The following is a 129,249-nucleotide window of genomic DNA, read 5'->3' as shown; positions in this document are numbered from 1 at the left end:
ACGGGAAAATGGGTAAAACTTATGAACAGGCAATTTGCAGAAGCGGAATCTAAAAGCTGACATGCATAAGAGGAGATGTTCAAACTCATTTATTATCAGAGAAATGTAAATTTCAACAGCAGTGAGCTACAATTTTACACCAATTAGGCTAGAGAAAATTAGAAGGATGGGCAGTGTTCAGTGTTGTCAGGGATGTACAGGCATCCTGGGATGTTCAAGTGCTACCAGGGTAAGTGTGGGGCCTTCAGCTCTGAGGAAGGATCTGGCACTATTTCATTTAATTAAGTATATACATACCCCATGACTCAGCAATTTCTTTCCTGGCTATACATCCCAAAGAAATTCTTCCACACCCACAAGGGGTCACGTACAAGGATGTGCCTTGCAGTGTTCTTTGTGGTGGCTGGGAGTTGGCAGCCACTGCGTGTCCATCCCTAGCGGGATTGTTGAGTAAATGTGTGGATGCCCATCATGGAGTTCGATGCAATGGGGCAGATGTGTGAACACAGCAACATGGTTGGGTCTTTAAAACAAAATGCTGTTTGAGGGGCACCTGGGTGGTTCGGTTGGTTAAGCGTCCAACTTCAGCTCAGGTCATGATCTCATGGTCCATGAATTCGAGCCTGGTGTTGGGCTCTGTGCTGACAGCTCAGAGCCTGGAGCCTGCTTCAGATTCTGTGTCTCCCTCTCTCTCTGCCCCTCCCCTGTTCATGCTCTGTCTCTCTCTGTCTCAAAAATAAATAAATATTTAAAAATTTTTTTTAAATGCTATTTGAAAGTGAATAAGAATAGAATGATATATATATAATCTAATGCCAATAACATAAGTTAAAATTACAGGCCCATAAGAACCACACTACACATTTTGTAAGACCGAGGGAGGGTGGGAAGAGAGAAGAGAAGGGAGGGATGGAAGGGGGGGGGGGGCAAGAGAAGGATTCTGTACAAACCAGTGATGATAATGATGCATTTGACATTGAACCTCTGCCCCTAAGGTCTAAAGGGAGTAAAAAATTAGCTTTTAAATTGTCAAGCCACACCTTGCATAGATAGTGTCCTGAGGCTGAGCCCCTCTATGGGGCTGGGAAAGTTGTGTGCATTTTGTGTGTCCCCGTTCACTGTGGCCATCTTTTGATAGTATTCGGTATCCTTGAATTGTTAAATCAGACACTAACCCAACTGTGGCTGATTCTTGCTTGATTCTGCACTCCCCCGAAATGCACAGACTTGGCTCAGGACCTCCTCGGAGAGGCTGTGACTGAGGCCCCAAACTGTCATCGGGTGTGGCTTGGAAAGTTGGTGCGTCCTCCACCCGGTGCCCTCGCTCTTGGGATGGTTGACCCTGGCTAAAAACCGAGGTCAGGGAGTGGCCCCAATTTTGTTGGTGGGAGGATCTTCCCCATGCATTCCACACACCAGATAAGCATCTAATTGTTAGCTACAGAGAGGCTGGCTGTGGGTTACCTTTTATTAGTAATCATAATGATGATGATGACAACAGCAACCATGTATCGAGAGCCTGACACCTCGCTGCATTCATTGCATGCCTCGTCTCTCCCAGTTATGACAGCAGCCTCAGGAGGGAGGCCCTCAAAAAGTCAGTGAGGGGCAGTCAGGTTGGGAGGATTTGGCTCAGTTTCTGCAGCTGGTACGTGGCAGAGGCGGGATATGAATCAAGGGAGTGGGAGGCCTGAGCCTTTGCCCAAAACCACACCGTGCTCTGGCCAACAGAAGCAAATGCAGGGGCACCCTGCCAAAGCCGAAGCTGGGGGGTCTCGACTAAGGCAGTAGGGAGAGAGGGAGGGGGTGAGAGAAGGAAGAAAAAGGGGGGGGGCGAGGAAGCGGAGACACTGAGCTTTACAGAAACAGAGCAAAGAAGATTTAAAGACAAATTCAGATGTAAAGAGATTCAAAAAGAGAGGGAGCTTTGGGGAGCTTTAGAAAGAGGGAAAGTGAAATAGAACCATAGAAAAAGGTTCTGAAGAAGGACCTAGGGAGATAGAGGGAGGGACTCAGTTAGACAGATAGGAAGATAGGGACAGACAGAGAGAAAGGAAGGAAGGATACCTGCCTTGAGAGTTTTATAGAGGCAGTCGGGGGTCCCAGATTCCCTTTGCTGACCCTTAACCTCACTCTCCTTCAATTTCCAGATGCCTAAGTGCCCCGCCCCACCCCTTGGCTTTGCAGCTAGACCCCTAGCACCCAGGGCTCCATTCTCTCAGATCCTGGCCTGGGTCGCCCATGGAAAATATCCCTTCTATGCTAAAGAACAGGCAGGCCTGGGTGCCTCAGTCCGGTAAGCATCTGGCTCTTGATTTTGGTTCAGGTCCCGACATCGTGGTTCATAGGATCCAGCCCTGCATCGGACTCTGTGCTGACAGTGTGGAACCTGCTTGGGATTCTCTCTCCTTCTCTCTCTGCCTCTCCTTTACTCGTGCTCTGTCTCTCTCAAAATAAGTAAATAAACATGAAAATAATTTTTAAAAAAAATAAAGAACAAACAGGCTGGATTCAAACCTGTGTCTATTTCCTATGCTGAGCATTAAGGGAGAGAATGCACGTCAAGGCAAGGGTACAGAGCCTGGCGCAGAATAGGCATGTAAAACTAGTTGCTTCTGTGATTATTATGACCATTATTACTCTTGTCCTGGAGTTCCTTGGCCAGCCAGCACAGGTGCCAAGAGAGTCATTGTGCCGTATCAGCATCTCCAGGGAGCTTGTTAGAAAGTGTGAATTCTTGGCCCCTCCTCAGACCAACTGAATCAGGAGTTGCATCTTAACGAGATCCGCTGGTGCTTTGTGTGCACTTTGGGGTTTGAGATGCGCCCCTAAGCACCCAGGAAGAAGGAATTTTAAACGCGAGGTATGAGAATCCACAACTTGCTCCCGGGCGCCACCTTGAGGTCTGTGGAAGACCTGACCCTGGAAAGCCATGGATGTGAAGTCCCACAACCCTGGGTCCTGGTTTCCCAGCTCCCCTGGGTTCTTAACTTTGGAATTTTGGGCAAGTTAATTGATCTCTCTGAGCCATGGATAGGTCACACTTCTTAACTGTAACACCAAGCTCACAACTGCATCTCATGCACAATGCCTGCTGCAGAGTTGGTGCTGAAAAAATGTTATCCCGTTTTCAGAATGTGCCACTGTTTCAAAGATGGAGCCTGGACATAACTTGGAGGGCAGACTATTCAATCCACTGTATTATGTGTTACACTGTGTCCTCCAAAAATATATGTTTTAAGGTGCTAATCCTGGAGACCTCAGAGTGCAATCTTATTTGGATATTGGGTCATTGCAGGTGCAATTAGTTAACATGAGGTCATACTGGAGTAGGTTGGACCTTTAATCCCATATGACTGGTGCTTTTATAAAAAGAGGGAAGACAACGTGAAAACATACACCCAGGGGAGAAGGTCATGTGAAACAGAGGCAGAGATTGGGGTGATGAAGCTACAAGCCAAGGAACTCCAAGGATTGACAGCCATTGTCAGGAGCTAGAAGAGGCAAGAAAAGATTCTACCCAGAGTCCCAGAGAGAGCACAGCCTTGTCAATAGCTTGATCTTGAACTTCTGGCCTCCAGGAGTTCTGGCCTCCTGCTATGGACACTGTTACAGCAGCCCTAGGGAACCACTACACATAGGAAGGTTGATCGTCTCTGTGGGTCAGATAGAGATATTAGAATATCTCCAGAATCCTTCCCTTGAGAGGAAGAAGTCAAACACAGGTCTACTTTACAACAGAAGATGTATGAATGGCCAATAAGCACATGAGAAGATGCTCAACATCTTTAGTCACAAGAGAAATAAAAAACTGCAATCAGACACTACTACATGCCCATCAGGTTGGCTAAAACAATTTTTTAAATCCCCCAAACTCATAAATGTAGCAGAGATGCACAGTGACCAGAACTTCCACACATTGTTGCTGTACAATGCGGGGATTGTACAATGTCATAACCACTTTGGAGAAAGGTTGGGCAGTTTCTTGCAATACTGAACATGATCTACTCTATGCCTAGCAGTCCCATTGGTAGGTATTTCTCCATGAGAAGTGAAAGCACACGTCCACACAAAGACTTTTACACAAATGTTCACAGCAGCTTTCTTTGTAATAGCCCCAAACTGGAAGCAACCCAGGTGTCCATCAACAGGAGAAGGGATAAATGAACTGTGGCGTATTCAAACAATGGGCTATGCCTCAGCAATTACAAGGAACAAAATGCTCAAGGGGACTCAAGATGAAAGGAGTCTTATACAAACAGTACACACTTGCGTCTCCATTTACAGGAATTTCTAGAATAGGCAAAGCTACTCTATGGTGGAGAGACATCAGAACCCTGCTTGCCTCTTGGGGTGGAGGCTGTGACAGACAGAATTGATGTGAAGAAACTTGTTGGGTGATAGTGTATGTTCTGTGTCTTGATGGGGGTTGGTGTGCATGTTGGTCAAAACTCACAGAAAAGTACAGCTTTTGTGCATTTCATTGTATATGAATTTTACCTTAGAAAAGAAACATGAAGTTTGAGTTGTAGTACGTGATAGATGTGTTTGAGAATTTAAGATGAAGTGTACTGATGTCTGTGACTTACTATGGAATGCATCAAAAATAAGATGGATAGATGCTTAGATGGATGGATGGATGGGTGGGTGGATGGATGGATGGATGGATGGATGGATAGAAGGATGGATGGGTGGATGGGTAGATGCATGGACGGAAGAGTGGATGGAAAGTCAACAGACATGTGACAAAGCAAAGATAGCAAATTATAAACAATGGAATCTAGGTAGTGGGTATATGGATGTTTGCTGTAAATCTCTTTTATTTTTGCTATGTGTTTGAAAATGTTCATGATAAACATATGGGGGGAAATCAGACATGTGTCTAATTAAGTTGCAGTGACTCAGTTCTTCTCCATTTTCATTGCCACTACCTTAGCTGGAGCTGCTCTCCTTTCTTTCCTGGACATTCATTCATTCATTCAGCAAACAGTTACTGAGCACCTACTGTGTTCCAAGCACTGTTCTAGGTTCCCAGATCATAGCACTGAACAAGTTGGAGAAAGTCTGTTTTTGTGTAGCTTTTTTTTCCCTAGAGGAGGAGAAAGACAACCATGTATAAGCACAAAATACTTCAATGGGGACATTAAATGTTATGAAGATGAGTAAAGCAATCAGGGTAAGAGGACAGAGAGAGCTGGCAGTGGGGGTGTTATTTCCCATTGGCTCGTCAAGAGAGGCCCCTGTGGGAGGTAACTCAGACCACAGACCAGAAGCAGCAAGGGAGGGAATTGTGGGGGTGACAGGGGAGGCTCCAGGATGTGCGGCCAACTCCGACACAGACATACTGGGCTGCTGCAAACACCCTCTTCACTTCTCTACACTGGTCTCTGCTTTTGCGCTTGCTCTGCTCTGTCCCTCAACTGTTCTCCCCCAGAAAACTGAGGGGGGTGTTGGCATTGTTTATAGGGAAGGAGGAAACTTCTCTTCTGCAGCTGTCAGCAGCATGGATTGTCAGGCTGAGTAGGGCTTTCAGGGGAGTTTGGTGGTGGGGATGGAAGAAGCTGGACCACTCTGCACACTAGTGAGAAGATCTGAGGGTCCTTGCTTGGGTGGGTCTCCAGGAGGTAGGGGTGGAAGAGAAGAGGTAACAGGGAAGAGGAGAGAGGAGCAAGCAGTGTGGTCAAAAGCAGGGCAGGAGACCTGGAGGGTCTTTCAGAAGCCAGCATGCTGAATGGTCAAGGCTGAAGTCTTTACCTGGAAGTTGATCCTTTTTGAAAAAGCCTCCTGCACTTGGGACTGCCTGGGCTAGCATTTTGGGTGGAAATCAAAAAGTGTGTCTCTTCAGGTGACAGTAGGATTCTGAGGTGGTCTAGATGGTGGGACTAGAACTTCTACTAATGGGACCAAGGGAAGACTTGGCTGAAGTCCCTTTTCTGCTTAAACACCGTTGATGGCTTCCCACTACTTTTGGAATAAACCCCAAACTTGTCACCAGAGCCTTCAGAGGCTGACATGATCTGGACTCTGTTAGTGTCTTACTTTCCCACCCAATCTGCCAGCACAGTTCTGCCCAATACCTCAGATGAAGCCTGAGTTGGAGGAGCCCCTTGGGGAACTTGAAAAATAGAAAGTTTCCTTTTTTTTTAATAAATGATCTATAATCAATTTTTGTTTCACAAGAAGAAGGATAAGAAAAAGAAGAAGAAGAAAAAAAAAGAGGAAGGAGGAGGAGGAGGGGAAGAAAGAAAAGTTTGCAAAGATGAAAAAACCTAATAATGCTTCCTAGACACACATATTGGTGAATAAATCAGGTGGGTTCACAAATCTGTGGGTCAAATTCTCTTAGACTGTTGAGCAAACTCAGTATTCTCTATCAAGCATGATTTATTTTTTGCTTTTAATTTAGACCAAGGGTGGAAAAGGCTGTGTTCATCATATGGCATATTTTCTGGCACATTATTATCAAGGCTTCTGTCTTGTTTTTTTATATAATTGTATTCAACCCATTTTTCCCCCATTGTCTGTTCCTATTCCCTTCCTCCTCTGGGCCAAAACTAGAGACAAATGAGGTATTTTGCCTCAGGAACAAAATTTAAGGAGTAGTGCAAAACCTCAGAAATCAAGACAAACAATATTTTAAAAAGTCAAAATGAATGCAGACAAGTCCACACAGGGATCTGACTCTGCACAGCATGATTCATATGCCTCAACCTAATCCCAGTCCTGCTGCATACTGTCTTTATTTTAAATCTTGGTATCTTGTTCATCCTAGATTGTTGCATTAATTTGGAGTTTTTAAAACATCGCATTAAAGTGTTTATTCTCGATTACTGAGGTTTTTGGTCATGCTTATGCTTGTGCCCAAGACCCTCTTCCCCCTCCTCCTGGTCTTCTGAGCTTTGCCCTCAGGTAACCATCCTATCATGTCTCATTCACATCTTTGTGTTTTTGCGTGTTTTTATTGCCATAAGTGTGCCAAACTACCAAATCTGAGGACACGGTTCTTCACAAGATTGCCCTTGTTTCAGACACCTGCTGCAATTTTGGGGCTCCGCGGGGTCACCTCCCCGCCTTGAGACCAGCTAGCTACAAATCTGGAGTCCCCCACAGACTCCCTCAGGCTTAATAAATCACAACCATGGGATTCAGGAAAGTGCCAAACTTACAACTGCGGTTTTATTATAACAAAAGGACAGAAATTAGAAGACAAGCATAGGGGCGTCTGAGTGGCTCAGCTGGTTAAGCATCCGACTTCGGCTCAGGTCATGATCTCACGGTTGGTGGGTCTAAGCCCCGCGTTGGGCTCTGTGCTGACAGCTCAGCCTGCAGCCTGCTTCAGATTCTGTGTCTCCTTCTCTCTCTGCTTCTCCCCCACTCACACTGTGTCTCTCTCTCCCTCAAAAATAAATAAACATTAAAAAAGAAAAAAGAAACTGAAAGATATGCATAGAGTGAAGTGGGAGGTGGTTCCAAACGTGAAGCTTTCATCATCCTCAGGGATGTGTTATTTGTCACACATCAAAGTGTGACAATTCCCAAAGAGTATTGCCAACAAGGGATGCTCACTCAAACTATGACACACAGAGTTTTTAATGGGCTACATTACGTAGGTGTGATTGATGGGTCAGCTGGCTACAGATTTGGGGGTTCTCACTACCCCTTAAGATTCAATATTTTGTTAGACCAACTCTCAGAACTCAGGAACATGCTATACTCATGATTACAGTTTTATTATAAAGAGTATAAATCAGGCCAGATGAAAAGATGAATAGAATGAAGTCCAGGAAGGTCCCAAACATGTTCTGTGCATTCTGTCCTCAGGAGCTGTCACACCCTGTGTGTTGCCAAACAGGAAGCTCATAAGAGCTCCAGAGTCCAGAGTTTTTATTGGGGTTCCATTATAGACACATGGTTGATCAAATCACTGGCCATATGATTGAACTCAGTCCAGCCTTCTTTCCTCCATAGGCTGATATCAAGTGGCCCAAAACTCCAACCTTCTGAATCACATGGTTTGTGTTTCAAGTATTTTGAGCGTGGCCCTAGGGGCCTACCATATATAACAAAGGTATTTCTATCACTCCAAAGGTTTAGGGCTTACTTCCCAAGAACAGGGGACAGAGACCAGCCAAATTCTGTTGATTACACATTTATAAAATATGCAGGGATTTTTGGTTCTGTGCCTATATTTTTAATGCATGTAAATAATATTGGTTATATGCCCCAAATTTTACCTTTTTTTTTTTGTCACTCAGAACTATGATCCTAAGATCCATCCATGTGGATATATATATACACCTAATCTGTTGTTTTTAACAACACACAACTCCAAGCCAGTGGGCACTCACCACACCCTACCATCCACTACCCCAGAGATGGACACAGAGCTTGCCTCCAGCTCCTCATTTCCACCAACAGTGCTTTGTATGTGTCTCCTTAGAATCCAAAATCCAGGGGCGCCTGGGTGGCGCAGTCGGTTAAGCGTCCGACTTCAGCTCAGGTCACGATCTCGCGGTCCGGGAGTTGGAGCCCCTCGCCGGGCTCTGGGCTGACGGCTCAGAGCCTGGAGCCTGTTTCCGGTTCTGTGTCTCCCTCTCTCTCTGCCCCTCCCCCGTTCATGCTCTGTCTCTCTCTGTCCCAAAAATAAATAAAAAACGTTGAAAAAAAAATTAAAAAAAAAAAAAAGAATCCAAAATCCAATTTATTTGGAACCTGTGGAGGTTCAAATTACAGCCACAAATTTTCGGCACTCTTCTCTCCCAACAGTTGGAGTTGAATTTCCTTCTCTGTGAGTGTAGGTTGAACTTACTGACTCACTTCTCATGAACAGAATGTGGCAGAAGTGATAGTGTATGTTACTAGGTTGTAAAAAGTATCGCCTCCCTCTCTCTTCCCTCCCTCTATCCCTCCCTCACAGATCACTGGCTCTGGGGGAAGCTCACTGCTGTGTGAACAGCCCACATGGTGAAGTTCACATGGTAAAGAACTGAGGTCTCCCGTCGACGGCCACTGGAGTCACCCAGCCCGGAAATAGTCCAGCATAAGTGGAACCTTCAGGTGACTGCAGCCCTGATTAACATCTTGCCTATAATCTAGTGACAGACCCTGAGCTAGAACTACCCAGGTAGCCACTCCTAGATTCCTGATCCTCAGAAACTGTGTGAGGGTTTTTTTTTTCAAGTTTGTTGTGTTAAGATGATGAATTAGGGGTGAATAGCCACCTAGCAATAGGCAACTAATATAGCATCTAAACCTAGGAGTGGGACAAGTTCCTGGTTGAGCTGAATACATATGCAATGTCCTCACAGAATTAACACAGAATTATCACACGCTGGGTGATAGTGTGGGCATATGGTTAATTTGACCAAGTAGAGCCAGGTCACTCTCGTGCACGGCTTTGTCCTCCACACTCCAAGGGCACAATTTGAGGATCCCTAAAGTTCAGGTTCCTGCTGCTGCTTGACATGACTCAGCTTTCTACCGCAATTTAATCGGTATAAAACGATAGCCTGCCACATTAAGCTCGCATTTCTTAAATTGTTGATGGTTTTGAGCCTCTCTTCACCTGCTTGCTAGTTAAAAACGTAGCTCTTAACTTTCAGAAAACAGGAAATATTCTAAAACGGTCACTCTAACAGCTGTAGCTTGTCTAGAACAAGCCTGTCAACAAAGTTTGCATCACATCATCTATATTAATGGCTCACATTTCATAGATGATCTTAATAAACCTCTGGTCGCCAGGGAGGTTCAGGCAAATGAGCCATCCAGGAGTTAATTCTGTGAGGACATTGTATATGTATCCAGCTCAACCAGGAACGTGTCCCACCTGGCAAAATTGGGGTTGCTGTGTTAAGGCGGCTGTTTCTCTAAACCTTCACAGTTGGTTGGAATACATATATACATTTTAAATTTTTTAATTAAGTGAACTTTGCCCCCAACATGGGACTCAAACTCACGACCCAAGATCAAGAGTCTCGCGCTCCACTGACTGAGCTGGCCAGGCATCCTGGAATATATTTTTTAACTGTCTACTTTATCTTTTCCACAAAGGAGGGACAAACGAGGAAGCCCATACTAGTGCTCTGTGTGCTCAAAAGCACTTTTGAGCTTTTTTTCCCTCCTACATGTTCTCATTATGTGCTACCATGCACACAGGCATGTGGATTTAGGTTTTACTTTCCTTGCTGCTTAGGCTTGGAGCTTATGGTGCTCTGTTTCTTTGGGAGCAAAAGGAAACAATATGTGGTGCAGATGTCAACCCAGAGACCTCTGGAAATGGTACAGAAGGAAGAGGTGGGTTCATTCTGACCTTGGTCCTGAAAGCTGTGTGTCATCATGTGCGTGGGTTATGTGAGTGCAAGAGACTGACCAGTGGCTCTGAGGAACACTGAGGTGTATGAAGGAGGGAAACAAAACCGCCCAGTGATCTCACCAGCCAGAGAAAACCAAACAATGTTGCCATCTTTGTGCATGTGCTATAGGGACACAGGATAGCTCTAGAGTAACACACAGCCTGCAAAAACCGAAGTGCCCAGTCCTAACCCTAGCCTTGCTATGTACTGGATGTGTGTGAAATGGCAAGAAAAAATGGTGCATTTTTCAACCCCATGGGGTTGATTCAAGGATATTGGAACATAAAATACCCAACAAAGCTTTGTGTTTGGACCTGGGTTTCCAGAAAAATGGTCGAGCAATCGCTCTGGCAAAACACTTCTCTGAGGCAGCAGACAGATGAGTGAAACTGTTCGTCTCCACAATTAGGAGTCTGTGGCGAGCTTTAACAGCTTTTTAAAACAATGTACCTTAAGAAATAAGCCAGCCGAGCTTCACGACTGTATCATTTACCTCCAGTGATAACAATTAAGAGAGTCATTAGTAATGTTCACACTTAGTCATTGTTTTGTAACTTATGCAACTGACTGAATGGTTTGTCAATAACTTTGTAAGCAACTCAGCATTAAGGGAGTCTTTTCATTTTTTTCAACATTTATTTATTTTGGAGAGAGAAACAGAGAGACAGAATGAGCGGGGGAGGCTCAGAGAGAGAGACACACACACACACAGAATCTGAAGCAGGTTCCAGGCTCTGAGCTGTCAGCACAGAGCCTGACGTGGGGCTCGAATTCATGAACCAGGAGATCATGACCTGAGCCGAAGTCAGATACTCAACTGGCTGAGCCACCCAGGCACCCATAAGGGAGTCTTTTTCAACATTTTACTTTTAATTGTAAAAAAAAAAAAAAAAAAAAAAAAAAAAAAAAAAAAAAAAAAAAAAAACATGAAATTTACCATTGTATCCATTTTTAAATGTACAGCTCAGTAGTGTTGAGTATATTCACCTTGTTGTACAACAGGTCCCCAGAACTTTTCATCTTGCAAAACTGAAACTTTGTAACCCATTACATATTTAACTCCCCATTCCCCCTCCCCGGGCGCCTTCCCCAGGAAACCACCGTTCTATTTAGTCTGTTTGAATTCGACTATTTTAGATACTTCCTACAAGAAGTATCATACAAGTACTTGTATTTTCGTGACTGGCTTCTCTCCCTTCACATAATGTTCTCAAGATTCATCCCTGTTGTAGCATGTGACAGCAGATTCTTCCTTTTTAAGGCTGAATGATAATCCATTTTATGGAGACATCACATTTTGTTTATCCAATTCATTTGTCAGTGGACACTTGGGTTATTTTCATGTTCTGTCTGTTATCCATAAATGCTGCTATGAACACGAGTGTGCAAATATCTCTTCCAGACCCTGCCATCAATTATTTTGATTATATATCTATAAGTGTGATGGGGGGTCTTTGATTATATAAAAAGGAAAAGAAGGTATCAAGCTCATTAATACTAAGTTGGGTGGGTTGTTTTATTTTGTTTCTATGAATGTCCCTGGAGTCAGGCTGCCTGGGTTCAAATCTCAGCTTTAACACTTAACTGCTGTGTGTCCTGGGACAGCTCACTTCACTTCTCTGCTCTCAGTTTTCCCATCTGCAAATAAGAATACTAACAGAACCTACAAACTTCAGGCTTTTGTGCATGTAAGTGACTACATCCTCGAGGACATTATGATGAGTGGGGAAAACCCAACTTCACAGCATTTCATACTGTATGATCCCGTTTATATCCCATTCTCAAAGTCACAGAATTAGAGTGACAGAGAACAGACCAGTGGTTGTCAGGGCTTGAGGGTGAGGGGTGGGTGTGGTTCTTTAAGGGATAACACAAGACACTTTCTTCCTGATGATGCAACAGTTGTGAATCCTGATGGTGGTGATGGGAAAGACAGAGAAAGAGATATAAAAATGATGAAATTCAACTAAGATCTGTAGCAGACTACTATTGTAGCAAACCCAGTTTTCTGGTTTTGACAAAGTTTTGTGGTCATGAAAGATGTGACTGAGGGAAACTGGGTGAGAATTCTCTGTACCACTTGGCAACTCTTTGTGAGTCTTGAACTATTTCAGAATAAAACATTAGAATAAAAAAACGTTTCTGGCACATTGAAAGCGCTCAACGAACATTAATCATCGCGGCCATAGATCTCCCTATGTGCATCTTTCATCTGGTCTTGTTTTCTTTTCAATTTTTTTTTTTCCTGGCCAGCTGTAAGCCCCACAAAATTAATAACAAGATCCCTTGAGGAGGGGAAAAAAATGCCTCCCACTAAATTCCCCCAGACTGAAAGACTTCCCAGCAGAAGGCTTTATAGGCATAGATATAATTATGATTCATCTGTAATTTTCACACCAGCCATTGTCTTACAACTTAGGTAATTATCTAAACAGTGTTTCACAAACCTTGAAACTCACCAGGCATTGCAAAGTTTCCATGCTTATAACAGGAAAAAATAATTAACCAAGTGTTCTGAACACCAGGAGACGCCTTACTTTGTTAGGAGCCCAGCCCGGTGGCGAAAGGCAAGAGAAAAATAAAAACACATCTTTGCATTTGCCTGTTTATGTGCAACGAAACCTTTGAAGATGACCCAAGTAACATATTCTACTTGTTATGTTTTGAGTAAGAGGTGAGGACAGGATAGAAGGCGGATATGGTCATGATTTGTCACTGTGTACCTTTTTTTATAAACATACTTTATTTTTGAACCATGTGGAAATAGTACAATTACCACGTGGAATAGTACAAATACTATTCAAATACTTGGGTAGGATGATATTACACACACACACACACACACACACACACACAGATTCTCATGCAAGTCTCTCTGAGTTCAAACCTAGCTATTTCTTACTGTGTGGACTTGGGAAACGATTCTAATGTCCTCTGGCCTCAGTTTCCCCTGTTTATCGTGAAGACAGCAACAGCAGCAAGGTTTACGGGAAGATAAACAAGTTAATCCACGTAGAGCCCTTCAAGCAGTTCTACAGAGGATGCGTTCAGCATACATTGGCCAATAATCTTAACATTGCCCCTTTGAGTAAGTAAAAACAAAAAGGTACTTTCTTTTCACCTCTGTTGCAATCCTAACAAACCTAGTCAGAGAGGATTTTACTGAAAAAAAAATTATTTCTTCTTTTAATGGGAAAGTCATATTTCTTTATCTGTTGTTGTTTTCTTTTTTTTTTAATTTTTAAGTTTTATTTCTTATTTTGAGAGAGAGAGAGAGAGAGATAGTGAGAGTGTGGGAGGGGCCGAGAGAGATGGGGAGAGAGAATCCCAAGCAGACTCTGTGCTCTCAGGGCACAGCCCTACATGGGGATCGAACCCACGAAACCATGAGATCATAACCTAAATGGAGATCAAGAGTTGAACACTTAACTGACTGAGCCACCCAGGTGTCCCTGTAGTTTTGTTAAAAAGACAGGTTCATGATTTTATCCCACTAGATTAATTACAACGACACAAGTAAAACAGTGACTATAATTGCTCAAGGCATGTGAGCTATTTATTATATTATTACTATTGTTATTATCATGATCTTAGGTGGGTGTCTGGGTGCACAGAGGAGATAGTTCTGGAAGACAACCAGGGTCACCACGACTCACGAATAAACAGACATGATGGTAATTTCTCCAACTTATTAAATCATTACATTGGTAGCAATACTTGGAAATAACAGTGGCTGAGCTCTGAGGTAGAAATACTTAGTCTTGGGGCGCCTGGGTGGCTCAGTCGGTTAAGCGTCGACTTCAGCTCAGGTCACGATCTCACGGTCTGTGAGTTCGAGCCCTGCGTCGGGCTCTGGGCTGATGGCTCAGAGCCTGGAGCCTGCTTCTGATTCTGTGTCTCCCTCTCTCTCTCTGCCCCTCCCCTGTTCATGCTCTGTCTCTCTCTGTCTCAAAAATAAATAAACGTTAAAAAAAAATTTAAAAAAAAAAAAAAAGAAATACTTAGTCTCTTGCCCAGGGTCTCACCGGAGCGGGTCTGACCCCACAGGCCACACTCCCTGCCTTTCCCTGTAGAACCTGAGAGACCCAAGATCAATCAAGATCAGGACTTGAGCTCGCCAAGGGCAAGGTTCAGGTGGCTCCCTCCCCCTGTCTGCAAGGAGTTTGCTTGCACCTCTGTCCCCATCTAGCACCAGAACTGGGTGCTGAGACCCACAGTCCCCCACCCAGGAGAACTTGGGAATCTTTCCTTTGTGCCTCACCCCTTCAACCTCTTATTCTTTCCGTGTGTGCCTCCAAATCCACAAGGGGGCAGTGTTGCCTAGTGGTTAGGCTCACACAGGGTGGGTGATGTAGGGATGAGGGTTCAGATCTCAGTTCTACCACGTAATCAACTTGGTCGACAGGTGAACAGCTATTAGCTTCTCCGTGCCTCATTTTTCATCTGTACGGTGGGGGGAGGGGGGGATAATAGATCCGATTTCATAGGATATTGAGGAGATTGAGCCAGTTAACGTTTGTGAAGAACCTGGAGCAGTGCCCGGAACAAAATAAATACTGTTTGTATAGCCTATAAGTAAGTTTATATGTAGGTGCTCTATGACAGTGTATGACGATTATTGTTGTTTTTTTTCTGGTTTACTTTATCTCTTGTCTCTTTGTGCCTGAGTCTTTCTGTATTTGTGTCCACTTTTTTCCTCCATTGGGGTCACGAACTCTGCTGCTTCCTGGGGCCAGGCAGGTAACGAAAATGAAGGAAACCGCCGGGTGTGGGCCAGAAAACGGGCAAGCTGTCCCCAGGACAGTGGCCACTCAGAACCTGCTGCTGGTGGATCATGACCGTGGGCATGCAGACACGATATTGACTTTCCAAGAGAAGCCTGAAATTTCCTGATCTGTCAATGTTGGTGGCCAACTGAAAAAAAAAAAAATGCCCAGAATAGAGAGCCCGGAATAAACCCACACATATGTGGTCAACTGATCTTAGACAAGGGTGCCAAGAATACAGAATGGGAAAAGGACAGCCTCTCCCACAAATGGCGTGGGGAAAACTGGATATCCACATGCAAAAAAATGAAACTGGATCCCTGTCTTACACCCTACACAAAAATCAACTCAAAATGGATTAAAGAGGGCGCCTGGGAGGCTCAGTCACTTAAGTGTCCAACTTCGGCTCAGGTCATGATCTCGCTGCTTGTGAGTTCGAGCCCCACGTTGGGCTCTGTGCTTACTGCTCGGAGCCTGGAGCCTGCTTTGGTTTCTGTGTCTCCCTCTCTCTCTCTCTGTCCTTCTCCCCCACCTCCCAAAAGTAAATAAACATTTTTTTTAATTTTTTGAAAATGGATTAGAGATATAAACAGAAGGCCCAACACTGTCCAACTCCTGGAAGAAAATAGGGGGGCTTGTCTTGGCAATGATTTCTTGAATATGACACCAAAATCACAAGCAACATAAGCCAAAAATAGACAAATTGAATCACATCAACTAAAAAGTGTCTGTTCAGCAAAAGGAACCACCATCAGTGACAGGTGGCCTATGGAGTTTGAGAAAATACTTGCAGACCATATAACCAACAAGGGGTTAATATCCAAACTATATAAGGAACTCCTTCAATTCAATAGCAAAACAAACAAACAAACAAAAAAAACCCTATAAAACCAGATAACCGGATTTAAAAATGAGTGAAGGACTCGAACAGACATTTCTCCAAAGACGACACAGAAATGACCACCAGGTGTATGAAACAATGATGCCACTCATCACCAGGGAAACGGAGATCGAAACCACAAGGAAGTATCACCTTGCACCTGTTAGGATGGCAATTAAAAAAAAAAATCCAAGGGGTGCCTGAATGGCTCAGTCAGTTAAGTGTCCAAGTTTGGCTCAGGTCATGATCTCCCGATTTGTGAGTTCGAGCCCCGTGTCGGGCTCTGTGCTGACAGCTCAGAGCCTGGAGCCTGTTTTGGATTCTATGTCTCCTTCTCTCTCTGCCCCTCCCCTGTTCATGCTCTGTCTCTGTCTCTCAAAAAATAAATAAATGTTAAAAAAAATTAATAAAAATTTAAAAAAAATTTTAAACCCACAACAGCAAAAAAACCCAACAACGACAACAGAGATAAGTAAGGAGCATTGGTGAGACTATGGAGATATTGGAATCCTTGTTCACTGTTGGTGGGTATACAAAATGGTGCTACCACTGTGGAAAACAGTGTGGGGGTTTCTCAAAAAATTAAAAGTAGCGGGGCGCCTGGGTGGCGCAGTCGGTTAAGCGTCCGACTTCAGCCAGGTCACGATCTCGCGGTCCCGTGAGTTCGAGCCCCACGTCAGGCTCTGGGCTGATGGCTCGGAGCCTGGAGCCTGTTTCCGATTCTGTGTCTCCCTCTCTCTCTGCCCCTCCCCCGTTCATGCTCTGTCTCTCTCTGTCTCAAAAATAAATAAACGTTTAAAAAAATTTTTAAAAAATTAAAAGTAGAATTACTATATGATCAGGAATCCCACTTCTGGCTATTGAGTCAAAAGAATTGAAATCTGAGTCTCACGTTAGGTTAGCATCACATCTCGTGAAACACTGTTTCAGGTGTTTGCAAAGTAATATTAATATTAATAACAAAAGTGAATTCTTACAAAGTACTTCCCACGTGCACCAGACTCCGCACCAACTGCTTTACAGGTATTAACTAAGTGAATGTTCTCAATATTCCATGAGACAAGTAATACATTTATTCCCATTTCACAGATGAGAAACAGAGGCACAGAGAGACTTGGTAACTTGCCCACGGTCACTGACCTAGTGAATGGCAGACCTGAGATTTGAACCTTGAGAAGCTGTCTCTTCATCAGTGTGCAATCAGCTGGGAAATTGTTTCTGTGACTGTAAATCAATTTGTTGGTAAGGACGTTAATTCTTCCCTCCTCGAGGGCATTTGTTCACTCAGCGAATCTTTACTAACAACCTACCACACGCCAGGCATTGTTCTTGGCCCTGGGGATACAATGGTGACCTTGGCAGGGATGTTTTATCCTCATGGAGGAGCTTGTGTTCCAGTGGAGGAGACAGACACCATGAACAGGTGAAACATTAATGCATCATGTGATTTTGCGGCAGATAAAATAATCCCCATCACAAGGGTGTCCTGTGAATATGCGATCTTACTTGGGGACTTTGCAGGTCTGATTAAAGATCTCGAGATGGGGCAGTTACCCCGGGTTATGCTGCTGGGCACAATGAAACCACAAAGGTTCTTACAAGAGAGAGGCAAGAGGCAAGAAGGGCTAAGGAATGCAGGTGCCTCCAGAAGCTGAAAAGACAAGGAAATGGAGTCACCCTTAGAGCCTCCAGAAGGAACCAGTCCAGTGAGACTGCCTTTGGACTTCTGGCCTTCTGAACTGTAAGAGAATAAGTCAGTGTTGTTTTAAGCCAGTAAATTTGGGATGTTTCGTTACAGCAGCAATAAGAAATTGACATAGATTTATATATAGATAAGTTTTATACTGATAATCAGGGCATATATACTGTTAATAAGGATAAAGAAATGGGGCCACTCGAGACACGGGGCCGTCAGGGAAGGATCCTCTGGGGAGGGGATATTTAAGAAGAAACTTGAATAAGGGCAGAGACAGGTAGATAGGTGGACAAAGAGCATTCTGGGTAGAAGCAGCAGCCAGCAGCGAGTGCAAAGGTCCTGAGGTGGGGACATGATTTACATATCTAAAAAGCAGCAAGGAGGCAGGTGTGGCTGGAATGGGCAAGGGGGAGAGGGAGGAAGATGAAGTCAAAGCAAGAACAAAGGGGGACAGAACATGTGTGGGCCTTTGCATCATGGTGAAAAGTCTAGCTTCTACTCTGAGTGTGATCACAAGTCTTTTAGACCAAGTTTGCACGTTAAATAGTTTTCTTTTACAGCTGAGCGCCATTGTAGATCAGCCCAGTCAAGGATCTGCTGTTTATAGAACTTTTTATTAGAGATCAGTGACTCTTCTGGGGACCAAGAGAAACCGGGGGGGGGGGGAGGGCAATGTCACTGTGTCCCCTCCCCTACCTCCACAACCAGTTTACAAAGTGCTTCTGGCAGTTTCCACTTAAGATCATTTAATACCAGGGTGCCTAGGTGGTTGAGTCGGTGGAGCGTCCAATTTCAGCTCTGGTCATGATCTGATCTCACAACTCATGAGTTCGAGCCCCACATTGGGCTCTGTACTGACAGCTCAGAGCCTGGAGCCTGCTTTGGATTCTGTCTCCACCTTTCTCTGCCTCTCTGCCTTTCTCTCTTTCAAATATAAACAAACATTAAAAAGTAATAAAAAATTTAAAAAATCACTTAATACCACTTAAGCTTTGATCTATTTGATTTGGTTCCTATGTTCTCCAAATCAGCCCTGTCCAATCAAAATAGAACATGAACCAAATATGTAATTTAAAATTTTCTAGTGGTCACATTCTAAAAGGGGGGAAAAAAGCAAGCAAAAGTTTAATTTTAGTAATATATATTTTTTTGAATTTAGAGAGAGAGAGTGCGAGCAGGGGAGAGGGGTGGGGGGGGAAACGGAGAGAATCTTAAGCAGACTCTATGCTCAGTGCAAAGCCTGATGCGAGGCTTGATTGCATGACCCTGGGATCATGACCTGAGCAGAAATCAAGAGTCAGATGCTCAACTGAATGAGCCACTCAGGCGTCCCAGTAATATTTTTATCTTAACCCAACGTATCCAAATTATGATCATTCCAACATGTAATCAATACAAAATTAATAAGATAGTTTACAATCTTTTATACCAACTCTTCAAAATCCACTGAATACATTACACCTGCAACAGCATCCCCATCCAAATACTAAGTTTTCATCAGAAATAATTGATGTCGGGGCGCCTGGGTGGCTCAGTCGGTTAAGCGTCCGACTTCAGCTCAGGTCATGGTCTCACGGTTTGAGTTCGAGCCCCGCATCGGGCTCTGTGCTGACAGCTCAGAGCCTGGAGCCTGTTTCGGATTCTGTGTCTCCCTCTCTCTCTGCCCCTCCCCGCTCATGCTCTGTCTCTCTCTGTCTCAAAAATACATTTAAAAAAAATTTAGAAATAATTGATGTCTACGCAGAGCCTATAAAACTTAGATTTGAAACAGTAGATTCTTGTAGCCAGATGGTTCCAGATGTGCTTAAGACCTTTTCAAAAACTGAATCAGGATTCAAGGCTTACACTTAAATTAGTTAAAATTTGGGGGCGTCTGGGTGGCTCAGTTGGCTAAGCGTCTGCCTTTGGCTCAGGTCGTGATCTCACCGTTTGTGGGTCTGAGCCCCGCGTCAGGCTCTGTGCTGACAGCTCAGAGCCCGGACCCTGCTTCAGATTCTGGGTCTCCCTCTCACTCTGCCCCTCCCCCACTCACACTCTGTCTCTGTCTCTCTCTCAAAAAGAGATAAACATTAACAAAAACAAATACACTAGTTAAAATTGAATAACAGTTCAAAGTTCGTTGCCCTACCGCACTTGTCACGTTTCAAGTGCTCAATAGCCACCTGTGGCTGGTGGCTGCTGTGTTGAGTGAAGCGGATCTAAAACCCAGGCAGATCGAAATCCACCTGGCAGGAAATGTCTCGGTCACTTCTGGGGTCTCCTGTCCTCCCCTGCAAGGTAGCGACAGAAAACTCAACTTGGTTGGTGCTAGAAAAATGGGGGGGGGGGAGTGTCCAGGCCTTTGGTGCGTGGGGTTCCATCTTAACTTCTGCTCCTTTGGTATGTGCGGAGGTCCCTCTCAAACCCTGTTGCTGCAGAGGGGCTGGGACATGCCCCCCGTGGTGGTCCCTACAGCCCACAGCCATCCTGCCGTTGTGCATGCGGTCAGGATACGTTTCCTGTGGCTCTCCAGGGTGGAGCAGGCTCCAGTTCTGTCTGTGCCCAGTAAGACTGTGTGCCACCAGGAGACTGAACACAAGCAGATAACCGGAGACAGAGCTAGAGGACCAGACAGGCACCAAGAAAAAGCAAGCGACAGGGTCAGAGAGACAGAGAGAAGCGCAGACATTCATGCTTCATCACCACCACCATCTGTTGCCCAACCCCTCATCAGTGCTGTCCGCACCTGCTCCTTAGGTGATCTCACACAACCCCATGGCTCTAAACACCACTTCTCCGCTATGACTCCCCACTGCTTCTCGCCAGCGCTGACCTCTGCCTGCCCATGCATCCAACCGCTTGGCTCCCGACAGGCACCCCCGGCTCAGCCCTTGCCTCCACACCTCCTTGCCCGCTTCCACAAACGGCACCACAAGTGGTCAGACCAAGCCTCGGAGACACCGTTGGCGCCTCCGTCCCCTCCCTGCCCATTTCCCACCTGTCGGTCAGCATGTTGACTCTACCTCCGGGATGAGCCCTGCGCCCATTCATTCCTCTTCTCCCTGGACCACAGCATCGCCCACCTGGGCTGCTGTCACCTTCCGCCTTCGTGTCGGTGTCTGCTCCCTTCTCACCCTACGGTCATTCTTCTCCACGCAGGATGTGTCTTAAAAGTAAATAAGAGGGGCGCCTGGGTGGCGCAGTCGGTTAAGCGTCTGACTTCAGCCAGGTCACGATCTCGCGGTCCGGGAGTTCGAGCCCCGCGTCAGGCTCTGGGCTGATGGCTCAGAGCCTGGAGCCTGTTTCCGATTCTGTGTCTCCCTCTCTCTCTGCCCCTCCCCCGTTCATGCTCTGTCTCTCTCTGTCCCAAAAATAAATAAACGTTGAAAAAAAAATTAAAAAAAAAAAGTAAATAAGATCGTGTCACTCCCTTCTACCCCTGTGCTTAAAACCTATTGCCCTTAAAATAAACCCAAATTTCTTCCCCAGCATTTACACCCCTGCATCATCTGCCCCGTTCCTTCTCCTTGCTCTGCCTCGCATACCCCGAGTTCTCTCTTTTTCCTGCAAGGCCCACATGGCATGGCGGCTGTCAACCTAAATGTCCCTTCTTCTGTCTCCCCAACCATCATCTTGTCCGCAGAAGGTCCCCCGCCCCCGCCCCCGTCACTCTACGGTCACCTGTGTTCTCTGCACACACACGACTGCCAGATATTGCCTTGCACTTTTTCTGCTTGTCTGTCTCCCCCACTAGGATGTGAGCCCCGTGAGCACCAGAATTTGCTTGCTCCGTCCTGCGTCTCACGTTGGGACAGCAGGAGCTCAGAGCATGGCAGGTGTGCAATTGCTCTTTACCGAGCGAGGGCTTCGTCTTACTCCCACTTACTAGGCACCTACGATATGCCTGACACGATGCCAAGGCACTTTCCCTGCGCTATGTCTTCGGAGGTATCTGGGGAGCGAGGAATAACAGTGCCCCTGTTTTACAGATGGGAAAATGGAGGCTTAGAGGGATTCAGTCACCCCAGGGTTTCAAAGGTAAACCATGATGCAGTCTGGATTTGAACCCAGAAAGGTTTGCTGGGGAAGCACAGCAGGGGACAGAGAGAGAGAGAGAGAGAGAGAGAGAGAGAGAGAGATTTAGTAAGAGGGAAAATAAGAGAACATGAGACAGAGCAAATGAAAGAGAACAGGAGAGAATACGAATACGAGGGAATGAGAGACAGAACCAAGAAAGAAGTGAGGCTCTGAGTCCCCTCTGGGTCGCTGCTCCCAGCCCCTCGAGCCCCCTGACCTTAGCCTGACACCAGGGCAGCCCCGAGAGCTCTGAGATGGAAACTTGCAGCACCTGACCCCAGGAATGTGTCCCCAGGGGGCAGGCCAGCCCAGCCGGGGATGCTTATAAGTCTCATGGGGGCCCCTTCAGGAGGCAGCAGGCGGGAGCACAGCCTAGCGCAGGATCCCGGAGCCCAGAGGCAGCGAGGTGAGCGTCCCCGCGGTGCCCGCCCCGCCCACCGCCCCTAAGGGCGCAGGCTGCCTACAGTGCCGCGTCACTGTGAACCTCAGCCCCCAGACCCTGGGTCTCTAGGTCTCTCCAAAAAGGTCTCTCGCGCTCTCTAGTTAGGAATGTCTCTTCATCACTCTCTCTGACTCTGCTCTCTCTGTGTCTCTGAATTATCTCTGTCCGTGACTCTGGCTCTCAGTCTGTCTCTGATTATCTCTCGCAAGTGCTCTGTCTCGGTCCCAAGTCCGACCCGCGCGCCACGTCTCCATGCTCCTACTCTTCCAGTTTAGAGACACAGGGACACTTCCTCCGTCCCTTCCTCTCCACCTAATTCTCTCCCTTTCCACTTTTCTCTCCCTGTTTCTCTCTCCCTCTCTAAATCTCTCTGGGTTCTGGGGCTCTGGGCTGGGATCTCCAAACCACGATGCGGGTGTTGGAGGGCAGGGGTGGCATACATAGGTCCTTGTCTGACCAATAATATCCTTAAGGGGACAGTAAGAGAGGGAGACAGAGAAAGATGGAGAGATTTGGGCTGTGAGTCCCCCAGACTCACCAGAGACTGACCCTCGTGCCCAGGTGCTGACATGATGACCACAGCAGGAAACCCCTGGGGCTGGTTCCTGGGGTACCTCGTCCTTGGTGTCACAGGTATCTGAGTGTGTGTTGTGGGTGTGGCTGTCTGTGCCTGAGGGCACAGTGTTTGTCACTGTGCAGGCATGACTCAGTGTCCTCCTGGGTATGACTAAAGCTGCCTGTGTGACAGAACGGGGACCGTCGCTCTCTGGTTACACACATGGGATTCCTTGTATCATAGGGAGTTTCTGTGTGTGCCACTGGTGTACTCTGTGTGTGTGTGTGTGTGTGTGTGTGTGTGTGTGTGTGGTTTGCACACCTCTGTGTGTGACACGGTGTGATGGGCTGTGTGGTCAAACCCGTGAGAGTCACTGTGTTACTGGGTGAAGGTCAGACGGTCTGGGCCTCTGAATATGCTGCGGAATGACAACGGTGGATGATGCTGTGAGGACACGGGAAGCCCAGGGTGCCGCTGACAGGGAGGTCGTGCTTCTGGGAGAGTCGCCCATTGCCGGAAACCTGTGCCTACTTCCTGGGTCTCTGATCCACGGACTCCCAGGGGCCCACGTCGCCCCGGGGTTTCTGTGTGAGCCGGCTTGTCGCTGGTGCGACTGTGGAGGAGGCTGAGCCGGGGAGGGAGTGACTCTGCTTCCTTGAGCGTCTGGCTGCGTCATCCTTGTCTCTACACCCTATATGAGGGGCTCTGCTTACGCCAGGGGACTGTGGCCCCGGGTACTGCACGAGGCTGGTGTGGCACTTGTTGGGGGAGCGGGGGGGGGGGCGGGGGGAGGGAGAGACAGAGGAGATGGCAGGTGGGTCTTGGAGATGGGTGTGACTGGCTCAAAGCTGAAACTCCCCTGGAACACAGACCCTTCTCCTTTACTCTGATCTCCGCTTCCGGAGTCGTATCCCACCCCAGGAAGCCTGATCTGGCCCAGAAAATCCCTGCACCAGGACCCCGCCCCCGGGAGGTCTAGTCCCACCTCCTGAGCCGGCCTCCGCACTCCTCACACCGCCCCTGGGATCCCTGACTCCACCCATGAAGTCCTGGCCCCGCCCTCAGCCCCGCCCCGCGGCACTGGCCACGCCCCCCTGCACTGAGACCCCCGCCCCCAAGAGCTCTAGTTCTGCCTTTTGAGCCTGCCCGCCAGCCGGGCCCACGCCCCCGCATCGATCCCTGCGCTTAGGAGCCCTGTTTCCACCCTGAGACCATCCCCGGTCCTGACCGGACCCTTGAAGCCATGACCACGCCCCTAGCCCGTGGCCACGTGCCCAGGAGCCCGGTTTCCACCCGGAGCCCGCCCCCATCCCTGATCCGCCCTCAGGATCCCAGGCCTCGGGTGGCGGCAACCACATCATAAACGGCGAGGACTGCATCCCGCACTCGCAGCCCTGGCAGGCGGCGCTGTTCACGGAAGACGAATTTTTCTGCGGGGGCGTCCTGGTGCATCCGCAATGGGTGCTGTCAGCCGCACACTGTTTCCAGAAGTGAGTGCCAGCCTGGGTGGGGGCGGAGGCAAGGGCCCGGGGCAGGGTGGATGGAGTGGCGGGGGTGGGGAGGAGGGGTGCCTGGAAGTAACTTTAGCTCAGCCTCGGTGCTGAGAGCGGAAATCTCTGTAAAGCAAGACTCTGCAAGGGAAGTGGGGGCTGTTGGCTTTGGAAAGACTCAGGCAGCCCAAGAGCGAAATCCCAGCTCAGCTGCTGAGTCACCAGTGAGTTAAGACAAATTCTTGTCGCTGGATAAATTGGGTGTGTGGGCGAGGATTTGAGATCACAGATGGGTAGCTCCAGGCGCCGCGCTTAGCGAGGAGGATGGGGTTGGGATAAAGGTGGGGGGGTGGGGAGATGGGGTTGTGGAGATAACGGTGTTGCCACAAAACTAATCCGTCCCCCATGGCCCTCAGGTCCTACACCATCGGTCTGGGACTGCACAGTCTTGAGGCCAGCCAAGAACCAGGCAGCCTGATGATGGAGGCCAACTTCTCCATACAGCACCCAGAATACAACAAACCTTTTATCGCCAACGACCTCATGCTTATCAAGTTGAAAGAGTCGGTGCCCGGGTCGGATGCCATCCAGAACATCAGCATCGCCTCCCAGTGCCCGACCGCTGGGGATTCTTGCCTCGTTTCTGGCTGGGGTCAGCTGATGAATGGTGAGCTCACGAGTGTGCGTGTGTCCGCCCTCTCTGAGGGGTTCTCCTCCCGGCCAGAGGGGCTGACCCCGGGCTCTGCGTCGCAGGCAGGCAGCCCCAAGTGCTCCAGTGCGTAAACATCTCGGTGGTGCCCGAGGAGATCTGCAGCGAGTTCTATGCCTCCGTGTTTCACCCCAGCATGTTCTGTGCCGGTGGAGGACAGGACCGGAAGGACTCCTGCAGGGTGAGAGATGGGAGACAGGGGAAGGAGGCGAGGGGATGGGTGGGGGGATGGAGCAGGGAAGGAGACAGAGACACACAGGGGTACAGGGGAGAAACAGACACGGGGAGATGAATGGAGAAACAGAAATGAACATGAGAGTAAAGAGAAACAAAGAGAGAATGAGAAATAGAGACAGAGATAGTGGAGGGAAACACACACACACACACACACACACACACACACACACAGAAATACCTCAGGGAGAAACAGAGAGATAGACTCATAGAGATGACATGCAAAGAGAAATAGGGGATTAAAGAAAAACAGAATATGCAAAGAGATGCAGAGAGGCATAGAGACTCTGGGAGTCAGAGACAGAAAAACAAGCCATAAGGGGAGATTTAAAAAAAAAAAAAAAACAGAATAACAACAAACCCAGGAGAATCGAGCGGCTGTTGGGACCTAGGGGAGCAGAATTCCCTACGGTCAGGGCTCTGGAAGGGACCTCTGAGGTGTGTGCGGTTATCTTTTATTTCCCTATCTTAGTCTCTTGATGTCACTAGTTCCCTTCTGACTTCAATCTGTCTCCACCTCTCCGTGTTTTGGATTCTCCCTCTCTCTCCAACAACAGGGTGACTCTGGGGGCCCCCTGGTCTGCAATGGGTCCCTTCAGGGCCTCGTGTCTTTTGGACAAGTCCAGTGTGGCCAACCCTATGTGCCAAGCGTCTACACCAACCTCTGCAAGTTCACTGACTGGATACAGAAAACCATTCAGGACAATTAACTTCTAGAACTTGGACCCAAGAAACTCACCCCCTAAATATAGGCTGCAGAAGGGATTCAGGAATTTGGATTCCCAGTGCCTTCCTCCCTCAGGCCCAGGAGTCTAGGTTCCCAACCCCCTTCTCCCTTAGCCCCAGGGATCCAATCCCACCAAGAATCTTTTCCTGTACTCAGTGCCCCCTAGTGGCACAATGTTGACCCAGCCTTACCAGCGGCAGAGAAAGTTGGTGTTTCACTTTTGTTCCTTCTCTTAAGCCCAAAAATAAAGTCTAAGAGAAACACAGGCTCTGTTTGGACTGTCCTCCTCGCTTCCATTCCAATTAAAAGGATTCTAGCAAATAGCTTTCCCTCCTTGGGCTATTGGAGGGCCATTGGATTCCCAAAGAAGGAGATAATGTTTGAGAGGTTAAGAGAATCTGATTCTGTGGATGTTACCCAATTTCAAAAAAGTCAGGTCAGCAAATGGCAAATTAACGAGGTTTTTTCCTTGCTTAGTTTATTTACCTATGGTTGACTTATTTTTGGTTTTATCTTCCTAAGTGCATTTTAAGAAGTTTTCATTTGTATCTGCCTCAGAACCCTGCTGCTGTAACTAGGGGATGGTGAGAAGAATCATGGAGAGATATGGAGACTGAGGGCAGAGATGGGAGGGGGGAGACTGAGGGCCCAAGGAATTGTTATCATACTCTTTCCTGATAAATTATATTAATAAGAACATACTACTAAGAATTTCTATTCAAGAATATATTCATAAGTATATTATTTGGGAATCTTCATCTGGAGATATTCCTCAAAATATATAAAGAGTAAAATAACTAAAAGTGAAAAAAAACCATCCCCACTCATCAAAAAGGACTTAAAGATGTTTCTCAGGGGTGCCTGAGTGGCTCAATCAATTGAGCATCCGACTCTTGGTTTCAGCTTGGGTCAGGATCCCAAGGCTTGCATCAAGCCCCATGCTGGGGTCTACACTAAGTGTGAAGCCTGCTTAAGATTCTCTCTCTCTCTCTCTCTCTCTCTCCCTCCCTCCCTCCCTCCCCCTCTGCCCCTCTCCCCTGCTCATATACTCGCTCTCTCTCTTGCTCTCTCTCTAAAAAAAGTAAAAATAAAAAAATAAAGATGGCTCTTAGAAAATAATAGAATGGGGGCTGGCTGGCTCAGTTGGTAGAGCATGTGACTCTTGATCTCGGGGTTGTGAGTTCAAGCCCTACATTGGACATGGAGCCTTAGAAAGAAAGAAGGAAAGAAAGAAAGAGAGAGGGGGGAGGGAGGGAAGAAGGAAAGAAGGAAGGAAGGATGGAAGGAAGGAAGGAAGGAAGCAAATACAACAAACAAGATAAAAATGAATAAGGACACAGGTGATCTGAACAATAGGATTAACAAACTTTATTTAGGGGCACCTGAGTGGCTCAGTTAGTTAAGCATCAGACTTCAGCTCAAGTCATGATCTCATGGTTCGTGAGTTCAAGCCCTGAGTAGGGCTCTGTGCTGACAGCTCAGAGCCTGGAGCCTGCTTCGGATCCTGTGTCTCCCTTTCTCTCTGCCCCTCTCCCCCCTCTCAAAAATAAACATTTAAAAAAAAACTTTATTTAATTGTTACATATAGAACATTGCACCCAGTATCTGAAGAATACACAATCCGTCCAAAACACACATATCTACCAGAATGGCTAAAATTAAAAAGAATCGCAGTACCGAGTGTTGGTTAACGTGTAGAGTGGCTGTAACTCTCATACGTTGATGACGGGGTGTAAATGGTAAACTGCTTTGGAAAACAGTTTGACAATTTCTGAGAAAGATGAGCGTATGTCCACCGCATGACCAAGCAGGTCCACCCCTAGGTATTTATGTAAGAGCAATGAAAAAAAAAAAAAAAAAGACTTGCCAAGAATGCTCATAGAAGCTTTCCTCATAATAGCCAAAGTGGAAACAGCCCAAATGTCCATGAAAGGGTGAATAGACAAGCTATGACATCTTCGTTCAATAGAATGCTACTCACTAATAAAAGACAAATTAACCATTGATATACCCAACAACGTAGGTGCCTGTCACAATCATTATGCTGAGTGAAAGAAGCCAGATACAAAATACCACACACTGTATGATTCCTTTTATACATGAAATTCTCGCACAGATGAAACTAACCATGGAATGAGAAGGAGAAGTAGATGTGGAAACAGTGGGAAATGATGTGAGAGAACTTTCTGAGGTGATGGAAATTTTCTAGAACTTGACAGGAGTGAGGGCTACAGGGTTCATGCATTTGTCAAAACTCATTGAACTGTATACACTTGAAACCTGGATATTACACTCTATATACGTCAATAAAAAAATTATACCTTCATAAAAAACTTGACACAGCATTTACAAAAAGTGACCAGATACTGAGCTATGAAGCAAGTCTCAACTCTCAAGTTTCAAAGTTATAATATACAGAGTATGTTGTCTGACCCCGCAAGGTAATTACAGCAGAAATCGGGACAAAAATAATTATGCAGAAAATCCCCACATGTTTTGATTTTCGAAATACGCTTCTAAATAACCCACAGCTTGGGGCACCTGGGGGCTCAGTCAGTTGAGTGTCCAACTTCGACTCAGGTCATGGTCTCACGGTCCATGGGCTTGAGCCCTGCATCAGGCTCTGTGCCAATGGCTGGGAGCCTGGAGCCTGCTTCAGATTCTGTATCTCCCTTTCTCTCTGTTCCTCCCCTGCTTGGGCTCTCTCTCTCTCTCTCTCTCTCTCTCAAAAATAAATAAAAAAATTTTTAAAAAACAAATTTTAAAAGTTTTTCTGTGCTGTTTATTAGAGACGCACCAAAAGCTCATAGAAAAATTGAAAGCAAAAGATCAGGAAAGATTTTCCAAGAAATATTACCCCTAAGAATGATAGTATAGCTTTACTGATATCAGTCATATTAGGCATTAATACTAAAACCATCACTAATCAGAGCAGGTCACTACAGAGTAATAATTCTTCATAGAAATTTGTATAACAAATGCAACAATTAAAAATTTGAGTATTTCCAATAAAATAGCTTCATAACACTTACTATAAAAATTAGTAAGAGTATACAGGGAGAAATGGATGTATGAGATTTCAACATCACTATCATGCAAAGGATTTGGTATCACACAGAGCACATTCTCCAACCAAGACGAAAGAAAATTTCAATTCAATATACACATCAACATAATACCAATACAAACAGAAGTTAAAACTCAACCACTCATCTGAGTAATTCATGATAAAAATGAAATCATAATGGGCAAAAATGGATGAAAAAGTCATAGTGGAAAATTTTTACACCTTAAAACTGGATGATAAATTAAATATGACATATGAGGGGCATCTGGATGTCTCAGTCCAACTCTTGATCTCAGCTCAGGAAGTCATAATCTCTCCATGAGATCAAGTCCCACATCGGGCTCTGCACTGACAGCAAGGAACCTGCTTGGGATTCTCTCGTTCCCTCTCTCTCTGCCAACGAACCTGCTTGGGATTCTCTCGTTCCCTCTCTCTCTGCCCCTCTCCAGCTCTCTCTCATGCAAACATACACACACTCTCTCTCTCAAAATAAATAAACAAACTTTAAACAATAAAAAATATGACCTGAAAACTTGTGCGGAGCAGAAGATTTATAGCTTTAAATAATTAGATTAAGGGCACCTGGCTGGCTCAGTCAGTAGAGCAGGTGTTTTGATCTTGGAGTTGTGAGTTTGAGCCCCATGTTGGGTGTGTAGATTATTTAAAAATAAAATCTTTTAAGTGCCTGGGTGGCTCAGTCAATTGAGCCTCCAATTCTTTATTTTGGCTCAGGTCATGAGCTCCCAGTGGTGAGACTGAGCCCTCAGAGCTCTGTGCAGAGTATGGAGCTTGCTTAAGATTCTCTCTCTCTCTTTCTCTCTCTCTCTTCTCCTGTCTTTTCTCCCATTTGAACTCTATCTCTAAAATAAAATTTTTAATTAAAAATAAAATATAAGAAATAAAGAAAAAAAGAAAGGAAGGAAGAGAAGGAAAGGAACAGAAAGGAAAGGAAAGGAAAAAGAAAAAGGGAAAGGAAAAGGAAAATGAAAGAAAAAGAGGAATGGGTGAATATAAAGGACCCAAGGTGTTGACAAAGAATAGTGAATAACCCTAACTGAAAGGAAACTGAGGTAGAGAAACCTGCAGAAATGAAGAAGGGGGTGCTAGCTGGAGGTGAAAGCAGCTTGGGGCTCTGGATCAGAAGTCACTCTCAAAGTGATCATCCCTGGATCATGCTCTAAACACTCTGATTGGGGTCTGGGAGGTGGGTGGGCTGGGAGGGTGTGGACTGTAAGACAGCAGTATCTGACCCCAAGGCACGTGTTCCCCAGCCATAAGGGTAGGAGAGCCCTGCAAAGGGGAGCTTGTAAGCCTCAGTGTAGCTTCTGGAAACAGTGGCAGACTCGAGGCCAGTCCAGCCCAGATTAGCCGAGTGAGTGAGTGATGGGTGGTTTCTGCATCCTGCCTCTCTGGCCCCATGTCAACCTTTGGGTCTCTGATGTCTCTGTCTCTCCATCTGTGAGTCTCTGAGTCTGTATTTCTGGCTCAGTAACCTCTTTCCTCCTCTGTCCCTCTATCTCTGTATCCTCCAGATACAGCATTCATCAGCTCTCCTGTCCAGCTCTGTATCTCCATCACCTGATTCGGTCCAGCTCTGACACTCTTGCCTTCTCTCTCTCTCTCTCTCTGCCCCCCCCCACCCCCGCATCTCCATGTTTCTGAATCTCACGCTGTGTTTCTCTTTCTCCGATTTTTTTTGTCACTCTCATGCCATCTTCCCTCTGCTGCCACTGTTCAGAACTGTCGCTGACACTTTCTTTCTGTCTCCCTGCTGTCTCCCACTCCTGTCTCAATGTCTCTAGGCTCTGCGTCTCAGGGCTGAAGTCTGAGGGTCAGGAGGAAATGCCCTTTCTGCCGCCCTTCCCTGCCCAGACATCTCCTGGGAGACAGTGGAAGAACGGAGTGAGAGGGAGGGTGGACAGACCCGAGCTAATGGCTTCAGACCCACCCGAGGACTCGACGGACCCAGAGACTTCCCACAACTCTTGCATGGGCAAGAGAGGACCAGTCTTGGCCAGGGGGAGACTGCAAATGTGAGATGATGTGTGCACCCAGGTAGGTGTGCACCTGTTGTGTCTTGGGGAGAGGTGAAGTGTGGAGTCAGAAGGGTCCAGAAGAGGGGTTCCAATTTCTAGCTTTCTTTTTTTTTTTTTCATTTAAATCCAGGTTAGTTAACATACAGTGTAATAATGATTTCAGGCCAACCTCTAATGTTCCTCACAAGAGACCTTGTCCTGGCTTCACCCTCCAGAACCTTCCTTGGTCTTGACCCCGCCCCCTGAGCTCTGGCCCCACCCTGAGTCCTGACTCCTCTCCGCTGTGCTCTGACCCCGCCTCCAGGAGTCCAGGCCAACGGTGGCCAAAGCCCCATCTCTAATGGCACACTATGCAGACAGCCCTGGAAGGGAGCCATCTTGCAGGGAGAAGGACTCCACTGCATCCCGCGGTGGGTTGGGTCCTCTTGGCTGTGCGCCTTGGGCTGGGGGCGGGGCTTCATCTCTGGGGTGGGCCCTGAGAAGAAGAGGGAACACTTTTCCTCAGCTGGGGAAAGATGTCAGAGGGGGAGAGGGGTTGCGACTGGGGATGGGTTGCTGCGGAATTGCTTGTGGATGGAATTGAGATGGGCCATCTCTGGTGGGAGCGCAGATGAGGGGGAGGCTGCCAGGGCCCTGACGAGCCGGGTGGGGGTGTGGGGGAGGGGTGTGCCCATCCACAGCAGCCTACAGCATCAGGCTGGGTCCTCACGGCCTTGGTGCGCACCAAGAGCCCGCCAGCCAGACCTCAGGCTCACCAACCACAGACGGAACTCAGCCAACCACAGGCCAGGATTCGGTCAGCAGCAGCCACCTGATGTCTGGCTGGCACTTTCGTCCCAGAGTGGGCTTTTCAGTCACTGTCGCCGCCCATGTGCCCGTGGGGGGGCGGGGGGTCTCTCCCTAACAGCTCTGTCCCCAGTCCGTGTCTCTGAGCCTGGGTCCTGTCCCTAGGCGACAGCCCAAGCGTCCTGCAGCACATGAACCCCCCAGTGGTGTCTGAGGGGGTCTGCCTCCAGTGCTGTGCACTGGCACTCCTGCTACCTCAGTTCCCTCTTGATCCCCTCTCTTTGGGGGCCTCATGGGCAGCGGGGCTGAGGAAACTGTATTCCTTGCTTCACGGACCTTTGACTCAGCATCCGTGACCGGCCCCTCCACTGTGTCCATATTCGTTTCACCGACTCACACCCTCCACCGACCATTCCCTCTTGTCCCCATAATCCACTCCCACTCCCCACTCCTGAGAGGCACCCCTGCTAGTGTTTTCACTGGACATCGTGACTTGACTGTGCTCTGCAGAATGAGTATTTGTGAGCACACGTTGTAATTTATGTAAAGCTATTATGCTCCATAACTCATGGTGTGTTCACGCATTTTCACTCATGGCTGTGTTTTTAAACTCCATCCTTGGTGTCCGTGCGTCTGCTTTGTACTTCCTACTCTGCTCGGGGCCTCATGGGGATGGTCTAGCACATGTCCCACAAAGAACACGGCCACCCCTGCCTTAAGGGTGTCTCTGCCGAACCTGATGTCTCCAGACATTGCCTAATGTCCCCTGGAGGTGGTAGTGGGTGGGAATTGTCCCCATTGGAAAACCACCGGTCTTCCCCTTCTGTCAACCTCAAAGGGCCGTGGACCTGGGGCGGCGAAGGAACTGAGAAAAAGAGATGACGGTGTAGCGAGGCACAGGGGACCCCGAGCCAACAGCCCGAGGCACCAAGGTTTATTGTACATCTTCTTATATACGTTTTCAGGAAAAACAGGTCAGCAATGATTAACAGAAACTTAGCAAAGCATGTCCACAATGTACATCTGATTCAGCTATTGTACATATCTTGCGTAGGAGAGCAGTCTAGCAGATACGTATGTTCTGATAAGAATCTTTACGACAGAAGCAAAGACAAAGAAGGGAGTGAACGCACTGTGCTATATACAGCTGGCTTCCTTTGAGCAAAACATCCTTATGTGCGTACTAAAGAACAGACCACATTTCCCAAGGGCGATTCACTCAGGTCTTCTCAGGTCGTTTTTAACCTTACAATCTCTATCTCGAGTTCTCTCAGATCTTGGAGCCTGAATGAATATGCGCCTCTGGTCATTGTGGTGTTCTGTGTCCCACACCCTTCCACTTCGGGACACAGGCTGGGTGGGTCCTCCACATCTGGAAAAGCCAGAGAATGCCAGAATTTCATGTGTATTTGATTTGAGTAAGGGGAGGGGGAGGGCAGGAGCATTCAACTGCTGGCCAATATGGTCTCTTTATCCACTGCACGTAGGGCATCACTTTGGTGTAGACAGCAGGCGTAGTGGGGCAGCGACATGGGATGTGGCCCCAGGACGTGATTCCTTGAAGCATACCATCACAGATCAGTGGGGTCCATGAGTCCCCCTGCGGCACAAGGGGGAGAGAATGACAAAGGTCAGCGGTGGCGGCGGGGTTCTGCCTGTGGAGCCCCAGCTCTCACACCTGGGCTCACAGAGCTCGAGACAGCGACCCCCCAGCCCCAGGAGAGGACACAGTGCTCTCCAGAGTCCATTGCCAGAGGGCCAGCGGGATTCCAACAAAGGTGACAGTGGCCCAAGTCCTGGTCAATGGGGATGGGACTTCAGGGCCCAATTTCTGTGCAGGAGGCAGGGTCCAGGAGAATAATAGTCCCAGCTGACAGGTCAGTGGGGAGGAGGAGCAGAATCCATCTACAGGACCTTCTACATCCAGGACTCATCTCTGATGTCACTTCTCCGAAACAGCTTTTTTTGACAGGATACACCTCCACAGGGCACTGGAGAGCCGTGGGAGGAGCATGGTCAGTTCTGAGATGAGAATGACCCACTGGGGCAGGACAGGGATGGAACAGAGGGGGAGAATGAGGGACAGAGGCGGGTGAAGAAGGCTGGGGTGAGGGTCCAGTCAGAACAAGGGCAAACATAGGTTGAACTAGGTAATGGACACGGAGGGACACTGGGTGAGACAGGTAGCAGGAGGGGCCAGGCTTGGGGAGGGATGGGTTGGGGGAGGGGAAGTTAGGGGTGTGCCCCAGAGACTGGGGGACTCACAGACCCAGGGGGTGGAAGAGGAAGAGCAGGGCTCTTGGTGGAAAATGCTGGGCTCAAGTGGGGCCTGAGGAGGTGAGAGGCTGGGCTCCCACCTGCGTGTCGTGAGTGTAGATGTCTCCTTGGAGCTGCTCAGCTGAGAGACTGGGGCCAGAGCTCAGATCATCCTGAGTCCCGTCTGGCCCCTTTCCTCACTCGCACTCGCTCAGCAAACCCTGAGGGCTCCCTTTAGAGGTATCAGGAGTGGACCCCTTCTCCCTCCCTGCCTGCACCCCGGCTAGCCCAGTCCTCACTCCGCCTCTCCTCAGCCCTGTGGTCTCACCCCCACACAGATGCCCGAGGGACCCGTGAGGTGAGGCCTTGTCCTGCTTCTGCTCAACATCGCCCACGGCCCCTGGGTCCCTCAGAGGAACGGCTGCGTCCTCCCCGTGGTGCCAGGTGAGGCTCCTTTCTTCCCTCTGGCGTCACCTTCCCCCCTCCCCTTGCTCCCTGGGCTCCATCCACACTGGCCCCGCGGACACCCTCACACACACCAGGCCCGCCTCCCCGGCCTCCTCTTCCCCCACGTTCCGCACGGCTCACCCTCACCTGCTGCAGGTGTTTCCTCCCTGTCTCCCCTTCTGCACGCCTTCTCCTCCCCCATCACACCTGCTGTCTCCCCCAGCTCCACTGGGTCACCTCCTGACATGCACTATGCCTTCTGGGTCAGGTTCACTGTTTCTGCCTGTGCCCCCTGCCACAGTGGGGCTCTAGGAGGGGCGCTGTTCTCTGTCTGGTCCCTGCGGGCTTTTCAGGGGCTAGGTTGGTGTTGGGCACGTGATGGATGCTGAGCTGATATGTGCTGCACGGAGAAGGGGGTGGACTGTGGTGTGGACAGAGGTGCGGGTAGTGCCGGATGGGGTGTGGAATAGGGTAGGGCAGGCGAGGAGGCCCTGGGAGGGGGGCTACAGCTGGGCCTCGCAGTGGGACAGATGCCAGGTGAACCCTCCCACCCCAGTTCTGAATCTGGTACCCCCCCCCCCCCCCGCCAAGCCATGGATGGCCCCAAGGGTACAGGCTGGCTCGCTCACCAGACAATTGTCGCTGTTGCCCTCCCAGGGTCTGGCGCATAACATGTGATCTGTCACCTTCTGGGAGTGGGCCTTGGCACATTCATCACTGGGCAGGAGTCTGAGGTCCACACACTGGACATCGCCTATGTATGTGACTAGGACCCGGAGGGAAAAGGGCTGTGGCCAGACTCCTGGTGGCTCCTCAGCCCCTCCTACCTCAGACCGTGGAGTCCGGGTCCCCAGCCCTCTCTTCCTTACACCCAAGTGTCTGGGCTCCAGGCTGCACAGTCTGGCCCTGGAGTATGCTTACCAGGTTGGATGCCGCCCCAGCCAAAACTGTAGCAGATGCTCTGCAATTTGGGTTCCTGGATGGGCAGGTTCAGGATCCTCACAGTTTCTCTTTTCTGGACGGGCTCTGCCAGGCGGAGCAGCGTGAGGTCACGGCTGTAGTGCTCTCCCGGAAGGTGGGTGTGGTTCTCCAGGAGACTCAGGTTGAATCCAGGGTGGGGGAAGCTTGTAACTCGGTTGAATAATTGGGCTGTGCCTTCCCTCTCAAACAGGTTGCGGCGACCCACCCAGAGCTGGTAATAGCTGGGGGAGAGAGAGGGTCCCAGGGAATGAGGAGAGAGGAGAGGGAGGAGATGGGGCCAGGGAGCATGGGGGAGGGTCCCGGAGAGAGAGAAGTGAGGAGTAAACACGGAGAGAGGCCGTGCAGGAAGGATTTAGAGTCATGGAGAAATAGAGACCTTGAGAAAACAGACGATTGTAACAGCATGAAGGGCAGATCCAGAGACAAAGAGAAGCAGTGAAAAAGAGAGAGCTTGAAACAGAAGCAGGAATGAGGCAGAGGGGAGAACAGTGAGCCAGAAGGAGCACAAAGGAGACAGGAGAGGAAGAGAAAAGGTGGGGGGGGGGGGGGTTGGGGAGGAGAGGCAGCAAGAGAGAGAACAGGGAGGGAGGACGGGAGGGATGGGGGAGGGGCCTGGGACCTGCTCAGGTGTAGCTGGGGCTGTGGGGTGGAGTCCCCAGCAGAGGGTGACCTGGTCCCAAGCCCAAGGATGGAGTTCCCCTCCCTCCCTCTCCCCTCCTCCCACTCCTTCCTCTTCCTCCTCTTTCTCCACCCCCCTCCTCCTACATCTCCCCCTCCTTTTCCTCTTCGTTTTCCTCCTCTGCTTCCTTCCTCTCCGCCCCCCCCCCCCATCCTTCCTCTAGGGTTCCCATTAGGCTCCAGCTGAAACCAGCCTTTCCCTGTATCCACCTGGAGTGGATCACTATCCTGGAAGGAGGGGCTGGGCACGTGAGAAGACCCCCCTCACACAGAGACATGGTAGGACAATCCCTTCCTTTCCTCTGGGGTCCCCCTCAGTCCCATCCTGGGGGGGGTGCTCAGCAGTGAAGGGGGAGAGGGAGTGAGGCAGAGACCAGGAGACACAGAGATGGAGGGTGAGACATACAGTGACAAGGATGCAGTAGAGGGACCCAGAGATGGACAGAGACAGGGAGAGACACAGTGGCCCAGAGACCAAAGACAGGGAGACAGAGAAGAATCTTAGTCACACAGATACACAACAAAGCCAGTTACAGAGAGACACAGAGAGACTGGAGGGGGAGACATAGGAGCACTGTGACAAGGAGAGACAGAGAGACACAGGTACCAATAGAGTGCCTTCCTGGGGTTGTCCCTGCCACTCTCCATGACATAGACCATTAATGTCTTTCTTTCCCTGAGCCCCCCAGCCTCCCCTGAGGTTAACCCGGGACAGTGCTTGGTTTTCATTCCTGCCCCCTCCCCAGACCCTCTGCCCCACTTACTCGTTTATGCAGTGGGCAGCTGTGAGCACCCACTGGGGGTGCACTAGGATGCCCCCACACCTGTTATCGGTGAAATTGTACACAAGCGTCTGCCAGGGTTGGAAATTCTTCTCACAGCCCCAGTATCCCATGGCCTGGGGATGAATCTGGGGCATAGTACCTGTGGAAGGGGTGCTAGGTCAGGGCAGGTAGGAAGGGACACTGGGTCTGGGAGGTCCTGGGCTAAAAGACGGAGCAGTGCTCTGAGGTCAAAGGGACCTTGGTCATAAAAGAGGAGACTGGGGGGCTGGGGACATGGCAAGGGGTGTGGGAAGGGTCTGGAATTCTCCATCAGTCCCTTAATTGTGTTGGTGGCCGGTCCCAGGTGGGGAGACTTTCTTCTGAGATAGACCCATCCCATGGATCAGATAGGAGACAAGGCAGCATCTGGAACAACTTGTGATGTGGAGGCCAGGTGTTTGGGAATGATTTGGAGGTCTTGGCCTGGGGGACAGGTGGCCTTGGTGGAGGTGTTGGCTCAGAGAGGAGGAAAGGGTTCTAGGAACCAGTGTTAAGGACCCCAAAAGAGAGGGTCACTGATTAGAAGGGAAGAATTTGGGGGGTCTTAAGGTGCCTCAGGCTTAGATACTTCTATGCCTAGGATGGGATTTTCAGATTCTGAGAAGGTTTCAGTATTTAAGGGATGGGGCAGAGAGCCAACAGCTGGATGGCAAAGGTCACCCAGGGGGTCAGGAACCACAGCACTGAACCCTAGAGAACTAGGAGGAGGGAGGGGATGATTAGGATCCCAGGGTCCGGTGAGGAGGGGGCACTCCTTGGAAGAATTGGGGAACCCCAAAGACAGAGACAGAGATGGCCCCAGGCTGTGTCTGTCTGGTAACTGTCTGAGGAAGCAGGAGGCCAGTGTGGCAGTAAGGACTGTGAGGAATGAGCAGTGTGGAGAGCTAAGGAAGGTTTTGGGGTGAGAATGGAGAGGTAGGAGGCACCTGGTACCCTGTCGGGGCTGGACTGAGGGCTGGAAAAATGGGCTGCACTGCCTGGTGAGAGGGGAAGGCCTTATGCAGGCAGGGGGTGGGTGAGGGTTTCATGAGAGTCAGGGCCCCTTTCCCTCTCCCAGATCCACTATACTCACCGGTCAGCCCCAGGGACATTGTCAGGCACAGGACCAAGAACCACATGGTGGCAGGGGTGTCCAAGAGGTGGCAGACAGTGAGCTAGTAGCTGGGGAGCAACCTCGGGGAGGCTTTAAATACCTACACCCCCAGGGCCCCGCCCCTACTTGGCTGCCACCCAGAAGCTGGCCAAGGCCTGCCCTTCTTTCTGGGTGTGGACAGCCCCAGCCCCCCACCCCCAGCACTATGGAAGGGATGACAGAGTAAGCACCTGTTGTTCTTAGGTCCTCAACCATGCTTATGGTTATCCATGCTTATGGTTAACCATGCTTATCCTTAACCATGCTGGATGTATTCCAGGGTCTGAGACCAAAGGGGCCAGGGCTTATGGCTCTGTCGCCTTGCTCGCAGTGAGGGGGAGGCCCAGAAAGACAGAATCCACAGCTTTGGAGAATCTTGATGCCCATTACAAAGCCTCAGATGCCTAAACCCCAAGTGAGATTTTGCACACCAAAGCCCATTGTACCTTCAAATACTTGCACTATGTCTCTGGAGCTCTCTGATCTCTGCACCTCCCTGAGCCAAGATGCCTGTTCCCCCAACTTCCCAGATCCCTGAACTATGAGCTTTGGCTTTCAGAACTCCCTGATTCCTATACTTCCAGATGCAGGAACTAGTTCCCCTATGACATTGTTCCCCTAAAAATCAATTCTTGGGATCTCAGAGCTCCACAATCCCAGGGCTTACCAAACTGAGATATGAAATCCCAAAGGTCTCCTGGGGCGAGTTTCCTAGCATCTCAAAATCCAGCGTTCTGCAAATGCTGGGGTCCCAACATCACAACCCGTCTCAACTCCCCAAACCTCTTCCTGGGCACCTGATGACCCAGGACACCCAGATGACCTGACCTTCCAGGTCAAGAGTATCCTCTAGGAAATCCAGTGGCCCCGTTCCAGTAAATTTTTAGATCTCGGGGGACACCGAGCTAGTGAACCTCAGGATTAAGTGGCATTGAAAATCACATTTGGGGGGGTGCCTGGGTGGCTTGGTTGGTTGAGTGTCCAACTTCAGCTCAGGTCATGATCTCACAGCTTGTGAGTTCAAGCCCTGCCTTGGGCTCTGTGCTGACAGCTCAGAGTGTGGAGCCTACTTCAGATTCTGTGTCCACCTCTCTCTCTGCCCCTCCCCCACTAACACTCTGTGTCTCTCTCTCAAAAATAAATAAACATTAAAAAAAAGAAAATCACATTTTGGAGTCTCAGAAAAGAAGGAAAAGGTAGAGCTTCATGACCTCCAATGTTGACCTGCAAGGTTTCCTCGGGGCTATAGAAAGAATATCTGTGTCCCCTCAAATTCATATACAGAACTTCTACTCCCCAGTGTGAGAGTTGGAGGAAATGGAGCTTTGGGGAAGTATTATGTCATAAAGGTGACCCCTTTGCCATGTTAAAACACAGCGAGAAGACAGCCATCTATGAGCCATGAAGCAGGCTCTCACCTGTGGGACACATGTAGGTCCAACCCCTGCCATGTGAAGCACTTGATCAAATCTTCCCCCTCTCTGAGCTGAGGAACATGAGAAGCTCCCAAGATAGGAAGTGAGAGAAGTGGTCTCAGACAGTCACAAGTTAAGACCATAAAGGCTGGGGTAAAAGAATATACTTAGTCAGTGATCTGATCTCCCCCCCACACAGATCAGTGTCACCCTACGGGAGAAGTATGCCTCAGACTGAGTGAGGAACCTCTGGATACAGGCCCCAATCCCCATCCTAATCCCCACACACAACCTCAACCCAATCCCAGTACAGCCCAACCCAACCAGCCCCAACCCCACACAGGTCCAACCCGAGGCAAACGAACCCACCCAATTTAGCCTAACCAAACACAGCCCCCACATCTTCTCCATTCAAAATCAAACCAAACCCACATCGTCCTCACATCCAGCACAACCCAATCTTAACCTCCAGATCTTCTACATCCCCAGTACATCTCCCACCATCCCCAATTCAACCCCCACATCTTTCCCATCCAAATCAAACCAAAACCATTCCAAATGCTAACAATGCCATCTAAAACCAACCCTCGGGCGCCTGGGTGGCTCAGTCGGTTGGGCATCCGACTTCGACTCAGGTCACGATCTCGCGGTCCATGAGTTCGAGCCCCACGTCGGGCTCTGGGCTGATGGCTCAGAGCCTGGAGCCTGCTTTTGATTCTGTGTCTCCCTCTCTCTCTGCCCCTCCCCCATTCATGCTCTCTCTCTGTCTCAAAAATAAATAAATGTTAAAAAAAAAACATTTAAAAATAATAATAATAATAATAAAAATAAAACCAACCCTCACAATATCCAGCCCAAAGCTTATCCAGCCCAATCCAACCCTGTTCCCAGTACAAACCATAACCACAACTCCACCTCCATTCTTTTTTTTTTTAATTTTTTTTTCCAACGTTTTTTTTATTTATTTTTGGGAGAGAGAGAGACAGAGCATGAACGGGGGAGGGGCAGAGAGAGAGGGAGACACAGAATCGGAAACAGGCTCCAGGCTCCGAGCCATCAGCCCAGAGCCTGACGCAGGGCTCGAACTCCCGGACCGCGAGATCGTGACCTGGCTGAAGTCGGACGCTTAACCGACTGCGCCACCCAGGCGCCCCTCCACCTCCATTCTAACTTTTCCTACTCCATCCCCAACCCTATCCAAAGCCTTTTCTCTGGGGCAAGGGAAACCCTACCTAACCCCATCCCACTCCTAAGCCTGCCCACATCCTTCCTCCACCCATGATCCCCTCTAAGCTATGACCTCACAGGAGTCTGTGCTCCCACCCTCCCTGCCTGCACACAACATGGTGTTCAGCAGGGGGCCTGGGGAGTCCTTGTTACAAGATGTGGCCAAGATAGCACTGTCCTTGCACAATGCAATGTGTCAGGGAGACTGATTCACTGGGGAGGTAAGTGAGTTTAGACTGGACCCATAAGATCAGGCCTCTAATCCCTCTGCCAACAAACCCGAGTCCTGGCTTTTGGATAGCAGCCTTGTGACCCTTCTCAAGCACCTTGCTACCCCCTGCCTTCCAGGGTTTCTGAGCTCCTTATCCCACAAAGGCCTAAGTCAGACCCAAGCAGGCCATGTCTACAAGGGGGCAGTCATGGGCAGTGCCATGCAGTACATGTGACTAATGGGGCCACATGACTTGGCCAAACTCTATGTCATACAAGGTTACGAATGTGGTCATACTATTTCAGGAATGTGCACACATGAGAATCAGAGGTTTAGACTTAAGTACTGATATGGACAGCACTTGAAGCTGAAATTCACTTGACGTATACATGTGATGCCAGAATCACAGCAGGTGTTCATATGTGCATATGGATGTAGGTAGTTAAGACATAAATGCATATGCACACATACGCAAAGCTTTGGATGTACAAACTCAGACCTAAATTCACAGTCTCCAATGGAGATCTGGACATCCAGTGTCAGACATGCACACACTTGTACACAGGGTCTAGACATACAAGCTGGGGTCCTGATAAGGATACACAGGGCAGAGGCATCCATATGCACTCAGGCCCCTAAAGACATGTTCACAAACATGCATCTGTAAAATGGTATTATATCCAGAATTTTACCTAAGTGTGTTTCCATTTCCTCATCTGTTAAATGAGGGTTGTTGTAAGGTTAAATAGGTGTGTGCGTGTGTGTGTGTGTGTGTGTGTGTGTGTGTGTGTTTCACAATGCTTAGAACATAGCGACTGCTTAATAAATATTAGTTCCTTTAATCAAGGATACATGATATATATGGGGCATATATTTGGATATTCAAGTTGTGGACACAAATATGGTCAAAGTCAAACATATGTGCAGACCCCAAAAAGATAGCCAAGGTCAAATACTTGATGAATCTGCAAACCACTTAGTGATGATTCAAAGTTGCGGGCACAAACACAGAGACCAAGCATTCAGATGTGGCCTTAGTGAATCAGACCCCAGGGCATCACCTGGACACAGGGCTGGGCATTGAAGATGTAAGAGACATAGCCGGAGATACAGGGCAGCCAGGACCGGACATATTTACCCATATCTACATCAGCCTCCAAGCCAGATGCTTGATATTCAAGGTCTCTCATTAGGTTTCACATATGATGACAAGGTTCACAATTGCAGGCAAGTAGGAGACAGGTAGGGCTTTGCACTCTTGCCACATATAGATACACACACACACACACACACACACACACACACAGGTGCCAACACTGGGGCAGGATTTGATATAGATCCTACGTATCCAATGACCACACTAATCCCCCTGTTGTTGGTATCTGGATCTGGAACTCTGGTGACCACAGGGCAGCAGATGTAGTGGATGAAGTGCTTGAGGAAAACAGAGTGATGTTGTCTTACAGGGAAAGGTACAGGGTGAGAACTGGCTCATGTTGGGAGAAATTCTCCAGTGGTATGTCACATGTCTTCAGAGCAAAGGAATAAATACATTTTATACTCTAGACTGTCTATCAAGTTTGTTTGTCCATCATGCAGCCTTTCAAGATAGTATCTCCCTCAGAGAAGGTTTGTTTGCTGTCCATGATAACCAAGATAATATCTGTTTACGGCCAAGGACGTTAAACAAAGTATGTCCCTCCAAGCATGTTTGCATATGGCCCAGAATTATAAAGATAATATCTCCATCAGGGACAAATTTGGGGCAGGTTTGCCTGCAGACCCCTTATCCTTAAGATTAAGGATTCCTAAGCTCCAAAGGCATCTGGGTGGCTCAGTCAGTTAAGCTTCCAACTCTTGGTTTCAGCTCAGATCATGATCTCATGGTTTCATGAGTTTGAGCCCTGCGTCGGGCCGCACTGACAGTGCAGAACCTGCTTGGGATTCTCTGTCTCCCTCTCTCTCTCTGCCCCTCTCCCACTAGCGCTCTGGCCTATCTCAAAATTAAAAAAAAAAAAAAAAAGGTTTCTAAGCTCCAGTCCTTCCTTCCTTGGCTGTGGCACAAACCACTGTGTGCACAGGATCCACCTATGCTCCTCTGATCACCCCCACGGGACTTGGGGGGCAAGGCAAACTGAGGCGAATATAAAACTCATGCTACCTGCTGCGCCATGAAGAGAAAAATCCTGCCTCTGACCCAGGATCTGGCGTGTTCTGCCAAGTACTCATGAAACTGGCCAGCTAATGTTTGTTTGCGAGTCAATAAAATCGTACACTCTTCAGAGTTCTTGACAAACAGCTAGGCACTGAGGCACCACCTGGTCAGATTGAGCTGGGGTGGATAGGGAACCTGCTGCATGAAGCAACATGGTGGAGGACAGACCAGGACTGAGCTGAATTCTGGGGGAGAGTTGTAAGCTGTGGAGAAGCTGGACCCTTCTCCCAGATGGATCCCTCCAGACACAAATTCATTCCACCTGCTGCTTGAGAAAATTCCTTTCACATCTCATGTCCCTCCCCATCCTGCAAAGAGCTCTTCCTTCCAGGTTCTCTATCTGGGGCGAGTATACTGTTCCCTGAGGCATGAGGACAGACCCCAGGTGCTTCACAGCCTTGAAAACACAGGCCATATCGGGGCGCCTGGGTGGCGCAGTTGGTTAAGCATCCGACTTCAGCCAGGTCACGATCTCCCGGTCCGGGAGTTCGAGCCCCGCGTCAGGCTCTGGGCTGATGGCTCGGAGCCTGGAGCCAGTTTCCGATTCTGTGTCTCCCTCTCTCTCTGACCCTCCCCCGTTCATGCTCTGTCTCTCTCTGTCCCAAAAATAAATAAACGTTGAAAAATAAAAATTAAAAAAAAAAAAAAAAAAGAAAACACAGGCCATATCACACTTGCTCCCTGGATCTTCTCCATGCCCGAGGCTGTAACTCAGACCACATCTCTATTTGGACCCTCTCCACATTATCCTCCCTTTAGTCAGGGTTTCCCCCATATGCAGCCTTTCTGACTTCAGGATGTTCTTCCTTCCCAATCATGCCTTCCTTTTAGCAACAATCACCCAGATGGCTGATTTCATTTGGCATTGTAATTTGGCCACTCATGGGGGGATGGGCAGAGAGAGAGGGAGAGAGAATCTCAAGCAGGTTCCACACCATCACTGTAGAGCCTGATGAGGGGCTCCATCCCACGAACCGTGAGACCATGACCTGAGCCAAAATCAAGAGTTGGATGCTCAACTGACAAAGCCATCCAGGTGCCCCCACGTGGTAACATATTCTTTATCTAGGATTGCTACTCTGGTCCATTTAACGGGTGAACAGAAAAGCCATTAGCTGGCAGTGGACCTCAGAACAAATGAAGGCTCAGCAACAGGTCCGGTCAGCCATACAAGCTGCACTGTCATTCGGTCTGTGTGAACCAAGAGATCCAAAGGTTTCATCACTCAGTCACTGTTGAGGGTTAAATCTGCCAGCAAAAAAACCAACACATAAGGCACCATTTTTAGGGGTGACTACCCAGCCTCCTGTTGGCAGGTTGATGACATTAGACCACTCTCATCATAAAAGGGCAAGTGTTTTCTTCTTACTGGAAGAGTCATTTACTCTGGTTATGGAGTTCCCATCACTACATACAATGACTCTGCCAAAAGAGCCATCTATGAACTTACAGAAAGCCTTACCCACTGCCATGGTATCCCATAAACATTGCTTCTGATCAAGAATCTCATGGGCCCCTGGGTGGCTCAGTTGGTTGAGCATCCCACTCAATTTTGGCTCAGGTCATAGGGGCAGAGGAGCAGAGGGGGTTCTGGGGAAATGTGTGAGGGTTGTTGGGAAGCATCTGGAATTCTAGAACTATCCCTGGTATTGTGGGTTAGTGGCATGTCCTGGGTGGGAAGACTATGTTGAGAGCAGAGCCAACCACAAGGATCAGGCAGTAGACAAGAAGGCAAGTGGTCTAAGGGTTGGGTGATTTGAGGTCTCACACTAGAGGATAGGAGGCGGTGGGTTCTGGAGTATTAAGAGTTTCCAGAAACCCAGGATAAGGGGCCCAGAGTGTGAGAGGCTGAGAAAGGAAAGTTTTAGTGAGTCCCATGCTGGAGAAACTTATAAGGCCTGGAGTGAGCTTTGGAGGTTGTAGAAGATCACTGACTTAGGTGATAGTTCTGGTGGGCTGAGAAGAGCATCTTGGATGGGCTTAGGGTGTTTGGGAGCAGGGTTCCAGGACTGAGGTTGGAAACAGTCAGCTTGGCTGAGGGCTGAGAGAATTGGGTATTCCCGGGCCACGGCATGATAGAGAGAGTGAGGGTCAAGGCTGGGAGTGTCTCCTATGAGTTGCTGGTATTCTAAGAGGGAGTAGGAGTCCCAAGGACAGGGCTGGGGTCAAGGTGGACTGCACTCAGGAGGAGAGAGGTGAGCGACAGTCATCTTGGGATGGAGTGAGGATGGCCTTTTGTTTCTGAAGACAATGGAAGTCACGGACTGAGGTAATGGAGGGACTTGGGATTCTCTTAAGGGTGGTCTCAGGGCAAGTATGGAAAAGGCGGCAAAGCACTTAAAGGCCTAGGGATCCTGGTTCACTTGGCTACCCCAATCAAGAGTATTCTCATGCAAAATCCAGCACCCCCTGCAACAGACTATGTAGGTCTCAGGAGCTAGATTTATGCACCTCAAGGTGAGTCTTTGGAGCATCTCAGAGGTAAAATAGGAAGGTTCTCTAGGTTTCCACAATTTTGATGACCAAGGCTGTTCAGGAAAACCAAACCAACTCATGAGGTCCAACCTAAGATACGTGTTAAAAACTTGATAGAAAATCTTCCTCCTTTCTTAGTTAAGCAACCAGAGAAACTGTCAAGATAATGAATAAAAAATAAGTGGACGCTGAGGGGTGCCCTCCTGGATCAGTCAGTAGAGCATGAGATTCTTGATCTCAGAGTAGTGGTGCAGGTGAGTTTTGAGGCCACATTGGGGCAGTGTTACTTTTTAAAAAATATAATAAAATCTCTTCCTTAAAAAAATAAATTGGGGCACGTGGGTGGCTCAGTCAGTTAAGTGTCGAACTCTTGGTTTTGGCTCAGGTCATGATCTCACGATTCACAAGTTCGAGCCCCACATCTGGCTTCACACTGAAAGCACAGAGGGATTCTCTCTCTCCCTCTCTCTCTGCCCCTCCCTTGTGTGCTCTTTCTCTCTCTCTCTCTCAAAATAAATGAACTTTAAAAATCTTTTTTTTTTTAAAGTGTGCGTTGAACATCTGAAACTAATACAACACTGTATGTTAAATATACTGGAATCAGGGGTCCCTGGGTGGCTCAGGCAGTTGGGCGTCTGACTTCAGCTCAGGTCATGATCTCACAGTCCGTGAGTTTGAGCCCCGCGTCAAGCTCTGTGCTGACAGCTCAGAGCCTGGAGCCTGTTTCAGATTCTGTGCCTCCCTCTCTCTCTGACCTTCCCCCATTCATGCTCTGTCTCTCTCTGTCTCAAAAATGAATAAACGTTAAAAAAAATTTTTAAACAATACTGGAATCAACAGCAACAAAAAAAGTGGGCAGAGATAAACCCATTTTAAGACCATCAAGACTACAGAAGACGAATACAGCTAGCCAAAGTCCTGATCCCTCACATGCAGATCAGGGGTTCTCCCAAGTCACCCTGTGGAGAGAGGACCTTCTGGATCCAGCAGCCCATCCCCATCCTAACCCTCATCCACAACCCCAACCAAAATCTCACCTGACCCAATGCAACTCAATCCAGCCCAACTCCATACAACTCCAACTCAACTCATTTCAACTCAATCCAAGTTCTGGCCAATGGCCCGTCCACGGTGAAGCCTTGAAGTCTAAGATTCTTGGACAGCTGACATCCAGCCTCTCTCATACACCTTTCCACCATGGCTCCCTGTGATCCTGGGCTCCTTGTCAGACACCAGGATTCAGCCAGATGCCATGTGGGCCCCACCCACGAAGGGGAAAGCATGGGCAGCACCATGGGCAGTGCAAGTGGTGGGTGAGGTGGCACAGGTGGGGCCAGTTGCAGCAACATGGTGTCATGGTGGCAACCTTGTGTCTCACAACTCTTGCTGGATGATGCATGAAACAGCCCACAGTATCTCTTGGGTATTGTGTTTACACAGAGTGTGCTCACCACAAGCACCCATGTGGGGCTGTGTAGGCAGGGGCTATGCACAAGGAGAGTGCAGGGTACACAAAAAGACTGAAGTGCTAGCAAGCTGGGCTCTCTCAACACTGTGGGGTGCTAGAGTTCCAGTTATCCACTGGTAACATCCTAGAGCCAGGGTCCAAGCCCTGTGTCTCAGGTTCCTTGGAGTCCCAAGGCACACACACACTGGGGTCCAGCCTCCTAACTCCAGTACATCCTTCCACATAGTATGGGAGTTGGGAAATGTCCCGTATCCTTTTCCCCAACCCTGGAGTCCAGGTCTCTAGACTACTTCCCACAACATCCAGGAGCCAACCCCCAGACCTCTCCATCCCCGGATCCAGAATCCTGTTGTTCTGAGTTATTCAGTCATGCCTCATCAGGACCACAAGCCCTGCATTGTCACAGCCTTTGTCAGTGGGCCCCATGTAGCCTATTGTGTGGGGAGAGGAGGGAAGCAACCCAGTTAAATGTCCACACACTGAGGGTCACTTGCCAGGGCTGGGAGTGGAGCTCACCCTCCTCACCTTCCAGGAACTTGTCACCTTACTGAGTTTCTGGGCAAGTAAGTGGAAAATCCCTGAGGACAGGAACCTTCCTTTCTACTGTTACCACTTCCCTGTGCCCTGCTCTACCTACATATTATTCACGTGTGCTTTTCCTGCAACTTCTCCAGAAGCCCCTGGGTTTTTTTAAGCAATATTCTTTCTTTAGGTTTTACAACTGCTGCTTATTTTTCCAGAATTTACCCCCACCTCCTCTGACCTCATTTGCTATAGACTTGTGTGTGCATGTGTGTGTGTGTGTGTGTGTGTGTGTGTGTGTGTATGTGTCATGGCTTCAGTGTCCACAGATATATTCCTAAGATCACAGCCATACGCACAGACATATACATTAGGCAGGATTTGCACATACAGGTCAAATGACCACATTCTGTCTGGGCAGCTTGGGGAAACATGGATGTGGTAAGTAAGACATATGGAAGAATGGACGAGGTTGTCCTGAAGTAATGATGGAGGGTGTGCTGTGAACAGTGTTGGGGTAGAATTCTCCATGGACCCTCATGCTTCTGCATGTCTTGCGAGCAATGGAATTAACATATTTTGCTTGGATAGGATGCTGGTGTAGCAAGCAGCCTTAAATGGTTATTTCCCTCAGAGCAGTTTGTTTACTCTCCGGGACAATAAAAACTTCTCTCCAGAAAAATCTGTTTATTGTCCTAGCTAATAAATATAATGCCCCACCCTCACAAAGATTTATTTGCTGTCCAAACAATAAATATGTCTCCAGGGCATATCTGTTTATAGCCCAGATTAATAAAGATAATATCTCTCTCCTGAGCAAAGATTGAGAAGATTTCCTTCCAGCCCGCTGGTAAGATTGTGGATTTCTAAGTTCGGTTTCCTCAGTTATGGTACAAAATACTATGTCTGCAGCATAAGCCTAGAGATGGTTGACTCCCTCAACTCGATAAAGAACAAAAATCTCACGGATCACACTGGTTAATAGTGAGAGACTAGATGCTTTCCCCCTATGAGTGGAAACAAGGAAAGGGTGTCTTTTTCAACTACTCTTATTCAGCATTATATTGGAAGTCTTAGCTAATGCAATGAGACAAAAAAAATGAAAACAAAAACAAAAAAACAAAAACCCCACTAAACTAAACTAAAGGTATGCAAATTAGAAAAGAAAAAAATAAGATGATCTTTGCTCCTAGATGACATAACTGTCTTTGTAAAGTCACAAAAAAAAAAATTTTTTTTACAAAAACTCCTGGAATTGATAAGCAATGATAATAAGGCTGTGTTAACCCTAAAAATAAAACTGTCAGTCATGTTACCAGCAAGATGGGTTTATTCAAGAGCAGCAGAGAACAATTCAAGATAAGAGAGCTATGGCACAACCATATGCAAATCCAGAGAACGAAAGGGAAACAGTCTTTTATAGAGGAAATGAAAGAGTGGGAGGGTCTGTTATAAACAAAAAGCCCATTGGAGTGACTGGGAGTTTGGAGTGTAGTGGCTTTTCATTGCCTGAGTTGTGACAGTCTCTCACTGGTGGGACTGTTGCCTGGAAAGGCGAAAATATTTCTTTCTCCTGTGCTATTAAAGTATAGGCTTCTTCCTACTTAAAGTGCAAGGAATATCTCTTTTTGTTGGGATCTGCAATTGACAAATGGTAGAGCGTAAGAGCTCCACTTTCTGGACCCAGACACTATTGTAAATATCCTTTTATTAATTTTTGCAGTGGCAAGATGCAAGGATAATATATAGGAGTTAATTGTCTTTTTATATACCAGCAATGAACATTTGGAATTTGGGATTAAAAACACAATCCCATTTACATTAGCACTCACAAAAATGGGGATCTTAGGAACAAATCTAACAAAATGTGTGTAAGGTCCATATAAGGCAACTACCACACTCTGATGAAAGAAACCAAAGAAAGTCTAAATAACTGGAGAGATATTCCATGTTCACAGAGGCATTCAATATTTTAATATGTCAGTTTTTCCCAACTTGATTTCCAGAGTCAGTGAAATCCCAATCAACATCCCAGAAGGTTACTTTGTGGATAATGACAAACTGATTTTAAACTTGATATGGGAAGGGGTGGTTCAGTCAGTTAAGCAGCCGACTTCAGCTCAGATCGTGATCTCATGGTTTGTGAGTTCGAGCCCCGCGTCGGGCTCTGTGCTGACAGCTCAGAGTCTGGAGCCTGCTTCGGATTCTGTGTCTCCCTCTCTCTCTGCCCCGACCCCACTCACGCTCTGTCTCTCTCTCAAAAATAAATAAACGTTAAAAAAAAAGTTAAACTTTATATGGAAAAGCAAAACACCCAGGATAGCCAGGTTTAGAGTTTTGAGGCCAGCCAGGCGCCCCCCCTTTCCACCATTTTAAATTCTATAAGCCCTATCTCCCACATTTTGCCACATTTTTCCTTTTGCTATTTTTTTTTCTCTTTCTGAGACCTTAATGTCAGCATCTGTACCTCCAGCCTCCATTTCTTTTAGCATTTCTTTAAAATTTTTCTTTCTCTTTCCTTCTGGTCTGATAAGTCATTATTGTGTTCTTCAGCTGTATTCCACTCTGCTACTCATCTGTAATGGTTTTTACTTTTTACAACTACTACATTAATTTAGCAGGCCTGTGGTGCTCAAACCACGCATAGTCCAAAGAAAGGACTGGCCCTTGAGTGGCTTCTGGGAGGTAATATCTGATGTCTTGGAATATCCTGCCTGGGAAGAGTGCCTTAGCATACCTGGCGTCTTGAGTCATGCCAGAGAGTTTGTGCTAACAATGTGATTTATGGTGAGCATAAGTGTTTTTGTACACCTGGGGCCTGGGCCGCGCTGTATCAGTTGGACCTCTGGAAAGACTGGTGACTGAGTAGTTAAGGTCAGTTGTGCAAGCACTCCAATTCTACTGACCTCCACTCTAAACTCTGGACACCAAGGCTTGGGTGAGAAATACTTTGTACTTGTCCCACATTGTTTCTGGGGAGAATCAAGTGCTGCTCATATGACTCCACCGGGAGAGAGAACTGCAGGTCAGTCCCTGGTTTCTCCACACTTCAATCAATATACCTGCTTCCTTGGCTGATTTTAATGTGTGTCCTGTCACTGTAATAAACCATATAAACCACAGTATAACAGCCTTTCTGAGTTCCTGAATCCTCTAGCATAGCAAATCATTAAATCTGAGGGTGTTTTGGGGGACCCCCAACATACTCCCCATGGTAAGGCAGCTTCCAGGGACTCCAGCCTCTTCCCCTAGTCTGTCCCCTCACAACATAATGCTGCCCCTACTGGGTGCCCAGGTGGCTCAGTTGGTTGAGCATCCAACTTTGGCTCAGGTCATGATCTCACAGTTTGTGAGTTTGAACCCCATATGGGGCTGTCTGCTGTCAGCATGGAGCCTACTTTGGATCCTCTGTCCCCCACCCCCCATCTCCCCTGCTTGCTTGCTCTCTCTCTCTTTCTCTCTCTCAAAAATAAACATTTAAAAAACATAAACAAGAAACAATGCTGACCCTACCACTCCTCTAGTCACGATTTCTCTAGGGTTTCCCAGGGCCCCCAGGACAAAGTGGGTTGTTTGCTCTAAGCTCATCCATGACGTGTATGTGGTGTGCTGTGCTTCCACCTTCTGTTTCTTGCTCCATGGACAGCATCTACCACGTGTCACTGTCTCTCTCTCAAGGCGGACACACAGCCCTCTTCCATCTCAGCGTCACCACAGAGAACACAGACATCCATCTCCTTGTGTGTGTCCTTGCAGAACCTATGGGAGATGTCTTCAGACATTGCCAACATTTCTGGGCAGGTGGGTGCAAAACTGCCCCCATTTGACAATCCCTGGACTACACCTGTCTCTGTCCCTGCCTTCCCCTCCTAGTCCTTGACTCCACACCTCAGGACACAAGTCAGGGGGACTGGGAAAGTTCTAGCTTCTGCCAGGTGGGTCCTGAACTTCCAGGTGCCCTGTGCTCAGAAAAGACCAGATGATGCCAGAAATTGATGTATACTCAATTTTATTAGGGGTAGAGGGTTGGAAAAGAACATTCGGGTGTTGGCCCTCGTAGCATCCTTGATCTACTTCAGATGAGGCATCAGCTTGCTGTACAAGGTGGGCTTTTTACATCTGGCACATGGCTTACTGCCCCATGATGTGATACCTTGAAACATGCCATTACATACCAGGGGACCCCCTAAATCACCCTGAAAGTAAAAGAGGGAAAGACTTGGGGCGCCTGGGTGGCACAGTCGGTTAAGCGTCCGACTTCAGCCAGGTCACGATCTCGCGGTCCGGGAGTTCGAGCCCCGCGTCAGGCTCTGGGCTGATGACTCAGAGCCTGGAGCCTGTTTCCGATTCTGTGTCTCCCTCTCTCTCTGCCCCTCCCCCGTTCATGCTCTGTCTCTCTCTGTCCCAAAAATAAATAAAAACGTTGAAAAAAAAATTTTTTTAATAAATAAATAAATAAATAAAAAGAGGGAAAGACAGAGAGTGACAGAGGTCAGCCTAATTTCTGCCTGGGGAACCCAAGCTTTCAAACCTGGGTTTGCATATTACACACAGCGACTCCCAGCAATGGGGAAAGAAACAATTGCCTGAGTCCTTTCTCAGAAGGCAGGTGGGAATTCCAACACAGAGGACAATGACTCAAGTCCTGGCTACTAGAGGTGGGACTTCAGAGTCCAGAAGGACAGTCCCAACAGATGGGTCAGCAGGAAGGAAGAGTAGGACCATACTACAGGACCCCTACCAGCAGGGGTCATCTCAGATGTCACCTCTTCAGGAAGCTTTCTCTGACCAGACACGCCCCCCCTGAGGAGTCATGGAAGGGAGGTGATCAAGAGAGGAATAAGGTCAACATGGCATATTGCATAAGTCACAAGGAAGGGGATGGGTTAGCTTTCAGGTTCCAGCCCTGAACCGTGGTCACCTCCCTTCTTTCACCTCAAAACCTTGAAGTGAAAGGCTGGCTCACCAGGCAAGTGTTCTTTTTACCTTCCAAGAACCCAACACACAGCATGAAGTCTGTCACCTTCTGAAGGTAAAGTTCGTCACATACATCATTGGATAGGAGTTTGAGGTCCACACACTGGAGATTCCTTGAGTGTATAACTACATGCCAGAGAGAAAAACGGCTGTGGCCAGAGTCCGGGTGTCCCTAGTCCCTTCCTCCCTACACTCAAGGGTCTGGGCTCCAGGCTGCATGGTCTGGCGCTGGAGTACACTTATCTGGTTTGATGCTGCACCAGCCATAGTCATAGCAGGTGCCCCCCACTTAGGGTTCCTGGGTGGGCAGGTCCAGGACCCTCACAGCTTCTGTTATCTGGGCGGGCTCTGCCAGGAGGAGCAGCATGAGGTCGTGACTTCGACCATCCCCTAGACTGAGGATGTGGTTCACATGGCTCAAGTTGCAGATTGCAAGTAGGGAGCTGTTACGGACCCGGACAAGCTGGCCTGTGTCTTACCTCTTGAACAGGTTGTGGTGACCCAGCCAGAGCTAGTAATGACTGGGGAGAGAGGGGGCCCAGGGGATGAGGAGAGAGGAGGGGAAAAGGGAGATGGGGCCAGGAAGCATGGGGAAGGGTCCCAGAGAGAGAAAGAAACAAGGAGTAAACATGGAGAGAGGCCGTGTGCAAGAAAGATTTAGAGTCATGGAGAAATAGAGACCTTGAGAAAACAGAAGGTTGTAACAGCATGAAGGGCAGATCCAGAGACAAAGAGAAGCAATGAAAAAGAGAGAGCTTGAAACAGAAGCGGGAATGAGGCAGAGGGAAGAACAGTGAGCCAGAAGGAGCACAAAGGAGACAGAAGAGGAAAAGAAAAGGCAGCAACCCTGAGAAAGGGTCCCAGGGAAGAAGCAGGAGTGAAGGAACAGACAGGGAAGGAGAAGGAGCAGCAGGCGAAGTGACAGAAAGACAAAGAAGCAAAGGAAGATAGTGAGGAATACAGGCGGTGGGGGTGGGGAGGCAGCAAGAGAGAGAACAGGGAGGGAGGACAGGAAGGGCGGGGGAGGGGCCTGGGACCTGCTCAGGTGCAGCTGGGGCTGTGGGGTGGGGTCCCCAGAAGAAGGTGGCCTGGTCCCAAGCCCAAAGTCAGCATCCCCCTCCCTCCCTCTCCCCTCCTCCCACTCCTTCCCCTTCCTCCTCTTTCTCCTCCCCCCTCCTCCTACATCTCCTTTTTCTCCCCCTCCTTTTCCTTTTCATCCCCCTCTTCCTATACTTCCTCCTCCTCTTCCTTTTCCTCCTCCTCCTTCACCTCTTCCTCCTCCTCCCCCACCTCCTCCTTCCTCCAGGGCTCACACTACGCTCCGGCTGAAACCAGCCCTTCCCTGTGTCCCCCTAGAGTGGATCACTGTCCTGGAGGGAGAGACTGAGCACGTGAGAAGACCCCCTCACACAGAGACATGTCATGACAATCACTTCCTTTTCTCCAGGGTCTCCCTCAGTCCCATCCTGGGGGGTGCTCGGCAGTGATGGAGAGGGAGTGAGGCAGAGACCCAGAGACAGAGGTGGAGGGTGAGACATACAGTGACAGGGATATGGCAGAGGGACCCAGAGATGGACAGAGACATGGAGAGACACACAGTCCTCTGCTGGGGAACATGACAACGAGGAGGGGCTAGGAGAGATATAAGAGAGACTGGTAACCTAGTCTGGGGTGGACTGTGGGTTGGAGTGGCATAGGCTGGGGTGCTGGATGGGAGGGAAAGGGCTTATTGGGGACGTGAGAGCAGCATGAAAGTCACAGCGCACTCCCCTTTCTGCATCCCCCACCCCTCTGTCTTACCAATCTTAACCAGGGACAGGGCAAGGCACAGAACCAGGAACCACATGGTGACAGAAGTGTCCAGAGGCAGGCAGGTGGTGAGCTTGGAGCTGAGGAGCCTCCCTGAGGAGGCTTTTAAAGCCTTCATCCACTGAAGGCTCCACTTTTGCCCCCCTGGTACCCAGATGCTGGCCAAGGCCATGCCTTTGCTGGCGGAGGCTGAACAACCTCCTCCCAATCCCAGAGCTGTGGAAGTTGTTCTGTTACTAGCAGATCACCCTGGATGCATTCCCAGGGAATGAGGGCAGATGGGGGAGAGCTCCTATAGCTCATGAACCTTGATATAGGGGACAGAGCCAGAGAGGAGAGGCCCAGCATAAACAGGAAAAGAGGGTAGGCTAATCGCTGATTCTCAATACAAAGCTTCAAATGCCTAAACTCCAAGTAAGTCCTTCGCACCCCAAGACCTAGTGTGTTGTGTTCTGAAATGCCAGCACCACTGGGCTAGGAGACTCCCAAATCCCTACACAACTATGAGCCAAACTGTCAGCACTTTAACTTCTCAAGTTCCTGATACCAAAGCTCTGGCATTCAGAACTCCTTGATTCTGGCACTCTTACACCCAGAATCTAGTTCCCCAAATCTCTTGTTCCTCCCATAATAAAATCCTGTTGTAGTCCCAGAGATCCACATGCCTAGCCCCTCCTAACCCATGACAGTCCAGGAGTCCACCAAAACTATTTCATTTAGTTCTTTAGCATTTCAAAATCCAATGTCCTTCAAATAATGTGAGATTACAGTGACCCCCCCCCCCAGTCCTCATTCTCCAGATGTATGCCCTCAACGCTCCAGGAATGATTCCTGTTGATGTGCCCTTTCAAAATCAAGAACATCCTTACACAAAATCCAATTTCCCCTCCCCAATGAAGCTATTTAGATCTCACAAACCAGACTCAGACAATTCAAGATTAAGTGGCATTGGAAATTATCTTTTGAGTTTCAGAAGTGAATCAAGAATGAGACCCTTGCAGCATCCACTATTAACCCTATAAGATTCCATTTATTTCCAAGAAGTAGGTTATTTCAAATATTCAGTAACCACAGCAGTTAACATAAGTCCACCTCTAACTGTGTCTCAAGAATTTGATAAAAATGAGCCACCTGGGTGGCTCAGCGGGTTAGGTGTCAGACTCTTAATTTAAGCTCAGGTCATGATCACGTGATTCGTGAGATCAAGCCCCCTTTGGGCTCTCCTCTGACAAGATGAAGCCTGCTTGGGATTCTCAATCTCTCTCTCTCTCTCTCTCTCTCTCAAATAAATAAGCATTAAAAAAAAAAAAGAATTTTATGGGGCGCCTGGGTGGCTCAGTTGGTTGAGCACCCAACTTCAGCTCAGGTCATGATCTCACAGTTCATGGGTTCGAGCCCCGCGTCAGGCTCTGTGCTGACAGTTCGGACCTGGAGCCTGCTTCAGATTCTGTGTCTTCCTTGCTCTCTCTGCCCCTCCCCTGCTCACACTCTGTCAATCTCTCTCAAAAAAAATAAAATAAAATAAATAAACATTAAAAAACTTTTTTAATATAAATAAATAAATAAATAAATAAATAAAAAGAATTTTATAAAATCTTCCCCCTTTCCTAGGTGAGAAACTAGAGAAACTCCAGTATAATGAGCTCAAATAACTGAACTCAAATAAACACAATTTAAGACCATGAGGTCTAAGTTAAGATGTATACTAAGCCAGTGGACTGACCTCTCCCACACAGAGATTCCCTGAGACTCTCCTGTGAAGGGAAGTTTGCCTCAGCTTGCATGAGAACCCACAGGATCCAAAGACCTCTAAACCATCCTAATCCCTGTTCACAACCCCAATCAAAGCCTGACCTAACCAAAACCCAAACAAACTTAGCCTGACCCAGTTCAACCTAACTCAACACAACCCTCAGCCTAACTCAACTCAATTCAACTCAACTCAACTCAACCAAACTTAAACTAACCCAACTCAGCCCAATCCAATTTAACACCATCTGATCCAGTCACAGCCTACCCAACCCCAGCCCAAACCTAACACTATCCAATCCAACTGCACCTGACTTCTCCAACCCAACTAAACCTAACCCAAGCCAACCCCCACATCTGCACTCATTTAAAACCAAGCCCAACCCTTATCCATTGTCACAGTCAACACAACCCCATACCTAGCTCCATGCTTTTCATATCCCAAACCAAACCTATCTACATTCCCAATTCAGTGTGCACGTATTTTCCATCTATCCGCAAACCAAACCCACTTCCGATCGCAGTCCAACTCATGCTATTCCTAAACTACCCTGACTCCGTCAATCCCAAACCCAACCCAAGCACAATCTTATCCCCATGTCTAACTCAACTCCAGCCCCACCCTCTGTTCTAAGTGATTGTCATATTCTATCTCCAAACCTACACCTAGCATTTTCTCTGCCCAATGCAGGCAAACCCAATTGCATTCCAACTCTTAAAACCTCCCATATTCCTCTTCCCCTCCCCACCATGATCCACTCTGCTCTGACTTCACAAGAATCCGTGCCTCCACCTTCCACACATGCACACACTCTGGTGTCCATCAGGTGCCCTGGATAGGCACAAGATGTGGCTGAGATAATGCTGATGTTGGCACAATGTAGCATATTTGGGAGACTCACTGGGGAGGACATAGACTTGGAGCAAACTCATAAGATCAGGCCCTTGCCCACTCTGTCCAGAAGTCCTTGAGACATCCTGAAAGGCCCAAATCTAAAGCACGTGGCAACACTCAGCCCCCTAAGTTCCCATGCACACAAAGGGGTGGATGTGAGTAGTGCACAGTGCTGGGCACATGACTGGAGAAGTGCACAGGCTAGTGGTAGCAGCATGACATTTTGGCGGTGGCTACGCCCTCCCTTGTAATGGATTTGCTGGAGGATGTGGGATACCGACCACAGTTGTGCTGGGACACCTCGCACACACAGATTGTACTCACCCAAGTGGACCCTCATGGGTCTGCTCATGCAGGGGGGTGGGTGTTTGCAAGTGGAATGAGGAGTAGATGGGAAGATCAAAGAATGGGCAACTCTTATTCCCTTGACCCTTTGGGAATCTGGATATCCCATTACCTTTCCTCCTGACCCTGGAGCCAATGGTTCCAGCCTCCTGGGACCAACAAGTCTTAAGCCACACACACCTGGAGCTCAACCGCCAAGTTCCAGCCTTTCCTTCCCCAGGATACAGGATTCTGAGACCCCCTAAGCCATTCCCACAGGAGAACCTCAGGGGATGGGCCCTTCCCAGTCTCCTCACTCATCCCTCGGGGACCTAAGATTAGGGAACCCACACTCCTCTTCACCCAGGACCTTGACCTCCAGCCTCATCCTCCATCAGAACCCAGGAATCTGGGGGTGCCTGGGTAGCTCAGTTGGTTGAGCGTCCGACTTTGGCTGCGGTCATGATCTCACAGTTCATGGGTTTGAGCCCCGCATCGGGCTGACAGCTCAGAGCCTGGAGCCTGCTTCCGATTCTGTGTCTCCCTCTCTCTCTCTGCTCTTCCCACTCACACTCTATCACTCTCTCATAAATATAAAAATTAAAAAAAAAAAGAGGGGTGCCTGGGTGGCTCAGTTGGTTGAGCGTCCGACTTCGGCTCAGGTCATGATCTCACAGTCTGTGAGTTCGAGCCCCGCATCTGGCTCTGTGCTGACAGCTCGGAGCTTGGAGCCTGCTTCGGATTCTATGTCTCCCTCTCTCTCTGCCCCTCCCCTGCTCATGTTCTGTCTCTCTCTGTCTCAAACACACACACACACACACACACACACACATTAAAACAAAACAAAACAAAAAAGAACCCAAGAGTCTGGGTTCCTTCCCCACTCAAACCCAAGATTTTTGATCTCCAACCACACCACCTCAGGATCCCGAGCCTTGCCCTCATCCCCAATTTGACAGTATGCTGCAAAAAGCACAGTGTAGGGAAAGCATCTCAGTTCAAGTGTCTGTGTTTGCATATGGCCAGACCAATCTCTGACATGTTCAGGAACTAGATGGGAGATGAGAGAACCAGGTTAGGCATGGGGAACCAGCGAGTGGTAGACAGTGTTTAACAATGGAATGATGTGGTTGTCCTGAGGCTGACCAGTGTTGACAGACAATTCTCCGTGGGCCTTTCAGGGCCTTTCAGGTGTTTGCAAATCTTCTTGGCAAAGGTATTCACGCTTTTTTTTTTTTTCTGGACTGTCTTTTCAAGGATGTTTGGATAGAGGCAGGCTTGTGAGATAGTATCTCCTTGAGAGCAGGTTGCCTTATTGTCCTAGATAATGAAGATAAGGTCTCCCTTACAACAGATTTGTTTGCTGTCAGAATAGCAAATATGTTCCTCCAGAGCAAGTCTGTTTGTGGTCCAGGATGATAAAAAGAATATCTCTCTCCAGGGCAAAGGTCAGGCAGGTTTGCTGGCAATCCCTTATATTAGGTTTAAAAAAAAAAAAAAAAAAGCTCACATTCTGGAAATGGGTAAGCATATTATTTATTAACTATTCAGTTAAACATAAATCAGAAAAGGAATTTTGAAATTCCTAGAAACGAATGACAATAAAATAGGTAAAAATTTGTGGGAAACAGTGGAAGTAACAATTAGAAGGAAGTCTTAAAAGAAATGAGCTGAGGGGCGCCTGGGTGGCTCAGTCGGTTAAGCGTCCGACTTCAGCCCGGGTCACGATCTCGCGGTCCGTGAGTTCGAGCCCTGCGTCGGGCTCTGGGCTGACAGCTCAGAGCCTGGAGCCTGCTTCAGATTCTGTGTCTCCCTCTCTCTCTGCCCCTCCCCGCATTCATGCTCTGTCTCTGTCTCAAAAATAAATAAACATTAAAAAATTAAAAAAAAAAAAAAGAAATGAGCTGAGTGTTCATAAGACAGCATAGAAAAAAACCAAAGAACCAATAGGTTAGCAAATAATCGAAAGAGGGGTGGAAATCAAGGAGGATATGGAGAACAACAGCAAAAATGTTGAGATAATTCTCTCAACCAAATATTAGCTCTCTTAAAAAGATTAATGAAAGGCAAATAATAAAGACAAAGACACAAGAACATTAATTTTAAAAGGCAGAAACAGTGCGCCTGGGTGGCTAGTCGGTTAAGCATCAGACTCCTGATTTCAGCTCATGATTTCAGCTCAGGTCATGATCTCACGGTTCACAAGTTCAAGCTCTACTTGATCAGAATGTATCATTTTGTTTTTTTTTTTTTTTTTAAGCTTGTTCATTCATTTTGAGAGAGAGAGAAAGAGACAGAACTAGCAGGGGAGGGACAGAGAGAAGGGGGTCAGAGGATCCTAAGCAGGCTCTGTGCTGGGAGCAGAGAGCTCGATGTGGGGCTCGAACCCACAAACCTCGAGATCATGACCTGAGCAGAAGTTGGGCACTTAACCAACTGAGCCACCCACGCGCCCCAGGATGTATCATTTTAAGACACACGGTTGGATTTGGTTAGCTTATATTTAATTTTTTTTTCTCATCTATATGCAAATTGAAACCAGTCTATAGTTGTCATATTCTATCATTATCCAGACTTCAAAAAATAAATCGAACTTCAAAAATAAATTGCAGCTTCCTGCCTTTCTCCTTCTTTCTAGAAGAACTTGTATCAGCAAGAATTATCTGTTGCTTGAGAGTTTCGTCACAACATTTTTCAGATTCTTATTTAAATATCTTTAATGATTGTAATCCATTCAAATTTTGTGTTTCATGTAGCGACCTTATGTATGTTTTCCCATTTATTGGATACATTTGTTTTACTATTTTTATGATTAAAAAGAATTCTATTATAGTTGTTTGCTCTTTTATTTCTGTATTTTTTTTAATTTTATTTTAATGTTTGTTTATTTTGAGAGAGGGAGCATGTGCACATGAGAAGGAAGGGCAGAGGGAGAGGGAGAGAAGAATCCAAGCATGACTTTTTAGTCTTCCACGTCCCAAGCTCGGAATTCCAGACTTTAGATTCCAGACCCCATGATTACAGACTCAGATCTGTGACTCCAGGCCTCACAATTCTGCCTTGGGATTGCAGACACCAGGCTTCTGATCACAGGCTCTAGAAAGCAGAACCCAGAATAGATACACTCAGCTGGAGATAACAGAATTCAGACCAAACCACAGACTCCAGACTCCAGACCCTTTGAGGCCAGATTCCAGAACTCCAGGCAGACAGCAAGCCTCAAAGCACAGACCCAGCATGTCAGATCTGTGTTCCAGAATCCAGCCCTCCAGCACTGAAGCCAAACCTCACAGCTTAACTCCAAATCCCAGATTCTGGACTCCAGAATCCAAGCTTTGGGTCTAGAACTCTCACACTCTAGGCTTCAGGTGAGGTTTGCAAACATGTTCATCTTAGAACACCTTAACACACTTAAAATTTTTGTTTATGTGGATTGTATGTACCAATATTTATCATATTAGGAATTAAAATGGAGACATCTTTAAAATATTTATTCATTTAGAAAAATTTTTTCAATGTTTATTTATTTTTGAGAGACAGAGCATGAGTGAGGGAGGGGCAGAGAGAGAGGGAGACACAGAATCCGAAGCAGGCTCCGGGCCCTGAGCTGTCAGCACAGAGCCCGACACGGGGCTCGAACTCACGGACCGTGAGATCATGACCTAAGCCGAACCAGGTCAGACCCCTAACCGACTGAGCCACCCAAATGCCCTTCATTGATTCATTTTAAAACAATAACAGGGGCGCCTGCGTGGCTCAGTCGGTTAAGCGTCTGACTTCCGCTCAGGTCATGATCTCACAGTCCGTGAGTTCGAGCCCCGCGTCGGGGTCTGTGCTGACAGCTCAGAGCCTGGAGCCTGCTTCAGATTCTGTGTCTCCCTCTCTCTCTGCCCCTCCCCGCATTCATGCTCTGCCTCTCTCTGTCTCAGAAATAAATAAACATTAAAAATTTTTTTAATAAAAATTAAAAAATAAAACAATAACAAATATATGTCAATATAAATAATGTATCTTAATGAAAAATAACTCTATTTTCTGAGACAAAAAAACTATTGAGAAGATAACAATGTTTTTACATTTTTGCAAGTTTCTTTAAAATGTGGCAACAGAAGACAGCTGGGTTGATTCTCCTATCTGCTTCTGCATTTAATGTGCTGTGCTATCACTTGTCATGTAGGCTCCAGAAAATTTCACTATGCACTCATGAAAGTCAGAGTGAGAAAGGTAAATAGTGCGTTAGGATTAACAGGAAACTAGTTTTTGACCTCACAAGACCCCCTATAACAGTCTCAGGAACCCCTTCAAGGTTCCACTAACTACACTTTGAGAACCACTACTCTGGAATACAGATTTCAGGCCCAAGACTCAGACCTTAGCCTCTGGAGAACACAGTCCATTTCCACAGCCCTATTTTCTTTTCTTTTTTAAAGTTTTATCTATTTAAGTAATCTCTATGCCTACTGTGAGGCTCGAGCTCAGGACCGCGAGATCAAGAGCTGTGTGCTCTTCTGACCGAGCCAGCCAGAGCCAGGCACCCCCTTTGTCCTATTTTCTGAGTTCAGATTCCAATAGCAAATTCCAGAATCCACTTCCCACACTCAGACCCCAGGCCCAGACCCTGGACTCCAGACTTGATGTTACAAACTCCAGAATCCAGGTTACAAACCCAAGATTGTTGGTCCCAAATTTCTGGCTCCAGACTTCAGTGGCAAGCGCCCAGCTGCTGTTTCTGGATGTTGGTCACTCTGACCCATCCACCATGATTCCCAACTTCTTCCTTCGGAACTCTGCCTCTCTCAATACTGCCTTTTGACTTCCAGGTGTGCAAAACAGCAGGATGTCGGGGCCTGGCCCCTCATCACCACCAAGTCCTTGGGCTCTTTGTCAGCCTCTCCTGTTGGTGCCAGGGCACGAGGGAGGGGGTGGGTAAGGCAGGTCTGTTAATATGCAAAGGGGTGGAGACATGGGTGGAAAATCAAAGAGAGAGATGGACAAAGGAAGAGTCAGAAAGGAGGCAGAACCAGAAAGACAGAGAGAGAGATCTAACTGAAACAGAGCTGGGCAGAGGGAGGAAGACCGAGGAAAGAAAGGAACAGACATAGAAAGGCAGAGGGGCAACTGGGTGACTCAGCCAGTTAAGCATCCGACTTTGGCCAAGGGCATGATCTCACTGCTCATGAGTTCAAGCCCCGCTTTGGGTGAGCTCAAGCCCCACTCCAGGCTCCGAACTCTCTTTCTCCCTCTCTGTCTCTCTGCACCTCATGGGATTCTCTCTCTCTCTCTCTGCCCCTCGCTCACTTGTGCTCTCTCTCAAAAAATAAATAAAATAAAGTTATTAAAAGAAAAAAAAGAGACAGAGAGGAACCCAAAGAAAGGAGGAGGGAGGAGGAGGGAGGAGGAGGGAGGGGAGGAAGGGATGGAGGCAGAGAGGAGGGAGGGAGGGACGGAGTCTGAAATGGCCAGAGAGCACCCCCTCCGACTCCCTGCGGGACAGGTGGACAAGATTTTGTAGGTCTTCAGCTTCTAAAGAATACTAATAAAAAATACAAGATTACCAGTGTAAACTTATATATGAACCTGATTATTCTAATGAGAAAAGAAATACAAAATATAAATAGCAAATCTACGGGATAAAAAGAGTAACAGCAAATGACATGTTTCAAATCATCTCGAGGCACCTGAGTGGCTCAGCCGGTTAGACGTCCGACTTCGGCTCAGGTCATGATCTGGAGGTTCATGGGTTCGAGCCCCGCATCGGGCTCTGTGCTGACAGCTCGGAGCTGGATTCTGTGTCTCCCTCTCTCTCTCTCTGCCCCTCCCCCGCTCGTGCTCTCAAAACTAAATAAACGTTAAAATTTTTAAATACAAAATAATAAATTAAAAAAATCATTAAAAACTTTTTAAACTATTCCTAGTAAAAGAAAATAGTGTATCAGGAAGCTATTATGAACCCAGGCACTAACTGTGCGCTTCCCTCATTTGCCCACAGGGGCGCTGCCTGCGGCCCACTGCCATTACGGTATAAAAGGTTCCCGCGTCCCAAGGCGGTAGGGCTAGGACGCCAAAACGCTCGGATCGGGGACCTGAGGGAATGGGGGGCTGGAGGGTTTGCCCTCTCGGATCTCGTGGGACGTGACGGACGGGGTTCTGGATTCCTGGTCGGAGAGGGGAAGAAAACGGCGGGTCTGACTGCCGCTCGAGCCATCGTGAGCGGTTTGGGACTTTTAGGTAGCTGAGAGGCAGAGTCACGGATGGTGCCCCGGGGTCTGGGGAGAGGTAATGGGATCTCCAGATTCCCGAAGGGTCAGAGGGCTCCAGGTCGCCCACTGGTTGACCGTTCTGTCCTCTCTCCTCGCTCGGTGTGCGGGTAACCACGCGGGCGCACCCCTCCATGCCGGTGCCCCTGGACAAGCATCATCAGCGCAAAGGCAATGACTGAAAGCACCAGCGGGGGGCTCCAGGCGTCGGCCACAACCGCGCTGAGGTGCGCGCACGACGTCCCTCGCAGCCACTAGCCTGACCGCGCTGCTCCTTCTTTGGTGCCCTCCGGCGTGCTGCTCACGCCTGCCCCCTTGTGGACGCCCGCCGCGTGGCAGCTGGCTGAGCCCTGGTGTCTGACGAAGAGCCCGGGGCCACAGGGAACCCTGAGTTGGAAGAAGAGCCAGACGCCCACAGTTTATGAAGCCTAGACTCCTCGGCTTCTGGGCGGAGGGACCCGAACTTAATGGCTCCACTGCAAGTCCACCGGCCTCCCCAGCGACTCTCCTCCATGGTGCATTGTGCCAACCCGTATCACGGGCTGGGGGCATCATCGACCCAAATGATACGTGCCAGGGCGACCTCGCCGACTGCATCCAGGACCCCTGAGTCTGAAGGAGGAGGAGGCTGGAAACTGACGCCTCTCGGTCCTCGGGAGGAGGGGCTGAGGAGCCAGATGATGTCGCCCGCACCCCTGTCCCTCCATTGCCCGTAGCCAGAAAGCCAAATGATCTCCACTGTGTGGACCTCAAACCTGTCTAACGACTTGTGTCCCAGATACCTCGCCCAGAGGGTGACAGACTTCATGCTGTGTGGCGGGGAGTAAGAGGATAGTAAGGACACCTGCCTGGAAAAATGGTTAAAATAAAAGGAGTCAAGATGGCGGAGAAGTCGGGGGGCGCGAATTTCCCTCCTCCCTCAAACTCGGCAGTATTGAGGTCAGAGCACTTGGAATTCCAGGAATCCGGGCTACAGAGTGACAGAAACGTCTCCAGGGGTCAACGGAGACAGCTTGGCGGGACAGAGGATTTCTTCAATGAACAAATCAAAGCACACCTAGTGGAAGGTCCAAACCACCACTCTGAGTAGTGACATAAAGCAACCAGAGACACAACAGAGAGCACACAACACTGCAAAGACACCTGCCTGCTGGCCACCTGGGCTGGGGGAGGGGACCAGATTCAGAGCTGGGGTGGAGGGTTCACCAGGCCCAGCTGTAGCCCCGCCCCCCAGGGCCTCCGCGCCTGCCCTACCCTATCCCACCCACGCCCCATCCGGCACTACCCGCACCTCCGTCCACACCACAGTCCACCCCCTTCTCCGTGCAGCACGTATCAGCTCAGCATCCATCACGTGCCCAACACCAACCTAGCCCCTGAGAAGCCCACAGTGACCAGAGAACAGCGCCCCTCCTGGAGCCCCACTGTGGCAGGGGGCACAGGCAGAAACAGTGAACCTGACCCAGAAGGCATAGTGCATGTCAGGAGGTGACCCAGTGGAGCTGGGGGAGACAGCAGGTGTGACGGGGGAGGAGAAGGCGTGCAGAAGGGGAGACAGGGAGGAAACACCTGCAGCAGGTGGAGGTGAGCCGTGCGGAACGTGGGGGAAGAGGAGGCCGGGGAGGCGGGCCTGGTGTGTGTGAGGGTGTCCGTGGGGCCAGTGTGGATGGAGCCCAGGGAGCAAGGGGAGGGGGGAAGGTGACGCCAGAGGGAAGAAAGGAGCCTCACCTGGCACCACGGGGAGGACGCAGCCGTTCCTCTGAGGGACCCAGGGGCCGTGGGCGATGTTGAGCAGAAGCAGGACAGGGCCTCACCTCACGGGTCCCTCGGGCATCTGTGTGGGGGTGAGACCACAGGGCTGAGGAGAGGCGGAGTGAGGACTGGGCTAGCCGGGGTGCAGGCAGGGAGGGAGAAGGGGTCCATTCCTGATACCTCTAAAGGGAGCCCTCAGGGTTTGCTGAGCGAGTGCGAGTGAGGAGAGGGGCAGACGGGACTCAGGATGATCTGAGCTCTGGCCCCAGTCTCTCAGCTGAGCAGCTCCAAGGAGACATCTACACTCACGACGTCCCCCCCTCACAACACGCAGGTGGGAGCCCAGCCTCTCACCTCCTCAAGCCCCACTTGAGCCCGGCATTTTCCACCAAGAGCCCTGCTCTTCCTCTTCCACCCCCTGGGTCTGAGTCCCCCAGTCTCTGGGGCACACCCCTAACTTCCCCTCCCCCAACCCATCCCTCCCCAAGCCTGGCCCCTCCTCCCTCCCGGCTCTCACTGACTGTCCCCTTCTCTGTTCCTATGCCCCAGCCCAGATCAGGCCTTTTAGCACCTCCAGCCTTCTTCACCCGCCTCTGTCCCTCATTCTCCCCCTCTATCCCATCCCCGTCCTGCCCCAGTAGGTCATTCTAAACTCAGAACTGACCTTGCCCTTGCGTGCTCACTTCAGGGCAGTGCTACAAGCAGTGAGCCCCTTGCTCTAGGAACTTGAGCTGACTCTAGGAGCTGCCCTCCAAGAGTTGGACACGGCCAGGATTTGGGGCGTGGTCTCTCTGCTCCTTGGGGGGGGGGGGGGAGGGAACTGGATGGGGGCGTGGCCTCACCTCCGGGGGGCGGGGCGGGGCCTAGGCCGGATGTTATCTGGGCAGGTCTAGGAGAGAGCCGTGGAATTAAGTTAAAATCTCTATTCGGGAGAGGGCTGGTCGCCCGGCTATGGAGACTTAGCATGGAGGGATGATTAGAAACTGGACAAGAGGACCTAAAGGGTACGGCAGAGAGTGGAGTCTGTTGTGATGGGAGATTCCTTCAGCTCTGGATCCGAATCCCAAATCAGCCTCCCAGGCAGTGCGTGAGATCAGGAAGGTTGTCTTTGAGCCCGGGTCCTCATCCTGGGGGTCCAGGATGGAGAGGCAATTGAAGATGAGTCTGGGATTGAGGATTAGCCATGGGGACGGACGTGATGAAGCAGTTGCCCAGAAGCTGACCTGCCCACTGGTCCTTTGTGCCACACCAGAGAAAGCCGTTCCAGCAGTAACAGCCTCACGCTACTCAAGCTGAAAGCACCAACCAGCAACTCCGACGCCACCAGCTCCACCGGCAGCGCCCCAAGTGTGCCAGCCCAGGTAACCCTGCCTCATCTCCAGCTGGGTCTGGAGGAGGGAAAATGAGCCCTATCTTTAAGTGTCACTGTGTCTCCATCCTTGACTGTCTCTGCTCTCGTCGTGTGTCCCAAGCCAGTCCTCCAGTGCTGTGGCGTGGCAATGTGCAGGAGGTGACTGAGGAGGTCAGCAAAGCCACCTGCTGGTTGCCGTACCCTCCCCGCACGCACATTCTGTTCCAGTGGGGCCCGAGGCGCAAAGAGAACAAGATGGGAGCGAGCAGGCCATGCAGAAAGGAAGGAAGGTGACAGAAAAGGAGGAAGGAGATGCCCAAATTGAGATGAAGACGGGGGAGGAAGGGAAGCACTCAGAAAGGCAAGAAAAAAGAGTAAAGAAAACAAAGAAATAGAGGGAACCAGAGGGGAAGAGAGAGGAAGAGGGATAGATGGAGAGACAGGCAGGCTGGGGGACACCCAAAAGGGCAAAAATTAGGGAGGAGCAAGGACAAGCACAAAGAGGGTGGAACAGCACCAGGGATGTGGCAAGAAAAGGCAGCAAGGGGCGCCCTGGTGACTCAATCGATTGAGCCGAGCATCTGACTTGGGCTCAGGTCATGATCTCACAGTTTGGTTCATGAGTTCGAGTCCTGCATCGGGCTCTGTGCTGACAGCTCCAAGCCTGGAGCCTGCTTCAGATTCTGTGTCTCCCTCTCTCTCTGCCCCTATCCCGTTTGCGCTCTGTCTGTCTCTCTCAAAAGTGAATAAACATTAAAGAAAAGAAAGAAAGAAAGAAAGAGGAAGAAAGAAAGAAAGAAAGAAAGAAAGAAAGAAAGAAAGAAAGAAAAAGGGGCACCTAAGTGCCTCAGTCAGTTAAGCATCCGACTGTGGGTCAGGTCACAATCTTGCAGTTCATGAGTTCGAGCCCCATGTCAGGCTCTATGCTGACAGCTCAGAGCCTGGAGCCTTCTTCCAATTCTGTGTCTCCTTCTCTGTCTACCCCTCCCCTGCTCGCACTCTGTCCTTCTCTCCCTCTCAGGAAAGGAATAAATATGGAGGAAATAAATAAACAAACAAACATTTTTAAAAAGTGAAAAGACAAGGCAGCAGGGCGGGGGGGGGGGGGGCAAAGCTCTGACACAGGTGTTGCTGGGGGCAGATGAGAAGGAGGTGGGTTTGGGGAAAAGGTCTGTCCCGCCTTCCTTTGTCTTTTGTCCTGTTCTCTCTCTCTCTCCCCTTCTTCTCCCTGCCATATTCTCTCTCTCCCCCACCATCCCCACCACCTTTGATGTTCTGCTGGACTGGATGTTGGTCCCTCCCCCTCTGTCCATGAAGGACACGGCATGTCCACCCCTGTGGGAAACCAAATGCCTACACAAACCCGTCCCATCACTGATTGGATCCCAAAACTCCTGTAGACCAATTAGGGACAAATCCCGGGACAGGTCTCCACCCCCCACCCACCTCCATACCTGCCCCTGCAGCCGCCAAGATTCACCTCGTTCTTCAGTCAGAGTTCCAAGATTCTGGGTCCTTCACCCAAATCCTCCTCCCTCAGACCCAGGAGCAAACCCTCCGGCGGACAAGTGCACATTGGCGCCACCTAGCGGCGGGAGCCTCCCAGGACAAGAAGAAAAGAGGCAACGTTTTCAAAAGTCTCCAGGCACGGGTTTCAGGCATTCATGCCTCAAAACACTCCTGTGAGGCAGAAGCAATTATTCTCGTCTTACAGATTAGGAAACTGAGGCACAGAGAGGCCAAGTGACTTTCCCAAGGATGTGTTATGTGTTCGAGGCAAGATTCCAACCCAGGCCCCCTGGTTCTGGAGTCCACATCTGAATCACACCCTGTGTTAACCAGTCTTTCAAACGCCAACTTAATTTTGTGATTTCACACCTGCTGCATGCGTATTCATCCAACCCAGAGACCATCCCCATCCCTTTTCTACTCCTACCCCACGCTAAGACCTTGATAACCAGAGAAGTGACGCTTTGCACCCAAGAGGTAACAGGGTCCCTTGGACCATTCTCTTGCCCCCCTCCCAACTTCTACAGCCTGGGTGACCTTGAACCAGTGGGGCCCTCCCCTTCCCCCTATCTGTTCCTGTGTGAAATGGGGCGAAATGAACAGTCATGGTTTGCTATGTGCTCTTAGCTCCTTACATGCACTAGCTCTTAGATACTCCTTGGAAAACTCTATGATGGGGTCCTCTGATGACCTGATTTTAAGGATGAGACTCAGAAGCACAAAGAAGCGAAAATACATAACAGGATCTTCCAAATTAGCAAATGGGGGAGCAGGGGCCTGAGCCCAGGCTGTCTGACTTTAGGGCCAGCACCCTGAAACACCACCTTCGAGTGGTCCCATAATGAAGGGGAAGGGGGAGCTTCCAGCACCAGAAATCCAGGCTTATTCCAGGGTGGTCAGCACACAGGGACTGTCTCCCGAGGGGAGGGATTCAAGGTGAGTCTTCTTCAGACAAGGGGGTCCCAGCCTCGAACGTCCCACTGAGGGCAGGAACCTTGTCCAGCGGGATGCGGAGTCACCACAGAAGGGCTTGTGAGCAGGAGGAGAAAGGGGTCAACTCTGAGTGTTAAAGAGACCTTCAGTGTAGTGAGACCTTCTGAGGCCACCTGGAGATGGATGGGAGGGAGGCTGGAGGCAAGGATCTAGAAGCTGCACCCAGGCCAAGGGAATAGAGAGAAGGGGTGGGGCTGGGGACCGCGGAGCTGCAGGGCCTAAGGGAAAGGGAGGGGCTGGGACAGTGCCTGGGGGAACTGGGTGGTGGGTGGAGCTGTCCCTGAGATGGGAAACAAGGGAGGAGGAGTGTGGGGAGAGACAAAGGAGTTAGGACGAGAGTGAGAAGGGCCTGGGGACACTGGGGGCGGGAGGATGCCCAGGAGCCTGTGCCTCCAGAGGCTGGAATTCAGGGTCAGATGAAAGAGACCTGGATGGTTGGCGGTTGATCCACAGGAGTCGAGGAAAGAAAGGCTCCGGGGAGTGTTCGCAGGAGGAGGAGGAGGAGGAGCAAGGCAGAGGGCGGGACTCGGCCTGCCTTTGGAGGTGAAGGACAACTGGAAAGATGCCCAGGAGGACTAGGATCGATAGCCCAGGTCTGCGCGGTCAGAGTGGGCGGGAGGAGGGGCGCATACGTCACCGCGTCGGAGGCGGAGCCAGGCGCCCTCCCAGTGAGCCCGCGAGCTTGGGCTGAGCTAGGTGTCAGTTCCCTCGGGGTCTCCATCTGTGTCACATGCCTGCGTGACTTAGTGGGAGGAACACATGCGATCACGATGGAAAGCGCTTAGCCTGGCACCAGGGAAGTTCTCATGATGATTAAAATCCCCAGGGGTTCACCTCCTTCCCCTCGCCACCACCCACTCAGGTCCCACAAAGGAAGATGGCTCAAGACCTCAAGTCTTAGATTCCAAACACCAAATTCCAGATTCCTAGTCTGGACTCCAGATTCAAAGGCTTCTAGGATCCAGAGTGACTAAGACCTGTCCCTCAAAGACCAGACTCTAGGATCCAGATTCCAGACCCAAACTCCGGAATGCAGACTCTAAAATCCACACTCTATACTTCAAGTCATAAATGCCTGACTCTAGACCTCCAAACTCAGAGTCCAGAGTTGGAGAGCCACAGCAAAAACTGCAAAACCCAAGATCCAGAATCCAATATCCAGAATCCAGAGTCAGGAGGCCCAGGCACCAAGATCCAGAATCAGAGATCTGAATCCAGAATTCAAGATCAGGAAGTGGGGATCCAGATCCAGAATCCACTGTCCAGAATCAGAGCTCCAAGGTTCAGAATCCAAAACCAGGGATCCAGATCAACATCCAGAATCCAAGATCCAGAACCCAACTCCAGGCACAAGAAGCATGACTCTAGAATACAGTTTCCACACTCTAGACCCCAAATTTCAGGTTCCAGACTCCTGGTCCTATGTGTTGATCTCTGATTTGGGGCTCTTGCCCTCCCACTTCCTCTCCCTTGAGGAACTGTCCCTGGCAGGGAATTCTTCCTTACAGACTCAGACAAAAACTTCAACCTAATAAATGCTCATTAGGCCTTGTCCCCCACCCCACTAGCCACCTAGGCATCCCCGCCTGTAAACCTGAATCTCAACCACCTCCCACCCCACCCTACCCCCTAGACCCGGGTGGGGCTGGGGACTTATAAATTCAAGTATTCAGATACCTGCTTCCCTTCTTCTGGCATCCAAGCTGCCCCAGATGAAGCTGGGGGATCTGGAGGGAGTGAGCTCTTTTGAGACAAAAGTCAGGGTTGGGGGGAGGTGAGAGACACTAGAGGAGACACAGGTCTGCCTTGATCTAGAAGAGACACTGGGTGCCCTATCCCCAGGAACAGACATGGACTGCCCTGAGGGAGCTGAGTTTCAAGGGCACCTGTGTAATTTCATGTGTCCTTTACTGAGGCTCCAAGTTGAACCTGAACCAAGAAAATGTCCCGGAGATGAAAGAAGGAGCTGCGGGGAGTGGGGCGGGGGGGTGGGGGGATGGGGAAGGGGTGGGGGTAGAGTGAATCAGGAGGATGTCCCCCAAAACACTTGTATCAGAGCCAAGAACAAAGTCAGGAGTCATCAGGGGTTCAGGTCAACTCAGCTCAACCTCCCCAAGGTGTCCCGTGTGACAGGCTCCAGGCTGGGCAGTGCTGGGGACACAGAGAAGACCTTACCTGAGCATGTCTGGGGATCTGTGATGTGATGGAGGCAGAACCAGGGCTGAGCGGCCCAGAAAGGATACCTGTTAGGTCCCAGGGCCTCCCAGAAGAGGTGGGGGCTGAGCCTTGGGGGCGGAATATGAATTTGGAAGATGAGACGAAGGCTTTCCTCCACTCCCTAAGCTTGCTGGGGCCTCCCATGGACTAGACCCTTCACTGGGCAGTGCTGGGGATCCAGAGTCCAGTCAGGCCAGGCCTGCCCTCAGTAAGTTCCCAGTCTGGGGGGTAAGGTAGACACCATGGATCAGAGAAGGTCAGAATAGGCCTCAAGGAGGAAGTGGACCTTAAAGGGAATGGCATACCTGCCAGGAGGAACAGCCTGAGCAAAGGCAGGGAGGCATGAAATCGCAGGAGGGAAAATGGGAGAATGAGCTATGCCTAGAAAGGCAAGGTCATTAGACACCAGGTCAGAGGGGCTGGAAAGGGAGAAACCCCCATATCCTCAAAAATGAGGCTGGGGAGCGAGGACTTTATCCTGAAGGTGCTGGGGATCTATGAGGGCTATAGGCAGGAGTCAGACAGGGTCAACTCGGGGCATGGAAAGACCCTGAGGGGGCATATAGGGGAACGAGCTAGGGGAGTGGGAACTTGACTGGAGGGACAAATGGGGGGAAGACACACCCCCAGGAGGCCAGACAGGAGGCTGGGATTAGGGTGTGGGGGGAGAATGTATCCTGAACCAGAGCCTCAGGGTTGGAGAGAGATCCAGGGCCAAGTGGGATGGTGCTGGGGGCTGACAGGCTGTGGGACACCTGAGGGCCTGTTCTGGTGCCTGGAGAAACAACAGGAACCCTCAGAGATGGAGAACCTGGGCGGGGTGGGGGGAGAGCAGTCTGGGGTGGGGGAAGGGGGGACCAAGATGGTGAAAGAAGTTTCTCAAGCAGCAGGTGGGATGGATGTGTTTGTGTCTGGAGGGATTCAGGGGAGGGCGGAAGTGTCCAGGTTCAACTCCATTCACTCTCTCCCCTCCCCAGACTTCAGCAGAACCCTCATCCCTTCTCCATAACGTGGCTTCTCACCTTCTCCTTCCTGCTGACGCCTGCAGGTGAGGTGGGCTCAGGTCAGGTCTGGGTCTGTGGGGGTGCGGTACCTCTCCGCTCCATCAGGAGCAAAGCCAGGGCCTACGATCTGCCAGCACCCCCAGCCCTGCTCCACCCCACCCCACCCAGCCACCCGATGCTCCTGAGTGCTCACCCTACCCCAAGAACTTTCAGAAGCCTAGGGCTGCTCTGGAGTCCCCAAGCCAACTGGGTCTCTCGCTGCTCCCGACAGCAAATCAGCTCTGGGGATGACACAGACCTGAGTTCAAGGTCTGGGGCTGCCCCTTCCTTGCTGTGTGACCTTGAGGAAATGACTTCACCTCTCTCCACCTAGAGTGCCTTCTCTAGAAGACAGCACCTACCCATGACCACCACGGTGAGGTTTCAATAGCACAATGTAGATAAAGCTCATAATAAGCATTCAACAAGTGTTAGCAAGGTCAAGAGCACAGACTCCAGGTTTGAATTCCAGCTCACCATTTTGCAGTTACTGAACATCTCTGCGACTCGAGATCCCCAACTGTACCGTGGACATAGGAACTGATGCCCCCAGGGCAGGATTGAATGTGGTCCTGTGTGTAGGGCACGAGAAGGGACTTAGCCCAGGGCAGTACCCCGTGAGGGTGTTGTTAGCACTGCTGAGTCCTGGGTACATGCTACAGCTCATCTAATTCTCAAAACATCTCTGTAGGGTGGGCTCTACCGGCCTCACTTGACAGGGAAGAGGGCTGAGGCTGGAGAGGGGTGGCCACAATGTCAAGGTGACCCTGGGTAGCAGGAAAACTCCAAACCATGTTCAGCTACCACCCATGGAGAACTTAACTGTAACCTGACGCCTCTACCTGGAGAAGTTGAGGGTGGACTTTCATTATGTCCCCACATGACCCTCGCCTCTGGGGGCCCCTTGAAGCTCCCCCCTGCTGCCAGCCTCCCCTCAGGCTTTCTCTGTGCTCTCTCCTCCCTGCCTCCCGCCTGCCGCTGCACCCAGCCAAGGCCTCCACCCTCCTCCGGCTTGGACTGGCCAGATGCAGCCTCGATGCCCAGCTGTTCAGCCCGCACCCTCTGTCCTTCTTTGCAGGACAACCCCACCCTTCCCTTGTTAAGCCCCCTGTCTACCACATCCGCATTCCCCCAACCTTGCCAGGGCCCTTGGCCCAGTTCTTGACCCTGGCAGGCAGAATGTGGGTATTTTGTCTAGCTGTGCAAATTCCTGTCCCAGTGTGGGTGTCTGTGTGTTTGGCTGTGATCTTGAGGGCTCATATCCCCATTGCCCAGTAGCAGGTCACGGTTTTGTGACTTTGAAACATCGCTGTTTATGTCCTTGTGCATGGTACAATGCTGCAGTGCCCTGCGTGTGTGTGTGTGTGTGTGTGTGTGTGTGTGTGGTAGGTTTGCAAGGCCCTGTGTGTCCACATCCTGCCCACATGTGTGAACCAGGTCCCATATGTGAAACGCAATGAGTGACCTTGAACACCAAGTGACTGACGAGGCAACAGGTCTAGAGATGGAAAAACAAGTCCTGTCTTGTGCCTCTGGCTATGTCTTTGACCTTGGATGCCTAGCCCTGTGTCCTTTGTTTCCCTGGGGTGTGATCTAGTGGGGCCACATCTAAGTGTTGGCCCTCTGGGTCAGTGTCTATTACTCTGAATCCCCACAAAGTGACTTGAGGATGAATCATAGTTTTGACCTTGATTATCTTCATTTGAGCCTGGTCATATGGCTGACTTACTTTGGCTAAATTTCTGTCCAGAACCTGAACATCCACATGCATATCTACATAAATAAGTCTACGTGTCCTTTGTTTAAAATAAGTAGTATTTATTAAGCAGCTATAATAAGCCAGACATCTCTCTCTCTGTCTCTCTTATTCATTCCTTACAACAATCCCATCTTACAGATGAGGAAATGTAGGCTCAGAGAGGTCAAACAATTTGCTCAAAGGCTCACAGATAACATGGACATAGGGGTTTTACTCTAACATTCCGATATAACCACTATACTCAGACTCACGTCTGTGCACAAGTCTTTGGGGGACCGAGTGCATATCCATGTCTCTCCCCATGTACCCTTATTAAGGACCCCACCTTGTCCAGCCCCTGGGTGCTAGTGTGCAAGTCTGTGACCTAGTACGTTCAGACCCACACAGGAGACTGTAAATTTAGATGTGAGCTTGTATGTCCAAATCAGTGTCTGTGCATGTGCGTGCATGTGTGTGTGTGTGTGTGTGTCCACATGCACACCCACACTGGAACTGTCCAGACTCATATATACCTATGAATCTCTGTGCTGTGATCCTTGAAGCTGCAGCTGCAGCTGTATGTTTGCCCATGACCTTGTGTGGCCACATCTGCATTTGGCTGAGATGTCCAGACTCTGGAGCCAAGACTGGGTGTCATACACTGAGTGGCCACATCCCATCCATCTGATGCCTGTGGCAGCGTGGCGACCTCGAATGGCTGGTCCCAAGTGACCATCTTTCTGGATCCTTATCCAGTGTCCCTGTCTCCACTTCTAATCTCAGAGGACTTCTTGCCTTCTGGTCCTTCCCCACATACCCGCTCTCCTGGAATCCTGTAGTAAACGGGTGAGGGCAAAGGGCAAGGGGCCAGTCCTGGAGAAAACAAGCAGCAGTTGTCAAAGCCTGAGAGAAGACAGTACTTGAAATTCAAGGACGGGGACGTCCTAAGACATTGGGGGAAAGCACAGGTGAGAAATACATACTATGGGCAGGGCGTAGGCAAGGTGCGACAAGGGAAAAGACTGTGTTGTGAGGAATCCTCCTCTGCTTCCTCTCCCAGCGGCCCAGCACCACTCCGCCAAGACGCTGAAAGGTGAGGCGTGTGAGCCCCACTCCCAGCCGAGGCAAGCGGCCCTCTTGGAGCGTGGACGCTTTAACTGCGGTGTTTCCCTCACTCCGCAAGCCGGATGCTGTCTGCTGCCCACCGCCACACCGGGTATGAAGGCAGGGCTCAGGGTCCTCAGGGGCAGGATGCCAAGGGCCTAGGGATCTGAGAATCTTGGATTCTGAGGAGGAGAGAGCTGGAGCCTGGGGGCTGAGTTCCAAGTGTGCGCACCTCCGTGGCTCCGGAGGGGCAGGGGCTAGAACGGGGCTTCAGCGCCTCGGACACAGAGGGTAAAGGCATCTCCAGATTCCCCGCGGGGTGAAGGACCCCAGCTAGCCGGCTCTTTGGTCTTTCTGTCCGCTCCTCACTGCCCTTGCGGATAATCACCCGCGCACGCGCACAGCTTCATGAGCGTGCACCTAGGCGAGCACAATCTGCGCAAGCGCGATGGCCCGGAAGTGCTGTGGACTGTGGCTCGCCTCGTCCCGCACCCGTGCCATGAAGCACGCAGCCAACGCCACGACGTCATGTTGCCACGTCTAACCCGGCCCACCTGCCTCTTCCCGCAAGTGCATCCTGTGGCGCTGCCCACGCGTTGTCCCCAACCAGGCGAGGCCTGCGTGGTGTCCGGCTGGGGCCTGGTGGCCGATGACAAGCCTGGGACCAAAGGGAGCGCAAGGTCACAAGGTGCGTGAAAGTATGGATTCACTCCAAGCCCACTGTCCTCCCCAGTGAGTCTCCCAGATATGCTGCATTGTGCCAACATCAGTGTTATCCCGGCCACATCTTGTAGCAAGGACTACCCAGGGCGCCTTATGAGCACTACGTGTATGCAGGAGTAGAAGGCGGAGGCACGGACTCCTGTGAGGTCAGAGCCATGGGTTTAGGGGAACAGGCTTGGGTGTTGGGATGGGGTCGGGTTGTGCTTGCTTTGGGCCAGAGAAGATGCTAGGGATAGATGTGGTGGTGGAGAAGGAAGAGCAGTTAGAACGGGGGTGGAGTTGGAGACGGGGTTGGAGATGCGGGTAGGGGTGCGTTGTATTTGGGGCGGATGATGTGGTGGTTGGTTTGGAATGGCCTGGCTTTGATTTGAGAATAGGAATGGGCTTGGTTTGATTTTAGAAGGAAAATACGTTGGGTTGAAATGCGGATGGGCTAAGTTTTGTCTGGGATGTGAAAGCCGTAACAGCTGGGGTTGGCTGTGTTGGCAGTAAGGATGGACATAGATAGGCCTGGTTTGGGTTTGAATGGGGACGGACGACGTGGGGGTTGGGTTGGGTCGGTGCTACACAGCGGGGATTGAACATGGATTGGCTGAGTTGTATTGACTTGTGTTAGGTTAGGGTTGAGTTGGATTCGATTGGGTTAAACTGGGTTGTATTGAGTTGAGTTGGAGAGGGATTGCATGGGGTGGGGTCGGATTGGGTTTTGACTCAGATCGTGCCCGGTGATTAGGCTAAGGATGGGCGCACTGGATCCAGAAATTTCCCACTCAAACTTTCTCTTCCCCACACAGGGTGACTCCGGGGGACCCCACACAGGGTGGCTGGTCTGTGGGGGAGTCCTGCAGGGAATCGTGTCCTGGGGTGACGTCCCCTGTGACACTACGAACAAGCCTGGTGTTTATACCAAAGTCTGCAGCTACTTGGGGTGGATCAGGGACACCATGAAGAGGAACTTACTGTTTTGGTCTACCACCTGTGTCTCTGGCTGAGCAGAAACTCCTGTAGCTGGCCAGCCACCCCACCCTGACCTGGGACAGAACTGAGCCATCCCTTAACACCCCATCTGTCCAAGAGGCACATGTTGGCCAAGGATTTGTCCCATGTCAAGCCAGAGCTGGTGCTCAAGGTCACCTGTTTAAACACTGAGATAACAGTGCTGATGCAAGTTTCTCTGTAGGAGTTGCTGTGACTTTCTTCTGGGGATGAAGGGAAGTGGGAGCCAGAGACCGGGTGGGGAACCCAAGGCCACTGTACGTTGCTCCATTTCACTCGCTGCCCCGATGCCTAGGTGAAAAGAAATAGCTTGAAGCAGGGCTCTTCATTCACATACACACAGGATTAGCTGTGCAGTCTTGAGGTAAAGACTCGATGCCACTCAGCTTCGGTTTCCCCAGGTGTGAAACAGAGATCTTCATGTTGCTTACCTCACAGCGTTGTAAGGATTAAATGAGGAAGGTTATATGAACTCATTCCAATAGTGCCTGGCACAGGGCAAATATATCTCTGGACCCCAGCAGAAAAGACCCCCAGCACACGCTAGATGATCAAGAATGACTTCATTTTCTTCGAGATTCAGTTGTGGGCCTCCTGGCAGCCAGGCAAAAAGGCAAATGCTCTCCTTTTCCTTAGGCAGTCTCCCGACATGCAGCGGAGGCTGGGCTACCCTGTGGCCTACTTTGATTTTGCTGAAGAGCTCAGAGAATATGCCAGAAGCCCATGAGTTCACCGTTGAGGTTGCAGAAATCTCGTTCCTGATTCTCAACAGAGATTCCTCCCAAAATGTGGTCTTCAAGGTCACTGAATGTTGAACCACATGAACCTGGCTCCTGAGATCTAAATATTCTACCGGGGGAAGGGGGAATTACAGTTTGTAGAGAGGCCTCTCTTGACCTTGGGAGGCAGATAATCTGGAATTCCTGGGACTTTAAAGGACCTAAACTTGAGCATCCAGACTTGGATACTCAAGGAGTAGTGGTGGGGTGTGATGAGATCCCAATGTTGTTCTGGGAGTGGGGGGGGGGGGGACATTGGATTTTGGAATGCTTAGGGGACTTATTTAGGGAGACCACTGACACCTCGTTTCTGGATCTGGGGGCACTAGGCTGGTGGTGGTAGGTACCCTGAGATTTTATTCGGAGAGAAACAATAAATGGATTTGGACCTAGATCCTGAGTCTGGGAGTGCAAGAATCAGGGTGTTCTGAAAGCCTTACATTTCGGAGGCAGCTGAAGCCGGGAAACTGGTGTGTTGGCTCCAAGTGGTGTGGGGAGAAGGGAATCGGAGCCCCTCAGCTGGTGTCTGAGGATACCCTGGGTCTTCAGGTGTGTGACCTTCCTTGGGGTTCAGGTATATATCGGACTTTGTATTGGAGGTCATTGATTCCTCCGTGCTCCTGTTTCTTCTCACCACCCCCCCAACTCCCCTCACCGGCTCTGTCTCCAAGAGCAGGGGCCCAGGAGCTCCAGGCCCTGCCCTGTCTGGCCTCAGGCCCCAGGAATGCTTCCAGCACAATCAGGGCCCGCAGAACAACAGGTGCTTGCTCTCCCGCCCCTTCCACAGCTCTGGGGTGGGAGGAGGTGTCCAGCCCCCAGGAGGCAGCGGGGGCAGGGCCTTGGCCAGCATCTGGATGCCAGCAGGGCAGGGGCGGGTCCTCAGGGTGGGGAGGGGGTGGATGAAGGCTTTAAAATGCTCCTTGGGGAGGCTCCTGAGCTCCAAGCTCACCACCTGCCTGCCTGTGGTCACCATGTGGTTCCTGGTTCTGTGCCTTGCCCTGTCCCTGGCGGGGGCTGGTGAGACAGAGGGATGGGAGGGGGAGGGGGAGAGTGGACCCCACTTTCATGCTGCCCTCACCCCCAATAACTTCTTCCTCTCCCACAGTCCATCCCAGGCCGGGTCCCAGGCTCTCTCCCAGCCCCTCTTCTGTGGTCACAGTTCCCACTATTGTGCTAGGTCCTGCTCCCTCCCAGGAACCCCCCAAATTTTCTCCTCCTCCCCACTCCGACCCCTGCCCTGAGCCACTTTACCAAAGGGGCAGAGGCTGGGCCATCTGTCTCTCTCTTTAGGGGACTCCTGCTCTTGCAAGTAGTGCCCCCAGTCCCAGCAGATCCTGGGACCCCGACAGCCCCCTTCTAGTCCTTAGTGGTTCTCTGTCTGTAGCTCCTGAGTTCCCACATCCTTCCATACCCTGGTGACTTTTCCCATCCAGCTGTCAGTTCTCAGCTAGGTCCTCCAGTCCCTGGCATCTGGTTTCCCTCAAATCTTCCCAAGACTCCCTAAATTCCATCAGACACCTATACTTCTCCCCAAACAGACTCCATGACTCCAGGTGGACCCGCTTCCCCTCCTGGTGTGAGGATTCTACAGATGTCTCTTCCTTCCCCACCTCTTTGCCGCTGAACCCCGGTCCATCACCTCCAGCCTTCTCCCTGAGGAAGAACACCCAGAACCCCTAACCACACACTCCTTTCCTTGTGGAATTTCCTTCTCCAGCCCACGCTCCAGCCCTCCCCAAATGCACCCCTCCTGTGCAACTCTGGTTTTCTAGACTTCCCTCCAGAATCCCAAGTACCTTCAGAGCCCAGCTGTCCTCCCCTACCTCCCGCAGGACCCCAACATGTGATTCTAAAACCCCACACCAAGTGGGAACGCAGGGAGGACCCACAGCTGCTTGGCCCCAACACATCTCCACCTTCCTTCCTCTCCGACACCACCCCCAGGAGAACCTCAGATCCCTCCAACACCCTCAGACCGTGACCCCAATCTCCATGAGAATCACCCAATCCCAGAAGAACTATCATCTGGCTCTCCCTCCTCCTGAGCCCCATCCCAGTCCTGACCCCAACCCTAGTTCCGGGACCCCAGACCCCCAGAGGACCCTCTCCCAGTCCCAGTCAAGAGGCACCAAATCACCCCTGTATCACCTGACCCCCACACCACATGTTGCCCCAGATGCTGCCTTCTTGTCTCCTGCCTGATCCTTGTGGTTGGCTCTGCTCTCAGCAGTCTCCCCCGCCAGGACCCGCCACCAACCCACAATCCCAGGGCAGGCTCCAGACTTCCAGGCCCTTCCCATACCCCTTGCCCATCTCCCCAGACCTCCAGCCCTGCTCCTCTGGACCCATGTCCCCCCAACCCCACCGCACAGCCCTCTCTCCTAGCCCAGGCCTTCCTGGTGCCACCTCCCCACCTGCTCTGACCCGGCACCCTCTCTACAGGTGCTGCGCCCCCCATCCAGTCCCGGATCATAGGAGGCTGGGACTGTAAGAAGAATTCCCAGCCCTGGCAGGCAGCTCTGTACCATTACAGCAAATTCCAGTGCGGGGGCGTCCTGGTGCACCCCCAGTGGGTGCTCACAGCTGCCCACTGCATAAATGAGTGAGTGGGGGCAGAGGGTCTGGGGGGGGTGGTCTGTGCTCCCACAGGAATAAACAGTGGGCACTGTCCCGGGTTAACCTCAGGGGAGGCTGGAGGACTGAGAGAAAGAAAGACATTCCTGGTCTAGGTCATGGAGAGTGGCAGGGACAACCCCAGGAAAGCCCTCCACTGGTACCTGTGTCTTTGCATCTCTCCATGTAAATGTCTTCCTGTGTCTCCCCCTCCTGCCTCCCTGTGTCTCTCCATAACTGGCTCTGTTGTGTGTCTGTCTGTATGACTAAGATTCTTCTCGGTCTCCCTCTCTTTGGTCTCAGCGCCTCCGTGTCTCTCCAGGTCTCTGTCCATCTCTGGGTCCCTCTGCCGCATCCCTGTCACTGTATGTCTCACTCTCCACCTCTGCCCCTGGGTCTCTGCCTCACTCCCAATGCTGCTGAGCACCCCCCAGGATGGGACCCCAGAAAGAGGAAGGGATTATCCCCAAATGTCTCTGTGTGAGGGGTCTTCTCACGTGCTCAGCCCCTCCCTCCAGGACAATGATCCACTCCAGGGGGACACAGGGAAGGGCTGGTTTCAGCTGGAGCCTAGTGGGAGCCCTGGAGGAAGGAGGAGGAGAAAGAGGAGGAGGAGGGGGAGAAGGAGGAGGAAAGGGTGGGAAGGTCTGGGGAGGGAGGGGGACGCCGTCCTTGGGCTGGGGGCCAGGCCACCCGCTCCTGGGGAGCCAGCCCCACAGCCCCTGCTGCAGCTGAGCAGGTCCCAGGCCCTCCCCCCCTTCCCATGCTCCCTTCCTGTTCTCTCTCGTTCCTGCCCCCCCCCTCCACTGCCTGTGTTCCTCACTCTCTCACTTTGCTTCCTCTTCCCTCAGTCACGTTGCCTGCTGCCCCTGCTCCTTCCAAGTCTGTTCCTTCACTTCTTCTTCTTCCCCGGGGCCCTTCCTTCTGTCTCTGTCTCCTTTGGGCTCTGTTTCTGTCTTCCCTCTGCCTCTCATTCCCTCTCTCCTTTTCTGCTCTCTCCTTTTCACTCTGTCTTTTTCTCTGGCTTTGATCTTGTCACATCCTTCTGTCTTTCACTCACTGTCTTTTCTTCATAGCTCTTTACCTTCCCAACTGTCTCTCTCTCCATGGTTACTCCTTGTTCCTCTCTCTCTCTCCCTGCGACACCCCCCCCCCCCCGCAGGCTCCCCATCGCCCTTCCCCCCTCCTCTCTCCTCATTCCCTGGGGCCCCCTCTCTCCCCAGCAATTATCAGCTGTGGCTGGGTCGCTACAACCTGTTTGAGCACGAAGACACAGCCCAGTTTGTCCAGGTCAGTGGTAGCTTCCCACACCCTGGATTCAACCTGAGTCTCCTGGAGAACCACACCCGCCTCCCGGGAGAGGACTACAGCCACGACCTCATGCTGCTCCGCCTGGCAGAGCCCGCCCAGATAACCGATGCTGTGAGGGTCCTGGACCTGCCCACCCAGGAACCCCAAGTGGGGAGCACCTGCTACGCCTCCGGCTGGGGCAGCATCGAACCAGATAAGTGTATGCCAGGGCCAGACCCTGCAGCCTGGAGCCCAGACCCTTGGGTGTAGGGAGGAGGGGCTGGGGACCCGGACTCCAGGGTCTGAGGGAGGAGGGGCCGAGGAGCCACTTGGGGTCTTTTCTGTAGTCACATACCCAGACGATCTCCAGTGCGTGGACCTCAAACTCCTGCCCAACGATGTGTGTGCCAAAGCCCACTCCCAGAAGGTGACAGAGTTCATGCTGTGTGCTGGATACTTGGAGGGCGGCAAGGACACCTGTGTGGTGAGCCAGTCTGTCCCCCCTTCCCCTCCCTCCTGGGCCTCAAGGTGCGGGGGGAGGGGACTCGGGCTCTGGACTGCTGCTGAGAGCTAACTGGGCATCTGTCTCTGCGGCTTCCAGACTGTATCTCCCCCCAACCAAGCCTCAGCGCCCTCTCCCTGCCCCCTTTCCTTCCCACACCCCCATCCTGGTATCACAGGCACCTCCCTCCACCACATCAGAGTTCACCTGTCCCTCCCTCATATTTACTGTCTAGTCAGAGAAAGCTGTTTGGGAGAGGTGACATCAGAGGGGAGTCCTGAAGGTAGAAGGGTCCGGTAGATGGGTTCCGCTCCTCTCCCACTGACCTGTCGGCCGGGACTGTTCTGGACCCTGCCCCCTGTGCAGAAACTGAACCCTGAAGTCCCATCCCCGCTGGCCATGACTCCAGCCGCTGTCTCCTCTGTTGGAATCCCGCCCGCCCTCTGGCAGTGGACTGTGGAGAGAACCATGTCCTCTCCCGGGGATGGGGAGTCACCGTCTCGAGCTCTGTGAGCCCAGGTGTGAGAGCTGGGGCTCCACAGGCAGAACCCCCGCCGCCACGGCTGACCTTTGTCATTCTCTCCCCCTTGTGCTGCAGGGGGACTCCGGGGGGCCACTGATCTGCAATGGCATGTTTCAAGGAATCACGTCCTGGGGCCACATCCCATGCGGCAGCCCCAATATGCCTGCTGTCTTCACCAAAGTGATTTCGCACCTGGAGTGGATCAGAGAAACCATGACAGCCAACCCTTGAATGCCCCCATCGTGTTTCCTACCCCAGTAAACTCAATACGCATCAGATTCACCTCACGTTTGCTGTCCTCTGGCCTTCCAGGCCCTGCGCACCTGGAAGCTGGGGACCCACCCCGCCCAGTCTAGAGCCCAGTCCTCTCAGTCTGTCGCCAGGAAGCTTATGAGCTGGGGGAAAGGAAGGAGTAAAGACAGGTGTAGACAAACCGGCACAGAGAGAGGCTCAGACCCTAAAGGGCCAGGCAGGGACTCAAGACCGGTTCGCACGCCGGTTCACACACGCTGGGCCCGACCCTGCCCTGGGGAGAGACGACGCCACGGAGGGTCACACGTGGAGGTTGTGAGGCACCCAGGTTTTATTGTGGCAGAGAAGTCCGGAAGTGGGGGGGGGAGGGGAATGTGGTTGCAGGCCACGCCTTTCTGGGGAGGGGCCTGTTCCGCAGAAGGGCGGAGCTACATCCAGAGGCGGTGAGCGTTGTGACCCGCCCGGGGTCCGGACTGAGTATCCAGGGGCGGGGCTCCCCCTCTGAGGGGTAGGTGTCGAGACCGTGGAGTGCAACTTCGGGGCGTGGCCTAAGAGGGCCAACCATCCAGGGGCGGGCCCTAGCTAGGCCCAGGGGCGGGGCCACACCAGCCGGTTGCGCGGCACGCCGCGCACAGAACTGGAGGGGGCGGTGTCGCGCTGTAGGAGGGAAGGCAGGTTGAGGACTCCGTGGGCCGGAACAGAGCCGAAAGGGGAAACCCCAAGCTCGAGGGGTGGGGGTTTGTCGCCTGTCCTCAGAAGGCACGGCCTGTTCTTTGGCAGCGGGGCCACGACGGAGGGGGCGGGCCCGGTATGTTGGCTGCGGTTACCGGTCAGTTTCCTGCGAAGCTCGGGTGCAACTGTTTAGAGAGGCTCGAGGGGGCGCCCCTCGGGGGTGAGTGCACTGGACAGGTCCCTGCTGAGCTTGCGGTCCGCGTCTGACTGCAGTTCGGACGCGTGTCTCCGAGCGTTCTGCTGCGAGACCCACCGACGGCAGCTCAGACGCCGCTCCATGAAGGGCGAACTTCTGCCCCACATGCCCAAGTGGTTTAAGTAGTTCAGCACTCCTGGGGGCCGGGGGCTGGTGAGCGGCTGAACTCCGAGCCCCGCCGCAGGCCCCGCGCCACCCCTCGAGGCGGCCTCCCCTCCGGTCCGCCCTTATCCGGCCCCAGGCCCTGCCCGGAGTTCTCTCCCGGGCCCCGACCCCTGCCCTACCGAGGCACCCTTTCTCCCGAGGTCCCGCCCTCACCGGCCAACAGCATCAAGGCGCCGGCGCCCCAGCACAGGTAGGTGGTCACCAGGTAGGATACCTGTGGCCTCGGGAGTAGCGTCTCACAGTTGACTACAAAGAGCGTCAGACTGAGAACGATGAGGAACCCTGCACTGGGGTGGAGCCGGAGAGACGGACACAAAGGCTGGACAGGAACCCCAGGATACCCCCATAAAGAGAAGAGAGACAGAGACAGCCTCTCCCCTCCCACCCTCCGTGACAAGCAGGTGTGTGTGCATACAGGCACACAAACTCCTGTGCAGACACAAAGACACCCGGAGAGAAGCAGAAAGAAAAAGAGGGAAGCAGGAAGGAGAGACAGATGCCCCCGAGACTCACCCCGACTGAGAAATTTAAAAATAGAGCTGAAAGAGTGGGGCAGAGATCCCAAGAGACGTTCAAAGACAGAGTCAGCAGGACAGAAATCTTGAGATTCACCTCTCCAAAGCCAAAAAGAGAGTCCTGGGGCAAGACACTGGGGGTATCTTCCCTCCCCCCAGGCCGACACTTACCAGTGCTGAAGCTGAGAAAACTGAAGACAAGGTCGATCTTAGTAAGGCGTCGGAAGACTGGCCGGAAGGAGAGGCACATGAAGGGGAGGAGGATGAGACACAGGGTCAGGGCCAGCATCATGAAGCCCATGCTCATATGGATAAGAACTGGAGGGAGAGGAAATGCTGCAGAGTCATCCCCAGATGCTCTCCAAGGTCACCCTTCAAACTCACCCTACCGACAGCCCATGGGCAGCCCAACAGACACCCCCAAAGTTTGGCTGCAGACAACCTCAACATCACCCCACTTCCACCGCCAAAGTCCCTTCTAAGAAATCCTAAAATCTTTCTCTCAGAGTCACCCCCAGGCACCTGTAAAGTCAAAATCATCCCCAATGATACCCTCAAAGTTGTCCCAATCACCCCCACCTACTCCAAAGTCCACCCTCGTAACCAACCCCACCCATACTTCCAAGGTGACCCCACAGATGACCCTTAAGCCATCCCCACTCACATCCTCAAAGTCACCCCACAGAATCATCTCAATCTTTTCTAGAGTCATCCCCACAGACACCTCCAAAGTCATCCCACTCATACTCCCAGAAGGCATCCCACAGCATCTCACAGTAATGCCCTCAGTATCACAGCCAGACACCCCCAATAGCACCCTCAAAATTGTCCAAGACCCTTGAGTTCCCCTAGTCTCCAAAGACACCCTGCTTCTGCTCAGGCGTCTCCCATTCACATCCCAAGGTCCTCTAGTGATCCCATTTTTACACCCAGAACCTCCCCCCATTATCACCCCCATTCACACCAAAGAGCCCTCCCACAGACATTCTCCAAATCACCCACCTCGATCCCCAGAGCGTACACACTCTGATGTACACACAAGAAAAACTTCCAGATACTTGAAAACCACAGAACCACACTCAGTTTCAGTGAATATTTATCCAATGTACATTTCAGAACAAGAGTTTTGGCCCCTTCTGAGAATTACATCTCTTTTTAGCCCTTCTCTACATTGCCTACTTTTGAACAGTGCAAGACTGTCTCAGCCAAATGAGCTAAGACTCCATCCGCTTTGTTTCTGGCAAACTGCGTGTCTCTAACACATAATCAGAAAGCAAAAGCTGGGACATATATACAGAATAGCAATAGTGCTCTGGGGATCAATCACATAATCCTGGTTGAGGGATTCTCATGACATACCCTGCTTTCTGGGGGCCACCAAAATAGTCATATGACTCCACCTGAGTCAATCACAGTGCCCCATACCCCAGACCACGGTGATTGGCCCAAAGATGGGCATATGACCAAAATCAACCAGTCAAGCTCTGCCCTGGGACTTTCTCTGACTGAAGCTGCCAAGAGCTCTCGTTCCTCTAGTCAGGAGGTTTATGAGCTTGGAGCTTCCTGGCCTTGGACCTAGCCTCATGGGGGATAGAAGATCTGATAGGGTAAAACTAAGAAAGGAAAGCAGACGAGAGGAGAAAGAGAGTTGAGATGACATTCAAGTCCCTGGCTCTTGTCAACCCAGAGATGAGCCCACTTTGTGGTTTGGTCAGAAGTAGACATTTGTGGCTTACCTCTCCGACTCACCCTCCTGCCTGTTCCCCACTCTCAGCCCCAGTTATAAGCTAATCAGTGCATTGCATCCCTCTGGCCGCTATACTTGGTTTGAGGTGCTCATGTGACCTAGCCACACAAGACTTTTGCAGGAACGTTTTGTGTTCTTTTTCTTGCCAGGCTTGAGCCCACATTGTTAGCAGTTCTGCCAGCTGTTTGTCTTCTCTCAGATCCATTGCCCATGCTTCCCTATTCTGTGTTGCAAAGACTACATTTCCCAACCTCCTTTGATCACTGGCTTATCAGTACGTTTGGCTAATGGGAGGCATTGGCAGAAGACTGGCTCTGGAAGACGAGAACAACCCAGTGTATTTATTTCCCTCCCCCCAACCTCCACCTCAGCTGGTGTCTTTAGCAGTAGATTCATTTTTTTTTTCTGTGATTCTAGCCACCTCTAAGCAAATAGCACTACGAGTCTATGCCTTCCCGATGGCTCCAGCTTCCAGGCTCTGGTAATACCACCTCTTTTCTTTGTTCTTCTGGGCTAAAGGGTGTAGCAGCTTCTTGAGTTGCTAATGTCTGCTTTGCCTCACCATTACCTACTAAGCTTCTCAGCTATTCTGTTACCCATGAAATCAATCCCCTATATTTACTACCCTCTAAAGCACCTAGAATGATTTATTTTCCTAACTGGATCCTGACTTGCCACTAGGGGGAGCCTTGAGAAGGAAGCCAATCCAAGTAGCCAAGAAACAGACAGATAGTAATGTGTCTGATACTATCACTTGGACTCTTGAATTCAGCCATGCCTGAAAGCATTCCTACTCCCACTCTTTTTCATTTAGGTGAGACCGTAAGTTCCTTCACTCAAGCTACTTCACGTTAGAGCTTCTGTTACTTGTGATCCAAAGACTCCTGACTAATTCAAATCCCTTCCATAAGTTGGCAAGGAGTGCAGGATTCAATACTGCCTACATACCACCCACTAAAATCACAAACTCTAACACACACACACACACACACACACACACACACACACAAAATTCAATGTTAATCAACACTCTAGAGGGAGAAGGACTCCTCAAGCTGAGAAGCAATTGGTAAAGTCACAGAGGCAAAGCTGGATAAATAAGAACATAAAAATTCTAAATGTCTACACCTTAACAAAAGACCCTCATAACCTGTATGTTGTGTCTTTATGCCAACCATAAACCATTGTACATTCTGAGCATTCAGTAAATGCTGTTTTACTTTTAAAAAGAGAACTATAATACTGCCTTGTGTGCTTTTTAAGTGGTAAACATACACAGTATATACAGAGACATGCTTCTGTGTGTGTGTATATGTATGTGTTTGTATATGTTTATATGGTCATACCGTTTAAGAATAGCCATTTTCTCATATGTGTAGAAAATATAACTGGAGGAACACATAAGAGCTTAAAAATGGCTTAGTAGCAGGGCCCTGGGTGGCTCAGTAGATTAAGTGACCGACTTTGTCTCAGATCATGACCTCGAGGTTCCTCTGTTCAAGCTCTGTGTCAGGGTCTGTGCTGACAGCTTGGAGCCTGGAGCCTGCTTCGGATTATGTGTCTCCCTCTCTCTCTCCTCCCCTCCCCTGCTCACACTCTGTCATTCTCTCTCTCTAAATAAGCGTTTAAAAAAAATTTTTTTTAATGGCTTAGTAGCATCAGTCACCCCCCAGGAAGGGGAATGGGTGGGATGGGAGACAGAAATGTAAGGGAGACTCTTGCACTTGTTAAAGTGCTGAACCATATAAATATATTCCTCGTTCAAATAAAATAAAAGTAACTTAAATCTTAAAAGAAAGAAAAAATTTTAAATCACACAAAGTTAACATTTAGGAACAAATGGGAAATGTAATGAACATTCACCTCTCTTTTTTTGTCTTCCCAGCACCTTTGGAAACCAGTCCACGTTTGGGGAATTTTCCCCAATGTATGCATCCACACTTTCCAGTAAGGAAACCAGCCTCCCTTAAGGCGAAGACCTCAGCACGTGACCAGGATCCACCAATAAAGAAGAGCCACGCTAGACTTGGAATTCACAGCCAGAGGTAGGCATGGACTCTCTTCTGGTAGGTATGGACTCTCTTCTGGTAGGTGTGGCCACTGCTACCTCCAGAGTCCCAGGGCATCCGAGAAAGAGGTTCCCCAGTGGAGTCCAGGTCTAGAGAGCAAGCTGTAGTATGAATGCCCAGCCAGCCAGTCCTCCAGGGAATTTTTTGGGCATGTTCCCGATCACTTGGCCCCTGGAGCCCAATTCTCTGGCCACACAGAGTTCTTCAAACTCCCGCAACATTGTTTATAAATCCATTTCCTGCTTACACCAGGTTTAATTGGCTTCTGTTGCTTGTCATGAGAATCCTGACATATCAAAGCCTTACAAAGTCTCCTCAGCCCTTTAGAAACCCTGCTATTCCACCCTTGGGCGTCTACCCCAGGATAATTTTGCTCCATTAATGTATCATAAATATGGAAGAAAGTTGTCCACCCAGCATCCATTCCCATTCTTCTGACAACAGCAACTTGACTTTGTTCAGAGGAACTCTGTGCCCACCCTCTGTCCTTGTGCTTTCAGACAGAAATGACCCCTCCATTGACTCTTAAGAAAAGTGTGTGATCCAGACCCAGCCAATCGCAGCATGACATCTTCCTATTCAGTGCGGGTGCGGGAGGAGGGAGAATCCCAGGGAAGTAAATCTGATCCCATCAGAGCTCATCCTGAGATCTTTGCTTGAGGGCTCCAGAAGACAACTTGCTCTCTTTTCCCCACGGTCGTTCACAGAAAGGACAGAATCTGGGTGCTGCTGATGCCCCATTACCACAGCTTGCCTGAGGGCCCCACACAGAGGAAGCCTTCATAGACAGATTCCCTAATGACAGGCTTTGAGCACCTGGATCCAGCAGTACCTGAACTCGATAGATCTATGCCTCTGGACTTTACCATAACTTGAAACCATGTTTGTCTTGCTTACACCAACTTGAGTTTGGAAGGTATACAAGAAAGAGATATTGAAAATAAATAAATAAGATTAATACCACACAGTGTTCTGGAAGTTTCATAAACTTATTTGAGATCCGAAGCGAAGATAGGTGCATTGGCTGAAAAACGAATTCCCTAGGAGAATAATAGCCCACCCTGGTGTAGCACTTAATATGTGCCAGGCGCTGTTCTAATTCCCCTACATGTTTTAACTTGCTAATTCTTCCAACAGCCCGTGAATAGGGATTACTACCACTACCATTTTAGAAATGAGGAAACTGAGGCACAGAGAGGTGAGAAAATGTGCCTAAGATCACCCAGCGACCAAAGGGTTGAGCCAGAATCCAAACCCAGGCACTCTGGCTCCAGGTTCTGGACTGCCTCCTGTTGCAATGCTCAAAAGCACTGGAAACACACACAGAGACATAAGATAAAGCAAAATTTTTCCGAAGGAGCTGGAACTTTCCTTTTAAAAAAAAAAAAAATCATCTTTTTAAAGGAACTATTGGGGCCCCTGGGTGGCGCAGTCGGTTAAGCGTCCGACTTCAGCCAGGTCACGATCTCGCGGTCCGTGAGTTCGAGCCCCGCGTCAGGCTCTGGGCTGATGGCTCAGAGCCTGAAGCCTGTTTCCGATTCTGTGTCTCCCTCTCTCTCTGCCCCTCCCCCGTTCATGCTCTGTCTCTCTCTGTCTCAAAAATAAATAAAAAACGTTGAAAAAAAAATTAAAGGAACTATTTTCGGGGCATCTGGGTGGCTCAGTGGTTGAGTGTCTGACTTCAGCTCAGGTCATGTTCTCGTGGTTTGTGAGTTTGAGCCCCACATCAGGTTCACTGCTGTTAGCACGGAGCCCACTTCGGATCCTCTGTCCCCCACGCTCTCTCTGCCCCTCCCCCACTTGCACTCCCTCTCTCAAAAGTAAACAATACGTTTAAAAAAACCTATTTTAAAAAGCGAGGGAGAAAACGATGGTGACTTTAACAATCTAATCGTGAGGCAGATTGGTTTCCGGTGAATTGTAATGCTCTTCCCATGAGCTGTGACAGTCCTGTTTCCCTGTCTCCTCAAAAGCCATGTATAACTCCAAGAGACTTCTCCACAAGTCCCTTCAGAGAATCTCCAGAGACCCTCCTGAGAATTCTAAACATTTATCCCCAAGAACATGCAAAGAACTTCCCCCAGAGATTCCCACCCCTGATAATTTCCCAAGATGCCCCACTTCGAGTGCCCCGTAGTCTGTCCAGCCTCCTACTGACCGGTGACTTGGCCCAGGCTGACACACTTGTACTTCCTGCAGTCTGTCCAGAAGCCCAGGTAGCCAGTGTAAGAGCCCTGCAAGTACGCCAGACGTCCATCCACCACGCTGAGCATCATCAGGGCTGCGAGGATGCTGAAGACCAGAGACCAGCCCCGCAGGATGAACTTGCGGTCCTCCTCCCAGGAAGAGACCATGTCCGCTGGGAAAAAGTAGAGTTCCTCGGGTCCACATCCACCTACACCACCCTGCTGCAGCCTAGTCTCCACCTCCACCCAGACCCCAATCCCAACCTCATCCCCATCTCTGATCCCAAATGCACCCTCACTCCCATCTCTAACCCTGACGTCCAGCCCAGCCTTCGCCCACAACCCCATTCGGAGCCCAAACCTACGTGTTTTGTCTCCACCCCCATCCTCCAGTCCCTGTTCCCCAAACCCCAGCTCCATCTCTGCCCTTGACCTCGACCGCTTCTCTAGACCCCTGTCACAAATCCCCATCCGGGACACGGACAACTGCGACGTGGGTTCCACAGTGTGCTCATGAGGCCAAGACCCATGGTGCCAGCAGAACAAAATGCCAGTGGCGTGCCCTGCGTTCACCAAGCCCCCTGTGATCCTACCAGACTTCCCAACCGGCAGGGAAATCCCGTCCCTCCCACTACTCACTTACCTCCAGCCACACGAGACTTCACAGGGTTCCTCTCACACCGCGAGCTTTCCTACCTCAGCAATTCAAGAAGCGGTCCAGGCTGCCCCTTCTGCCTGGGGCACCCTTCTCCCACCTGTGCCCAGACTGCCTTGGCCACCCTTTAGATCTCACCTCCCACGTCACTCCACCCACATCTCCCATCCTGAGCCCCCCAGCCCAGCCCAACTTCAGTTCTTGGCAAGGTCGCCCACCAAGTGCTCCCTTATCAGTGCAACACGCAAGTCTCCTTCACTGGCATCCCTTATCTCACTACTTTTTCCCTGCCCATCTTACCGAACAGACCCCCTTGAAGGTAGAGAACAGATCTCTTCTTTTTCCCACTGCACCTCCATCACCTGGTACAGAGCCTTTGCTGGTTGTTAAAGTAAAAAGGTAACAATTGAGGGGCACCTGGGTGACTCGGTTGGGTAAGCGTCCCACTCTTTTTTTTTTGTAATTTTTTATTTGAATGTTTATTATTTTTGAAGGAGACAGAGAGACAGAGCATGAGCAGGGGAGGAGCACAAAGGGAGACAGAATCCAAAGTGGGTTCCAGGCTCTGAGCTGTAAGCACAGAGTCCGACGCGGGGCTCAAACTCACAAAGCAGGAGATCGTGACCTGAACCGAAGTCAGACGCTTAACCGACCGAACCACCCAGGCGCCCCAAGCATCCCACTCTTGATTTCAGCTCAGGTCATGATCACTGTTCGTGGGTTCAAGCCCCGCATCAGGCTCAGCGCTGCTGGTGCGGAGCCTGCTTGGGATTCTCTCTCTCTCCCTCTCTCTCCTGCCCCTCCCCCTCCTCAAAAATGAAAATAAATCAACATTTTTTAAAATGGTAACGATTGAATGCATGGGTGTAGGAACTGGTAGACACATCCATGGTTATCTATGTATAGTAATTCCTTCCTGTCCTGTAGCATCTCTCAATTCTTTCAATTTGGATTTCAGAGAAGGTAGGGTCTAGGACTCAGGCACGAGCTTTGGAGGATGGAGAAAGTGTCTTTGAGAGTCAAAACCAGTATCTGTGAAGTGCAAAAAATTCAACAGGTTTCTATTACAATGGGTTCTCGATGCTTTTACACTTCATCTTTATGACAATCCTGTGAATTATCATTATCTCCTTTGACAGTTGAGGGAGTTAGATGGATATTTGTGGAATTAAAGACATAAAAGTTTGCGGGTTTCCTTTTTTCTTTTTTCTTTTCTTTTCCTTTCTTTCTTTTTTATTTGTTTGCTTGTTTGTTTGTTTCTCAAAAGTCTACCACACGAGCCAAAAGAAAGGATGGAGAGAACGCAAGCCTGGATTGGAGGTCTTTGGGGATTGGAGGTCTTTGAGGTCAGAGAATAGGTCCCTGAGGTCTCAGGAAAAGGTGAAGAAAGACAGAGACAGTGGAGAGAGATACTGAACTTGAAAAGGGAATAAAAGGAGGAAATCAATTCAGGAAAGGCCCCGGGAGTGGGGTGGGGTAGGGGCAGGTAGAAGGAGGGAATTATAAATTCAGATCTCAGGCCTTCCAGAAACTGTAAGAACTGATCTCAGAAATGCTGGTGCCCCAGTGCTGGTTCAGCCCTGCCCAACCCTGGCCCTATTCTGGCCCCTCTCTGACCCTGCGCTTTCTCTACCCTGATCATTCTCTCCCCCTCTCCCCAACCTTTGCCCAGTCCTGACATCTCTCAGACCCAGCCATGACCTCTTCTTGACCCAATCCTGACCCTGCCCATACCTCACATGGAACCCACTCTGACCCAGCCCCAGCCCCCATGTCACTCACACAGGGTAGAGCATGAGTCCATGGCCAATGTCCCAACCGCCTGGAATCTCTCCAACTGTCATGGAACCTCCCCCCCCAACCCCAGATGCAGGCCAGACTGAAGCCCTGAGGCCTGCCTGTGGACAGCAGGAGAGACCAGAGAACACAGAAGAAGGGTCAGAGAGATCCAAATCGCCAAGGGCCAAGCCTGAACCTGGGAGGGAGACCAACAGACTTCCAGGTGGCCATGGAGGTGCCTGGAAAGAGGGGCTAAAAGCAGTTGGTGACTGTTTAGTGCATCTGGGGACTGGTCTTACGCTGCATCCCCACATGTCCCAGAGGCCCCAGTCTGGACCCCAGAGCACCCAGCCAGGTTTCCTTCCAGGAGCTCCCAGTAATACTCAAAATGAGACCGAAGTCTCTCCACCAATTACTTACAGGCCCCAGGTCAGAATCCAAGACTCTCAGCCCATTATCAACAGTGGCCGGATCAGCATCCAAGAGCCCCCGCCCATTATCCATAATCGCCGGGTCAGCATCCAAGAGCCCCCGCTCATTATCCATAATCGCCGGACCAGCATCCAAGGGCCCCCACCCATTATCAACAGTCACCGGGTCAGCATCCAAGAACCCTTGTCCATTATCCACAATCGCCGGGTCAGCATCCAAGACCCTCCACTAGTCCACAGTCGCTGGGCCAGTATCCAAGATGCGCCACCCATTATCAACAGTTGCTGGGTCAGTACTGAGGACACGCCATCCACTGTGAGCGGTCATCGGCTCAGTATCCAAGATACACCATCAGTTATCTACAGTCACCGTTTGAAAACCCAAGATGTTCCACCAATTCTCCAAACTCGCCACTTCAGCATCCAAAACTCTCTATTACTTCCTCACGTCTCCCTGAACAATGTAGAGTCCCTTAACTACAATAGTAGTCAAGTCCGTAGCCAAGACCACCTTCCAACAAGTCAGAGTCCTTGTTTGAGTACTCAATGCCTCACATTGCCAATCCGGGCCAAAGTCGATGTCCCCCCTTCAATTACTCACAGCCCCACGGCCAGTGTCAAAAGCACTGATTCAATCATCTGGACCACCCAGGAGAGTTTCAAAGACTCTATGGACAGCTCCCTATACAACCCAAGTGCTCTAGACAACAATATCCAGAGCATACGATCAAGCAGATCTGCTGAGATGGATTCTGGCGGGTGAGAGGCAGGGGTCCAGGCAGTGGGCCAGGTTCTGGGCTAGGATTCTGGGGGAGGGCAGTAGTCAAAGGTCAGCGACCAGAAGCAAAGCCAGTCTACTGGTAACTAGAGGTTGGACCCAAGTGAGGCTGACCCTGGGTAGGGCATAACATAAAGGCTGGACCTGTAATTCAACCTAGGAACTGAACTTGGGGGTGGCAGGGTCTGGAAGTTAGATCTGGAGGCAAGGGAGCCTAGAGGCTAAACATCTAGAGGCAGGACCTGAAGGATACAGGCCAGGGAGAATGGACGTAGAGAAGATAGTCTGAAGGCTACACTGGGTGGGTCATGGTCTGGTCTGGCAGTTGGACTGGGGTGGCTGGGCTGGGTGGCTGGACTCAGTGCTGACCCTGGTGGTGGGCGATCTGCTACAGGTGTCAGAGAAGGAGTAAATGCAGCTATTCACAGCTGCCCATGGGCTGGCGGCTGCTGCATGGAGCCAAGAAGATCAGCCGTCAGGTGAGCCTGGCACTGAGCCTGGCTGGCATGGTGATCATCGGTCTCATCACCCTGGGCCAGCCCTGGATCCACTTCCAGGTTCCATTGACACCCCCTGGGGATCCTGATGGCCCCTCGACCATCCCCATCAACACCATCTTCTTTGTGCAGTGCCCTGACATCTCCTGCCTTCATGAGTACGACCAGAATGCTTGTAAGGCCTGCCCTATACTCACCCTTCCTGGGACTCATCTCTCTTCTTTGTCCCAGGGACCCTTCTCTGCCCTCTCTAGGATGGTCTTCACTGCCCAGGGTTAGTCTTCCCTTCTCTGGGATAGTTCTCACTACCCCCGGATAGTCATCCCTTCCTCCAGATGGTCCTCATTGCCCCAGGATCATCCCCATTGCCCTATGCTCACCTTCAATTACATGATACCCATCCCCACAGTCCTCTTAACCCTAGGATCTTACACATTATCCTGAGACTTTTTCACCCCAAGGAATCTTTCCTCATCACACAGAACTGGTTCCTCAATTCCCACTCTTCTTCTCACTGCCCAAGACACTGTTCTCACTGACCCAGAGGTGTGCCCTCAATGCTAAAGACATCTGCCTTAATATCCCTTCTCTACAGCCCAATTTCAATTTTCTTAAAATGAGAAAGAAAAATTTGCAAGGGAGAGGGTTCAGGAATACTCCCAGCCTCATGGGGGACCCTGTCCCCCCATGCTCAGTCGGAGGGCCTCTTGGTGTTCTGATTTTCTTCCTTCCCCAGACTTGTTGGACTTTGCCTGGGCCTTTCTCATCCTCGCCAGTATTGCCGGCTTCTGCCTCTGCATCATGCTCATAAACATCGTCTTCTTCACCAGCTCCAACTTACCTGTGCTGGACTTCTCCAACGTCATCATCAGCATCCTGACAGGCATGGCAGAGAGATTTATCCCTCAGGAACCAAGGCGAGGAGTACCTTGCCCAGTGCCCATGATGATATCCAACCCCTTCCCCACCACATTCCAACACCATCCTCATCCTCACATACATTGCCCATCCCAGTTCTATCTCCCTCCAAATCTCTGATCAATCTCAATAAAAAATATGAACTTCCTACAACACAACCTCATCTCCAGCCCCAATACCAGCCTCCAGTTCACCTGCCACCTCTCCACATCCCCACCCCCCGTTCCCATTTTATCTCTTTCCCATCTCCAAACCATCCCCACTACCATCCCCAACCCCTTTCCAAATCTCAGCACTCATTCCAAATCCAACCCAACTCTATCACCTGTGAACCTCACTTTCAAACTCAACCAAAACCTGTCCCCCACCTCACCCTCTGTCCTCACCAAACTTCAACCTCTACCCAATACCCATTTCCAGTTCTGACCCAGCCCAAATCCTTTCTCCCCCCCACCCCCTGCCCCCTGTCCCCGGCTCTGTGATTTTGTTCAAGTTACTTAATCTTTCTGAGCCTACAGTTTTCTGTAGGGTGGGGGTGAAATTTCCTATCACGTGGAGATGTAGTGAGGATTGGATTAGAAAATGTTGGCACCTGATGGAGCTATTTAACCTTGCACAATTCCTTACCATGATAATCCTTCCACTTGACCCAAATGTCTCAAAATTGATATGCTAATTCTAATTGATTAGAATTAGTCTAGTTTTCAATTTGCATGGCCAAATCACACTTTTTAGAAAAGGAGCTGGGTTGGCACATTAATTTGGAAATGAAGGATATTACGTTCCTATCATTTGTAATGATTGACCACAGCTTTTAGTTTTATCAGGAAAACATTTTTGGACAATGATAGCAAAGTCAAGAGTAGGAAACATTCAACTTCCTATTTCCTTGTTTGCAAATAGTATTTATCCAATTTGTCTGGTAGCTCTTGCCAATTGTTTACATATAAGGTACAAAGGGTAGAAAACACCTCAGTTTTATGTCATCTAATATAAGACATTTTTCTAAAAAAAAAATCTGCTCAGTCTTTTTAATTAAATGAGAAACACCCTTATATTATTTTTCAACAACATAAAGAAAAAATGACCCAGGTCTTCACTACCTGAATTTTTTTTAAGTTGAAATATGCAGAATGAGTGGGTTCCTAGTCTACTTCAGAAGCCCAAAATTAAAGACCCAATACAATAATCATCATCATCATCATCATCATCTCAATTCTTGTGGGCTCACTGTGTGCCAGGAATTGTGCCAATCTCAACAACTCCTCACGACAGCCCAAGGAGATGAGTCCTATGATTATGCCCATTTTACATATGAAGGAAGTGAGGCTCAGAGAGACGAGTAGTTACCCTAAGGTGGGAGGGAGAGGCAGGACAAGAGCTCTGTTCTGGTTGGCCTCAAAGCCTATGGTTTTAGACACAACCCAATGGTCCCAACGTGCTCTACCATGACATTATCAAGAGCCTGTTTTCCTGCCTGTGCACAGAGGTACAGGGAGGCAAAAGGAACTGGGAGAATATTGAGCAAGAGCCAGGCAGCCATACAACTATGGGCAGGGGTCTGCACACACCTGATGCCCAGCTTCCTAACACCTGTACTCATGCAGGGGCCAGCATGATACTGGGTATCCTGTTCTACCTGATGCAGGCCCATGAGTACCTGCAGGAAGGCATGACCTACACTCTGGGGCTCAGCTTCTACCTGGCGTGGACCGGCATCTTTCTCTTCCTGATGAGTGGTCTGGGCTGGGCTGGGGTTGGGCTTGGGCATGGGTCTTCAGGGATACGGATAGGGACTGGGTGGGACAGAGTTTGGGATGAGGATGGGTTGTGGACAGGGCTGGACAAGCTGGGATTGAGGTGGGAGAGGAGGGTGGGGTTGGGCATAGGGCTGGATGAGGGGATGGGGTTGGGTTTGGGTTGGGAAATGGATTGGGGACAGGGTAGGGGTGTGATTGGGCTTGGGAAAAGAATCAGGATCTGGAGTAGGCTATGAATGCTGCACCTCACCCCCTCTGCTCTCTTCCTTCTTCAGGTTTCCTTTCCTATCTGAACTACATGAACTTCTGGTCCATCCTGGCGCTCCAGGCCATCTGGACTTGATGGCGCTCCGGGACACAGGAATGACCCCACCGCTGGCCTGCTCCCACAGCTCCCTGCCAAGCACTTGACAACCCTACTCTCTAGTCCCCCACCCCCACTGAGAGTCTTGCCCTTTTCGGTCCCCTCTTAATCCCCCCACTCAGATTAATAATTTAAATAATCTGTACCTTTTGCCCAGAATATTCTCTTAGCTCAGTACCTTCTAAGTGTTCTGTGGAAATGCCAACTCTCACGGGGGCCATCCCTTGGGCCCTCTGGGGTAGAGGGACAGGTGAGGGAAGCGATTCAGAGGAAAGAGAGGCAAGGCACAAGGTCAACAAAGAGGCTGTGCCAATGGTTCCTGGCATACATACAAATGGTGTCAATATTTGTTGAATAGCTGATTCTCTCCAAGCCCTTAGGGCTTCATCTTTTACTTCCCAGACCCCCAATAATGTGCCCCTCCTGAGGTAAATTCTCCCTGCACCCACACCTCACCTCCTGCCCTTACCAGCAGCCCCTGTCATCACTTCCTCTTTCTTCTCGCCAAACTCCTCCAACACAGGGCTGTTGTTTTTAAAAATTGTCTATCTGTCTATCTATCTATCCATCCATTTTTAAGGCTGTTCCATGTAGCATATTTTTGCTATCAGAGTCATTTGTTGAACAGGGCACGGTTGAAACTCAAGTACAAATTTATCTCACTACCTGGGTCCCCCTACAGGCCCTTGACCTGGGGGGTCCCCTCTACCTCCCTTTCACACAGTGGTTAAGCTGGAAGGGTTGAGTCTAGGCTCTGCCACCTACTAGCTCCGTGACCTGTGTCCAGGCATTGACCCGTCTGGGTCTCAGTTTCCTCATCTGTATAATGGGGGTAATGATAGTACTTCAATCTAGAGTTTAACATAACACCTAGTTTGTGCTCTTTAAGGGTTGCTAAAATAATCCGCTTCTCTCCCACAAAAGGCTCTCAAATTTGTTCATCTTTAATGAAAATAAGCTGCAACTATATGCCAGAGACTGGATCTATAGCAGTGATCAAACTAGACACACATCCTTGTTTTTATGGCTTCACATTTCCGCGGGGAGGCGAAACAGATATGTTAGGGGTAAGTGCCATGAGGAAAAACAAAGGAGGGGAATAGAGATGGGTCTGGGAAGGGGCAGGGGCTCTATGCCAAGGTAATATCTGAGCAGAGACATGATCGAAGAGAGGAGAGCCATGGGGATAGGTTGGGGGAAAGGATTCCCGGCAGAGGGAACAGCAAAAGTTCTGAGGTACAAACGTCTTTGGCAGGTTCCAGGAAGATTAGGGAAGCCAATTACTAGTGTACCCTGAGCAAGGGAGAGGGAGACAGGGACAGAGGGGGAACAGGGGCTAGGTCCCTCCGGGCCTTGTGGGCCACAGTGAAGACTGCTTTTTACTCTGGGTGAGGCAAAAGCCAGTGAAGAAAGGTCTCCTTTTTTTCATATAAGGATATGTTCCTTTTACATCAGACTATAAGCTTCGTGGGAGGTGTCTCCTCACCGGAAGAAGACGACCCAAATGACCAGCTAAACAATGTGTGTTCCACTCACAGAAGGGAATATTTGGCCCCCGTTTAAGGAGTGAGGTCACTCTGTACTGATCCGGGGGAGACTATTTAGGGGACAAACTGGAATGAAAAAAAAAAAAAATCGCTACCCATAACATGTGTGCGTATACAGCCATAAAATAAAAAGTCCACACCACACTGTTGACAGTGGCGACTCTGGTGAGTGGGTTTGAAGTAGAGGAGTTTCCTTTTTTATCTCTGAAAAGAATGTTTCCAATCAAGTCAGCTGAAAGACACTCCTTCGAGCTTGAACCCTCCCTACCAAGAATCCAAGCCCCCAGGTCTTAAACCATCTAAACTGGGGGGTGGAGGGAGCACTTCCGGCCCTCACACAGCCCAGGAGTCCTGGCCCCCATCCTCCTCCTCCCTTAGATCCAGAAGCCCAGCCTTTCGCCCCGGCGTCCAGGCACCTACCCCTCCTCTTGCTGCGCGGAACGAGCCTCTCAGTCTGCGCCACGCTAGCGCTACCCCAGAACGTCCCCCGTCGATCTCCGCACTGGCCCCGCCTCCCATTCCTGCCTACGGACTCAGTCTGGGTTGGCCCCGCCCCTTCCAGCCAAAGCTCGCGCCACTGCCGCGCTGGCAATTCCAGGAGCCTCCCTTTCTGGCTCTGTCCCGGCTCGGGGTCCTTCCCCTTTGCCGCCCGCCTTTGGTGCTGTCCTCAGAGTTGCCTGACGCTTGTGAGAGGACAACGGGCGCTGATAGTCCCCTGCTTTTCTTTCTCCGCCTCTAGGGACAACATTGTATCGTCTGTTCAGGAAGATTTTTGGAGGGAACAGACATTATTCGCTTCCCCAAGCACCAAAGCTGGATTTACGGCCCCGGCGCGTGTGTTGGACGCCTCGGGGCGGAGCCCGGGCAGGGGCTTGTGGCGGGCCTTACGAGCGGCGCGCACTATAAAGCGGGACGCGAGGTCGCCCGCGCACGCTTTGAAGAGAGTGAGGGTCGGGTGAGCTGTCTTTGTCTTATGGCTCTTTTCCGTCTGCGCGGCCGGGCGTTGGGGTCTGGGTCGCTCCTGTCGTGAGGTGCCCGGGGCTGCGGCGGGGCGGCCACGTCGTCGCGTGGAAAGGGTCAGGCCCTTGTGAGACCCCAGCGCGCGCTCCGAGGCGAGCCTGGGGATCTTGGCGGGGTGGGCAGTGGTGTCCGAAGAGGCTGGCGGCCCTTTAGGGGCCCTCAGGGTGGGGAGGACTCCTGCCCCCGGAGCGAATGAGGGTTTTCAAGGCCAGCGCTCCTTGGCCCCGCAGCCGGGCTGCGCCATTTCTGTTTCCCACGTCGCAGAATTCCGCCATTTTGTCCGTTTTTCTTGGGGGCGGGAGCGGGGGGGGGGGGGAGCGCGTGTGACCCTGAGTTTTTCTTGCTGAGGTTTTCCACTTCTGTGCTGGCTGCATGAGCTTCCCTTAGGAAGTCGCTGTTTTTTTCCATTCCACGTGGCTGGCATTTTATGCAACCTGCAGTAAAGATATGGGGGAGGTAGAGGCAGGATCTCAGTGTTTACCAAGAGCTAAAGGGAGTGTGGAGTCTCTAGATGAATTACGGGGTTTCTGAGAGCCACATGGGTGCGGTCTTAGGAGACAGCAAGTGGGGCCTTCAGCCTCAGGAATCATTCGGACACGGTCCCTCCAAATACCAGAGTTTTGTATTCACCCCATGCACGAGTTTCGGGAAACGTTACTTCTGAGCTAATTGGTCCTTAATTCAGGTCTTGGACATCCGTTTCCCCATCGCTGAGGAAGCCCGGCCCCGGGGCAGCTAGCTGATTTTCTATGTCCCCACCAAGACCCAGCAAAAATCCTCCCTGAGTTTCTCACTTCAGGCAGCCACCTGAAAATCTGTCGAACTTCATCCCAAGTGTTGCCCTGTCACAAGTGGAAGGATTTGGGTTCTTTTCCTCCATCACTGGCGCGCCCTCTTTTCGCCATTTTCCAATGTATTCCTTTCTCAGCCCCCCCTTTTTTTTTTACTTGTTAAAATCCTCACACGTGCGGGGAAATACACATAAGTTTAACATTTTGCCATGCTTGCTTTATTTCTGCCTGGTGTTCTGAAAGCACGTTTTTAATTTCATCAGAAATAATGGGGTCTCCTGTGTGCTTTGTGTCTGTGGTTCCTGAGCCCTCTCCAAAATGTCTTCCTCCGGTCTGTTCCAAAATGGTTGCAGAAAAGGGTCTCTGCTCGTTGTGAGTGCTGCTTCTATGTTAGGGTTGGGGTTTTTTTCCCCCCTAGGACAGCTCCCTCCTTCTGCCACCCCGGTAGGTTCTTCACGGGATTTGCACCTTAGCAGCTTTCACTGTCAAGGGTTAGTAGCAGGTGTAGCCAGTGCCAAAAGTCTGTAAAATTAGGCAAGGGGAGGTAGACACTGGGTTTTCTCCATGTAGGGGGTTTGACGACGGTCCCCTTGTGGACCGGTGACACTGGGGAGGTGGGGTCGCCTGGGGTCTGCACAGGAAGAATTGTGGACTTTGATACCCTCCTGGTGGATTTTGTGCTTCCCAGGCTCTAAGTGCAGTTAGTTGGGCCTCTCTGTTCCTGAAGGTGAGTGGCCGTGGGGACCTGGGCTCCCGTGATGTCCGGCACTGGGCTCTGATCACCCCTGAGGACTCCGTGCACCACGGGACCTTTGACACCTGGGGATCTGAGGAGCCCTGGTTTTGAGGTCTCTGGACCCTCCCAGACTGTTCTCCACCCTTACCAAGTCCTTCCTGTGTTGCACATGTGTCTTCAAGCAGAGGGACCGGCCACTAACATCCCCTCTCGGTGACAACTCTTGCTTCCGCCCGCCCCCCCTCATCTAAAATAACCTTACCTTCATTTGGGATGACTTCACATCAGATAGCTCTGGGACCTAATTTATGTGCCAGCATTTGTGCTGGAGATTTACATGCAAATCCCTGTTCATTTATAGCAGTGGAAATCCAGCCAGAATTGGGCCGGGTCCAAATCCCAGCTCTGCTGTTCGTGGGCTCAGAGAGCTGGTCTCCTGAGCCTCAGTTTCTATATCTGTAGAGCAGGCGCAGCACAGCCAGCAGCATATGGGCCCGAATCCTCTGCACGGTTGGGGGTGGGTGGTGGTGATACTTCCTACCTAAAGGTAAGGGTTGGACAAGATGGAGAATACACGGATTGTGGCAGGAAAAACTGAACGTGTATTTGGGTTTCGAATCCTCTGCACGGTTGGGGGTGGGTGGTGGTGATACTTCCTACCTAAAGGTAAGGGTTGGACAAGATGGAGAATACACGGATTGTGGCAGGAAAAACTGAACGTGTATTTGGGTTTCAAGGAAACGGACCAATTAAAGCTGATTTTCAAAGTCAGCAGAAGAAAAGAAACAAGCTGTCAGCACTTCTCACTGTTCACACTGAGGGGTTTGTAGATTGAACTTGGACAGCCGTCCTTGGATGGATACACTGATACAGTTAGTAAAGTTACCCTCCACTTTACACACTAACCATTGTTTAAAGTGACCCTTTATCTAGAGAATGTTACAAAGAGCCCAGGCATAAAATGGGCACGGGACCTGTTGTCTGAAAAGAAGCCAGTGTTCTCTGGTCTGGGGCGATTTGTCCCTGGTCCTTGGATGTCGGGAGTGGACAGAACGATGGCCGTGGTGCAGTAGGATGCAGGCATGTTCTCTGGGAGAGCTCAGGGGTGTCCGCTCTCGCTGGCTGGCACTTTGGGGGGAGAAGCTCCTTTCCATGATTGGGGGGGGGGGTGCTCAGTCTGAGGGGCTGTGTTCTTCGCCTGAGGCGTCCTCTGCGGAGCTCTGAATGTTTGCTGCAGCGGAGAGGGCGTTTCCGGGAAGATGGGGTAGGAAGTTGCCGTTTGTGGAGGGACGTGTGAGGGGAGAGCAGAGCTGGAGGCTCTGGGAGGCAGCTAGGGAAGACAGACCTGGGGTGCAGGCTGAGCAGGTGTGGGGGTGTCTTCAGTGGGGCACTGCTTTGAGCTGGGTGGGGTGGGGGTTGGTGGCACTGAAGTCAATTGTGGCCGATCGTACAAGGTGACGGCCAAGGATAAGCCACAGTGAGGCTTGGTCAAGGGGCATCAAAAGACATGTGATCAGGGCTTCTTGGCACCCCAGTGGCCGGGTATTGTGGTCAGTTGTCCTGCCTGGGTGAGCTCTCGTCTGTCCTCCCCCTTAGGACTGGAGCCAAGTGGCTCTGTGACCTGAGTGAGGAGGGCAAGGGCACCAGGGCCCCCATGATGTCCAGCACTGGGCTCTGACCTCCCTTGAGGACATGGTGCCCCCCCCCCCGCGACCTTTGACACCCAGGGGGTCTGAGGGGCCCCACTCTGGGGACAGAGGGCTGGGGGCCGTGGTTGCCTGTGTCCTGCTGACCAGCTCTTCCCCTCCGGCTCCTTCCTGTCTGCAGGTGGTTCCTCCAGAGTCAAACAGCGCCGCTGTCCCTGCCTTTGGTAAGAACAGAAGAGGCTCCTTACTGGACGTACCATAGCAATAAAATCTATCGTGAAATATGTAGATTATGGTAATAATACAAAAGCAAATGCCGAGTGGTTGCCCAGAGCTGGGCCCCGTGCTAAGCACTGGATGAAGTGTGGGGCGGTGAGGGAGAGGACACAGGAGAGATTGCAGCGACCCTGTCAGCGCTCCTGAAGGGGCTGGCTTGGGACCCCCATGATGTCTAGCACTGGGCTCTGACCTCCCCTGAGGACATGGTGCCCCCCGGGACCTTTGACACCCGGGGATCTGAGGGGTCCCGGTGGGGGGGGAGGTGCTGGGGGGTGTGGCTCTTTTCCCACCTGACGGCCTCTCCCCTTCCCTGAAGCTCCTGCCCAGCAGCACCCCTCCTGGCTTCCTGCTGCTCCTTGGCAGGGGACAGCCATCGTCATGGCCGAGCGAGCACTGGCCCCCACCCAGATGGGGCGGGGGGACCGTTACTACACGTACACCGAGCTCCTGGCCATCTCGCGGCGCTTCAAGCAGAACCCCAACGAGCTCATGATCACCTGGATCCTGCGAGTGTATGACCAGGGGGGCCCGGCCCTGTCCCTGAACTCTGGAGAGCTGGCGCTTCTGGGTGACCTGACCGGCGATGCCATCTTCAACTACCACTGCAAGACGCTGCGGGGTGGCTGCCAGACGCTGCTCACCTGGCTGCTGCTGGCCTGGCGCCAGCGCTGGGAGTCCTTCCTGCACTTTGAGGCCACCGAGCTCCCCTTCCGCCCCTGGACCACCATGGAGGAGGGCATCCAGCTGGTGCGCGAGCTGGGCATGCTCGACTGGATCTACCGCGAGCCGCCCTCACCCCCCGCGCCCGAGCAGGGGCCCTGGCCGGCGCCCGAGGACGTGCCCTTCACGCAGGGCCTCCAGCGGCGCCTGCTGACGGCCGCGCCCTCCGAGCTGCGGCTCTCGCTGGTCAGCCTGCTGGTCAAGGGCATGACAGTGCTGGAGGCGGTGATGGAGATCCAGACCATCGCCGACGTGGGCCTGCTGTGGCGCCAGAGCCAGCCGGGCCGCGCCAAGCTCATGTTGGGGCCCAACCCGACGCGCAAGGACCTCACGGGCTGGCTGCTGAGCCATGGCGTCCCCAAGGAGAGGGTGGACAAGCAGCCCACCAAGGTCCTCCTGGAGCTCTACATCAAAGAGGCCAAGCGCAGCCGCGGCCACCCTGCCTATGTGCTGGGGGACGAGCAGCCCCCGCCTCCCCCCTACTCAGACCAGGCCTGTGGGGAGGAGCCGCCCGCGCCCGTGCGCCATGACTAGGCCCCCCCTGGGCACGGTCTCCCCGCTGCTACTCTGCGGGGTGGGGTGGTGCTGTGTTCCAGGAGAGACAGAGTCCATGCCTCCTGAGCACCCCCAGGGGGGACTGAGGGGTGGTCCGTTTGCCCTTCTCCAGACTCCCGGGCCTCTCTGAGTGCTTGAGGTGCCCTTGCCCCCTGGCACCCTATCGGTGTTACCAGCCAGAGTGGTGGAGGGAAGCGAGCCGGCCAGTAGCCCTTAGGTGCCTGTGCCCCCATCCCCAGGGGCACATCCCATTACATTTCAGTCTGTTACACTTCAGGCCCATTGGCATGGTGGGTGGGCACCCCCACCGGCCCCCAAAGCACTACAGGCCAAGTGGGATCTCCGCACAGCCCACAACTTGAAAGCACCTTGAAGTTTGTACCCTTTTTCTTAAGCTATTTTTAAATGCAATGTTTTTACCTAATAATTTAAGCATGTACAACACTTTGGTTTTCCGGGTGCTTCTTTCTGGCTTGGAATAATTTTCTCGAGTGTGTGCGTGTGCGCATGCAATGCCTGCCTTCTAAAGCGGACTTTTGCTGTTGGCTCACCTGGAGAGGGGGCAGTCAGTCCTCTCTGCTTTCTAGCTGGATGTGTGGCATCTGGGCCGTGTCTGTCACACCTGGGTTGAAAGTGTTGGGGCCAAGAATCACAGCTCCGTGGGGACAGACCACCCAGATGGTCAGCACTAGGCACAAGGGCGCTCATTGAATGTGTGTGTCGCTGTGTCTGGGCTGTCCTAACAGGGTTTGTGGTGTGGTCCTGGTGTGAGATTGCATCCGGAACCCTCTCGGGGCAAGGGCAGGGGTCACGCAGAGGAGCCCCCATCTTTCCACAGGCCATCTCAGTATGCTGAAGGCTGGGCTCCTGTCATCCTGCTGGAGCCACTTAACAAAGAACCTGCAAGTTCTTTGAGTCAATGTAAGCAGGAAAGTGCCTGCCTCTCCAGGGATACATGAAGACCTTCTGAGGTGTCCTTATGGATGGGTCTGTTGGTGGTCTCCACATAAAGGACAGGGGGTTCTCTGGCTTTTCCAAGCTGTGCAGACAGGGCTGCTGACCCCAGTCCAACCCTGCCCAGCCCTTTCTGCACCCTCTGCCCAAGGTCGAGGGGCTTGCACCTTATTCCCCCTGGGGGGGGAGGTTTGGGGTCCCGGTGGCTAGGAGTAGCTTCTTGCTATGAGCACCCGCCTCCCACCTGTAATCACCTCCTGCATCCCAGGCTCCCCACTGGTGGTGCTGGTGGGTTCACACAGACCACCTGATGTAGGCATGCTCATCAGTGTGACGCATGTGGGTTATGGCCAGTGAGGGGATTGGTGTCTCGGCCCAGGCCACCCAGGGGGAAGCAGCCCCCAGATTTGGCCACCCAGTGCTTGCCACGTGGTGGAGAGAGTGACGTCTCCCCTCCCGGTCTGCGAGGTTAAGTGCAGGGGCACCGGAACGGGCCTGGAACCAGGTGCCCCCACAGGGCCTGCTGTTTTATTAGTAGGTCTGCAGGAGCATTTTTTAGTCTTCAGTGCCATCCGGTGCTACATTTGCGAGGATGGAAACTGCCGTCTGCCCAGTACGGCAGCGGCCAGCCACGTGTGGCCAGTGCAGCTGGGACCTGAATTTTCCACTTTATTTAAATAGCCCCATGGGAGCCATTGGGCACACAGGCAGGTCCCACCCCCTGCAAACTATTGCAGCCCCCAGAATGAGAACGTCACCGGCCCCGCCCGCTCTGCTGGCCTCCAGCAGGAGTTTAATGGCAAGGGATGTGGGGTCTGAGGAGTCTCAGCTCTGCCAAAGGAGATGGGAGCGCGGAGGCCAGTCACGTGCCGGGAGTCACAGAGCCTCAGGTTTGCCGGTGGCTTTGGCCCTTGCACCTCCTTGTGAGCTGTCCCTCTGCGCGCACGCTTGAACCCCCGCCCCCCGGGGGCGGTGGAGAAGACTAAAGGTGACAGCTCAAAGCCAGATTGGGTGACTGCCGGGAACCAGTTCTCAAGGGAGTGTGTGACCCACGGAGGGGCTCACTGAGCAGGCGCGGCTCTGGTGCCCGCCAGGTGCGCGCATCACGTGCTGCACCTACAAATGCATGTTCCCGCAGGCACTCACCTACCGTCCGCTCCCATGCACCCGCATAAATACACCCGCACATGCAGGCACGCCCACACTCGTACAACATGCACAAATGGAGGCTGCGCACGCACCGCACGCACAGAGGCCTGTCACACGGACACGCGCATTCTTGTGCCAACACGTATATGCAGACCCCTCACAGGCACCCAAATAAGCGCAGAAACATTCGCACAAGTGTCTGTACGCACGTGCACGCACGTGCCATATACGTGTGCGCAAGCCGCCCTTCACGCAGCCCCCCCCCCCCACAGGTAACAGCACGCGCGTGCGTGCGCACACAGACCCGCCCGTGGCTCCGGGGCCCGGGAGCCCTCCCCTCGGTTCCCACGGGGCCAGGCGCACACAGTAAGTCACGGGAGCCAGAGCAGCGGGTGAGCAGACATGTTGGGATGCAATGGCAGCGCGGGAAAGGGGGCGCCCGGTTTCCCAGCTCACACGGGGCCCCCCCAGGCCCGCAGGCAGCCGGGTCTCCAGGCCAGCAGGCCCAGCCCCATGCTGAGCCCCGCCAGCACCGCCACGGCCCCGGCCAGCAGGGGCACCACCGTGGCTGCGGGGAGAACACGGGAGTGTGAGTCGTGGGACTCGGGCCCCCCCACGCTCCCAACCCAACGCCCGTGGCCGTCACCTGCAGGGGTGGCAGGCTCGCGGGAGCCGTGGCAGGGGACCCCGTGAGCCGGAGGCCGGGCGGGGGCGGTGAGCTGGCGGAAGCGGCCTAGTGGGCAGGAGCCCGGGCACCCGGGGAGGTTGAGGGGCAGGGGCAGGCCGGAGGAGTCGTTGCGGTAGAAAAGGGAGATGGTGACGTTCCTGGAGGGAGACAGGAGGTGGTGGCACCCGAGCCCCTCCCCACCGCCCCCCTGCCACTGACTTAAATCTGGAGAAGAGGAGCCGAATGGGGAGACTGAGCTCCTGACTCCCACCTGTCAACCTCCAAGTGCCATCCGGGGCAAATACCCCTCCGGGCCCGGGCCACGCCCACTGCCCGGGACCCCACGTCTCTTCCCGCGACAGTTCTGTCCTGCCCCTTCCTGGGCGCCACCCCCTCCTTACCCAGCATCCTCCTCCGGGTCCCCGAGGTGCCTCCGGAATTCAAAGCCGAGGCAGGCGGCATATGGCGGGGTGTGACCGTCATAGAGACCCAGGGCTCCCTGGAGGGCCAGCAGAGTGCTGTCGTGCTGCGGGTGGATCCCAGGGCTGAGACAGGGCTCCTCTCTCCACGTCTTGTCTCTCCTGAACTCTAGGCTGGTGCATCCAGCTGCCTCCCAGATGTCCCCCAGTTCCCTTTAGTGCCACCCCCCAAATCTGCTCACCTTGGAGGCAATCCCACTAATTGCAGGTAATCGTTTAATGAAGATCGGTCAAGTAGACGCAAAAATATGATCGGGCAGTTCAGTTAAACAGCCTGTCCTTCCAGAAGGGCTAAACTCTCTTACAACACCATCACCTCCCTCCTTCCAGACTGTACCTCTAGTGAAACGGTCTGAGAGTATGGTTTGGAGATGAGCTACCCAAGGCAGCGGGCGGAGGTTCCATTGGGACCACCCCACCGGCTTTTTCTCCCCTCATCCCTGTGCCCCACATGGCACTGCCCCCCTTCCCAAAGACTCACAGCTGAGTACATAACCATCTTGAGGGGCAGCCCTAGGCGCTGGACCCGAGAGAAGTTGGCAAGGATGGCATCCAGCAGGATCCCTGAGGGGGCAAGAACAGAGCGCTGGAGAAGCCCCCAGAGGAAGGCGCTTTGGCCTCCCGGCCTCCCAGCCCCAACGGCCTCACCCCCTGTCAGCTGGGCCTTCTCGGCTGCCCGGGGTGGACCCACATGGGCCCCAATATCCAAAGCTGAGATCTGCGCTAGCGTCCGTAGGACATTCGGGGAGGCCCAGGATGGGAGGGGAAGACCGTGGGCTTGCTGGAGAGAGACAGGGAGAGGAGACAAAGTGACCGGGACATCCTGAGCTCTCCATGCTCCCCTCAGACCCCCCCCCCCTCCCCGCAGTGCCTGTGCTGTCCTGTTAGCTGCAGCCGTCTCCCCCACCTCCCTCATCAGAACCCCTCATGGGCCGGATCTGGTCAAAAAGCTATGGTGAGGCCGATAACAATCATTAATTAGCAACGACCATCACCGTCCAGGAGCCCTCACCCACGGACCCAGAGGTGTCTCAAACTTCAGACATCTGGGACTTTAGAAGGGTCCGATGGTGGCGTCACCATCTACACCAGAGCACGCCCAGTGCAACTATCCCCACCGTACAACTAGGATGATTTTCACGGCATGTTGGTTTCGGGCACTTTTCCCGCAAGGAAACTAACAGGAGGAATGACAAACACACAGCCTCCGGCCTCCCTGCGGGCCTCACTGTATGCCCGGCACTGCTCTAAGCACATGGCATGGATCTCGATCGTTACAGAAACCCCAGGAGGTGTCGATATGTGCGTTGCTGTCCCCACTGTGCAGATGCACAAACTGAGGCAGTCAGGTTAGGGGACTTGCCCGAGGGAACACAGGGAGTGAGCGGCAAAGCTGGAATTTGAATCCAGGTGTCTTTGCTGCCTTGGCTGGGTGGGTGGGGCGGGGGCTCACCTGGCACATCAGCGTGTCCAGAACCTTCCACGCCCTGCGGAGCGGCTCTCCGACCAACGAGAGCCCCGTGTAGTTCTCCAGGTGAGTTAGGAAGTCCTGGGTGCACCGGGCTGGGTGAGTCTAACGGACCTCCTCACCCCTCCCTGCCCCGCCCTCCCAGCCACACCCCTCCGGGCCCCGCCCCGCCGGCCCCGCTCACTGTCCAGCCCTCCAGGGCGGTCTGGTACTCCGCTGCCTCCGTGGCCTCCCTGAGCAGCTCATGGTATCGGGGACAGCTGCGCGTGGGGAACCTCAGCAGCTGGGGGAAACTGAGGCTCAGAGAGGACAGCTTGACTGGGACCCCAGTCACAGCAGAGGGCGCGGGGAATTGAGGCTGTGGAGGCCTTGTCTCTGGTGCAAATCTCTCTTCAAACTACACGGTCCCTCCCAGATCTGGGCGCGCCGCATGGGGATGGCAGGTCACCTTACCTAGACAGCTCTCCCCTGGGGAAGGGCTCACTGCCCCGAGACAGCACACGCCCCCCGGAGCCGCTCAGCTGGGCCAAACTGCCTCTCCCAGCCACTGGCTCCCTCCATCCCAGAGGATGTCTCTCTCCATCCCTCCCACGCCCCCCCTGCACCTGCCCAGCCCCCTGACCTTGTCCTCGGTGACTGGCACTGTATGTACAGGGATGGGCCTCCAGGCAGCCTCTGGGCGCCCCGGAGCAGCCTCAGGGAACAGCCCTGCGAGGTTGGCCTGAGCGCTCTCCAACGTGCGGTCAAAGTCAGTGCTGCGCACATACACCTGGGGTGGCGGGGAGAAAACAGGCAAGGGGACCAAGGTCGGGTCATGGGTCAGCTGCAGCAGCAAACCAAAAGCTTCAGATTTGGTTCGGGGTCGAAGGTTAGGGGTTGGGAGTCAAAACCCAGGGCAAATTGGAGCAGCTGGTTGTCAGTGTTGGAAGTTGGGATCGAGGGTCAGAGGTCAATGTCAGGAGCAGCCAGGTTGGAGGTCAGAGGTTGGGTGAACATGTGGGACCAGAGGGGTCAGTGGCCTCATTGAAAGAAAGGAAGATCAGAATTGCTGGTGGCTGGAAGTTGGAGTTCAAGGTTAGGAGGGGAGGTTGAAGGACATGGGACCAGAATTCAGTACATGTCTATCAGGGATCAGAGGTCAGAGGTCAGGAGGAATGCTCCTATTGGGGGGTGTCAAAAGACAGGGAGGAAATTCAGATTTGCTGAAGGGCAGAGATCAAAGACGGGAAGTTGGGAGGGCAAATTGAACCCGTAAGGGTCAAAGTCACAACCAGCAAGTTTTAGCATCAGAAACCAGAGGTCAGAAAATCTGGACGGAGTTGGTGGGAATCAGAAGAGAGAGGTGAGGGCAGGAAAATAAAGCCAGGGTTGGGGCGCCTGGGTGGCTCATTCGGTTAAACGCCAGACTCCTGGTTTCAGCTCAGGTCATGATCTCACGGTTCGTGGGTTCGAGCCCCGTGTCAGGCTCCGTGCTGATGATGCGGAGTCTGCTCGGGATTCTCTCTCTCTCCCCCTCTCTCTGCCCCTGCCGCTCCCCTGATTGCGTGCGCTCTCTCCCAAAATAAATAAATAAACTTAAAAAAGAAAAAGTCAGGGTTGACGGAGGTCAGAGGTCAGAGGTGAAGCATATTCATGCTGAGGTGGGGTCAGAGGTCAGCATGAGTAAGTCAATGGTTTGGAGGTGAGTGATCAGAACTGGGGTGCAGGTTGGGTTATGGGGGGGGGGGTCAAAGGCCAGAGGCAGAGGCCCACGGTGAGTGTTGGGGTCAGTGGAGGTCAGAGGTCAGGAGGCAGGTGAGGGTCATCGTGGGCAGTACCTCCTCCCGCCGGTACTCGGGGCTCAGAAAGGCCTCATAGCGGTTCCTCAGGAAGCGGCCCAGCTCCAGCTGCTGGCGGACCCCCTCCTGAGGACAGAGCAGGAGTCAGCAGACCCCTCCCTGCCCCGCCCACTCCCCCCCCCCCCCCCCCCGCACCCCAGCCTCTCACCCCAGTCAGCTGGCCCAGGCCCCTGGGCCACAGGACGGTGATCGCCTCCTTGTGCGGGTCGGTGGGATAGGAGGCCAGCGGGGCCCGGTCGCCGTGCCGGAACACCTGGGGACGGGACCAGGTCAGGGCCGGCCTGGGAGAGGCGAGGGGCCAGGCCGGGGCGGGGGACACCTCACCACAGCCACAAACACCAGGGGTCCTTCCGGCAGGGCCTGGGGCAGGAGCAGAAGCAGGATAGGTCCAGCGGGGAGGCCCCAAAACCCTGGCCCGGCCATCTCCACACAGCCCAGACGCTGAGCTCAGCCCACTGTCTGTGCCGCAGCCCCACCCACTCATTACCCCTGCCTCAGCACCCCCAGAAACGCAGGTCCCGGCATGCCTGTCCCGGGAGCCAAGGCGGGCTCCTGGGATCGACTCCCCGCCCCCCCCCCCCCCCCCCGCACCCCCAAGCCTTTGGATTAGCCAGTGGATTAACCCATTTAATCTCCTCTGCGACTCTAGCAGGGGGTGATATGGTTATCACCGTCCCCATTGTGCAGCTGGGGAAACTGAGGCACGGCAGGGTTAAATCATTTGCCTGAGCGGGGCGCCTGGGTGGTTCAGTCGGTTGAGCTTCTGGCTTTGGCTCAGGTCATGATCTCACGCTTCGTGAGTTTGAGCCCCGCGTAGGGCTCCGTGCTGACAGCTCAGAGCCTGGAGCCTGCTTCTGATTCTGTGTCTCCCTCTCTCTCTGCTCCTCCTCCATTCGTGTTCTCTCTTTCTCTCTCAAAAATAAATAAACATTTAAAAAAATTTAAAAAAAAATCATTTGCCTGAGGGAACACAGGCAGTGAGTGGCAAAACTGGGATTTGAACCGGGGGCCCTTAACCTGGGCGCAGAGGAAGGCAGAGAGACCCCCACCCAGCCCCACATTCTAGACATATGCTCTGCCTTCTTCTCCCTCCCCACCACCACAAATCGTTTTTTTCCTATTCTCACCCCTTAAATGTTGGAGCTCTTTGTAGCTCTCTCGGGCTTCTTGGAGATGTCACCTTCTTCCGGTGCTGCCCACAGCTGGCCCAAGCCAGCAGGGCTCAGTGGTTGAACACCCAGACCCCGGATTTAGACAGGCTGGGTTCCAACCCTAACCTCACCCACCATTTACAAGCTGTGCAACCATCAGCACGTTACTGCGCCTCTCTGTGCCTCAGTTTCCTCATTCATAAAATGGGAACTAGTACAATCTGTACCCCCAGAGAGTTGCTTTGAGGGTTAACGAGTTCAAGTATATTAGCACTTAGAACAGGGGTTTGCGGACCAACTACTAAATAGTTATTTCTTGCTGTGTGACAAATTACCTGAAAACTTAGTGGCTTACGACAGTAGCCACTTATTTCTTGAAGTTTTGGTGGGTCATGAATTTGGGAGTGGCATAGCTGGGTGGTCTCGGCTTAGGGTCTTCACAAGATTGAAGTCAGGTTGTGGCTGGGGCTGCAGTCATTTGGAAACTTGAGCCACTTTTTAATGTTTATTTGGTTTTGAGAGAGAGAGAGAGAGAGAGAGCCCAGCCTATAAGCGCAGGGGCAGGGGAGGGGCCAAGAGAGGGAAACAGAGCATCCAAGTGCTGTCAGCGCAGAGCCCAATGCGGGGCTTGAACTCACGAACCTTGAGACCATGACCTGAGCGGAAGTCGGACGCTTAACTGACCGAGTCACCGGGCGCCCCTAACTCGAGTCACTTCTGAGCTCACCAGGGCGGCTGCTGGCCAGAGGCCTCAACTCACCACCACATGGCCGTTGGTTCCTCCCACAGTGACTGACCAAGAGACAGCAGTGTCTCTTGTAGCCTAACCTCAGAAGTCTCCTCCACTATTCCCACCCTATTTTGTTGTTTTCGCAGAGCAGTCCTGTCCCCTAAGGGAGGAGCCCCCATGAGTGGGATCAGTGCCCTTGTAATAAAAGATGCTCCAGGAGCTCCCTTGTCCTTCCAGCACCAAAGGGCACATCCAGAAGCTGGCTGACTGTGAACCACCAAGCAGGCTCTCATTAGACACCAGATCTGTCAATGCCTGGACCTTGGCCCTCCAGCCTCCAGGAAAGTGTGAAATAAATGTGTGTTCTTGATAAGTCATCCCCTCTATGATACTCTGCTATAGCAGAATGAATGGACTGACACCCTCTCTGTGTCAAGACCCCAACTTAAGCACCTCTGCAAAGTCACTTTAGCCATGTGAGAGAAGGTGTTCACAGGTTCTGGGGATTAAGGCATTTCAAGGCCATTATTCAGCCAACCACGCAAGTAAACATGGGGAAACACCCTGGTTCTTCACCCACTGGCCGACCCCAGCCCTTTGATCTACTTCAGGACCTTCTCTGTCCTATTCCATGCCCTTGAGACAAGCCCCTGTCTTCAGCTTGGTCCTGGTTCCCCATCCTCTGGATAACAATTGGCCTCAGCAGGAACTCCAAAGATGAGATGATAGATAGATAGATAGATAGGAAGATAGATAGATAGATAGATAGATAGATGATAGATGTTGATGACAGAAATATAGATGATGATGATGATGATGATAGATATAGATGTTAGATAGATGATAGATGTTGATGATAGAGATACAGATGATGAGAGATACATAGATAGATAGATAGATAGATAGATATTGATGATAGAGATATAGATGATGATAGGTGATAGATAAAATAGAGATGTTAGATAGATGTTAGATAGATGATAGATGTTGATGATAGAGATACAGATGATAGATAGATAGATAGATATAGATGTTAGATAGATGATAGATAGATGATAGATAGATGTTGATGATAGAGATACAGATGATGATAGATAGATATAGATGTTAGACAGATGATAGATAGATGTTGATGATAGAGATATAGATGATGATGATAGATAGATGATAGATAGATAGAGATGTTAGATAGATGATAGATAGGTAGATAGATAGATGTTGATGATAAAGATATAGATGATGATAGATAGATAGATAGATATAGATGTTAGATAGATAGATAGATAGATAGATAGATAGATATAGATGTTAGATAGATAATTGATAGATGATAGATAGATGTTGATGATAGAGATATAGATGATGATATAGATAGATAGATATTGATGATATAGATGATGATAGATACATAGATAGATATAGATGTTAGATAGATGATAGATAGATGATAGATGTTGATGATAGAGATATAGATGACGAGAGATAGATAGATAGATAGATAGATCCTGGGAGGTCCTATTTTCTTTATTTTACAAACTAGAAAATTTGTCTAAGGTCACCCCACTCGCAAGTGCCAGAGTTGGGATTCAAAGTCGTCCAGCGGGAGGTCCGTGCGCTGCACTGCCCGCGCCCGGCTCCCTCCTCTGGGCATCTCTCTGTCTGAGAGCTGAAACGGAAGGGTACAGTGTCACCTCTGCCACCTCGTCTGACCTTAGCTGGGAACATGGGCGCATCCAGCAACTGAAAATGTTACCGTTCTGCGCATGTCCATGGGTGACCGCGAGAGGGCAGCGGGTCTGCGTTTGGGGGATTACAGATAATGCAGCGAGTAGGCGAATTCGCAAAGATGGAATCCGCGGGTAACGACGGGCGACTGTATTTGTTTCTTTACTCTCCCTATTTCTGGTGACCTGGGAGTGAGTTCTAAAGGCGTCACGAAGGGTTAGATGTCTACGATACTAGCGGGAAGGCTGGAGGAGTAAAAGTCAGAGACCGCCAGGGGGCGGTGGGAGGCGCGGGCCCGTGGCCCAGAGGTGGGCAAATTGCGGCGGCCGGCGCTCCCACCCCTAGAACTGGTGGTGACGAGGCTCTGGGATGCCCCGTCCGACTGCTGCTTCTCCCACCCTTGTGTCCGGCAGCCACCGCTGGAAGAAATTTTGTCTGGGCCGCCTCACATCCTCTCTAGGCTCCCAGCCTCCTCCCTGCTCCAAGACACCGACACTCAGAGCTGACTGGGTGCCTCCCCTGTTCACAGCCTCCCGTGGCTCCCCAGCACCCCAGGGTGGGGGGTGGGGGAACAAACTCCTCAGTGCTGGAGGTCTGGATTCTCCAGTCTCAAGTGTCCTGATCCCAAATTCAGACACTACAGGTCCTTTTCTGTGTCCGAGCCCCCCACCCTCAACCATCTGCCCAATGCCCCCCCCCTACCCAGAATGCCCTTCTCTCGTCACCACGGCCACCATTCTGGTCTCCCAGGCAACCCCTCTGAGGTTCTGGTGGCTGATCAGCTGCCTCTGGCTCAGAGTCCAGGAAAGGAAGAGGGAGGTCAAACAAGTGTGCAGCTCAAGGCCATGGCCATGAACTTTCAGGAAGTGAGGAGGGGGCTGGCAGGGGGTGGGGGGAGGCCTGGGGAGAGGGAAGGGAGGAGGGAGGCCCTGACTTATGACCCCTCCCCCCCAGAACGTAACCCTGGCCATGGCCGTAATCACCATCCTTGTCTCCATCTACTTCTTCAACAAGGTGAGTGGGCAGAGGGCAGAGGCAGCCGACTGAATCTCTGACTCTGCGGCCCCTACTTTGTTGTCTTAGCCTCTCCTCCTCTCCCGTGCCTCTGTATATCTCTGAGTCTTCCTCCCTCAGGCTCAGCGATGAGAAGACATGGGACGCCTAATCCAAGAGCATTCCACCCTGGATCATGACCCTGGCCTCTGAGACCAAATAAATGTGACTGCATCAGCATGTCCTGTTCCGTGGTACCACCCCGGCTGGTGCACAGCCTCCCGGGCTCCATTTGAGTCTCCGAGTCAGAGGGAGGAGGGGCCAAGGGTCCAGTCTCCTGGGTCCGAGGAAGGAGAGGGCTAGAGGGCTGGACTGTCCCATTGGAGGCCAGGAACCCAGAATCTGAGCCGGGTTTTGAGGGACGAGTAGGAGTCTTTCGGGGGAAAAGGAGAGAAGAGGAAGGACATTTGAACTTTGGGTGCAAAAGCACAGAGAGGAGAGAGAGCAGTGCGCATTCACCTGGCATCAGCACAGACTGGCGTACTTCAGATATACCCTTCTCTGAACCCGGGTTTTCTTCTCAATCGGACAAAGGCAAAAATCTTTGTCCAGTGGGCCCAGGCCACAGCCAGAACAACTTGAGATCAAAGACATGAATTTGTCAGCTGCAAAAAGTTGGCAGGTATCATCTTCATTGCTGTATCGTATCAACACATCTTGCTCTTTTCTGAGAAAACTCCTATTCAACCTTCAGTACCCAATGCCAATGCCCCTTCCTATGGAAGTGTGCAGACCTCCAGGCCGAGAGTCTGTCCCCGGCTCCCTTACGACCCTCCTCCTCCCCACTCCCTGCCTCATCCCCAGTAGACGGAATGCCCTGGGTGACGCCCCAGCCTTTGATGGAGCTTCCTCCTCCTCCTCATCTGGTAAACCATTTCATTTCAACGCAACATCTGAAAAGGCAGCTTCTGAATAGGGTGGCCGAACATCCTGGGCTTCTTAGCAAAGACCTAACAAGTTTTGATTGGGAACGGATTTACAGCCTTGCTACCCTTTGGGTTCGCCGACGGCAAACATTTTGGGCCCGTTGCAACGTAAGTGGTAATAACGCCCTCTTCAATCCTCGGAAGCGGCCTGATAGTTTTACTTACAGGAGGCCCTGGTTGCAAAACCAGGAGTAACCACACGAGGGCGGTGTTGGACCACGTTCCCAGCCAGAAGCCAGTCCGCAGGGCTCCGTGAGGGAAAACCCGAATTTTGGAGACCTTCCTCCCCTTCCCGGCCCAGGGTTTCTCTCTCCCGGGATCTTCGCCTTGCTCCCTGTCTCCCTCTTCCAGCTCTTACAGGGATCCTGCTACACCCAGAGTTGACTCTGTCGCTCCCTGTTCACAGCCTTCCCGTGTCCCCCAGGTTCCTCGAGGACAAGAGTCCCAGCCCCTCAGCCTGACATTGGAGGCTGTATTCCGACCTGACTCCTTCTACTTTTTTTTTTCTTTTCCCTTCTTTGGCTTTGCTTTGCTTTCCCTTTCTTTTCTTTTCTCAATCTCACCTACCTCCTACACACCCCCGCCCCCCAGCATATCCTTAACCACATATAACTCAGAGATAGTAAAAAATGCCACTCCCCAGTGCCTTTGCACATGCTGTGCTCGCTGTCCAAATTTGCATCAGCTTCCTCTGGAAGGCTTCCTAAAACCCCACGTGATCCAAGTGAGGCTGCCTGCTCTCCCCTCCCATCCTTCCTGGCTGTGACTGGGAGCTTGAGGGCGGGGTGCACAGAATAGGATCTGACGCCTACAGGACCCTCAGCTTGGGTCTGGGCTGTTAATGCTTGTGAAACAACCAAATATAGACAAAGAAGTCGGTCTTTGCATGTGCCCCCCCCCCCCAATCCCGGGTTTTCAACCACTTAGTGCTGGGGTTCTCAGTCCCCTGGGAGCTATTAAGCTTCCATTTCCACAACCACAGGCACTTGGGATAGATGGGGCTCAGCCCGTGGCCACGTGGGGGTCCCTGGGGAGCTTTTGAAACTCCCAGAGCCCAGCTCCACCCTGGACCACTTAAACCACAACGCCCCGGGGTTGGGGCCTGGACATCGATTGGATTTTAAAAGCTCCCCCGGAGAGTCTAATGTGCAGCCAGGGTCAGAGACATCTCTGTAATGTGTTTTCTGAAGACATAAAAGATAGATTTCCTCACACCCGCCTCCCCCCCCCCACTCTGCCCCGCCTCTTGGAGCTTGGTGCATTTCTGAGGCAGCTCCCGAAAGACTCAGATCCCGGAGCAAAAATTAACCTTTAGTTTAGAAACATTTGGGAGTTTTGAAAACCAAAGAAAGCAAGCTATGTTGTTTCTGCCTGGAGCAAGGGGCACTGGAAGTGTGGCTGTGATGAGGGAGCGTGGGGGAAACCGAGGACAAAGTACAGGCTAACAGCACCCCGCCCCCAGGTGGGGTGTGTGTGATAGCCCTCGGACTCTCCTGGCTGTCCAAGGACATGCAAAGAAAGCAAGTGTCTGACTGATGGAGATCACAGTCAGGCAGGACAGGCGTCTCCTTCAGTTTCCGGATGACCTAGTCACTGCAAGAAACAGTCAATCTTATCCAGAGCCTAATCTCCTGAAACCTATAGACTCTGTCTCCTGGAGCCCTAATACACGCTTATCAAGATGGAGGGGGGTTTAAGTGCTTGCCGGGGTGATGTGGGAAACAAAGACCAGTGAAAGCTTCCCTTACCGCCTACAGCCGATTGACAAAGTCCTTGAAACAGGCCGAGTGACCTTCCTCTAGGAGCTCGGCTGCCTCAGTGATGACACTTTGCTAGGGGCAAAGGGCGATCTTGGCTTAATATTATCCTGACCACCACCCCCGCCCCCCCAACCGGGATCCTGTGAATCTCCTTAAATACATAAAGATTCCTTTGCAAACCTCCTTGATCTTTAGCCCCCAAGTATTTGTTGGCAATTATACTCTAAGCATATGGTCCCTGATATACATCTGAGGGGTCTCATGGCTGAGGTTCTACTAAACAGTAATAAATGACATTTTCCTAGTAACAGCTCGCCCCTCAAGGTCCTGGAAACCCGGCTTCCAAAATTCCTTAGAGACTTACGCTGTCCCTAAGGCCCTCCCAACCTGAGGGTATATAATCGGTCACTCTCCGCAACCCCAGTGCCCCTCTTTCTGCCCACGGGTCCTGTCCCCGTGCTTTAATAAAATCACCTTTTTGCACCAACGACGTCTTCAAGAATTCTTTCTTGGCCTTCAGCTCCGAACCCCACCATCACCCCAAAATCCCATCTGCTGGGAGGCACATTTCCCGGGGCAGCAAGAGAAGAAGAACCAGCACCCCAGTGAGCCAGAAAATCTGGTGGCTCAGTGCTGCCCTGCGGTGCTCTGATCCACCTGGGGGACCGAGGCGTCCTGCTTCGCGTGGGACTTCCCACTTTTAGCCCCCAGAGCCCCATGTCCCAGGAATCGCTCAGTCCCGGGATAATCGGGACGTCTGGTCACCCTCATTCCGCATTCCTACGCCATGTCCACGTCCACGGTCCTGCCTTTACATGCAGCCCACGGCCGTCTCTCCATGTCTGTCCCCCTGTCTCTCTGTCTCCCCACCCTCTCCCCAGGCTGAGGCCAGTGCTATTTTCATCTTTCTCTAGAGCTCTCCGTGTTCCTGTGTCTCTCAGGGTCTCTGTCTCCACGCTCCCCCTGCCACCATCTCTGTCCCTCTCCCCCCACTTCTCTCTCAGGGTCTCTGTGTCTCCGCCCTGGTCTCTGTCCGCTCCCATCTCTGTCCCTCTCGCTGTGTCTCTGTCCCTCTCTCTACACCTCTCTCTCTTTCTCTCCGCCTCCTCATTGCACTGAATCGCCACGTCTCATATTCTCCAGAGTCTGAGGAGACAGGACCCCCCCCATCCTCTACCCTCCCCCATACTGTCTCCAGCCCCAGGAATTTCGCTTCAGGTGCTCCCAGGATGGCTGGACCCCTCACTCGTGTCCTTCTCAGACTCTCCCCCTTGGCAGAACAAGAAAGCCTGGCTGGGACGCTGCCTGAAGGCCTGGTCCCCGCTTGCGCAAGGCAGAGGGTTGGGGCAGCCGCTGCCCCCCTCCCCAGGGTGAGCTCCAGCACTCTGAGCAGCACCCCACCCCCACCACGTCCAGCCTGGGCTCCCCCAGCCCCCCCCAGACTCAGCAGTAGCAGCAGGTGGAAGGGGAACCAGCAGAGAAACAACGTGCCCCCCTCCAGGGGCCCACAGCACCCCCAGTCTTGCCAGCTGCAGCCTGGTCCTCGTGAGACTGAAAGGGGCTCGGCACCCCCCCCACCCCCCCCCACCCCCCCACCCCCCCCACCCCCTCCCCACCCCGGCGGCGCGGGGCTGGAGGGCGGTGCGGGGCTGGAGGGCGGCGGGGCCGGGCCCCAGCGGGGGTCCTGTTACAAAGGTCTGCCCAGTCACCCGAGGTCACAGGGCCGTCCAGGACCAGCAGAAGGAGCCAGAACCCGCCGGCCCAGAAGACTGCCCCACCCAGGGGGGCGAGCACTGAGGGTAGCCGGGGGCAGCCTCGTGGGACAGCTGGCAGCCACTGGCGTAGAAAGTCAGAGAAGGGAGGCAGCCGTCAGACCCGGAGGCAGGCATCCGCCGGCCGCCTTCAGGAGGCAGGAGGTGAGGGTTGCCAGGGAGTAGAGGAGGAAGAGGGCAGCCCCAGCAGGCGCAGAGCTCTGGCTGGTGCCAGCCACCGACTCCCCGAGGGGTCCTCCGTGAACTGGATGGTGCTGTTGGGACCCACAAACCTCCATGTTAGCAAGTCCCATCCCCGTTCTCCACCCCCCCCCCCCCCCCGCAGACTTCCCCACGACCTTCATCTCAGGGCGCGACCCGCCTTCCACCCAGACCCCAAGTGGACTTGGGGCCCACCTTCCATCGAGACCCCAAGAGGACTCTCTCCCTCTCTCCCTCCTGGACTGGGGGACCGTTGCTGTGCAAACCCTATGGGGCAGCTCCTATGTTATTTTTAAGTTTATTTATTTATTTTGAGAGAGAGAGAGAGAGGAGTGCTCAAGCAATGGAGAGGCAGAGAGAGAGACAGAGAGACAGATGGAGAGGATCCCAAGCAGGCTCCAAGCTGTCAGCACAGAGCCCGATGCGAGGCTCCAACTCACAAACTGTGAGATCATGACCTGGCTAACACCGAGAGTCAGACGCTTAACCGACTGAGCCCCCCAGGTGCCCCCTATGGGGAGGGGGAGCTGCTATTAACAGGTCAACCTTTCAGGTGGGGAAACTGAGGCTCAGAGGGGGTGATTCCTTTGCTCAAAATCAAAGACCAAGCAGAGACCTAGTGAACTAAGGAGATCCACATTGAGGCCCTGGTCCATTCACAGGCTTGCTGACCCACTCTGTTCCTTCATCTTCCTGAGCTCACCAGCAGCTCGGGGGCAGGTGTCTTTCAGGAACTCGTCGCCTGGTCTGCTCCCGAGGACTCAAAATGGGGTATGTGGGTGCTCACAAGTGGCTAGGAAAGGAAGTGGAATCCTGGGCCTGGCAGGAAATCAGAGGGGCTTCCAAGCGGCGTCTGAGTATGGGCCTCAGTTTCCCCGTCTGTGAACTGAAGGATTAGCTTGTTAGCCTGGGCACTGCCTTCCTATGCCCCCCACCCCCACCCCAGGACCAGGTCTGAGCCCTCGGCCTAACATTTGCATCCCTGCCTGTCGTGGCCCCGCCCACACGGCCAGCCACGTAGCTCACCGCTTCCTTCTCCTCTGGAGTCCCTAGAACAACCTACGTGCTTTCATGCCCACATGGACACGCCCAGCCTTCGTCCTTATCTCCTCATCCTGGAGCACTTTGCTTCACCTTGTCACTTCAGCTGGCAAACTCCTACTCATCCTTCAAAACCCAAGCGAGAGCCACCGTCTCCAGAAACCCTTCTCTGACTTCTGCTCACCCTGCCAGACTGGATCAGACATCATTTTCCTTGTATGCAGGGTCTCTGAGATGGAGTTCAAGCTAAGTCAAGGGCAGGAACTAAGCATCAACAATGTACGGAGCAGTGTGCTATGCCCTTCACATGCACCCTTTTAATTTATTCTAAGAACCCTGTGAGGACAATGCCGTTACTGTCCTTGTTTTATCCAGGGGAAAACTGAGGCATAGAGCACGGTTAAGTTACTTGGCCATCCAGTAAATAAAACACCTCAGAAAGAAGCCCAGGTTGACTGACTGACTCCAGGATCTGAAGTCTCACCCATTGGATTATCTTTTTGTTGTTGTCCGTTTTAAGTAGGCTCCAGGCCCGGCACAGAGCCCAACGTGGGGCTCGAACTCACAAGCCTGAGATCCAGATCTGAGCTGAGGTCAGATGCTTAACCAACTGAGCCACCCAGGCGCCCACCTGTTGTATCTTGCCCAAATACATAATGAATGAATGAATGAATGAATGAATGAATGAATGTCATCTTTGAACAACCAACCCAGCGGAGAACTCGGGACATGTATGTAAATGAATGTGCCAAGCCCATCTCCCCCCTGGCAAACTCCTACTCATATCTCAATTCCTAATGTGAATGCCCCCTCCTCTGGGAAGCCCTCCCTGACTTTTTCCAGAGTCCCCCTACAGCCCCTCTCCCTCCCTCGGATTCCCTTAAAACCCTCAGGCTAGAACTATCTCCAGCACCAGGCTGGAAAACCTGTCCCCCTCTTCCCAAAGGGCTGATTCTTATCTTTGTCCCCAAAATCACCCAGTTTAGGACCAGGCCCACAGGAGGCCTCAAGACATATTTCTCCCCCAGGGAAGCTAATGGTCTGGAGACAAACTAGGAAGAAGGAGCTAGAAGCCAACAACGAGAAAGACACCAACCCCTCCAGCTGGTTCTCCAGGAAAGAGGTGGCCAGGCCTGCAGGGCACGGGGCAGGCTGAAAGAGCACTATACGAGGAGTCCAGAGATGACCCACCTTCTCGCCCTCACCCCGCTTCCCCTCCTTGAGTGGCGATCCCTTGCGCATCTCAGAGCCCCATTTTTCTGGCTGGAGGACGCGGTGTCCCATCAACAATTCAGTGGGGAACGATAGGGCGCACCATCAACGTGGCCATATTGGGGCCTCCTCAAGACCGTCCCCACAGTTGCTTAACCTCCTAGCTACCCCCACCTCTAGGCTGGGTCTCTACTCAGGGTCGCCTCTTCTGAGTATGAAAGAGCGATGCTCGCGTGTTGTTTTAATTTCTGATTGTTTGTCTGCCCACACCCTTCCCTCCCCTCTGACTCGCGGCAACATTAGAAACTTGCAGCAGCCATTAGAAGCTAACACACCTATTTTATAGACCGACAAATGGAGGGGCTCTGAAGGCCGCGCAGTCACTCAGTGAGTTTGCATCTGGAAGGGCAGGGGGGTCGGGAGTCGAGAGGAGTCTGGACCCAGGATGGGCAGGAGAGGCCTGCAGGGCGTGGCCAGGCTGTGGGAGACAGGGTGGGGGGGTTAGCGTTGGGGACAAGAGGAGCAAGCGGGAGCCACGCCCCGTCAGCCTGTGAGGAGGTGGGGAGAAGGGGGGGTCCTGGATGAGAGTCCACATGAGCCCTTCACTCTTGTCTTCTCCATCCGTGGCCTGGCTCCTACCCAGGCTCTCTCCTCTCCCCCAGGACCCCCACCTCCAGCTTGTCCTGGCCTCTCTGCATCCCCCCCCCATGGAATCCCAGAAGGACCTCTGTACACTCAGTGTTGATTCCACAACTTCCCCTGCTCACACACCTCCCATGGCTCCCCAGTGCCCCTCAGCCTGGCCTTCCCACCCCCCCACCGGCCCCCTCCGGGCCCCATCAAAGCCCTCCACCCCATCTCTACAGCCTCCCTCTTACACCGGGTCCCTGCTCGGTCGCTCACCGACTGACGTGACGTAACTGCCTCGATTGCTCACTGACTGTGTCTGTCCTGTCTCTGTGGCCAGCCTGCCACCTCTTTGAGATCAGTGTCCTGGTCTGACTCCTCTGGGGTCCCCAGAATCACCCGCCACAGGGGGAGCACGCAGGAGGCCCCCATTTTCAAAGAAGTGCATCATGAACACTGCATAAACCCCGGCCTCGGGCAGCAGGCGACCCAAGGGGCGGGGCAGCATCTCATTCATGACAGGCACCGTCCCAGGAGCCTGAGACACAAGCAAATGAAACCGACAAGGGTGGAAGGAAGACTATCACAGGGACCCCTCTTCGTCTGATTCCACATGGACAAGAATGGGAACCAGGAGACCCGGGGCACAGACCTGGGGCACAGCTGGACGTGTGTCTCCGGAGGGAATTGGGCTCTGGACTCTGGGCATCCTGCCCCGCACTGGGAGCCCCGGGCAAAGTGGGTCTGTACCCCAGCAGGGATGCACGAGGGCTAGGAAGCATTTGGGCACTCAGTCAACAAGAACAGAACCTACGAGGGGCGCCTGGGTGGGTCAGTCGGTGGGAGCGTCCGGCTCCGACTCAGATGATGATCTCACGGTTTGTGAGTTCGAGCCCCACAGCGCAGCGTCTCTGCTGACAGCTCGGAGCCTGGAGTCTGCCTCGGATTCTGTGTCTCTCTCTGTCCCTCCCCCGCTCGCGCTCTGTTTCTCTCTCTCTCTCTCTCTCAAAAATAAATAAACTAAAAAAAAAAAAAAAAAAAAGAATAGAACCTATGACTTTGCAGTCACAGAAGGAGGGCTTCTGGCGCCGGGAAGGGAGAGGCTTCGTGTGGTGTCAGGGGGTGAGGAGTCTCATGACAGCTATTTCCCGACATTTGATGACAGTCTGTCTGTCTCCCACGGCTGAGAACATCTCAAACCAGGCCAGATTGAGGGTGCCGCCTCCCCTCTCTCCGTGCGGAGAGAAACAGAGGTAGTGATTAAGAGCAAGTAATTGCCTCCCTCCTGCCTGGGAGGTAAATATCCTTCTGCAGGATCTTTTCCTTCAGGACCGTCTTCCCCTAGGCTGCGGGCTCCGTGGGGGCAGAGGCCCTGTTCTGGTTCAGGCACAAGGATCCAGAGGGTGGCAGAGATTTGTACCGTGGGCTCAGTCAGCACTTGAGGGGACAGAGTAGGCTCTGAATAATATGGGACGTTGGCCCCTCCCCCCTGGGATGTCGGCCCCTCCCCTCTGGGATGTTAGCTCCTCCCCCTGGGATGTCAGCCCCTCCTCCTGTGGGTGTCAGCCCCTCCCCCAGAATGTCAACCCCTCCCCTGGATGTTAGCCCCTCCCTCAGAATGCCGCCCCCTCCCCCGGAAAGTCAACACCTCCCCCTGCGATGTCAACCCCTGCTCCTGGGATGTCAGCCCCTCCCCCAGAATGTCAACCCCTCCCCTGGATGTTAGCCCCTCCCTCAGAATGCTGCCCCTTCCCCGGAAAGTCAACACCTCCCCCTAGGATGTCAGCCCCTCCCCTGGGGTGTCAGCCCCACCCCCAGAATGTCAACCCCTCCCCCTGGGAATGTCAGCCCCTCCCCTGGGGTGTCAGCCCCTCCCCCAGAATGGCGCCCCCTCCCCCAGAAAGTCAACCCCGCCCCCTGCGATGTCAGCCCCTCCCCTGGGGTGTCAGTTCCCCCTCCTGGGACTTCAGTTCCTGCCTCCGGAAGGTTCAGCCCTCCCTCTCAAATGTCAGCCCCTCTCCCTTGAATGTCGGTCTCTCCAAAATAGGGATCTTTGTCTCGGTCACCGCTCTATCTCCAGTGCCTAGAACTGTGCTGTTCAGCTCACAGGCATTCGATAATCACGACTGAATGGTTTAGTGGGGTCAGTCTTTCCAAGTGCTGACTACCACTTACTCGCTGTGTGACCTTTGGTGACTGATTTTACCTCTCTGAGCCCCCAGCTTCCTCCTCTGTACAATGGGCATAATCTTAAAACCGCCCTGGTCGGGTCGAGATGCCGATTTCTGGAGTCCACGTGTTTTAAAGCTCCGGACAGGACCTGGTGCACAGGACACAGTCAAAGCCTGTGAACTGCCCTTTTGATGAATGAAGGTGTGAATCACCTTCTTGGGTTCTCATAGAAATCTTATCAAAGAGGGATTTTCAGTCCCCAACATCTGAGGCTCAGGCCACCCTCCACAACCTTCTCTTGAGAAGGTTGCCCAAGGAAATGCTGATTTCCTCCTTTGGCCTGGCCAAGAAACTGCATCCCCTCTGGGTCTCAAACCCACCTTACCAACCTTGCGGGCTTTCCCAAACCAACCAAAGACCACCATCCCCCAGGGGCCAGCCCTCAAGCACTCTTAAAACCACAGAGACTCCTGAAAGGCTATTTAACCACATTCATTAGAAAATCAATACAAATTTAAAACTTCATTGGAATCCCACTGTTCTCCAGAAGGAGGTGCGTGGAAGGTAGTGGTTATGCTGGTGAGGCACTGTGTGGCACCCTCCAGCCCTGCCAGTCCCCTAAGAGGAATAAAGACAAGGAGAAAAACCTTTCTTTCTTTTTTTCCTTTTTTTTTTTTTTAAAGAAATCTCTACACCCAGTGTGTGCCTCAAACTCACAACCCTGTGATCAAGAGTTGAACGCTCTACCAACTGAGCCAGCCAGGCGTCCCTTGAAGTGCGCAAAGGATGAAAATATCAACCAAGAATCTTTCTTTTTTTTTTTAATGTTTTATTTTTTAATTTTTTTTATTTTTGAGAAAGACGGGACAGAATGCAAGTAGGTTAGGGGCAGAGAGAGGGAGACACAGAATGGAAGCAGGCTCCAGGCTCCGAGCTGTCAGCACAGAGCCGGACGTGGGGCTCGAACCCACCAACAGCGAGATCATGACCAGAGCTAAAGTCAGACGCTCAACCGACTGAGCCCCCAGGCGCCCCACCACCAAGAATCTTCTACCTAGCAAAGTAATCTTTCAAAAGTGAAGTCAGGGCCGCCTGGTGACTCAGTTGCTTGAACATCTGACTTCAACTCAGGTCCTGCTCTCACAATTTGTGAGTTCAAACCCTGTGTCCACCGTGATGATGTCAGCCTGGAGCCCACTTTGGATCCTCTGTTCCCCCTCTCTCTCTGCCCCTCCCCCGCTCACACTTTCTCTCTCTCAAAAATAAACATTTTGGGCCCCTGGGTGGCTCAGTCCGTTAAGCGGTCGACTTCGGCTCAGGTCATGATCTCACAGTCCCTGGGTTCAAGCCCTACGTCGGGCTCTGTGCTGACAGCTCAGAGCCTGGAGCCTGCTTCGGATTCTGCGTCTCCCTCTCTCTCTACCCTTTCCCGTTTGCTCTCTGTGTCTGTCTGTCTCTCTCTCAAGAATAAATAAAAAATATTAATTAAAAAATAAAATAAACGTTTTTTAAAAAGCGAAGACAACGTAAAGACATTCCTAGATAAACAAAAACTGAGAGAATTTGTTGCCGGCAGATCTGCCTTGGAAGAAATACTAAAGGAAATTCTTTGAGCTCAAAGCAAAGTAATTGCAGATGAGAATGCAAATTCACAGGAAAAACTAGTTATGGTAATTATGTCGTTTTCTTTTATTTTATTTTCTGAAGATTTTATTTTTAAGTAATTTCTACACCCAAACTGGGGCTTGAACTCACAACCCGGAGATTGTTAGTCACACGCTCCACCAACCGAGCCAGCCAGGAGCCCCGGTAATTATGTACTTTTAATTTTTTTTTTAATTTTTAAAAATTTAAAATGTTTATTTTTGAGAGAGAGACACACAGACAGACAGACAGAATGCAAGCGGGAGAGGGGCAGAGGGAGAGGGAGACACAGAATCCGAAGCAGGCTCCAGGCTCTGAGCTGTCAGCACAGAGCCCCATGTGGGGCTCAAACTTGCGGACTGCGAGATCATGACCCGAGCGGAAGTCGGATGCTTAACTGACTGAGCCACCCAGGCTCCCCTTAGAAGACAGTATTCAGGCATCACTTTTCTCCATTATTCTCTTAACTGATTTTAAAATCGATTGTAGAAAATGGTATGTATATATTATTGGCCTATAACACATAGAGATGTAATGTATTTGTGGTTTTTTTTAATTTTTTTTTAACTTTTATTTATTTTTGAGACAGAGAGAGACAGAGCATGAACTGGGGAGGAGCAGAGAGAGAGGGAGACACAGAATCTGAAACAGGTTCCAGGCTCTGAGCTGTCAGCACAGAGCCCGACGTGGGGCTCGAACTCACTGACCATGAGATCATGACCTGAGCCGAAGTTGGACGCCTAACCGACCAAGCCACCCAGGCGCCCCGAGATGTAATGTATTTGTAATATACTTGTCATTAACAGCACAAAGGAGGTGGGTGGGAGGAAAGTTCTGTTGAGCGAAGGAAATGACTATGGATGGTAACGTAATAATAATTATTGTCGGGTTTGTAATATTAATATGTATGACTATAATACGACAGAAAGAGAGAAAAGGGAATAGAGCTCTAGAGGAGTAGTGATTCTCTATCTTATTGGAATTAAGTTCGTATAAATTGGAACCTGATTCTGATCAATTAAAATGTATATGGTAAACCCCAAAGCAACAACCAAAGAAATAATGGAATATGTAAAAAACTCTTACAACTCAATATCAAAAACACAAAGAACCCAATTTTTAAATGGGCAAGAGATCCAAATAGACGTTGCCCAAAGGAGATATACAAAAGGCCAAAAAGCACATGAAAATATTGACATCATTGGTCATCAGAGACACGCAAATCAAAATCACATCCACTAGGATGGTTAAAGTTAAAAAGTCAGAGGGGCGCCTGGGTGGTGCAGTCGGTTAAGCGTCCGACTTCAGCCAGGTCACGATCTCGCGGTCCGTGAGTTTGAGCCCCGCGTCAGGCTCTGGGCTGATGGCTCGGAGCCTGGAGCCTGTTTCTGATTCTGTGTCTCCCTCTCTCTCTGCCCCTCCCCCATTCATGCTCTGTCTCTCTCTGTCCCAAAAATAAATAAAAACGTTGAAAAAAAAATTAAAAAAAAAAAAGTTAAAAAGTCAGAGAATACCAAGTGTTGGTGAGGATGTGGAGAAATTGGAACCCT

At 51.4% G+C, this 129,249-nt stretch overlaps 7 protein-coding genes, 1 long non-coding RNA gene, 3 other non-coding genes and 1 pseudogene across 28 annotated transcripts; 8 read left to right on the top strand and 4 right to left on the bottom strand.

The window, feature by feature from the left end:
- Positions 1-23,906: 23,906 nt before the first annotated feature.
- On the top strand, positions 23,907-26,137 carry KLK4 (kallikrein related peptidase 4). The gene is made up of 4 exons (XM_047835027.1): positions 23,907-24,238; positions 24,655-24,905; positions 24,992-25,128; positions 25,739-26,137. The coding sequence occupies exons 2-4, from the start codon at positions 24,716-24,718 to the stop codon at positions 25,889-25,891; spliced, it is 480 nt and encodes a 159-aa protein (XP_047690983.1). The 5' UTR covers positions 23,907-24,238; positions 24,655-24,715; the 3' UTR covers positions 25,892-26,137.
- Positions 26,138-32,696: 6,559 nt separating this feature from the next.
- LOC125152739 (kallikrein-1-like) lies at positions 32,697-38,250 on the bottom strand. Its single transcript, XM_047835026.1, has 5 exons — positions 38,056-38,250; positions 36,924-37,083; positions 35,422-35,702; positions 35,130-35,266; positions 32,697-33,397 (listed from the first exon to the last, which is right to left on the bottom strand). Exons 1-5 carry the CDS (start codon positions 38,099-38,101, stop codon positions 33,197-33,199), a joined length of 825 nt encoding a protein of 274 aa, XP_047690982.1. The 5' UTR covers positions 38,102-38,250; the 3' UTR covers positions 32,697-33,196.
- A 13,363-nt stretch (positions 38,251-51,613) lies between these two features.
- Positions 51,614-64,173, bottom strand: LOC125152591 (arginine esterase-like; annotated as a pseudogene).
- Positions 64,174-65,137: 964 nt separating this feature from the next.
- LOC125152590 (kallikrein-1-like) lies at positions 65,138-83,059 on the top strand. The gene is made up of 8 exons (XM_047834664.1): positions 65,138-65,243; positions 66,704-66,772; positions 75,323-75,491; positions 75,771-76,054; positions 80,307-80,466; positions 81,701-81,987; positions 82,115-82,251; positions 82,868-83,059. The coding sequence occupies exons 1-8, from the start codon at positions 65,138-65,140 to the stop codon at positions 83,021-83,023; spliced, it is 1,368 nt and encodes a 455-aa protein (XP_047690620.1). The 3' UTR covers positions 83,024-83,059.
- A 298-nt stretch (positions 83,060-83,357) lies between these two features.
- Positions 83,358-99,981, bottom strand: LOC125152736 (uncharacterized). Of its 15 annotated transcripts, none has more exons than XM_047835018.1 (8): positions 99,804-99,981; positions 95,636-95,670; positions 91,610-91,688; positions 91,298-91,346; positions 90,627-90,827; positions 84,824-84,970; positions 84,291-84,419; positions 83,358-83,701 (listed from the first exon to the last, which is right to left on the bottom strand). In XM_047835018.1, the coding sequence occupies exons 1-8, from the start codon at positions 99,900-99,902 to the stop codon at positions 83,376-83,378; spliced, it is 1,065 nt and encodes a 354-aa protein (XP_047690974.1). In that variant the 5' UTR covers positions 99,903-99,981; the 3' UTR covers positions 83,358-83,375. The 15 variants fall into 15 exon arrangements, 11 of the variants coding, with proteins under 11 accessions (XP_047690974.1, XP_047690972.1, XP_047690971.1 ...); XM_047835012.1 differs by lacking the exon at positions 99,804-99,981 and adding an exon at positions 83,872-84,016 and having other exon boundaries at positions 83,472-83,701; positions 93,092-96,154; XM_047835014.1 differs by lacking the exon at positions 99,804-99,981 and adding an exon at positions 83,872-84,108 and having other exon boundaries at positions 83,564-83,701; positions 93,092-96,154.
- Positions 94,191-97,992, top strand: LOC125152741 (transmembrane protein 202-like). Its single transcript, XM_047835028.1, has 5 exons — positions 94,191-94,278; positions 94,692-94,776; positions 95,531-95,677; positions 97,320-97,451; positions 97,748-97,992. Exons 2-5 carry the CDS (start codon positions 94,710-94,712, stop codon positions 97,813-97,815), a joined length of 414 nt encoding a protein of 137 aa, XP_047690984.1. The 5' UTR covers positions 94,191-94,278; positions 94,692-94,709; the 3' UTR covers positions 97,816-97,992.
- LOC125152738 (Friend virus susceptibility protein 1-like) lies at positions 98,880-105,574 on the top strand. 4 transcript variants are annotated; one of them, XM_047835021.1, is made up of 4 exons: positions 98,880-98,903; positions 100,123-100,338; positions 103,758-103,800; positions 104,172-105,574. In XM_047835021.1, the coding sequence occupies exons 1-4, from the start codon at positions 98,895-98,897 to the stop codon at positions 105,107-105,109; spliced, it is 1,206 nt and encodes a 401-aa protein (XP_047690977.1). In that variant the 5' UTR covers positions 98,880-98,894; the 3' UTR covers positions 105,110-105,574. The 4 variants fall into 4 exon arrangements, with proteins under 4 accessions (XP_047690977.1, XP_047690978.1, XP_047690980.1 ...); XM_047835024.1 differs by lacking the exons at positions 98,880-98,903; positions 100,123-100,338 and adding exons at positions 101,928-102,477; positions 102,597-103,010; XM_047835022.1 differs by lacking the exons at positions 98,880-98,903; positions 100,123-100,338 and adding an exon at positions 100,515-101,566.
- Positions 101,942-102,032, top strand: LOC125153833 (small nucleolar RNA SNORD88). Its single transcript, XR_007147583.1, has one exon. It is a non-coding gene; the product is annotated as a small nucleolar RNA SNORD88 (small nucleolar RNA).
- LOC125153834 (small nucleolar RNA SNORD88) lies at positions 103,577-103,673 on the top strand. Its single transcript, XR_007147584.1, has one exon. It is a non-coding gene; the product is annotated as a small nucleolar RNA SNORD88 (small nucleolar RNA).
- On the top strand, positions 104,013-104,103 carry LOC125153832 (small nucleolar RNA SNORD88). The gene has a single exon (XR_007147582.1). It is a non-coding gene; the product is annotated as a small nucleolar RNA SNORD88 (small nucleolar RNA).
- A 2,111-nt stretch (positions 105,575-107,685) lies between the features above and the next one.
- ACP4 (acid phosphatase 4) lies at positions 107,686-112,108 on the bottom strand. Its single transcript, XM_047836423.1, has 11 exons — positions 112,010-112,108; positions 111,834-111,938; positions 111,665-111,751; positions 110,470-110,616; positions 110,032-110,130; positions 109,833-109,928; positions 109,028-109,160; positions 108,861-108,943; positions 108,302-108,426; positions 107,880-108,058; positions 107,686-107,801 (listed from the first exon to the last, which is right to left on the bottom strand). Exons 1-11 carry the CDS (start codon positions 112,106-112,108, stop codon positions 107,686-107,688), a joined length of 1,269 nt encoding a protein of 422 aa, XP_047692379.1.
- Positions 112,109-116,046: 3,938 nt separating this feature from the next.
- Positions 116,047-116,524, top strand: LOC125153323 (uncharacterized). The gene is made up of 3 exons (XR_007147459.1): positions 116,047-116,157; positions 116,246-116,305; positions 116,426-116,524. It is a non-coding gene; the product is annotated as an uncharacterized LOC125153323 (long non-coding RNA).
- The last annotated feature ends 12,725 nt before the right edge of the window (positions 116,525-129,249 follow it).

The sequence above is a fragment of the Prionailurus viverrinus genome, chromosome E2 (assembly GCF_022837055.1).
Source record: "Prionailurus viverrinus isolate Anna chromosome E2, UM_Priviv_1.0, whole genome shotgun sequence".
NCBI classification, from domain to species: Eukaryota; Metazoa; Chordata; class Mammalia; order Carnivora; family Felidae; genus Prionailurus; species Prionailurus viverrinus.
The sequence above is the reverse complement of the archived record's forward strand: the minus strand, read 5'-3'. Positions and strand labels throughout refer to the sequence as shown.

Coding starts and splice junctions, on each gene's coding strand:
- KLK4 (XM_047835027.1), top strand. CDS start 24,716: ATGATGGAGGCCAACTTCTCCATACAGCACCCAGAATACAACAAACCT. Junction 24,906..24,991: donor CTGGGGTCAGCTGATGAATG/GTGAGCTCACGA, acceptor TCTGCGTCGCAG/GCAGGCAGCCCCAAGTGCTC. Junction 25,129..25,738: donor ACCGGAAGGACTCCTGCAGG/GTGAGAGATGGG, acceptor CTCCAACAACAG/GGTGACTCTGGGGGCCCCCT.
- LOC125152739 (XM_047835026.1), bottom strand. CDS start 38,101: ATGTGGTTCTTGGTCCTGTGCCTGACAATGTCCCTGGGGCTGACCG. Junction 35,267..35,421: donor CTGGGGCGGCATCCAACCTG/GTAAGCATACTC, acceptor TCCGGGTCCTAG/TCACATACATAGGCGATGTC. Junction 33,398..35,129: donor GCAACAGCGACAATTGTCTG/GTGAGCGAGCCA, acceptor CTTGTGCCGCAG/GGGGACTCATGGACCCCACT.
- LOC125152590 (XM_047834664.1), top strand. CDS start 65,138: ATGTCAGGAGGTGACCCAGTGGAGCTGGGGGAGACAGCAGGTGTGACG. Junction 80,467..81,700: donor GCTGCCCACTGCATAAATGA/GTGAGTGGGGGC, acceptor CTCTCTCCCCAG/CAATTATCAGCTGTGGCTGG. Junction 82,252..82,867: donor GCGGCAAGGACACCTGTGTG/GTGAGCCAGTCT, acceptor CTTGTGCTGCAG/GGGGACTCCGGGGGGCCACT.
- LOC125152736 (XM_047835009.1), bottom strand. CDS start 93,402: ATGTGGGGATGCAGCGTAAGACCAGTCCCCAGATGCACTAAACAGTCA. Junction 91,689..93,091: donor GGACTCATGCTCTACCCTGT/GTGAGTGACATG, acceptor TTTAACAACCAG/CAAAGGCTCTGTACCAGGTG. Junction 91,347..91,609: donor CCTTCAAGGGGGTCTGTTCG/GTAAGATGGGCA, acceptor TTGCTGAGGTAG/GAAAGCTCGCGGTGTGAGAG.
- LOC125152741 (XM_047835028.1), top strand. CDS start 94,710: ATGCAGCTATTCACAGCTGCCCATGGGCTGGCGGCTGCTGCATGGAGC. Junction 95,678..97,319: donor CATCATCAGCATCCTGACAG/GCATGGCAGAGA, acceptor GTACTCATGCAG/GGGCCAGCATGATACTGGGT. Junction 97,452..97,747: donor CTTTCTCTTCCTGATGAGTG/GTCTGGGCTGGG, acceptor TTCCTTCTTCAG/GTTTCCTTTCCTATCTGAAC.
- LOC125152738 (XM_047835021.1), top strand. Junction 100,339..103,757: donor TTGAAGAGAGTGAGGGTCGG/GTGAGCTGTCTT, acceptor TCCTGTCTGCAG/GTGGTTCCTCCAGAGTCAAA. Junction 103,801..104,171: donor CGCCGCTGTCCCTGCCTTTG/GTAAGAACAGAA, acceptor CCTTCCCTGAAG/CTCCTGCCCAGCAGCACCCC.
- ACP4 (XM_047836423.1), bottom strand. CDS start 112,108: ATGGCCGGGCCAGGGTTTTGGGGCCTCCCCGCTGGACCTATCCTGCTT. Junction 111,939..112,009: donor CCCTGGTGTTTGTGGCTGTG/GTGAGGTGTCCC, acceptor TCCCGTCCCCAG/GTGTTCCGGCACGGCGACCG. Junction 110,617..111,664: donor CCGAGTACCGGCGGGAGGAG/GTACTGCCCACG, acceptor CCGCCACCCCAG/GTGTATGTGCGCAGCACTGA.